Source organism: Gastrolobium bilobum, unplaced genomic scaffold, assembly GCF_033153095.1.
Source record: "Gastrolobium bilobum isolate Gb01-03AN ecotype WA unplaced genomic scaffold, APGP_CSIRO_Gbil_v1 utg5188, whole genome shotgun sequence".
Classification (NCBI taxonomy): domain Eukaryota; kingdom Viridiplantae; phylum Streptophyta; class Magnoliopsida; order Fabales; family Fabaceae; genus Gastrolobium; species Gastrolobium bilobum.
In genome coordinates this window covers 944,707-1,062,649 of record NW_026899969.1, presented here as the reverse complement: position 1 = coordinate 1,062,649, position 117,943 = coordinate 944,707, and the positions used below count along the sequence as shown (strand labels likewise).

Here is a 117,943-nt window from a genome sequence, read left to right as displayed (position 1 = left end):
AAAAAAGCAATCCATATTTTGAATACAAGATCCAGAAATTCAAGCTTTGCAACAGCTAAAAGTTGAATCAGGCTGGAAATCATGGAATGATATTCAGATCTATATATGCAGAAAAGTACTCGGACAAAGTCATTAGGATTGATCTAGTAGTGAGGGGTTTAGGGTTTAGGTAGGTTGTATTATGTTGTGTTCAATTATCACCAATGATGCACGGACACGGACACGGGACACGAGACACGACACGACACGACACCCCGACACGTTAATTCTAAAAAATGCTAAATTTCGACACGTTGGGACACATTTTGATATTAAATAATATTTTTAATATATATAATATAATTTACATTTAATACATATAACAACTCATAATAACTCATATACTAATCAAATATACAAATTTCATAACATAATTATTAAAAAAAAATAGAACATCCCAAGAGTGTAGAGTATAGAAAAATAAAAAAATTATTTCAGTTATGATAACACACAGATCAATTACATATATTCTTTAAGAAAAACCTTTGATTACAAATTAATTAAAATAAAAATAAAATAAGAGAACATATATTTACTAAATTTTAATGTCACCTAGCTTTCTTAATTGCAGAAGAGAGAGAGGTAGGGTATTATTGTCTTTCGGCAAATGGATACAGGACCAACTTTATAAAGTTGTCTTCCTCCTCGGTACCCTTCTCTCTCTCTCTTCAACTTCCCAAACCAGAACCAGCAACCGACGACGGAAATAAACCAGCGTTCAAACGATAGTGGTACATAAACCAGCGTTCAATAAACCAGTGGTCAATATAATTAGATTCAGCTTACAAGTACACCACGTCATGTACCTTCTACAGTTTTTAATTATAATTTTATTTTATTTTAAAAAAAAAATCAAAATGTGTCCCAAAACGTGTCCACATCGTTGACCGCGTGTCGGATTCGGTCAAATTTGCGTGTCCCACTAGTCAACATGTCTCCAAATGTTGACTACGTGTCGGACACGTGTCCGAACGTGTCGAAACGTGTCCGTGTCAGACACGTGTCGAAACGTGTCCGTGTCAGACACGTGTCCGACACGCAAATTTTTTAAAAAAGTTCGTGTCTGTGCTTTAGAGATTAAAACCATTGTATTAAAAAAAAAAAAAAAACCTAGTGACAACTGACAACTATTTGTGAGGTTTATTTGTCAAACTGTTTATTGAATCTCTTAAAACTTTCAATTTCATCATTACAAGAGTACTCAAATGAGTTGGCACATATGGTGGCGCCGTATCCTCAAGATACGTTGCGGATCCTTGTTACAGGAATGAAAACATGATTGTTATATTTCCCTAAATTTATTTCAATAAGAAAGGAAAAAAATTTAGCCATACAGATAATGTGAATATGAAGATGCTTTTGTTTTGCATTATTTTTTTTTTTGGTTGAATAATAAATATGCCATCAAATGGAACTTTATTCTCCACCATGAATAACTTTATTTGATAGATAATATATTCTTCCATTCATAGATGGTCCATCCTTCGCTACTAAGTTAGCACTTTGCATATTATGTATGAGAACTATCATTCCTCCTCTGCATCTATAAAAGAAGAGTTTTGGTATGCTCAGAAATAAATCAATCTCTAGTCAGATCGTATATATAAATTAGCATATGCCATGGCTGACCTTCAACAAAAACTCGATGCACTCAAGGGTCTTGTTGGAGTGCTAAATAGCATCGATGATGGTGAATCTCAAAATACACCACCACCTTCAAGGCCACCCAATTTCGATCCTACTCTCGTGCCTAGAAGGAATCGCATGTCTGGAAAATATAACAACACTGGTCATCAGAATATAAAAGGTTTGAGTAATCAAACAGGCGTCACCGAAGGCAACACTAACGGAGCCATCAACTTTGGTGATTTAAATACGTAAGTCACTCAAAAGGAGTAACGCTATGTGTGAAGATGATGGCAGTTCTTGAAATACATAAATAATAGTGTGACATATATTGAGAATAAATAAGAGCTTTGCAGTTTGTACGGCTCCAATATTTTCAGCGGTTTTATTATATATGACGTCTTCTTTAATAAACAGAAGCAATAATATATTAGCTTTGTATATTATTCGTAGCCTATTTTTCAAAGCTTAATTGTTTAGCAATAATAAACACCACCGCGTTCGCGCTCATTGATCATTTGGTGGAATCAACAGACGCAGTAAACGTATTCTCTTTCGCACCACGAGCCATGTGAAATGGATCCGAGGACAGTTCGTGCCAAATTAGCAAATAGCTCCATCTGCAGATGACGGATGGAAAGAATATTTGTGTCCATTATCTTAATTATTTAGGGATAACCCAACTTTTAATCAACTAAAATATTTATAAAAAAAAATTCTGTCCAACACCTTTCGATTTACTTGTTTTAGAACTTGAAATGTGTTTATTTGATATGGATATGTTATTGTTAGTTTCGGACCTTGGTACCTGAAAGAATTTTAAAATTCAATTAATCCAGGTCGAGTTGGATAATCCACTTAAGGGAATAATTAATTGAAGTTGAGTTGGGTGACCAGCCCACTTAAGAAACTAATTGAGAGCAATGTTATTAAATTGGATCTAGACATTAACTCTGTCAAGGATGCCAATTTATTGGTTCATTCAATTGTTTATACCAGTTGATTCCTCTTTAGTAACAAATTCAGTTGGCAGTAAAGGGGCAAGTAAGTAAAAAATAAAGAGTCTCGGTATAATTTTCACATGATATTTTTAGAAGAGATTTAAATATTTTCATCTCTGACTTGTCCTACATTTCGAATAAGTCTTAAGATCGGCTTAAAGAGTTAAAGTTTGTAGAAATATAAAGAGAGCCAAATCACCTCATAACAATAATTAGAATTGAGTTAACTAAAAAAAACAGGTGACCCGAATAAATATATTAAATTTATGAAAATTTATATTTTATAGTCAAAATTTCATAAAGATGTTGAAATACTTAAATATACATATATGTGTGTTGCATTTAGGTATTTGGGTCGCTAGTAGTGGTATAAAAACACAACATTTCACTAGTGTATTTTTTATTTTATTTTTAAAAAAAAAAAAAAGAAATTGCATGACCACCTGTTCAATTGATTTAAAGAAAACCGGTCAAATCATCAATTTTTGCCAAAAATCAGCCTAATCGATAATTGTTTTGATGAGAAAACAGTCCTAAGCTAGCGCACCTTCATAATAATAATTTATAAAACAACATATATTCATAATTTTATCGAAAAAACTTATTCAAAACTTCTTATATTGTTTAGACAAAAAAATTATAAATTGTTTTCCGACAAACAATAATCATTTGGTTAATCGGAAATCTTATTTTTCTGATGCTCGTTAGTGTAAGATCTAAAATGATTATTTAACGTACTTTTAAATTATTAAAATGTTATGAATTCAATTGCAAATGATAATATCTTACATTAAGAGATTATCATGTAAATAAAAAGACACATAACATACAAATGCTGAGACTCACCACTTAAGGAAAAGAGTTTAGAAATTTAAGGGTGACTGGTAAAATCTCACATTAATTAGGAATAGATTAAATGATAATTATATGAGTGGAAAGAGTTAATAAATCATCACTTAGTTCATTGATTATAATCTTTCTCCTTTGGATTAAACTTTCTTACACAAATATAAAATCATTAATGTAGCATCACCTAACCACTTAAGTTTTTGGGTTAAATTGATTATTTACATGGTATCATAATCTCCGTGTCACAGATTTGATCCTCACCGTCCCATTTTCTCTTGTGGAATTTTTTAACATAGGTAGGTGAGTTTGTGCATTTGAGCTCTCGTGTGAGGGGACATGTTAGAGATATATAAAAATATTAATATAGCCTCGTCTAACATCTTAAACTTTTGCGTTGAATTAATTCTTTATAAACTTGATCATCGACATGAAAAAGTTGAAATAATTTTAAAAAAAAATTCTAGCGTGCAAACACTAATCTGTCCAAAAGCAATGAAGCCTTGAGAAGTTGGAGCACAAGGGATCACTTTGAAACAAGAGAAACCAAGGAGTGAATTGCAGAAAAGAGCTTAATACTCAGAAATTTGATGGGTTTGAATCTTAACACATGAGACAAATTTGTTGGCTATAAGCGTGAAAGAAGCCAAGCAAGTGGACACTCGTTCCTTCAAGTCTTGTACACATAGGTGTAGATTCAGATCAGGAAAATCATGTGACAAGCAACGAGGCATTAGGAATCTTAGTTTGAAGCTCAAAGGTGGATTAACCCGAGAAGGAAGGTCCTAGTGCGCCCAACTGATCTGTCCAAAAGCGATGAAGCCTTGAGAAGTTGAAGCACAAGGGATCAATTTGAGGCAAGAGAAATCAAGGAGTGAATTGCGAAAGAGGACTTAGGACTCAGAAATTTGATGTGTTTGAATCTTAACACATGAGACAAATTTAAAGGCTATAAGAGTGAAAGAAGCCAAGCAAGTGGACACTCTTTCCTTCATGTCTTGTACACATGGGTATGGATTCAGATCTGGCAAAGCATGAGACAAGTAACTAGGCCTTAGGAATCTTAGTTTGAAGCTCCAAGGTGGATTAACCCGAGAAGGAAGTTCCTAGCGCCCAAACACTGATCTGTCCAAAAGCCATGAAGTCTTGAGAAGTTGAAGCACAAGGGATCACTTTGAGGCAAGAGAAACCAATGAGTAAATTGCGGAAGAGGGCTTAAGACTCAGAAATTTGATGGGTTTGAATCTTAACACATGGAACAAATTTGAAGGCTATAAGGGTGAAAGAAGCCAAGCAAGTGGACACTCGTTGCTTCAAGTCTTGTACACATGGGTATGGATTCAGATCTGGCAAAACATGAGACAAGTAACTAGGCCTTAGGAATCTTAGTTTGAAGCTTCAAGGTGGATTAACCCGAGAAGGAAGTTCCTAGTGCGCAAACACTGATCTTCAAGGAAGTTCCAGCTTGTCTGTACTATATTCACCTCACCGCCACTCGTTACAAGTCACTCGATTTTCAAGGATAATATAAATAGGATTAGAAAAACTTAACAACAGCTGCTATTCATGGACCCAAACCCAAACTACTAAGAAAATTACAATAGATCGGCCCACAATAATACCTAACCGGGCCTGGAGGCGCTGCCCCTGGACCCCGCCCGCTCACCTGGGAGCGGGACTCCAATTGCCTTTATGCTGACCCCGACAACAAAGACTCTAATTAGCATATGAAGTATAAACCATACCCAACACTTAACCTAATAATGATTTTGGTTCACCCTCTCCATGCGAGTTAATTATTCCAATTATAAGTACATCCCTCCTCCATTGAGCAGCCACCTTCATCATCACACTCGCTTTTGTGTTATCACTCTGTTAAGTTACAATCTCACACTATCAAAATGTGTTCTTACACATTCCCCCTGATTCAGCCTTCTATTAAGGCCAAACATAATTGATATGCTATACACTAACAAGATGTGCTATGGAATATAACTTTATTTCCTTTGCATTGATTCCCTGATCAACACATCTTTATATCTGTGAATAATAATCTTGCTTTTCTTTTCTTTTCTTTTTTGTATTTGTCCATATATACCTAAAAAAGTAGAGCCAGGAATAACTTACCACTAAATTGGAGCATTTTAAACAAGAGGGAGGATATTTTGACTATCAAAAATTTTCACTACCACCTTACTACCTATCTAATCACCATTGGATTAATATTTTCTCTCTTTTCAAAAACTTTTTAACATTCTCTCTCCTTGATCCAATGGTAATTTGATAGGTAGTAAGGTGGTAGTAGATACTTTTGATAGTCAAAATATCCCCCTCCTTAAACAATGTGGACAAGCATAGACTTCTTTTGTGGACTATATTTGCATTCACACTCATTTAATATTCTTGTCCCCGGGTCTATAAAAGGAAGGCCAATTCCTCCAAAGGCATACCAAAGCTATCTAAATCTAATTGCCGAAACAACACTAGCTAGTTTACCTTTTTATCAAGCTAAGCATTCAATGGCAGGCGTTGCATCTGGAATCAGCAACCTTGCTGTTGGCCCATGTGAGGCTCGACGGAGACAAACACAAGCCCAATCTAGTCCCAACACTAACACAAGTTCTCCTACTCCAACACCAACACCAACACCAACACCATCTGAAGAGACCCAATTGAACGCTTATTGGAATGCTGGCAGGCAAAATATCAAGGGTCTTAGTAACCAAACTGGATACGTCAAGGGCAACGCTAATGGGGTCATCAACTTTGGAACCTTGACAGCTTCGTCAGGTGCCCAGAGGCAAGCCTGAACCCTTTAATAACGTGAAGCAAGAGGCAACTCAATAATTAACTAAATAACTTCTGCTGCTGCCTATCATTTTGATGTGCTATACACATCAAAGCCATCATTGTACGTAGAATAATTAATATGTGGGTTGAATTCCCAATTAAGGACCTTCTAAGTTTTTAAATATTGTCTTTCTATCTAAAAGAATACTAAATAAATAGATGAAATTATTTAGAATAAATTAACATTGTTATTGATACTTCAACGCCGATCAACCTCCAAGACGACTCAAACGTCCTAAGCGTCTATGTCATGAAAAAAACGCTCCCTCTGTGCATAACCCATACCAGTTCCCTCTCAAAAGATTTCCCTGTGTGTTAAGACAATTTGGGTGAGCTTAGCCGTGGTTAAATTCTGATTTTGTTTTGTGCCCTGTTTTTTCCCCTTAAACAGAATAATAATTTTAAAAAATGAAGTATAATAATAACCATATATATTACATGATTGATAAATGATTTTAAATTTTTTTACGGTTCGTTAAAACCTATTCAGCCGGTGTATGCTAATTTTAACTTCCGTTTGTTCCTCCAAAATTAAATACTAATTTAAAAACTTTCAATTTTGAGTGGAACTTTAATATGTATGATGCTGTTGAGTTTTTATTTGAAAATATTAAGCTAAAAACAATTAGTATACAAAGGATTTTTTAAGAGTTATTGTCCCAACTCCCAACACAATGAATTGTCTTTTTTTTATTTTTTGAAAGAAAAATAAAAATAAAAAAGTAAAGAAACGCACTCGGTTCTCTTTTGCCCCCATCATGGATTTTTTTTGGGTACTCCGTACTCACTTAAACTCGGTGCATTTTTTTTTATCTCATTTCAATTTAAATATTTTCTGTTATTTATCTTTAAGTTTCAATTTTTTTTTTCTTGTTTGGAGGGATGTACTCTATATTCGTAGCATAGAAAAATGTCTCCCCCAACCTGCTCTTCATCAATCTCATCACCCGTTTAGCCAAACTACTTCAGTTCAAGTTATAAATTTAGGCCCCGTTGGGATAGAGTAAACTTACTCTATTATTTTAAAACTTTTTGAAGGGTTTATTGGAATTCATTTATTAAATTAAATACTTTTATTATATAAAGATAATGTTTAAGTAAACTTACTATATTATCTTAAAACTTTTTGAAGAAGTTTTTATAAGAAAAACTTATCTAAAAAACTAATTCACATAGCTTCTCATTTGTGGATTTTGCGAAGTTAGGAGAGTAAGGGATCAACGGGGAAAAAGGTAAGGAAAGAAATAAAAATGAACTTAAGGTATTAATTAAAATAAATTTTTTTAATAAAAATAAATTAATTTATTAAATACCTGAAACATTAAAAAAAGGGTGCAAAGTTAAATAATATACTCCAATATAATGGTCCCGCGTATGTTTCTTGAACCTTCATCAATCCATGGCATATGCCCTATAGCCTGCCCGTTTATTAAGAGGGCTAGGCTAGTTTCTGAATAGCCCGTTCAAGTAGGATATTTTTCTATCAAATATTTTTATTATCAATCTAATATAATTATGTATTATCGATAATATATTAAAAACTGTTTTCTTTTCTCTTTTTTAGAAATTATCTGTTGAAAAATAAGATACAACACTTAAAAAGTGATAGTAAATTAATAGTAAAAATATTTAATAATTATAATATCTTATCTCTTAAAATATGTTTTTTTAACCCAAAACATAAGGCCGTCTCACGGCCCTTTTAAGTTCTAATCAATGTAATCATTCTGCAAAATCGAAAGTTAAATTATATCAACCTTGCGATTGGTGTGTGCATGTCCGTGTGACTGTGTGTATAGACTAAATTAATATTTCATAATAAAAAGTACATATTACTACGACTTAACTCTAAAATGTTAACTAGTACCACAAAGGCACAAAATATATAATAACATATTTGGTTACAATTCCATTTTTCTTAAAATATTATCTATACAATTAAACTTAAATATATAAAAAATAAGAAAATAAAACCTATGAACTTTTTTTTGAAGTGGTCAATTCTCAAAAAAATAAATAAAAAAAATACACTCTTACTACCATTTTGATATCTTATAACTATAATAAATTATGAGTCCGTTTTCTTTGTAGTCATTTCTGAGAATTTTTTTGCAACATGTACAAAAAAATGGAATCTACTTATTAAAAAAAAAAGTCAGGATTCGCCAGTATATCTTGGCTTTTATATGTGTTTTGTGGAAATTTTTTCTTTTTTTTTCAGCAGTAGTTTTAATTCATATTTTTAATCTTAACTAAAAATAAAAAATGGGAATTGAGAGGCACACAATGTCCATTAAACCACATCTAATCTAAATATAAAGACATTTTTTATTTATACACTTTTTTTTCATATGATCTTTTTTTTTTATGCAATCCGTTAATTCAATAACAATCTATATCTATATTTATATTATGGGAAAAGTGATCCACTTAGGAGAATCTTTCCTTACTCCTTACTTTTCCTTTTCGTTTTTTGTCCTTACTCATTTCTTTCCCTTTTTTGTCCATTTATCATGAGAAGAAAATTAAGGTGTCAGTCGAGTTGTATGCAACGTTGATCATCTTGCGGAGCGGGCTGAGTTGGGATTATGTGAAGGGAGCAAGCGTTGGTATCAATGTTGTTATTCTTGGGCGTATATTGCACTGATAATTATATGAGATATGGAATACGACATAATATTTTCACATGTTAATTCTAAAAAATATTAAATTTTGACACGTTAGAATATGTTTTAATATTAAATATATTTTTAATTTATATAGTGTATATTATATTTAATATTTAATAATTTAATAAAAGTGAAGCTAAACTTATAATACTAATTTATTTTGCAAAGAAACATAAAGATATTTTAAATATTTATATTAAACTCAATAAAATGATAAGCGTAATCCAACAAATCTAATAGTTAGAATTAAAAACGCAACCTTCAAACGCTTTTTTGAATCTCTGCAAAACATATTGGAATGTCAGAGTATCATAAAATATCGAATACAACACGTTAAATTTTTTGAAATGTCGTGTACCATAACTTGGGACAAGAAAAATACCCATGTTAATGGTGAAAGACCGAGAGAGAGATGAAGAGAGGCAAAAGACGTGTTTCTCTTTGCCATGGTTTGGAGGAGGATTAAATAGGAGATGTGTTTGATTCAAGTGGGTTAAGATGCTACTAATATAAATAATGCAATTGATAAAGTTCAGAGTTTGTATTTAACGGTACAGTGTATAGTTTATCCTGAATCACGGAAATTGATCATAAGTACATATTTTATTTTTCTTTTTAAGTTCTTATTTTATATAAATTATTTGTATTTTGCTAAAAAGAATGGTAAACGATAAATTATTTTGGGAAAGGATATACTTACCACCAAAAAATTTTACAACCTTTACAACTAACTTAATCATCATTGATTTTCGTCAATCTAACGGTTATGGTTTATTGAAAAGTATTGGGTCGCATTTATTAATTAATTATTAATTCACAATAAATTATAATCGTTAGATTGACGGAAATCAACGGTAATTAGGTTGGTTATAAATATGATAAACTTTTTTAGTAGTAAATATATCCTGCCCCAATTATTTTAGCTATCATTTTTAACTCTCACTCAACTTATGAAATTCTTCATAAAATCTTGATTTGTTGTGGAATGCTACAATCTATAATATATTTATACTATATTTATATAGGGTGTATTGGATGTCTTGTTACAGGACATCCTATAACTCATTTTTAATTATGTGTTCTTGGAAGTACATAATTGTAATATTAAATTCTTTTTTTAATTATGTACTCCCAGGAGTAGTACATAGTTAAAAAATGATTGTAGGAATAAACAGTACCACTCCTGCAACATGATTCATATAAAACCAATTTATATATCTATTCAAATGAGCGTTATTCTTACAGATGGTGATTAGATAGGAAGTAAATTGGTAGTGAAAAATTTTGATAGTTAGAATATCTCTCCTCATTCTTACAACCTAAAAGTTTTACAACATCTTACAACTTATTTTTCACCGTTGATTTCAGTCAATTCAACGGTTATAATTTATCGGTTCGATTAACGAAAATCAATAGTGAAAAAAATAAGTTGTAAGAGGTTATAAAATTTTGAAGTTGTAAGTATAACGCTTCTTATCTATTTATCTATAATCTATCATTTTTACTAAAAGTTCTTTTATTGTAATTGGCACGTCTCAAGTAACAGAGTTAACAGTTTTTTTAAAAGTTATTTATCACTTGATCCTTGGATCAAATATAACTGATGCTAATTATTTTTTATTTCCTGCCCAGCCCCGAGTGCTCAACCGTGCGGTCCATCATTTGATCCATCTTGTGTGCCTTCGGTGATTCAACTTGTGGCCCATATCGTGCCTCCCGTAAGAATCTTTTCTTTTCTTTTTGGTAACAATAAGAATCTTTTCATCCAACTATTACATTCGCTTCTGATGTATTATTCTTCTTACTGAATATATGCTTTGATCCAAATATTTCCCCTTATCCAGGAGAATATTCGTTTAGGCGTATAGCGAAAACATATAGAATAAAAGGTGCTAATAATGTATACAAAAAAAAAAAGGTGCTAATAAAAAACCCAGTCGTAAAATGTTGGAAGACAAGTTTTCTAACGGGATAGAATTTCGGATCCTCAACTTTTTCTCCTGAATGGCATCGTCTTCAATTTTGCTAGTATGACGTTCATGAATTACGTAACCGAAACAATCAAGTTGATGATGGAATGGTATAGTCCAAATATCTTTCCTGACTGAACAAATCCATGCCCTACGGTTATGCTGGTTGGTTTAAAATATTGTTTCGTGTTTAAAAAAAAGTACTTCATTTCCTAAACTGCATCCATAAAATTGATAAACTGAGACATACTATTCTTAGAGCTTATTTGGATGAATTTTTTTTTCTTCTCTAAAAGCTTTTTTTTTTTTACCAAAAAAAGCACTTCTCATAAACATGTCTGTTTAGATGCCTATTTTTTTTAAAAAATAAAAGTCATAAAAAAAACTAAAAACTTGTTATTTTTTTTTAAAGCTAAAAATTTTAGTTTCTAAAAAAAGCAGGAGTTAAAAGAATCAAATATTTTTATCTGATTAAAAAATAATCGTGTATTTAATGAATTGGTGGTGAAATTAAAAAATTAAAAATAAGACTTACGCATTCATTATCATCTTGAATTTAGTTAATTTGATTAATTACTTATAAATAATATTTTATTATATTTCTTAACAAACCTTTTCATAAGAGAAATATTTTTACCTTTAAAGGGTGATAATGCATATGTTTATTTTTTTTACCTTATGTTTAAATTTATTTATTTTAATTAGAAGAATGGAACAACAAAATTCGAATTCTATATCACTTGATCATAATCTAATATCATATTATACAATTCATTCTATTAAAAACTTAAGTTATTGAGTGGACACATGAAGCCTATGATATTAAGATAATTATGAATAAAGGTATTAAGATAACTATGAGAGAAAGGGATGGAAAATTTGAATATTTTATCTTATTGTACATGTCATAACTTAAGTCTTAAACCACGAGTTTTTTATTTAAAAAAAAAACGTATTTGTGAGGTATTTCTTTGGTAATCTCTATCCCTGATGAAATGAAAACCAATTTGCAGTGGGGAATCACATACCGCACTAGCTCTACAGATAGCACATCTCAATTATGTTATTTAATTTTCTATAGAAAAAAAACAAGTTAACATTTGCTTCCTGCGCAAGCTACTGCACCAATATTCCTCACCTTGATATAAAAGCATACTTGATTTTCCTAAACGATCAAACTTGTAAGCCACGGAAACAAGCTTCACATAGTTCCTAGCTGAATATGGCAAGTTCCCTTCGGCAGTTACTTCGCCTCCTTGAAGAAGATGATGTTGACAACGATCATGTGGAGGCACAACCTCGACACACTCCCAACCGCGGTGTTGTTGCTCCTAGGCACAATACCACACAACAGGAGCTGCCCCCTGCCTCGTTTAACAACACAGGCACACAAAACATGCGAGGCCTTATAAACAACACTGGTTATACCAAGGGCAATGGTAACGGATCCATCATCTTTGGTGGCTTTGATTCCACCACTAGAACGTATAATTAGCCATTTCAGTTGTGTATCGCAAGGATACAATCTTCTATAATATGTACATCATAGTGTCGCATCACTGAAAACTGGTGTATGATCGATCTCTAATGGTTTCCAATAAATTGATGAGGTTTTTATACCTCTTCTCTTTATTAATTTCTATTTCATTTTCAGTGACTAATGCAATATCCTAATTAAATAATAATTAAATCCAAAAAATTTAATTCACGTCTTCATCCCATCACCGTTATTTACCATCTTACAAGATCCATCCAAAATTACATAATAATCATGAGCATTTTTATTAAATTCGAAGTTTGATATCATCAGAAGCTCATTATTAAATCAAGAACAATATTTGTAAATGTATAAAGCGAGCGAACATTAAATTTATGATTCTAATATAACAATGAAGTCGACTTATATAAACGAATTCAAGTTCTAAATACTTCAGCATTGGAAAAGCCATGCTGTTAGTTGCCAATAAATAGGAATAAGCTAGTGAAGAATGGCATGTGAATGTAGTCCATAGTGGAGATTGTCACCTTGGCAAGCGTATGCTCTTGATTTGGTTGTCTGACTCGGAGAGACCAATGTCTGTAACCATTTTCTAAGTTGAATTTTTCTCACACTTTCCTTCATTTTCTTGGCTTTACTCTTTGGAACTTTTTTTTAGCCAAAAACTGGTTTTTTTTAAGAAATAAAGAAACATTTCTACTAAAAAGTTCATTCGCATGTCTGGTTTAAAAAAAAGTCAATTTGTTATAAAAAAAAAAAAAGTCAATTTTTTTTTTAAACTAAATATTTTACCTTTTAAAAAAAATAAAATTAAAAAATCAAATATTTTTTTAAAATTTAAATAATTTTAACTTTTATAAAAACGCTTCTAAAATAAGCAACACATAAAAAGTACTTCTTTTTACAAGCAAAACAAGCCCTATATATCACATCAAAAAGCTAAATTGGTGCGGGACAAGTTAAAATTCCACGGATTTGGAAGCCATGGGTTGTACAAGACTAAATGACCCTACCCTATACGCCATCTCAAACCCTTGCAAAACAGGGTATGCCCTTCACAAATACTGCAACCAAGCTCTGCACGATCGAAAAGATTCCTTAGATATTATTGTGCCTTCAAAACTAAGCTACAAAGTGAAGTGGGATTCCAACCTGTTTAGCCAATAGGACAAGATGCCCTGGAAGATATGTATTACTGCCATAAGACCAAACGGGGAATTTTAAATTGTGGCATATGCTATTTTGGTAATATGGAATTTAGAAAATGTGTGCCTTAAGTTACTTTGAAGTGTGAACGAATGGTTGGAAAATATTCTCTGAATTTCGAAATAATCGGCTACAGAAAAGCTCAGCTTACAGAATATTAGGAGCCTACCATTCAAGCTACATGTAGCCAATTCTTCTACCACTCTCATTTCGATGTCCGTGCTAATCACTTTTTTATTTTTTATTTTTTATTTTTTCTTGAGAAATACAAGTCTCATGTTATAAGAGATTTGTTATCTAATGTCATAGACACAAAGTATGTGAGTCTACTCTTTAAAAAAAAAGTAAAAAAATAAATAAATGCTGGCACAACTTTTGATGTATGAGTAGGAGGGGTTTGTTATCTCATGCAACATGAGAAAAATATATTCCTTTTTTCTTTAAGGTGGACCCCACCCCTTTCTCTCTGGGTAGGAAAACTTGAATTTCTCATACAACATGAGAAATTGCAAGCCCTAAATATATACATATATACACAGGCTTTAATGTTTTTATAATAAATGTAAATAAGTTATCTATATTTGCTCCCAAAATAACGTCGTTTTAGGTTAAAAAATTAAAAATTACAATAAAAAGACTAATATAATCCTGAAATAAATTATAATTATAAAAATACCTTAATTTCAGTCTCAAAACGATATCGTTTTAAGCTCAATGTAAATAAATTATCTACATTGACTGTAGAAAAAACGAATCTATATATAAAAGAGAAGGGTTATATTTACAAATTTTTTGTTTACAAACTACACTATATACTCCCAAAAGTACACTAAGTTACATTATATATTTCTAGGAGTACATAGTATAATTTACAAAAATTTATAAAAAAAAAATGATAAACGGATCATTCTCTTATATAAAAAAAGGCTTTACACCTCTCCAATGAGAGTAGAGGTTGAGATTTTAAGACAGAGACAATTACCAATGGACCCATATTTTTTTAAAATAAATAAAAATTAAAGACACACAATTTGATGAGTCTATGACAAGAGATTATACTTCTAACAGCACAAGTATTAAGTATAAATCCCATATAAAAATAATAAGGGAGTGGAGGGACCCGTTGCCCTGATATTCTCGTAATGCATCTATAAAAAGGTAGTTTTCCTTCAGCATTATGTATAGGAAGAAAGCAACAACAACAAAAAAAAGTTTCTTTACTGCTTAGTCCTTATTGGTTAAGCCAATGGCAGGTTTCGTACGAGGGTTTGCTGACTTGATCGATGGAGGTGATGGCAACCAGGCATTGGCAACGTCGACTCAGCATAAATCAAATCCCAACATCAACACTCCACTCCCTCTTCAAGCTCCGGCGGCTGGCCTTTTGAATGGAGACAATCAAAAGCTATTTGGTGTTACCAACAACACCAACATAAAATTAAAGGGCGATGGCAATGGAGCTCTCACGCTTGGCAACTTCAAATGAAGTACCTTTCGAGCTATATATAAGGCCGTCGTATAAATAAAACCTACCGCTAAAGGGCCTATAAGAACCTCACCATGTAATAATCTTATCAACTGCTTATAATAAGATAACGTTAATGCTATAATCATTCATTTTGCTCAATTTATATCTTTTTTATATAATTTATCTACAAATCTTTTCTTTATGATAGAATCTTATAACTCATGAGGTAAAGGGAGCACACTCACTTTCCCATTCACATGCATATATTACTAAAGTAAAATCCTACTCGATTCTTTAAAGATATATACTTTATTAATTAGATTTTTAGAGATAAATATTATTAATTTAGTTTCTAAGATTTAAAATTCTTAATTTTTTTCATTCTTCCATCCATTTGAATTTAACCGTATTAACTTCTAATACTCCCAATTAGTCAAATAGGCCACTATAACAAAATTTTCTGAATCCTTTCACTTCCGGTCCTTCCCCCTTATCCGCACCTAAATATTGGTAGAACCATGAACAGTAAGAAAAGTGCCATACAGAACACATTTGTAATCTTCCGTTTCCTTTACGAGATGTTTGTTTCCGAATTGAATGGGTTTCAATTGTAATGATTAATGATTATGTCCTTGCATATTTGTTTGAGCCTTTGAGATGGTAAATTGAATAAGGAGCCTTGCAGATGCGACTTAGTCCATTGACTCACTGTTTCGGGCACCATGGTTTCAATGTATGGTGGGAGTGCGATGTGGTCCCCTCTGGCTTTCAATGTATGCTTGCTTCTTAACCAAGCTAAGCAGATGGTGAAGAAATCTTGGACGGTGATATGTCAGATAGTGAATCAACATCGCAGCAGTCTAATTTTGACAGTGATGAATCTGAGGACAAGAAAAACACGAGACTTATACTAATGTAATGAACAGGAGGAGATTGATTTTCAAGTTGCCAGCACGGAATACGTCTACACCTGTGTTGGAGATCACTGAGCATAAGTATGAAAACCAGGATGAGTTGGTTGCCTCATCATCAAAAACTGCTCACGAAGCTAGTGATGTTGATGGGAACAGATCAAGTACTAAGGATCCTGGGAATTACTCTGGCAGTGGAAATTACCATGCAATTGAAAGAATACATAAAGTAAAATTAGACTATGTAGACTTGTTATGAAAAATTAGATGGGGAGTGGTCAGGGCTAGATCATCTAAACGTCTAACAGTGGGAGAAGCTATGCCATCAGAAGCAAATACTGAATGTAAATGTTGGTAATGGGAATGAGAAAGAGGACAAGTACTTTGGTACATCCTCCCACCCTTTAGAAAACCTAAATGATGAGGATTTAACCATGAACTCCATCAATAATCAGTGATTAGGGAATTTAAACAGCTAACACAAAAACTTCAGTATGAATGTCCTCGTATCAGCCAAGTATTATACAAAAACAGTGTTTCTCTCCCATCCAAGAGTGAACTATTAGAGATGTTGAATTCCCCAACGTTGAACCTTGACTTGAGCAAGGTATGAAGTGTCCTAGTCTCTCCATCTGTTGCCACAGCTTGGATTGCAGCAAACAAAAATAAGTGTAGTGCCTTCTTCCCCTCTGGCCGTTTCCTACATACATTCAAAAATTTCATAACATCCGGTCATCCCCAACCAACTAAAATTCAGTTTATGAATTGAAGTTTTACAGAGAATTTCAATCAGAAGAGCATTATTTCTTCAATGTAACTTCAAAAGGAAATAAAAAAGTTTCAGACCCAAGGCGTTACAATGGAATGAGGATGGCATGGATATTTGCATCCAATAGGAGCGACCTCAGTAAGGCGCACAGTTGGGTGTTTGGTTAAGGAACTAATATAGTATTTGAAACAAAAAGTGATTTGCATAAAATATAAAAACTTTTAAAGCAGCAAAAGAAATTTTATTTTTGTCTCTTATTTTTTAGTAAAACACCGAATTATGAGAACATACGATTACAACATTGCATTTTCTGGTATGCAATTGAAACTTTTTCAAAAAAATAATTGGCAAAATTTATGCACTTCAGTTCAGCAATCTGCCAGAAACCATGAAAATTATGATAACGAATACTGGGATCCCTAACAAGCCATGCTGAACAAGAACCAAACTTTTCCAAAACTGTTGAAATTATAGGGTTTAGGTAAGGAAGAAGAGACTGGAATGAAAAAGGGGAAAGAAAAGAAACGAAAAGAAAAAGGATGCTTTCAATAGTAATCTATTAGATTGATATGGTGTGTAATGATGTATCTGATGTTCGTAGCACAAGTCCAAATCCACTAATACAATTATACTATTAACCCTAATTAAATTAGGAAACAAAACAAAATTAAGAAACAACTCCTATGATTGCTTCCTCATTCAGATGAATAATTGTTTCCACAACATACTCTAAACAACTTATAAGATATTCTAGTGATGTGCTCAGATATTCTAAAATACTTCGAGATATTCTAACACTTCTTCTCAGGCTAAAACTATTTGAGATTTAAATGCACGTTTTAATTTGATTATTTTTAGGATATAATTGCTTTTGTCCAAAAGCTCTCAGCAAGAGTTTGATTATAAGCTGGTTTGAACACAAAATAAACTAATTCAAACTTACACTAAGCTTGTTATAAATAAACATGCTAAAAGAAAAAAATCCTAAATACAATGCCAGCTCCTTAAACCATAGCGAGAAAGACAACTTAGTGATGTTGAAGATGCTAGAGAGTCGCAATACACAAGATGAGCACAGTAAAATAACTTAGCAAAGGGGAATGACGCACTGCCAAAAGAGCTGATTAGAGGATTGCATGACCAAAGAGGAAGAGACATTGCTGGTAGGATGCACAATGGAAGTCCTAATCACTCTCCCTCCCCCTCTCTTCCCATCTTTCCATACACACAGAAGGAGGTGGGTATCCATTAAATGTGGATTTAACATTCTACTCATGAGCACAAAATTAGTTCTTCCCTGCCATAGTCAGTAGGTAGAATAGGGATTTAACCTGGAAAAAGACAGCTTCTCCATGATTGCATTGAGAACAGCGGACATTCCTGGTGCGAGGAAGAGTTGGATCTGCAGCTACATTTTGCAACACTTGAGTTCGCTTTTCAACAGAATGATGTATCTTGTTTCTGTAGACAATGTTATTATCAGCAACCTCCTGAAAAACAGTGAATAACTTGTCAAATAGGCATATCCAAACTTAATTGATGACATCAAATGGGATGTGACCCCTTGCAATAACTTCTTCATAATAAAAACAACGGGTAACAATTGCTATAGCAAAAATATAAATAAAATGTGTAGTACTTTCTTCCCTTCTAATCCTATATTTCCAAAGTTAATGTCGTTGTGTAAAACAAAATCTGATGACAGATCATCAAATGAAAGCAAGACAGTTATGTTGTTGAAGTTATAGTTTTTTGCACTTGTGACTGGTTCAGTGCAAAAAATTTTAACTTCAACAACATACTTGTCTCGCTTTCATTTGAAGATTTGTCATCAGATTTTTTGCACTTGTGACTGGTTCAAGGAGAGCCTTGGGACAGCGGTAAGGTTGCTCCTTGTGATCAGAAGGTCATGGGTTTGAGTCAAACTCTTTGCAAAAATGTAAAGGTAAGGTAGTGTACAATTGATCTTCACCTCTACCCTTGCAAGTCGGGGATGCTCATGCATAGAGGTTTACAATTTTATTTTATTTTTTGACTGGTTTAGTATCTACAACAAGGTAGGAGGAAAATGGAAAGAGAAGTGAATAAATAATAAAGGAGAGATTTTAAGCCCTTGGAACAATGGAAAGATATTTCACCAGCTAAACCAAGTTACCTCCCCCAAGAGACATGATATATGAAAGGCACAATGTTAGTCAATACTCAATTTACTTTTGACAATAAGCGGCATCATAATAATCCACTATAACAATACATGGGATGTTTAGCATGAAGTCAGAATATAAAAGCAACAACTGCATATAGAAGTCTGATGCTTCAGTAAACATAAGTCAACTGTGAGTGAAAACAAAACAAACGCCATTCATACATAAAATCAGTAGGGGGGAAAACAGGTTATCTTCCTTAGGACCTGGCAGAAAAAAATAGTAGACAAATGCCATTCCTGTCAAAAATCACAATATGCAAATCGTAGCTATTCTAAAGTTCAATGTCCAATTGATCAGATTCATCAATAAACCAAGGCATCATAAAGACTTTAAAGTTCACAAAAGCAACAAAACAGTACTAATTTCACTTTCAAATAAAACTATCCGAGCAACATTTAACCAGTAGAGCGGTCAATGTGAAATTGTGAATCGTAAATTTCAGATTCAGACAAGGGAAAATACATGAGGTAAGAGCAAAAATGTTTAGGTTTAGTCAAGCACCAAAAATATCTTAAAGAAGAAGAAGCCGTTACCACTAGGAGAAGTAGTTAGGGTTTTAACTATTAGCAACAAGAATGCACGAAACGAGACTAAACGATAAATGAGAAGTCGAAAGCAAGAGAAGAGAAGAGAAGAACCTCGTGATCGCAGTGGCGGCAAGCGTAAAGGAGAATATTGTGCTCCTTGTCTTCCTTAGGGTACAGAGCGTTGTTGCTGAAAAATGAAGAACAAACGAACGAACACACATTAATCAATATTCACATATAATGTATTCATATCCATAGAATGAAAAGTGGAAGAGAATGAATGATTTAACCATTGGCGGCAAAATTTCAAGGTACTCATCTTGCAAGGATGAAATTGAAGGAGTAGAGAGCTACACTTCGACTTCAATCGCACTTCGCCTTTCTCTTTTGGCGGGTTTTTCTGCCGTCCTCGCACTCTCTACTGTACTACTCCTAAATAGGTACAATACACGTCTGTTTTGCAATCAATAATAATAATAATAATATCTAGTTAAATGGAATTTTTTTTTTTTAAAGTCTGGCTTTGTACGGTAATATAAAATTCTAGTCTGATCTATAAGTTATGTAAAATTTAATTTATTTTTTTTATACAAAGAAAGGGCAGAGTTTATGTAAACATTTAAATGATATGAAAGTTGTTGAAGGGGTAAACTTTAAATAGATTTATAAGTATTATATTTTTAATAATAAATAAATCGAATAAACCTTTTAAAAATATCATTCTTAACTTATTCAAACAAATAAACCTTAATCTTTGAAAAATAATTCTATAATCCAATTTTTTTTATATTTATCCAAACTTGAAAAGTATTGTCTGTTGTTTAATTTAAACTAAACGAGCATTCTCATACAAAAGAAAAAGGAAAAGATAAAATCTTATGATATTTTTATGAAAAACAGAAATTAAAAAATGGCTTTTTATATTATGAAAAATTAATAAAATTATTATCATTATTATTTCCATAACCCTAATTATCTCCGGACATCTCCACGACCCAAGAGGGAAAAAAAAACTAGTACACATAAGAGACTAATCCCAAATCATATGGTGTCGCAATTAATTATTCAGCTTTGACTTCAAAATTAGAACATATGCTCTTTTGGTTGTTTGTCCATCCTTCGACTTATATTGCCACTTAAACCCAACTCTCAGATTTAATTCCCAAACAAGAACACATATAAGGGATATATATAGACCCATCAACTAACTTAACTCGTTGGATTAGTTTGTATCAAATTATAAATATCCTAACTTAAATAATAATCTAAAATGACACAGAGTTATATCATTTAAAAAGATAAAAAAAAATTTCCTTATTTTATTTGGTAGAATATGTATTTATTTTGGGATTTAAACTTCTCTTTTAATAGGAGAAGTTAAATCATTCATGTGCACTCATTAAATATAGTGCCAAATTTTTTTATTTTAGGTAAAATATTCATACTATCAAATTTTTGATAGTATAAATATCCTACCTCTTTTTTAAAAAAAAAAAAACTAGTGGGATCCATGGATTTTGTTTTTGTCACATCAAATCTCACTTCTCCTATTAAAGGAGATTATATATAGCCATAAATTCTTAAAAATTGTTTACACTTGGAAAGGGGAAGGGGCTTTCACTATTGAAATGTGTTAAACAAATATAAAGATAACATTCTTCATAATCTTTTGCAATAAGTTTTAGCCTATACTTATTTTGAAGTCCTTGATAAGACTAATTACCGTGTTGTCATGAATGTTCTTTATCACCAGTGTAGAAAAATGGAAGTCATGGAGGAGGTTCATGTATCAATGAAGTCTACACTAAAGTAAGAGGCGCGGAGCGAAGGAAGAGCGGGAACCGACGAAAATATACGGCCTACAACATTAATCATCTTAAGACTAACATTATCAAAAGGGAAAACGAAGACAAACCATTCAGGGCAGCATTTGTAAACTCCTTGCTAACCCCGTGATTGCACCTCTCCGCTGATGTAGCGGAAAGAGGAAGGTTGAAGCTGCATTGCATGCATATCAAACTTGTGCTAATACGACACAAATACCTCGCCTTTCAATAGGACTCGTGAGAGTTTAGACGCGTAACTTAACGAGAAGAAATGGAATGTTAGTAGTTCTTTCTGCTACTTTCTAGAGAAATAAAGTAATTGTTCTAAATCTTAAAACACAAGAAAGCGGCCCGCGCTAGCTCAAGGCATAATAAGTGTTGAGGTTGCTTTAAACGCAGATTGCAAACAAACAAGTAGTGCCTCAAAATAAGTTTCAGCTTCACTTACATCACAGTTATACATGACCCCCGAAAAAAAACGTACATCACGGATCTCCAGAGATAAAAGGATCAATCTTTACAAAAATAGATTATAAAAAATAAGGCCTGTCATACAATAAGATTGTTAACTAAAATTGACGGCGGGAATAAAACCTGAGAGATCCACCAAAAGTATGAAAAAGCAAAAGCTACTGGGATTCATGACAAACACTTTAACTGAACATTGAACCCCTGGTTAAAACGAATAAAGTATGCCACTGATGTATGCAATAAGCTCAAGAGCAACTAATTTAATGTCATGTAAACGCAGGAAATCCCTCAGAAATAGGGAATATACAAGAACCAACCCAATTACAATAAACTTAAACCATTCAGTTGTAAATGAGATAATTTGACTCTTGCATCAATTACAAAAACCATCCAACTGCTTAAACATCTCACAAAACATTAAGCACGTTAAACGTGAAAGATCAAATCTAACTTCTGAGTATCTTCAGGATAACAAAGTAGTTAAAGAAAAGAAATACAAGCCAAGCATCTAGCAAAGCTTATTCTGCATTACCCATATCACAATAAGCACTATAACTGCCGAAAACTTGATGATTTTATCTGTGGAATTGATGATTGATCTCCCCTGTCACCCACTCACCAAACTCTTAGCTGATCCCCATCCACACATTCGTCAGTCTATCTCAGCGTCTTCGATTATGCCTCCTCTTTCTCCGGCTGCTTCTATCTTCAGAATCAGAGTCTGAAACAGAATCTGAATCAGAAGATTCTGATGATGTACTGTACCTCCTGCGTCTTCCACTCTTCTTCTGCTTCTTCTTCCTCTTCCGTCTTCTTTCTTCCTCTGAATCAGATGATGAAGAACTACTTTCTGAAGAATAATCGGATCCTGTAACTGATGATGACCCACTGCCACTATCAGTCTCAAAAACTGAATCCTCACTGTCACTACCAGAATCAGAGTCAGACCGATGCTTCCTTTTGGTTTTTTTGGAACTCACTTTAGCCTTTTCCTCCTTAGCATCTGTGTTATTATCATCCAAATCATAAGTCACAGACACATTCACCCTCAATTTAGGATTTTTAAGTTGCTGCGTCCTGGATGGCCTCGAAATGTAAACCCGTTCATTCTTGCATTCATATGTCCAGTGGCCACTTTGGAAACACTTTTGGCACTGTGCTGTGCCACCCATAGTTGACATTGTAGGCTTAAGGTCTTTTCTTTCACCCAATTTTACAGCTTTCTCAGTACTCATCAAATACATCTGCCTCTTTGCTTCCCTTTTCTCCTGCCATCTGCTAGGCCCTTCTTCCTTCTGACCATAAGCATTCACATTTCGTGCAGCCGCAGTTGCTGCCCTTTCGGCCTGAGCACGACTCAGACCTTTAGCAGCACTCAAAGCTGCAGCCTTGATTCTTTCAGCTGCAGCCTGAGATTTCTCCTCCTTCTTACTTGACATGTTCTATGTATGTGCTCAAATGATTCTTTTATAAAAGACAAATAAACCCTACAGCGTCAAAGTTCCCCGAAAAACTAATTGCAATCTATTGAAAGCCAACACCTGCGATTAAGAGCAGAAAAAAATTCCAGTTACAAAAGTTCGAAAAATCTCAACACTGCAAGTCTCACGAAACACAAAAAGAATCATAAATGTTGCGGCATATTTTGGACGCAACACCAATCAGAGTTAGGGTTCTCTTAGAAAAAGAAAAAAAAACCGATACCCTATACAATATCCCTTCGAATCCTTTGCAGTGAGAAAATTGGAATCTACTAATAATGCCAAAATTAAAAGAATTGAAACCAAATAAACTCAAAAGAATCACGAGCGTTGTGTATTGCGGACGCAACACCAATCAGAGCTAGGGTTATGTTACAGTAAAATAAAAATAATATAAATAAAATCGAAACGAAACACTGTACGATATCCCTTCGAATCCTTTTCAATGAGAATGATAGAATCTATAATAATGTTAAGAGATTAAAAGAATTGAAACCACGATATACTCATAAAGATCCAAGCATTGAATCAAACTCAGACGAAGCGGGGGGAGAGTGAATCAGGCAAAGACCTCACCTTACAGGTACTGAGGGAGAACTTCTCTTTCCTCTTCAATTTGGAAAATCGATTCAAAGTTGAGAAAATAGGGCTCCGATCTCTTAAATCAGTGCTGCCCACGTTTAGTGAAGGAAATTAGGGTTCTTGCGCCGATTTGGAATCAACATGGAAATAGCGACACAGATGTTAAATAAAAAAAAATTGCGTATGAGTTGTCTTTGTTATAATTATTTTTATTATTAAAATATAGAGTAAACACCTTTTTTTAGTCTCTGGGAATATCTACGAAGTTCTTTTCAGTTTCTGGCAATAAAAAAAGACCAAATTGGTCCCTGAAAGTACAAGAAAAGGGTCACTCCACATATTTAGGAGTTGACATAAGGACTAACATGGCCCTTTTTTTGTAATTTCAGGAAGCAATTTGGTCCTTTTTTATTGTCAGAGACTAAAAAAGACTTCGTAGATATTGACAGGGACGGGTGTTTACTCTAAAATATAATTATAAATAATACGTAATTATTTACTTGTAAACGACGTAACGTCGAACCATCTTTAACAAGATTCCAAGAAGGACAGAAGAATAAAATAAATAAATGATCTTTCACAAAGTGACAAAATACTTACGGGGTGTATAAGATTAAGATTTTAAAAAAAAAATTGAGATAAAGATTTTACAGATTTTAAAAGATAGATTTTAAAAGATATTTTAAAATTAGAGAAATTTTAAAGACTTTTATAAAAGACTTTTTTTACAATTAAGATCTCGTAGAATTGAATTTTAAATGATTTTAATAGAATTCATAAGATTTGAAATAACAATATGAATTTGTAAGATTTTAAAAAATAATATCAATCTTTAACAAATATTCAAAATTATAAGAGTCAATAAAAATAAATAACAAAGAAATGCAATGTTATTAATAAAAAATAAATAAACTTAACAACAGGTTGAAAATTATCTAAAAAATTACTAAGCAACAACTCTCCATATATCAATAAAATCTAATATAATTTTCTCAATGAGTTTGAGTTTGATTTGCGAAAATAATAACCATATATAATCGGTTAACTTCCAAATTAAATATTAATTAATGAGTTTGATTTGCGAAAATAATAATCATTGATTGACGAAAATCAACGGTTAAGATATGGTTGTAAACTACGATGCACGGACAGGCACACGGGACACGACACGATACGCTGACACGTTAATTCTAAAAAATGCTAAATTCCGACACGTTGGGACACGTTTTGATATTAAATAAAATATTTAATATATATAATATAATTTATATTTAATACATATAAGAGTCCATAATAAGTCATATATCCAATCAAATATTTAAATTTCATAACATAAATATTAAAAAAAATAGAACATCCCAATAGTGTCGAGTGTAGAAAAATAGAAAAATTATTTTACTTATGATTACACACAGTTCAATTATTTTCATCTCCATCTTGAATAATCATGGCCTCTATCAAGTGAAAGGCTAGCAAATTGAAGATCTCCAATATCATTAAGTGAATCGAATGTATCTCCAACAATATCCCACATTTGATTTGCTCCTTGTGCATAACTAGGAGTCTTTCTTGATAAGAGTCGAAGATTGCTATGCACATAAACCAAGTCTTCAGCACGTTTTGGAGTGATTTTATTCCTCTTGATGGAATGCACAAAAGAATAAGTACTCCAATTGCGTTCAGCACATGATGAAGAGGAGGGTTGTTGCACAAGTCTCAATGCTATTTTTTGAAGCATCGGTGTAATGGTACCATAAAGTAGCCACCAAGATTTCGCCATAGTGTATTGAGTATTGATGGCATCAAAATCGCCAAAGGTTCCACTATTGCTAATAAAATCTGCATACTCCAAACTAATCCGGCTTCGGTCCTCCATGCTAGGAAAGAATCTCCTTAAACATTTTTGTCGCTCTTGAGTAAGCTCCAAATCCATGTGTGGAGGAACTCGACTAGAATCTTTTTGAAGCCATTGTTGACTATAGTATCTAAAAGAGAAGCAAAAAAAATCAACAAGTTGTCAAATTATATCAAGAGAAGTATTAATTTTAAACTAAATCATATTTTAAAACTTACTTGGGATTCAAAGCATATGCCAAACAGTGTAGCAGAGTTGAGTTTTTTGTCCAACGATCCACAAGAATGCGATGCACCACATCATAAAAAGAGGAGCTCTCTTCCATCCTCCTCCCCTCTTTACGGTATATAGCTTTCTTCACTTTCACAATCATTGCATCCCACATATCATATATCAAGTGAAGACAAGCTCTATCAGTGTCACAAGCTCTGATCATATCATAAATAGGAGCAGTGAAGGCAAGTATGTAATCAACTGAATCCCAAAAACAATCATCCAATAATTTTTCCTTCACATGTCTGGCTCTCCCAAGATTATCATCTCTATAAATATTCCATTTTTCACTTATCACCATATTTTGGAGACCACTCTTTATTAACTTGAACCTCTTCAGCATCACAATCATTGAAGCAAAACGAGTATCAGCAATAGAAAGCAACTTCAAACTCACAACTTGTAAAAAGTTGTAAACAAAAATAAGCTGTAAGTATAATATTCTCCATAAAAAATAACAAAGAAATGCAATGAAATTAATAAAAAAAAGTAAAACCTAATATATTTTTCTCAATCAGTAAAACATAATATAATTTTTAACAAACATTCAAAATTACTAAGCAACAGCTTTTCACTTATCTAAAGGGTTGAAAATTATTTTCTTCATTTGGTATCAAAGTTATGCATATATGATTATAAGACCCAATTTTTTTTAATTCTAAAATTAATTCTAAATTTGCATATAGAACCTAAAGTTATAATAAATTTTTGTTTGGAAATTTTTGCAATTGATCTTGAAAATCTTGGAGTTTTTATTTTACGTGATGAGAGTTTTCTAACCATATATCATATGCATATTTTCATTGAATATTCTAAGAATATTTTGAATCTGAAATATTGGGTTTAATTACATAAAAGTTTAGAAAATTGCTCAATTTTTTTCAGTCAATACATTGAAACCTTAAATTGCTTTGAAGCTTTTGAGAAACAAGTTTTTAGTTATCTATTGACACAAAAATTGTTTGAAATCAATTTCTATAGAGAAGAAATTTCGTTCATGAATGTATTGTTACGAAATATAGGGTTCAAATTATGAAAGTTTCAAAAAAAAATTAAATTGATATTGTTTCCTTGATGTAAAACGATAATTGGTTTGAGGGTTTTAGTTCACCCTGTTATTTTTTCACTATTTTATGTTGTTTTTAATACAAAAATAACACGTTTTTGTGTAAACAAAAATCGCGACCCGAAGCTTGAAAAATCACTTTTTAAATTTCTAAAACTTCTCAAAAATGACTCAAAAATATGTTATTTTTGAGATAAATTATATTAAAATCTCGTTGGTTTGTTGTTTCTGAGTTGTTTTGTGACGAAAATTGCTTAAAAATATGCTCTTTTTTTTTTTAGTTTTGATGAAGCTCCCATGATTTCGAGCAGTCAACCTGCCAAAGGAAGAAGAAAATATTGTAATAGAAGAATCTCAAGAAATCCTAGGGGTTAGGGCGAGATTGTGAAAGAGGCATCCTATTTATATTTTTCACTAAAAAGTCTCACGAAATCCACACCAATAGAAAATCCATCAAAATCGTCAGATTTTTTAATACCACGATATTGTGATTTCATTGTTTTAAATCCTGATTGAATACCAACGGATTTGGACGGATTCTAAAATAATCATTTAAAATCCTAATTGAATACCACGTGACTTTTTTTCAATCCATTGAAATCCTAATCGAATACCGACGGAATTTTTGTCCAAAAATAATCCATTAAAATCCTTTGAACTCCCAATCCAATACACCCCATAATTATGAGGGTATTACAGTTTTTTATTTTTATTTTATTATTTTTTGAATTGTTGGGTTGTTTAATTAATGGGTAGTTATTTCTATTTCAACTTTCCTAAATGATAGGTTATAGTTATTAGTGGAGTCTATCTAGTGCTAGTGGGTAGTTATTTCTAAGGTTGTCTTATATTATCTATTTAAACCTTAAAGTATTTGAATAAATGAAATCAGAAGAATTTTTTGAAAAAAGACACTTTGTGCAAGAGGTCAGACTTTCTCAGTAAAGCCAATTGAGGTCAAGCTTTCTCGATAAGGCCAAATTCCCATTTTTATTTATTGTGTTCGTAACAATTGGTATCAAAGCTCAGGCATGGACAAACGTATTCAGAAATTGGAAGACGCGGTCCAGTCTTTGTCGGAGCAATTCAAGGAGATGTTGAACCAATTCTCCAACCGGTTGGATGTCTTGGTGGCTAACAGGACCAACACCCTCTCATCTGCTATTGGGCTGGCAAAACTATATGAGGCTCACGATCAGAAGATCATCTTTCCTGCTCAGAATGTGCAACGTACTATAACAGTCAGCAACACCAAGGGTTCACCTTTATCCACTCCCATCAGCGGTGCTTCATATTCAGGCAGTGGCGCCTCTTCCACCGGTTCCACTCTCATTCGCCGTAATGACGCATTCACTTCAAGCCATCGTTACAAACAATTATTCACCATCCAAGCAGTGAGAAAAGAGAACGTCGACGAGGCGGTGATGGACAAAAGTGAAGGAGAAGCGAATATTGAAGATGATTCAATTACTTGATGTTGAATTTACTCTTGAGGACAAGAGTTAGTTTAGGGGGAGGGAATGTTACGATTTTTTATTTTTTTATTATTTTCTGAATTGTTGGGTTGCTTTTATTTCAACTAGGGGTGTCAAAACGAGTCGACACGACACAAATTCGACATGACACAAATACATCAATACTAACACGACTCATTCGTGTCAAAATCTTCAACACTGACACGACACAAATTTTTTGCGGGTTGACACGACACGACACGAGTAACACGCAAAATAAGAGTCAAAATGATAATTGACAAAAAAAATTAAAAAATGGATCGATGTTAAAAAAATAATAATAATAAATTAAAAATAAAATTATGTATAAAAAAATACGGGTCGACACGAACACGAGTACATCAACACGAACACGCACGAATTTTTTTGCGAGTCAACCCAAACAAGAATTTTTGTATCGTGTTGCTGGTCACCCATATTTCAAAACCTATATTGACACCCCTAATTTCAACTTTCCTAAATTATAGGTTATAGTTATTAGTGGTGTCAATATGGCTGATGAATGAAAAAATAAAAATAAAATACAAAATTGTCGGCATGCAGGGAGGGAATCAGTTATTGAGTTAATGTTCCGAAACTGGATATAGTGAAACCACCACGTACTGCTTGTTAACAAAATGTGTGCAAAGAACTAAATAGGAACTGAACAAACAATTCAAGAACGGACTTATAAATGCAAAAATAAAAGGGAATAACATAACATCATGTGAAATTTTCTTCATTAATGATAATTAAACGCCACCTATTTAATGTATGTGAAGAAAGAGATAGATACAATCTTCACGTGAAATTTTGACATGATAGCATCCACTCCCAAAATAAAATGACAGAATGACAAGAAGGGTATGAAACCACAGCCGCGCCTCACCTAAGACCAAAGTTTCAAGGGACGGTGAGCCTAAATGCCAAAAAGCATCATGTTTTATATAAACTAAGTTGTTAAAATTAAATTGTCTGTCTCTCCTTGTGGTAAGCCTCTGACAAGGAGGTGATTAATGAGAAGTACAAATTCAAAAGGAAATCCTTGCAAGTTCATCTTAAACATGTACCAGTAACTGTCACAATTCAGACGACAAAAAAAAAAAAAAAGGTTATGAATCTCAACAGCCATATTTAATAACAGGGCACCCATTTAGAATATCCCAGTTAGAAGATTTGCAGCTGTGGAGATTGCAGCTCCAGTGATAGCACATTGCATAATATGTTCATGAGATGAGTCTTCTGATGTAAGTGCAAGTGTCGCCCCCGTTATTGCTCCTGCAACTGCGCTATTTTTCTGCATCAAACATAATGAATAATTATGTAATTTTTTTACTGAAATACGAGCAACAGAGTACTTGCCACTACACAAATAATAGAAGTAGGGACCAAATAGCAATTGAACTATTAAATATCTAAAAATTTCCTAATCTTCATGCTAACAAGCATGTATTGTTCACACTAGTGAAGAGTGAAAGTTCCTTTTATAAAGATGCACTATAAATTTTGTCATTTAGAACATTACCCAGTCATGAGCTCCACGAGCTTCCTTCAGCCCATATGTGAGTCCTGAATATATTCCTGCAGCCAATCCTGCATTTTAGAAAAATCTGTAAGGATCATTGGTCATTCACACAGGGACAATTTGCTTTAAAACCCCTTGATCAATGGAATAGGACTAAACATAGAACATGTGCACGAAGAAACTAGAGAATGTAGTCATACTCAACTTTTCCTTGCAAATTTGGCATTTATGATTTATTACAAGACTAAAAACATTCACTAATCATTAGCAAATTAAAATATTATATATATATCATTACCCCATTGAAAGGACTCTTTTCCGGTATTCTTCACCTGAGGAAGGAAAAAAGACAACAATTAACGGAAAGAAATAAAGGGTCACCTAATTTAGCACAGATTGACATTACAAGTTTACTTTGGAACATTAAGGCGATAACCATTTGTGAAGGGTTCAGGTGGGAAAAGTATTATATATTGTTCAAAGTTTATAAACTCACCATGGCCTCAAGGGATTTGCTGCTGGTCTCTCCTGCATGTACAAAACAAAAAGAGAAACAAATATTACTATTTTCCCAACTTATAGCTTCCCTTCCCAGCCGAGCTTCAAATAAAGTATAAAGAGATTGACATCCCATAAACATGGACACAATGTTAGGAAAATATTTTGGGTGCTCCATGACCAGAGTACTCGGTACTCCTTTAAAGTAACACTTTTACACTATCCTTGTCTTTATATTTATTTTCATCCATATCCCATATTTTCTCATTTTTGGGCAAGGAGTATGTACTCCAAGACCACATAAAATGAGATCGTTATGGGTTAAATGATAATCCATTATAATAAGTGGGCTTGATACTCATCTTAACCCAAAATTTGAATTCACAACATACAAAATTTTTGCCTTTTTCTTTTTTGGAGGAACAATATATTTGCTAATTTCAATCAATTTCAAGATTCATATTTGCGTACTCCGAACTGATTCAATCAATGGGGCCGAGTAAAGTTGCAAGTACCTCTAAGACCAGACAAACGGTTTTTCTTGGCGCCAGAAACTTCTGGAGGCATACCGCCAGTATTATCAAGGCCGGTACCTATATGAACCCATATCATGCATGCATGGACAGAAATAATAAATAACGATTAGTAATTCCAATATAATAGGTCACCATTCCCATGAAAAAATTGAGTCATTTACATAAAAGAATAATGTACAAAACATATTAACACACACACTAACACATACACATGTAAAAGAAAAACATTAATTGTTATTAAAATTTAACCCCATTCCTATATATCTGCGTTTATAATGATGATTTGCAAAATTAAACTGAAAAAAAAGCAGCAGATGGGGAAAGCATTGCACCTTCAACAGCTGTGAAATAGGCCTCACGGGAGATAGCTTGAACCGCTCCTATCTGTAAGAAATTAAGAAAGACATGATCAGCTAGCAACTAGAAATCCTATCATCCTATGAGAGTGAAGAGAGTTAACTTTAACATTCAAACATGATTAACTTTTCACATCACACACACGCATGCACATAGGAGAAAGAGAAGGTTTGAAAGTACCCCAGCAGCTTTGACAAAGCTCTCAGCTATGCGGTTGAGAAGAGGGTGGCCAAGTTCGAAGAGCCCTCCTTTATTAAAGCAACTAAGCTCATCCAACAAAGATCGTGTCTCCAAGTTGCTGCTGCTGTTCATCTTATTTGATTTTTTAAGCACTTAGTGTGAATAAACCCAACAAAATTCTCGTTCAAATCCTCTCTGATTCGCACTTAAAGCAAAAACAGATGGAGAAGAAAGAAAGAAGAGAAAAAATAAAACTATTATTAGTGAAAATGGTTACAAAAAGAGTGAGATGAAGAAAGTGTCCACAAGGTACGTAACATAGTGGGTTGGAGAACACGTGTTTCGATGACCCACACGTGGATGTTTCTAAATTACTAGAACGCGCAGTTGGTGGCATCACATTTGCAACAGAATTGACACATGTCTTTTAGTATCACTCGAAATCCGATGATGACGCTTGAATTCTGCTCACTCGTGCATCTTAACTACAAGTACTAATACTAGCTACTTGCGAGTTGCGACCGAGTCGTTCCCTTCGAGGCTTTGATCGAGCCACAAAATCTCTATATCAAAACAAGTTAAGGAGGTGTTTGGTTGAAGTTTTTGAAGACGATTATCGGTAATCTTTCTTTGGTAAATGTAATTATCACGTTTGGTAGAAGGAATAAATTACGATTCCTGGATATCTAAGGATTACCGGTAATTTGATTTATAAAGAAAAGTCACTATTCAGATTACCAAAAATAATATGGTAATTCGGAATACCAGTCAGAATACCAAGTAAAGGGAAAACACAACAATGAATTTTGAGACAAAAATATCCCAATACACATAAAAATCTAGACCCAATCTATCAATTACAAAAGTAAAAATAGTTTGGGGTTATTTTTGTAAAATAACCTCATATTCCAAATCATATTTCGTTCTAAACCAAATATAAAATCAGTAATTTTTACCCAATATTTTCTGTAATATTTTGACGAACCAAACACCTCTTTCGTAAGATTCCAAGCAAACTCAATTTCTATTAAATTCCCAGTAATCATGATTTCCGGTCACCAAAAAATTTCTCTTGAACCAAACACACCCTAAGTGTAATGTTTAAAGGGGAAGATATCTTTCTTATCTATTTAATCTTCTCACTCTTATTATTTTTTTTATCACAGTTAATTATATTTAAATCAAGGGAATTATAAATATCATATTACATAACATTTTATATTATATCATAAACACAAAAAGATAGATCTTTTTTCCTGTAGAACTCACATATTTTTATTCTTATAATATGAGAACAAAATGTGTTATGTAATATAATACTCATATTTTTTTTATTACCATTGATTTAAATATTATCAACTGTGGTAAAATGATAATAAAAATAGAAATATTAAATAGGTAGCCAGCCCAATGTAACCGTTGATAAACTTAAACTCTACTTTTTAGACAATCTCTTGTTAGATACGTTTGAATTCTATCTATAGTTGTTAGCCAAAAGTAAAAAAGCTTTTATTATCATTTTACCACATTTGATAATATTTAAATCAATGGTAATAATGGGGGAAATACATCCGTACACGGTTTGAACCTGACTCAAATAAATACATCTGTTCCTATTAAGGATAGAATAGTTTCCGAAGATGGAATTTTTACATTGCCAACTCTTAAGTGAGGAAGTATTTAGCACGTGGAAGAAGTGCATGAAAAGTTCATTGCATACGTAACAAGTTTAATTGAGATTTACAACGGGTGATGATTGTGAAAAATTGGCCTAGAAACTCACTGCACATATCCCTATTAACACATCCACCACCAGAAAAAAGGGGACAAAAACACAAGAAAGCCTGAGTAGGGCAAGATATTAGCGCCCTCTATCACCAAGTTAAAATAATTAAGAATTACGATAATATGATCCACCCCCACCAGCACCCTGGATCCGCCGGCGGAAACTACGTAAGTAAATGAGCTGGACGATGTAAAATTTGGAATGGGGGAAATACACAAAATTATTGCTCAAGAATGTTATACAAAAGCAACAAGTCAAAGCTCAAAGCCCAATATAGCAGACTGAAGGATAGGAGAAGACTAGACCCACCCACGTTGCCGTATTTAATAATATCTTCCCGCCTTATAGTGGCACTGTACAATATCTCCTTGGGTCCTCGAAGCAACGCATAACCAGAAATTTACCTCCTTGTAGGTAAAATTCCTTTGTCTCAAAGCTATATAGCTTTGGCCACCGGGCAAAATCCATACGTCAAATAGAACAATCTGCCTTCCTGCCTAAGGATTCTAAAAATTCACGATCCATTTACAGCCATCTCTGTTGAGGATTTTGGGGGAACTAATGGACGTTCCTCTCCACCCAACTGTATGTTATCTGATGTGGCATGCAAGCAATCAGAAAAGCTTCTAGAGGCTGCAGTTTCTTTCTCTACATGGTTATCTTCAGCTGATGTGATGCAATTATTAGAGCTGCTTCTAGAAACATTTTGCCCCTCTTCCTGATTGTTGTCTTCATTTGAGCCCATCCTTCCCTCAACTGTTCGAGCACCTGTATGAATGTTGATTGCAGTTTTCTTACCAGGTAGCCCAGTTTGGCTCAGTGTTGAACACAAGGCAGCAAAAACACTACCTCTAGCCTTTGGATTCTTTGATAACTTCTGCTTCTTCACAAGTTCAGGCTCCATATCCTTTGAAGGCAATTTCCTTTTTAGCCTGAGATACTCCATTGTCCCTTCATCCTCCTCAGATGCTTCTGGCTGCTTCCTTGGTGGTGGCTTGTAGTCTTCATCATCCTCATCATCATCATAGTCAACAAGAGACCTTGGACTGAAAATCAAGATGAACACATTACTTTATAGAGCATATACTTCGGAAAATTGAACAAATCAAGTAAAAGGAAACATAAGTCTACCTTAACTGTGAATTGCTTGCAGCGACTCCATTGGATAGAATGGGTTGTTGGTGTCCTTTCTCATTACATGGAACAGCAGATGCGGAGGCTATATCCTCCTCATCACTGATCAATTCACCAAAAGTTAAGAAACTCCAAGCTAATTGTATAAGAAATTGAAAATCTCCTATTATAATTAAGAAATAAGATATGTACCTGTCCTCATTGAAGTAGCGTTCCTCCTCTTTATCCAGAGCACGCTCATCAATTCGTCTTCGAAGGTCCATTACAGTAGCAGCATCTTTTGTCCCACCACTATCCAAACACTGCAAGCAAGCATGTATTCTCAAACCTAGGTGCTTATAGCCCAGAAGTCATGCAGGTAAAAACAAGATTTACCTGCTCGTATTTTACTTTCAGTGAGTTTATAGAAACCAAATACTCAAATTTCACCAGCTGCTCCCAGAAAGAATCAACTATGTATTTCAGTAATAATTTCAGATTTTCCTACAAGAAACATCATCATTAGTGTAACGTTGCTTGAGGCATCTAATATCCACAATGAATACTTGATAAAGATTGGCACCTTCCGAATGTACTCAAAAAGTTCAAGAACAGCAGAATTGAGTAGATTGTAGCGATTGCCATTAGCAACAAAAGCATCTACAATCGGTTTGAGAACATTATTCCTAACAAAATAATTTATCAGATGCTCATCCTGCAGTTTAACACTCCAGACTGTTAGATTACTGCATGTAAAGCAGCCAAATGAAAACTGCTTCTATAAGGAATAACATTTATTTTGGTAATAACAAGGATGATGAGCTCCAAAATAATACTTAGTAGCTGAAAATAAGATTCCTCGAGAAGAAAGAAACTGCAAAAGGCAAAAAGTCGAGCACAAAATATTGTTCTACAAAATTCTAAGAAAGGGAACTAATTTATAATTCTGGGGCAAAATAAAATGAGAAAAAAGTTTATTTTCAAACTCAGGCAAAAGCCATAGTTCCATGATACAGTTGTCATGGTTGATGCCAATACCATAGCGGGAACCCCAAAATTGGCACACATTCTGCCAGAGCAGCTGCTATTGACAAAACTGAGATACCTTAAAAAGTATAAATATCCTTGTTTTCTTCAACCCAATTTGTATTTTCCTCACAATTCATAACAAAATACAGTATCTACATAAATGTTAAAACTTACATGGCGGGAGAGAATAGTTCGAATGAACCGGACAGCACCAACAACTAAGTATCTTTCTGCTCTCCGTGTCAGTAGCAAAATGTTTTCAATGACATTATTAAGAAGAAAGTTGCACCTAAAAACAGCAAAGAAATATCCATGATCACAATTTTCATTATTAACAACAAAAGGTCAATTTTATTACTGCAGAGCAACAAGCATATACTTTATTCTGTATGGGTGATGTAGGACGCAAAAGCATAGCAATTCACATATGTTTGATAGTATCTCCGGCTTTGTCCCACTCCGACACTGAACTCTTCGTCCAGGACCTAGTGATTTGCCACTTGCATCGACAATATTTTCTGAAGGACAAGATGCTATTATAACTTCGATAAGTTGACCCAAATGCTTATCAAAGAAGATGTCAATAATTGTGTCCCTCTGTTGGATAAAAATAAAACAATCAACAAAACAAGTCCAGGAATACCTATCTTACAAACATAAAAAAGACTTCCACCTTACGTGAAACTTTAACTGACAAGTTTTTCGAACAATTCAGCAGATATATTATAAAACACAACTCACATTCAAATTTTATACCTGCACAGACAAACTTAAATACGTTGATCTGACATTTAATTCTAACTCGCAAGCATTTTCAACAATGAGTAGATATACTATAAAACAAAACTCAACATTCAAATCTAAACCAGTAAAAGAAAATTCAAATGGAGACGCAAGATGCAAAACTACCACAAAGTGAGAAAAACAACTACCCCACCCCCAAAATAATAAATTCAAGAAGATAGCCGATAGCAATATCCAACATAGACAAAGAATAACATCAACTGAAAAGATTAAATATTAAATGATAAAGAGAAAGAGATTCACGATTTAAAACTAAATACAGCTATAATAAAAAATGTGAGTAAATTTGTAAAGAACCACTTCAACCCAAAACCTTAAGGTGTTGGGTGAGGGTCTTGTTAATGGTTTATATTATTCTCTATTAAATTCAAAACAACTCATATCCGGATATGAAACAGGAGTAGATAAATTATCAATCAAAGATTAGCTTTCTCTCATACGAGCAAATTAAGATCTACAAAAGAAATAAAAATACAAAACATATTTTAGTCAAGACTAAATATGGTCATATCAAAATAAGTTACAAATACAAGGTCAAAAATTGAGAGGTTCCAGAAATTAGCAGGAACCTGTGGTCCAGACAACGTGCATGAGTCCAATAAACTGCGAAGAATCTCAAGAAACTGACAGTGCATGTTCTCTCCAAAATCTGTTATCATTCCTTTAACCTGTACATGATAGCAAAACTAATAAATACATGTTGGACTAGCTTTACCAAAAAAACATAACCAGATACATAACAGATCAACTAATAAATGTTAGAACCTAGAAAGCATTCATAGATTTTAATTAGTTCCTAACATAGTAGTCAACTCTGGAGAATATGTGATAGTTTCAATAGATTAAGGTCAGAGTCAAAATTTGGAATAGATTTTTTGCCAATTCAGCACTATAAGGTCTTATGATGGGAACAATGGAAGATATTGTACTACAATGAAGTAATGTTTTAAGCAAGACTTTGGAAAAATTACAGAACTAGTTTACAATTGTTGAAGTTAAAACTATCTTCTCTAGTTATAAGTGGTAAATGGTTTGAAATCCTAGCATTATTTTATTTTATTTTTTGAAAATATTCCAATCGGTTCATCGCTTCGCGACTAGTCCAATTCGGGACAGGTCCATGATTAAGACTTTAAACCTCTCCCAAAAGTGGTACTGGGAGGATCGAACACATGCTCTCACTCCCACCTCTTTAGCTCCCATGCGCCAACTAAGCTGCCACCATTTGGTAAATCCTAGCATAAAATTTGATTTTGAACAACTTCACCAACAAATATTGCTTGGCGAATATTTAGGATAAGTATTGCTCGGTGATTCTTCTCAGTTCCTGACTAGGTCCCATAATAGAGATAGTTTTCTTTTGGACAAACCCATTAGGAACTCCAAAACTCCCCATAAGTTCAAATCTTTTGTCTGGATTGCTGTTCTTAATAACATTAACACTAATGAAATACTACAAATCCCATGGTTACATTTTGCAGTAACTCTTACATTCCCAAAACAGTTTATTTCAATCTGTATTTCCTTTCCTTTGGCTCTCAAAATCAACTTCTACCAACACTAACTTATGTCTTGTATTCATTCCTTCCAGTAATACATCAGTCTTACTATCACAGGCTACAGATCCCAACCACATATTCATCCTACAACAGTGTGCAGCAAGATTTCAGACTAGCAGACATTTATACAAGGAGACAAGCGAAACATCCCACTAATCAATACGATTGACTTATTGCAAGGTTATTTGATTTCTGCTAATTCTCTATACATACATATCATCTAGAAAGAATATGCGAGTCGCAAACAAAACATACCAAAAGTCCTAGAAGTGTTATTCCTTCCTGCCGAACAACAAAGGATCGCAGAAGATTAGGATCCTGATTCATGAAGAGAATGAGGATATCTGTTCTGCAATCATCACAATGCTTTCCTATTAGTAATTAATCATAAGAAATGTAACAAACAGAACAGTCAACTGAGTTTTATACAGATCAAACTGACAAAGGGGAATCAATACCCAGTTAGCACAAGCATCTTGTCTTGACTTTGCAAAACATCAGTGACAATGTCAAAGATGCCTTCATTCATTAGATCCCTACAAAGATTCAGAATTTGAAACTAATAATCAATGGGATTCAATAACTCCCTGAAGGTAGAATAACTAGCAAAACAAAAATAATAAGGATGGGCTAGGACCAATAATTGCCACACCTAATCAAACCAAGCCCCTCCAAGTTTACACCCGCAGGCCCAAGAAGCCCAAGCGAAGACAGTTCTTCTTAGGATAGGGTAGTTAGAAGAGAGAGAGAGAATAATATAATTAGGAGATTTAGTAGATATTTCGTTTCCTTTATTTAAGGAGGTAGTTATGTAGGATGTTTATGTTTTTGTTTTACATTTCGGTTTGGGATTTTTTTTCTGTTTAAGTAGGGGAATAATTATCATAGGAAGGTATCGTTAATTCTGGTTGGTTTGTGTGAGGCTGGACTAGGGGAAACTCTCCATAGCTGGGAACTTTGGTTCTTACTTTTCTTTTGTATTTTTCTCTCCTTAAGATTGGGTAATCTAATCCTATCAAATTCTGCCTAAACAACTTAAGAAATAGCATTTGAACAACAGCAACTGATTTTTAAATTGATGAAGGAAGACAAGCAGCAGAACAGGCAGTGTCAAGATGTACCATCCCAATATAATTTACCTAAAAAGCCGAAGCTGCTGCACCATCTGTAAGCTCTTGCTTAAACTACAAAACTCATGTAAAAAATAGACCTGTCCATCCCATAGAAGAGGCAAAATATATTTAGAATAAGAATCAGTAGTATGGAAGATCATGAGCAACCAAACAAGGCAGCATCAACATTTAACCACTATAACAATACAAGATAGGAAGAACTCCACAGTAATATAAAACCTCAATATATGAAATTATTTACATTCAAGATTCATTTTGAAAGAAAGTGAAGCACTTCCCCTATTATAATAGCACTAATTTGCTCAAGTATCTACCAAATCACTCTGTTATGGTTCATCTTAATGTGCATGACTTATTTGGAAGAAAACAAAAGATGAAGAATAAACAGAACATTTCATCATTTGGTTTTGTTCTACAGTGATGATCGGTTGATAAAAGGAAGTGCTACTATTCAAAGAATTCCTTAAAGCTAAGGTAAAAATGAGAGACAATATGAATGCATCCCTTCTGATTAAAAAAGTCATTTTAAATAACAAGGGTATAATTTATAAAAACATATTCTATTCACGGTTTGAACATCACAGTTTGATACATTTAAATTGAAAACTAGAGTATAAGTGAACTTCGATTAAATTAGGCTTAGTTCAGGGAAGCACAAGCAGTATTAGTGTATTAAATGAAGTTTTAAACTGAAGCCCAAGGAGATTTTATAACAGTAGTAGTTACCTTGATCAATGATCAAGAACCTGACTCAAGATAAGCAATCTATTACCGAAAGTTTGAAACAAACCTATTGATTTGGGAACAAAAGTGAAGTGTACGGGAAAACAGAGACCATTGATTAGCATAACCATGTACTGGGATTCTATTTCTTCTAAAAGCAAAATTTCATTAAATGGAACCATGTGCACAGCATATATGTAAATAAGCTACATCTCCAGGCAGGGGCAAATTTAAGTTATGAAATTACTTCATCCTGAAAATTGTACAGTATCACTGTCATGGCTAAGTTTTTTGTGATGAGGGTTAATAATAGGGATGGAAGAGGAAAGGATGGGAAGGGAAAACAGTACGATCCGGTCCAGCAAATGGTTTAGAAAGGCGTATGACAGAAGGAGAAGCAAGGGAATATTGCATAATGTTGAGTCAGCAAAAGTTGTTAGCATGGGAGGTTAGTTGTTGAGAGTCACATTGGATGGCATTGAGTCACATTGGATGGCATTGAGTCACATTGGGGGAGCTGATTCTATTTAGAGAAGGGGATCATCATTCTAAAGGGTATCTGGAATCTTAGGCTTGGGTTGGGATTGGGAGAGACTAGAGCCTCTCTAAGTGCTCTAGAACTATTTTACCTTTCTATTTCCATCTTGTATTTTCTTGAATTTCCATCCCTGTATTTTTACTATTTTGTTCAGTTCAATATCAAATTTCTTTGTTCTGTTCATTTTCCTTTCTGTTCTGATTGGTACTTATCAGAACAGTTACTCATATTTGAGAGTTCAAGAATTTTTTAAGGAGAAGGGAATAATTAACCTTCCCATTTTCTATCCCTATTAATCATCCAAATAAAAGGGAAGCCAACAATTCTCCATTCCATCTAAATATCTCTAAAACTTCCATGTATATCCGAAGAGAAGCAAACAAAAGCAATCTTCATCAAGACTTACCAAGTTCTTCTTTGATTCTTGAGAGGTGGCAGGCGATTTTAACCTAGCAAACAACTCCTGGATAAATGTAGTGTCGTCTTTCAATAGAGAAAGAACCTAAAAAGTAACAGAGCAGTCAACAATAAATCTTAACACTCCTACATTAAATGATATGTCTTCATTTTTCATTGATCAAATCTTACAAAGGCATTGTTTGCATGTATTATGGAGTTAAGATTTGCACCAGTAGCCTCATCCAAGACTCTAGCCAAAACAACATCCTGAAAGTGAGAAGGTAAAAATCACATTAAAGAAGAAAGCAAGCACAGATAAAAGGCCTAAAAAAGAATCAAACCTTCAAAAAACCAACTCTATATGTCTGGTGTATCTTCGACAACACAATAGGATCTTTTATAGGTATGGCCTACAAGAGAAAAAAGATAAAACACCATGAGCTAAAATTTCCTGGATCTACCTACTACCTTGCCACTCTCCCAAAATAAAAGAAATAACAAAACACACCTCCTTAAAAACAACATGCTCCTTCAAGAATTTACGATGATGCTGAACACAAGGAACCTCTGGATCATCTGCATATAGCCAAAATAAGTGGATCAGAAGTCTAAAAAAGTAGAGGTAAAGAATGGAGAAATTAAAATGAAAGCATCTAAATCAACAACATCGACTAATTTAAACCTCTATTAAGCAACTCTAAAATGAAAGCAAGACATCATACAACATTTTTAATTCAGAAGGGTTTACTAAACAGAGAAATTATTAAATAAAAAACACAAAATAAACAAAAGCAGAGAAGTAAATAAAGATATATGACATAATGGCTGAACATGAAAATCTCATTTCATTTAATTGAAAAAATAATTTCTCAAGAATGCACTTACACTCAAGGGCACCAATAACGTCCACTATAAGTTCATCACTAAAAATTCTCTCGAAAATTGATGGACTATTAAGCAAAACTGCAAGAAAGTAAACATATCATGGGAATGAATAAAGGCATAAATGACAAAATAGGGATCCAAATCAAAATGACGTAAAAACATGAATACTGACTGATCCCTTTGAGTATTTTGAAAATCATGTGAAGGCCATCCATATTCTCCAAGTCTTCACAAACTCTGAATACTTCCATTAGCTTCAGAAAAAAATCTTTCTGCATTTTGAACGCAAATTAAAAAGGATGGACATAAAATAGACAAGCAGAAAAAATATTTAGTTTACAAAGAGTCTATTAGGCGCTCTGCCAAACAGATGAATATGTGATATGCAGGCTTCAGAATTAAAAATGAACAAAAAAACCACTATATAACCAAGGTTATGATGCAAACAAGATAGACATTAGTAATTAGCCAGAAAGCATGGATAAAACACGTGGCACGGATACAATACGAAACAGACATGGACATGAGGATACGGCAAATTTTAAGAAATATACGACACGACAAATCTGTAGTCCAACATATAAAATAAGTATAAAATTAAAGTAAAAAAAATCTTAAATCAAAAGAGAGTTTCAATGTTTTAGAAACTTGCATGAGTCATTGTAAACAAAATAAAATGCTATTACTTATCTAATTATTTTGACATGCTCATTTGTATTAGTATACAAGTTCAAAAAAATTATAAAATGAAGCTAGGAATATCCAAAGTGTCTGTGACTAGAGAAGAATGGAAATTATAATATTACATATGGAAATTATCAGCATAACCAGCATCAAGATGACATATGGCCCAACTCCGATAACATGAACATTCATAGCATGACAGACACAATACTTCACGAAACATGATTTTTTTCCTTACAAATAACCTCAAATTTTATATGATATACAGTAATAAATTTCTCCAAATTTATTTTCAGATAATGTTTGCTTACCACACAAAAATGAACAACACATGCAAAGAAAATCTAGAGTTAAACACAGTGCACAAATGAGATTTCTTAGATGGCTTACATACCACCACAGAAAGCTAGGCAACAATTTATTGTATCTAATGTCCTAAATGCCAAGACAAGCGAATGAGTTTGCTTATATATCAGGATAAGAGTGTCCTAGGTCTACCGTAAGCAGCAGCATACTCTCCATAGCAAACATGGTTAAAAAATCTTGAAATTCTTACTAAAAAAAAGGACAGGTTTGCAATCAAAAGATAGAAACTTAAAGAATGAGAAATCTATAACAACTTGAGAGAGATCACCAAATAGTGCAGAATGAAGGTCACTGGCCTACCCTATGAAGACAGAACATGCACAAATACCAGAGGTTTATGTTAACTTACATCACTTAATATTAATTCCGTAAGCCGCAACTGATCTGCAATGCCACTGTCAACCAGAGTCTGCAAACCCAAAAGTAAAATGGATGAAAATATATTGAAGTTTCATGGATAAAAGTGAATTCTTTTAACCCAGTACTCAAATTCAACTCATTCCCTGGATGTAGAATGAAACTCATCAATAACTAGAATTATGAAATTGCTTTTTATTAATAAAAATGAAGAGAAAACCAACATCACACTAGCATAACAAAATATACACAAAATGTTAGATTATTTATGTACAACAGCAGGATTCAAATATCATCACAGCCAATACAACAGCAGAATTGTGGATTTATTTTTGTTCCAGACCATAAGTGTGAAGCCAAAATGCCTACGCCTCACCATTTTAGGTGACAATAAGGCTGCGGAAATTGGACCGGAGGCGGAGTCTTTAGCAACTGTTGGTCCAGGAAACGAGGCAGTGGATGCAGTTGATGGAGAGTTCAAATGGATGGTTTAATCGTTATTTTCTGCTCCCAGGATAACCCCAAACCCCTACAAAGACCGTGAAATTGAAGGGTGAAATTACACAAAAAAAGTCTTCTTGTTGATTGACGGTGGACCTAGTCATAATTTTATCAACCAATCTCTTGCTCAAAAGCTACATTTGACTGTAAGTAATATTGAACCTTTTGAGGCTCGTTTAGTTGATGGGCTAAAAAGGAGTTTTACGGGGTGTTGTTGTGGGGTTGCGGGGGGAGCCCATGGTAGGAGGAGATCCACCATCAAAAGGCTAGGCTACGAACTATCTATCATAAGTGGGTTCGGACACCACATCTCAATCCAAAAACATAAAGCATTAGGTCTACGGGTCTTTCCACTTATATAGTCCCCACTTAACACATTTCTAACCAATGTGGGACTTCATTACTCACTTGGATTCCCATTCCAACATTCTCCCCCTAAAGTGTGAGTCCTAGGCCCACATTCATTACCCCTCAAGCGGAGGCTTCTTCGAGTATTCATGGGGTTACATCAAGGCTTAGCTCGACTCATCAAGACTTTGGCTCCTCATCATGGGTTTGGAAGGCTGACAAATCAGAATACTAACCACCATAATCTCCAAATACTCACTACTCACACAGGACAATCAACCATTGGCTCTGATACCAATGATAGGTAACGGGGGGAGCTCATGGTAGGGGAAAATCTACCATCATATGGGCTAAGCTACGGACTCTATCATAAGTGGGCTCTGACAACATATCTCAAAAAAAAACCTTAAGGTATTGGGTTTATGAGTCCTTCCACTTATATGGTCCTCCCTTAGCACATTTCTAGCCAATATGGGACTTCATTACTCACACTTGGATTCACATCCCATCCTTCATTACTCACACTTCCTCTTATGTTGTGTTACCGTACTTTATAAGTACTGAACTGTATGCAGTGTGTGAATTAGTGATTTAGTGTTAGTATGCTTTGTTAGTTTCAGATTGGTTAGTAGGTTGCGCTTTGCTGTCATGCTGTTAAAACCGTTGACCATGTACTTAAACTATGTAATCTTCCTTTCAATAATGAGATGTTGATAATTTCTGTTCTGCCTGTTACCTTCTGCAATCCAGTACTGCACAAGCGCAAGAAACACATGGAACTGCATATATTTTATGTTCAAGAGGAAGTTCTTATTCAGAGCTTGATTGTTGCTCATGTTACCGCTGATGATCAGCTTGCTAATGGTCTGATTAAGTCCCTGTACAGGTTTTCTAGTGTAAGGGACAAACTCGGTGTTTGATCAGTTTCAGTTGACTCATTCACCGTGAGTTTGAGGGGGACTGTTAGAGAATGTAAGAGTAGCTAGTTAAGGTTGCTACACTCATTGTAACAGAATGACCTAACTAGCTCTGACAGCTACTGTCAGTAACTGCCTCTGAATTCAGTTGAAACAGTTCCCCCCAACAGTGTAATTGAATCTAAAGCTGTATAAGTACTTGATACTGTGTAAAAGTTCACCAGTTCAGAAATAAAATTTCTAGTTTTGAGAGCCAAGCTTTAGTTTCTCTCTCTACTAGTTTTCTTTAATTTTCCCACAGCTTCCATGGTCTCTCTCCATGTTCATATTCAACAACTACATACCCTAGTAGTCTTACTTGGTCATATTGAACTTTTTCTGTTTCACTCATGAATGTAGGCCTATAGGTCACCATAATAAATCATGTGTCTATTTCTCTTCTCCCCATTCTGTTTGTTCACCTGGTTTAACATAATAAAATATAGAAAATACAATCCTGAATTCAGATCAGTTCAAAATCTTATCCTATTTCTCATTTCTCAAACCATCCGAACAACACTTAACAGATATTGCTTCTAATGCATGCCCTACCTAGCTCTTGATGAATGTTATTAACACAAGGTCCAATCCAGAACATCATTAGCAATACCCCCAGGTCATTCAACCAAAACTGATATCATAAGTAGCTCAACATGCCAATCAACCAAGAGTAAGAAGATTTATTAAACAAACATTATCACTACAAAAATGTTGTTCAGGAAATAAACTCTCTCTGGGGCCTTAGAAGAAGCTAAATCACTCATTGTTTCAGAATTTTCGTATGTTGAAAACAAAAGAAGCCACAGCTAATCTGACTAAAATTGATTCTCCAGACTGATGAAAACAAATGGACAATAGATATAATGAACTTGAAAAATAATAAAGAAATAAAGAAATAAAAGGTTAAGGCATATGCCCAAACCTTAAGAATCAAAGGAAGTGTTGATAGCTCAACAGCAGGCAACTCCCTTAACTCACTGTTAACACTGTGGAATGACTCATCTGAAATATAAAACAAAAACAGTCAGAGTTAATCTATAAAATAGAAAACAAGTTGATTAGGCGCATAAAGCAAAAGAGATGGTCAAAAACAGTATGTAAATAGCGCACTTCAGCAGAATATATATAGATAGATAGATAGATATTCTGCCACAGGAGCTAATGACCAGCTCTGAGGTATTAATTTTCATAGATGATCAAGTTAGCAATCAATTAATATGCAACAAAAAAGAATCCTCATTTAGCAGACACACAAGCACATCCAACATACAGAAGTAATAATGAGATTAAAAGTTTCCACTACTTACTATTTAAAGAACTAAAAATCATATTCCTCTGCACAGTACAAATATGGTCCCTGAATGAAACAGGCATAGTAATTAGTCTCAATCCACAGAAGTAGGAACAAAACACAAGATATGATTTAATTAAAAATCACTAGCGATTTGCTACCATATGTAAGAGCACCCGCTACTCTCTTGAAAGCTAAGTGCCAGTTCAGTAGCATATTCCGGATCTCTCCATGAGATGATTGTATCTGAGGAACAAAAGCATCCATCAAACTGACAAAGGCAATGAACCCAAGTATATTTAAAGCATAAATGAATGACAGTAACCCATTATATATATATATATATAGAGAGAGAGAGAGAGAAAAAATAAAAACTATAATTACCTTCTTGCTTCCTGTAAATATCATCAGAACTGATGCGATGCAAAAGTATGGTCTCATTGTCTTCTTCATCATAAACAATTAAGCCCAGCTCTTCTGATCGCTGCATTAGATTTATTTATTTTTATTCATTTTAAATACAAAGAATCTCAAAAAAAAAAAAAAAAACCAAATATAAATGATATGCATTTGCATAGGGTAATATACCTATTGACCACCCACTTTTTGAATACTCAAACCATATTAGCTCTAAATGACACAAATTTGATCATGGTGAACAGGGAAGACGTAATGGTAATCAGAAATCAGAAGAAAGCAGTGCTTAACAGTAAAATTAATATATTAACCAATTCTTAAGGAGATTGTCTTAAAAATAGATAATATTATAAATTTAGAGTAAATACCCTTTTTGGTCCTCAGCAAATTTCACGATGTCCGCTTTAGTCCCTAGCAAATAAAAAGGCCCATTGTGGTCCCTAAGAAATTCAAAATGGACCCATTTTAATCTTTTTGAGGACTAATATGGATCTTTTTTGAATTTGTGAGAGACCACAATTTCAACTAAACGGGTCTATTTTGAATTTTTTAGGGACCACGATGGACCTTTTTATTTGCTAGGGACTAAAGCGGGCATCATGAAATTTGCTAAGGACCAAAAAGGGTATTTACTCATAAATTTATAATTCAAAAGGCAAAGATAAAAGCCTCAAAGCATGCAAAAAAAAAAAAACATGAAGGGAAAGTCAAGCAGATGTATGTAATAGGCATGTCAATCAAAAATGACAGCTTCAACAACAACAACAAAAGTCTTTTTCCGCTAGGTGCAATCTAGTACATGGATCAAGCAACACCATTGTGTTCTGTGACTTCTATCATAAACCAATTCTTCATGTAACAAATGACAGTTTAACAGAAAAGATGTACAAACCTCCAAATAATCAACAGTGACATGTCCAGTACCCTGGTCATCCCATTTCCCATCATCATTCAGACGGTAGACCTTAACACGCTGAAATCCAATTAGAAGAGAAACTAAGTAAAAAGTAATCAGTCATATATGCCTCTAAACTACTGATAATATCAATATAGAAGTAAGCTTATTAAGAACATATTCCATGTAAGAATTCCAAAACCCATAAATTGTATTATAATATAAGTAAAAAATAAATAATAAACTAAATCCACTGATACTAAGCAGCCCAACTGCTGCCTATATTAAAAATAGTTATTATTCCTGTGATTGAATCACTGAAATCTAAAGAATAATACATTAACTCAGCCATCTTTTTTCTTTTTTCTTCAAAAACAATTCAGAGTGGCAGGTTGAAGGAATGTAAAACAACTACCAGCTACAAAAAAGATCAAAACAAAAAGTGGCTTCTATGAGCCAACAGAAATAAGAATGACCCAACTTCCTATTTCTCTTGCATTATGATTGGTAGGAGCAAAATCAGAAGAACAAAATGGCAGAAATGAAATATAAACAGGAATTACAAGGTAAATAAACAGAAGTTTCTTTCCAGGATGATAGTAATTAATAAATGAAAAGGACAGGAAATCAGGACTATCATTATCATGTATCCCAAACACAAAATCATTCCATTCCCTTGGCTTTTAGTTCTAAAGACCAAGTGGAATAATGTTATTCGTAGGGATGGCAATTTTCAACACGACCCGCTCGCACAACAAGAACCACAAGGCAAAAAAATTGTGTTCAAGTCAACCCGTTTTCAAATTCGTGTTGTGTTCGTTTGGCAAAAGCTAACACGGAAAAATTTGTGTCGTATCGCGTATTAACCTGCGAACCCAAAATTGACTTGCTTTAATCTTCTTACAAGTTATTCGTGACTTATAGTGTCATGTCAACTCGTATAATAAGCAACACACTTTGAGGTTGACAGGTTATTCGTGTCATGTCATGTCAACCAACATAATAACTTATAAGCAACACACTTTGAGATTGCGAGTTATTCGTGTTATGCCATGTCAACCTGCAAAATAAGTGGGTCATGTTCGTGTCGAAGGTTTTAACCTAATTTCAAATTCGTGTCATTTTCGTGTTGAATGTATTTGTTTTCATGTTGAATTCAAGTTGTGTCGTGTCGTGTCGACCCGAATTGTCACCCATAGTTATTGGCTTCCTAATTAAGCAAAAAAAAAACATTGTTTGTGATAATTTCTCTCCAAAAAATTCAAAAGTATCTTTTAAAATTAAGCTGAAAACAGCTAATTGGAAAAAATTGGAAATATTTTAGAAGTTAACCCCAGGAGTCAGAGGAAATTGGAAAGCCAAGAAACATAAATTATAGAAATGCAACCAGAGTCTGAACCTGTCTCAAAAAGAATATCAACACCAGATAGCATAACATCTTCCTTCACGTGTAAGGATGTGATGCTAAAAACCAAAATCTAAGCACTAAAAAGATAAATAATATTACTGCACTTTTACTGCAAAAGCTACTTTATTAGTATGCAACTTGGAAAATTTTGATTGTTGATTAGTACGCTCAAAAAAGCTAATTACTGGCCATTACAGAAAAGAGAAATGAGTAGTAGTAGTTTACATGAAAACATTTAAGGAGATATGAACAACTAAACAAGAATCCAGTTAAACACCAGAAACTATAAAAAAAAACTGGATATAAAATGGAATTTATTTTTAATTTAAGTAGGATTTTACTGATGACTAGGGAAAAGATTGACAAAATTGAGAATGTGCTATCAACAGATGCTAAGACTAATGAGGTATATATTCGTTTTACTAGTTTACTATTCATGTCATTAAACATTATTACAGGCAAGAAGTACAATTTGAATGCAGCAAAGAAAGAAAGTGGTGGCAAATGCAGTACAACAAGCTGCATACAGGAAAAAAGCCAAAGTTATGGAGAGTAAATAAATTAGACATATTTGGTTCTTATAAGTAAGGCTTAATATAATTGAAAGGAAAAAGGGAGAAAGGTGGGTAATACTCACTAGAAAAAGAAAATTCTGGGTAAATTTAGTGACCACCAAGCCTTACAACATGAGAAGACTATAAATGGACCATAGTCTATAACTATGGCACTGCCCAGTGAAATAACAGCAACTTTCCAATTTCTACACCCCACATATTAACATTAATACATAAAAATTTCAAAAAAGAAAAAATATAGAATATCATCCAACCAAAATGCAGCAGAAATCCTAACACATGGCATTAAGAAATTCATTTCTGGCTCAAACAGATCTGTGCTACTAGATCCTTGTCTAATCACTCCAATGCAAATGAGCACGAAATCAATCCCCGATAACCTCCAAGTGGATGAGAAGGTCTGAAGGTAACAACTGAATTCTAACCATTCAATTCAATTTCTAATTTCCTAAAAATTTCAGGGGGAAATTTCTATTAAATTAAATCCAATTATTACAACAAGAATCATATATCTAGGGTGTACATACAATATAAAATATGCATTCAAACAAGTGCACCAACCTACAGCTTTTAAAGATACCAATCAAGAAATCAGGGGCGTACCCTCATTGCTGGTTGTGTTCCCCCACTGGCAAGAGGGGAGGAGAAATACAATACATGTGACTTACCATTTTTGTTCCCACAAAGTCTAAGAAGGTTTGCTCCCAGTATATGATTGATTGGGTAAATTCTAATTTTAACAAATCACAGCAAATTCATTCATTACTCTCAGACTTCATTAAATTCCCAACATAATGTTAAATTGTTCATTGATCTCCTACTTGCTTGGATGATTTAATTGGTGATCAACAACCCCAAGTCTCCACAAGCAGAAAGCATAGAGTCATATTTCAGGGCATAACCAATCCTAGATGACCAAGAGGTCGAATTCTTATGAGACGAACTAGCTCCCATGCACACCAGACAGAAAAATGGCAGTCGCATTAAGACCACCTGCCATGAAAGCGCAATTGATATCGCAACTTCAAGGTACATAAAAGTTTCCCGGCAGATAGAATAAAAGGGTTTGCCTCCACTAACCGAAATTTATGGGTCCGTCACTGGAAAAAATAGATTGCATAAAACATAGAAAATGCCGAAACAAGTTATTTCAGAAACCCACACATGAAAAATAAGGGGACCCGAGTGATAGCTAAATAAAACCAGTCCAAACGAATTAACGAAGTTAACAAGTTATATCAAAAGCCTCCAATAAATTAAATCGAAGCTCGAACTCCAAACAACATCGAATAGCAAAAATCTGCATTGAATAGATTCTAGGACAAAGCTGAACGCTTTCAATTACAATAGAGTACTTGCCTGCATCGAATTAGTATTAGCCTGTGACTTCTCTGGCGCTCCCATCACAGCTCCTCAAAATTCAAAGCAAAAACAGCATACTCAATCTCGGGGGGCCTTCAAATTAGGGTTTTGAGGAGAAGGAGAATGAGAAGGAAAACAATTACAGTAAAAGGAATTAAGTTTGGTCGGATCAACAGGAAACCCTAACCGTCATCGACGTAGCAACGGGAACTTTCTCCTCTCCCTCTCTCTCTCCTCTCTTCTCTCTCCTCTCTCCCCCTTTTCAATATTCTTTCTCTCTGTGCAGGACTGTCCCCAAAAATTAGCAAACAGAGAAAATTAACACATTGTATTAATAGTATGGAATCACATTAATACCCCCGGGGTTCTGCTAAAACTACGAATAGACCATTATCATCAGTGCCCGCGCGGATATATACGAGATTTCGCGCTTCTTTATTTCACACATTTTATTTTATTTTTTGATAACAATTTCACGCATTTTTTTATGGGTTTGATGTTTGTCATTTTAAATGACATAAATTATGTCATTTTAAGAGAGAGATAGACACAGAAAAATAAAAATTATGGGAGAGAAAAAGTGAGTGGTTTTTTTAATTTAAAATTTAAATTTTCTGTGTTTGTACTCTCTTAAAATAATATAACTTTATGTCATTTAAAATGACAAAATTTTTTTATTTTTTTTTATTTTTTTTGATAACATTTTATTTCACATTTTAATCAAAGGGACCGAGTAAATAGTAATATAGTACATACGAAGTTAAATAGTATTAACACATTGCGCGCTTCTTTTTCACTATTTCAGTCTCTTTTAAGCAAAATATATTCACCACTCACTATATCTTTTATAAAATATGGAAAAAATAATATATTTTTATTATTCTTATTTTTATAAATATTTACTTTCATATTTTTTTTTAATAAAAAAATACCTACTCCCATTGCATTTAAAATGTGTTCATTTTAAGATAATCCCGCTGCACAAAAAAAAAATCTAGCTGTGAAGTATAAGTGTGCTTTTAGATATATCTAAGGAAAATATATTATGATGGCTTTTTCTAAAAAAAAAAATTACTTTTTATGTTTTTACTATATTTAAAAAACTTATTTAATTCAAAAAATAATTAAAAATTGTTTATATTAAAAAGTATATTTATTTTGAAGAAAACAAACTTAAAAAAACAAGCTTAGAACTTGATGAAAAATTGGGATTGCACACTTGTAACCTGCTTATAGGTTATTATGGAAGTTTAACCGTACAAAATGGTACATGAAAAGATAATTATTTAGCGAAAAATTAATTGTGAAGTATAAATCAGAATCAACTAGTGCTACGATACTATGACAAATCCCTCTCCTCTCTTCCATGGTTGCTGATTCGAATTTTAATGGAAAGGTATAATAAGAAGAACTATAAACACAAATGTGAGATAGTAAGAATGAGACATTCTAGTTCACCAAAAAAAAAAAAAAGAATGAGACATTCTTTGTACTAAAAAAAATTAATAATAAATAAAGTGATATTTGTTAAGAGATATATAAAACTATTAATATAGTCTCACTCGTTAACTTAAGTTTATTCGTTGAAATAATTTGTATCAAAGTCAAGTTGTCTCGGGTTCGTTAATCGTCGCTCTCCAATTTTTTTGTTAAATTTTTTAGTACTTGATGTATCATCTACCTTTCAAGCCCGATAAGTTCTCTTGTGAGAGGCTCTCACCTAAGTTTTTAGTTAAAATAGTTTTCACCTTTTTACACGAAAGCTCACTTAAATGGTAGACAATGCGCAGGCTCATTTAATAAATTTTACGAGAAAAAGTAAAGGGCAACAATGATTGAACCCGAGACACGAGACTCTGATATTATGTAAAGCGTCAATTCAGTCCAAAATATGAGACTATATTAATGATTTTATATATCTATTCACAAGATTCTATCTCATGAATTGTCAGGACACTTTGTATCCCTAAATCCTCCAATGATCCATGTCCTCCACCGAGTGTGATCGTAAGAACTACAACAACAGAAATTTTGTTTACACCGACAGCAATCAAAATCCTTCGGTGAACACAACAACAATAAGTCACTCTTTCTCTGCAACTTAGCTTTGAGTCGACTTCCCCGTGCAGCAATGCGCTATTTCTCCTCTGGTGGATCTATGACAATATTCTTTGTCTATTAGCTGTTTCACGACCACGTGCACCATCCCCAAAAGCTTTAAAAACCCAAATGTTACACATTTGGTATTCAATGATACTTGCTAAATGAGAATATAGCTTTTGATTAAGTGGCGTGGGCTTAAAGGATGGTTTATACTTCAATAAGTGGTAAAACAGGTTTAGAGGTTAACCCGTTTAATCCACACCTATTTTACCGTGCTTCATATAAATATGGGTTAAAACGGATTGAACCCATCGCGAGACGGGGTCGACCCATCAAATTTTTTTATTTTTTATTTTTTAATAAACATTAGTCATTGATTTTTTTATATCTCTTTGCTTTTCATTTTATACCCTTTACTTCTTCATGCAGTATAAGTTTTCAAAAAAATTACTTTTTCAATATACAGTCGGGTTGGCGAGGTTGATTGCTCATTTTGCCACCTTTATATACTCATACGTTGCTTTTTCATATTAGCCTACTTCACTAGGGGAGCCAAGTTGTCACATGTAAAAATCTCGTTGAGTGGGACAACAAGAGTTGTCTTATTAATAGGCTAAGTGAACTCGGTCAAAACCTTAATTATTTTTACCAATATATCCATTTAAATTTCTTATAAAAATCATCTCTTCGTGTATATCCCCCTTAAAATATCTTTCAAATCATCCTAAAATTGATTCATATTGGTTAATTGCAATCCAACTCGGGGCATGTACGCTAAGAATATTTAAAATTAAATCACTCATTACAAACTAAACTAGGATAATCTTGTTGCATATTCTTCAAACGTTAACAACTTTGTGTCTGAAACGTTTATTGGTCATAATCTCAACTTTATTTGTGCTCTTTTTTACACCTGTGTACCAAGACTTCAATCTAATACCTTCCAATTTTTTAGTTTTTTCTTCAACCCGCTCGATCTATTGCAAGCAAATAATATTTACTTTTGTTCGGGAAATGAATATTAATGTCTAGCAGGGTAGCTAATATTTGTATCTACGAAACTTATGATAAATATGACAGACAATGAAAAGTCTTGCATCTTAGGCCAAAGTTCGATGGTATGAACAATGTGTGTGTGTGAGTCACCTGCGGTGAATAGGATGTGCTATGAGAACGAAGTGTAGGTTATAGCCATTGTGACAAGTATAGTGAATACTCAAATAGGTTATCACACGAGTTCTTAGAAGATTTCCCTTTGTTAGCTATAAGGGGTTATATATAGATGAAATGCATTAGGAGATTGTGCTCCTAATGGGTAGTTTGCAGGTGACTTAATGGTGTGATGCAATGCTTAATGAGTGGTTATTAGTAGTGGATAAAAGTTATGGGAGAGCGGTGAAATGAGATGCTCTATGTAATGGGGATAGGAAATAGGAACCACCTAAGTGGTCCATAACAACTTTCATTTTAGAAAAAATATATGCTAACTTCCTTAACTTATTTGTTAAGGTTCTTGTGTTACAATTTTTCATTTGCATCTTTGGTCCCTGGGCATTTCTCGTGAAACTAAAGCATTTAAATTGAATAATACAAAGATGCAAAAGTTTTAATGATAAAAAATAAATGGACTTAAAAAAATGGTATAACTTGCAACAATAAAAAAAAAGTCTAAGGCTGACAATTCAAAATGTCAATACATGCATGGTCCACCAAGACATGTAACCAAGTAAAAATTGTGATAAAGGATCAAGATCAAGCTTTAGGAAAAAAACTCAAGTCCAAGGACCTACAAATAGTATATTTATAGGACTTTGATTCAAATATAAAGGTAATTGATCGAAATTGCATGAATAAACTTAAAGTAACCTTCGTTTTTATACTTGCATAATCTATAACTTTAAATACTTGAAAAAAATTATAAAACTCATGGAAAATATCTTGCTTTTTAACTTAAAAATATTACTCTCAAGTTAAGATCTTTCATTTAAAATGGTTGGAAGCAAGTCAGAATGATTTTAAAGCTAAATTTGTTGCATAATTGGCTTCTGTCAATAAAGTATTCAAATACTTTCTTTGTAGATAGTCGATTACTCTATTAGAGTAAAAAAATATCTTATATTTTCGTACAAATAATCAAATACTTCATTTCCAGCAAAAAAATATTCGATTATTTTTCAATTAATAATCAATATTTAATTTCCATAAGAAGGTATTCAAATATTCCACAAATGCTAGTTGAATACTTACTTGTTACTTGCTAGTAAGCATTTTGACTACCAGTAAAGCCTATAATTTGTTAAAAACTTATACGATGTTATCAAAAAAAAAAAAAAAAAAAAACTTATACGATTTCCTTTATTACGCCTTAAAGCACTCTTAATCATTGTTTCGTTGATTATAAAGTCATTATTGGTTGTTCTTCTTAAACCGAACGTGTTTATTGCTCGTCCCCACCTTCAGTCATCCATATACTTTGAAGTTTTATTCTTGTGACATTATCAATATCTATGGATATTCAATTTGTATAATATGTAATTTGAGAGTACTTAGTCACTTTTAAACATTTTCTTATTGTATAATTGAGTTGAAAGAACAGTGAGACATTAAATGTTGGATAGCTAGCTCATTATATTATAAATTTAGGTGAAAGTATAAGGTGTTCAATAGGGGTGTCAATTTGGGTTGACCAGCCCCGACCTATCCTGCCACCAACTTGCCAAAAAACGGGATGGGGTGGGTTGACCCGCCAAAAAATATGGGTTGGAAAAGCGAACTCACCCCGTTTTATGGTGGGTTGGCGAGTTGGCGAGTCAACCCACTAACCAGCCAATTAAAAAAATTAATTTAAATTTAAAAATAAATTATATTTTATGAATTTTTCTAATATTATTTCATATTTCTCTATATTTTTTTAGTCTCGATCTTAAATGTATACTAATATTTGTCAAACATTCTTTAGAAAATTATATATAGATAACATTTGTCATAAATAAAATTTTTATTCTTTATTTTTTCTAAGAAGTACTAAGATAAAAAAAAAATTGGATATCACAAAAATTTAAGGACTAATGAAATACTACTTAATTGTAAAAAAAAAAAATTAAAAATTATAACTCGGCGGGTTGAACTTGTTTTGACCCACTCCTAAGCGGGGCGAGTTGAGGTGGGTTGGTGGGTTGAAAACCTCAAGCCAACCCGCCCCGTTTTGGCGGGTTGGCCCGCCGGGCTCAACTCATATTGTCATCGTTACTGTCCAAGAACAATAATATTAGACGCTATAGTGGTTTGTTCAAACACCACTGGAATTTGATTACTAATGGAACAATCATTGTAGTTAATACTAATTGAGCGTAGGTCATGGTGGTTATGACGAAATTAAGATAAGTTATGAACAATAATTTAGAGGTTGTAATGGTTTGTTCTCCCCAATGTTTATCTTCTCATATAAACATTCTTAACATACTACTTATAATTTGTTGATATATTTTTGCTTATCTAAGTCGTTATCAGTTACCTTTTAGCTTACCATGAATCTTTATAGTATCTTGAGAAATTGATTTTACAAATAAAGTGATGCATTCTGTAAAAGATTTTAAAACTTAATTCACCCATTTTAAGTCTCGAGGCTATTTGTCCAATTTTTTTTGCCCACTATGCTCGTTCACATGTGTTTTTGGACCTAGACATACTTGTCACCAAATTTGGATAAAGATACCACACTTTACCTTGTGGCAAAGATCCTACTTCATTTGTTGCTATGCTATACTCGGGATCCAATACAACGCCTAGACTTCTGGCAAAGATCCTACTTCATTTGTTGCTATACCCGGAATCCAATGCAACGCCTAGACTTGTGGCAAAAACTTTATCAGAGTTTAAATCGATGTGTTAAAAAAAATAATAATGATGGTTCATCTCATATAAATAATTATTTTCTTTAACGGCTGTCTGGCTACATTTAATACAAATGCTCATTTTTTTTACCGTGACTTGGGACAAACCGAGCATGCATGCATACATACAAAGACGAAATTTACGATTGCATTAATTAAACATTGATTTGTTATTATTTATTAAGATAAAACAGAATAAAATATAGTCTTTCATATTTAATTCTTCTATTTTTGTATTCCAATTTAAAGTTTATGCATAGAATTAATTTTTTATATGCCATTTCATTTAGTTTTAAAATAATGATCGTGATATCATAAAATATACAAATAATTATATGACAATTTTTAATTATATTATATTTTTCAATAATCATTCAAATAAAACCTATAAGATGTATATCTCCAAAGTAGACAAAGCAATGCAAGTCATTAATAAATAAGATATTAGAAAACTAAGAACACATTTACCTTTTATTTAATTTAAAATACAGATAATCTTAACTAATTAAAATTTAAAAGTAAATATATTTTTATTTATAATACTTTATAAATAATTTCACTTTAGAAAACTTCATTGATTATGCAGAGAGCAAAGCAAACAAAATTAGTTTATCCGCCACTCTTTGATTTCTCCGTCCTCTGCCCCTCTTCTTCATTTTCCTTCTAATTTCCAACGGACTCCTCGAGGTCCTTCCAACTCTTATAACTTCATTTCTCAGATCTCTCTGTATTCACATCTTCATCTTTCATCTCTAATCTTTCTCTTCCTCGAAAATGCAGTCTTCACTCTCACTCTCGTTCTCTGCTACCTCCTCAGCCGCCACCGTTTCCAGATCACACCACTCTTTTCCGGTCACATCCGCCGGCAAGCCTCTCAATCTCCGCTTCTGCGGTTTGAGGCGCGAGGCATTAGGTTTAGGTTTTACCACTTCTCTCAATCGCCATCACCTGCAGCTTCCTCGCCGCTCACACTTCAACACAGTTTCAGCTGCGCTCTCCGATAATGGCACTCCTCCCAAATCCTTCGATTACGATTTACTGATTATCGGCGCTGGTGTTGGTGGCCATGGTGCTGCGCTTCATGCTGTCGAGAAGGTACTTTTTAACTAATTTTTTTTTATGTCGAATTGTTATTACGAGATTCATACTTTGATAGTCGAATTTGTGACTAAACTATTAAGTTCGATAAGGCAATGTGAATAGGACACTTGATATGGAAATTATTCTGTATATAATAAATCAAGAAAGTCGCGTTTCTGAATTCTGATTGTGGGATAAAGTAATCTAAATATCGTATTTGTGTGAGATATTTCAATAACAGAGTGACTGCAGGGTTTAAAAACTGCCATTGTTGAAGGAGACGTGGTGGGAGGGACATGCGTAAACAGAGGCTGTGTTCCTTCGAAAGCACTTTTGGCTGTAAGTGGTCGTATGCGAGAATTAAAGAGCGATCATCACTTGAAGTCCTTGGGCTTGCAGGTAAGAATGTTATGTATCAGGCTTTGTTAAGTTTGGAACCCATGGCAATTGTTGTAATGGATTAGACTGTTATTACATGGTAAAGGTGTGAAGAAATTGGCGGTTACATGATTATATTGCTTTCGTTTGTTTTGCTTGTTTTAGGTTTCTGCTGCTGGGTATGACAGACAAGGAGTCGCTGATCATGCTAATAATCTTGCTTCAAAAATCCGTAGTAATTTGACCAACTCAATGAAAGCGCTTGGAGTGGACATACTTACTGGATATGGAACTATTTTGGTAAGGGACAAATTAATATTTTGCTCTGTGGATTCTATGGAATCAGAAATAAATGTTAGTGTGACCACTTATAGAATCTGCAGAGCATAGTATTAAAAATCATTTCCCATTTTTAAGTCAAATTTCAAATTAACTCAATCCGCAGAGCTTAATATTAAGAATCCTTTCCTATTTTTTAACATTTCAAATCAAATCCCATTTTTTGAAATTCCTAACTCACTCTTATGGAGTTGAAGCATTTGTTTATTAGCCAAGGCTATCTTAAAACTGCAAAAGAAATTTTTGACATTTTCCTTTGCTGCCCTGTTTATGAATCCGTGCAGGGTCCTCAAAAGGCCAGAGTTGGCTCTTCCAACAGCATAGTAACTGCAAAAGATATCATCATTGCCACTGGTTCTGTTCCTTTCGTTCCTAAGGGCATTGAAATTGATGGTACATATTGTTTCATGACATTAATATTTGATGTTCCTCATTCTAGTTTTACTTAATTCAGCGGACTTAGGCTTATCTTCCTGCTACAAGAAACCGAGATGATTTGTACAAGAAGCTAGACTGCTATCAGTTACTGAGCATCAATGGAAAAAGAAATCATGAATTTTGCTTTGGAGATGTTTTTTGGTTAATAATGTGTCGGTTAATAGTGATGTAGGACAATCCAAGAGTATAAATTTTCTTAAAACAAATACAATCTCTGAAGATAAGAAAAGATATCAAAATCCTGAATAACATATTTATCATTATATTCATAAATTAAAAATAACACAAATAAGCTTAATATATTATGTATTGGACTTCATTGAAATGTGCATAAAGGGATCTTTGTTCAGTATAGAACAGACCTTGGGATACAGTCTGAAATGTCAATTTAGTCATTCATACGGTCCTATTATCTGTCCTCAATCTTTAGAGGAAGGGTTAGGGCTATCTTTATTTTTGCGGTCCATGTGTTTGAGGATGTCATGTAGACTAAAACAGTCATTATCTCTTCAGCAACTGAAAATTTCAGAAAAATCCCCGATATACTAATTTGTCCTTTCTTTTTGAAAGATTATATATAATTCATCTTTCGTTCCCTTCAAAAATTTAAATTTTTTGTTTGGTCCTATATTTATGTTATGAGGAGTTCTTCTTTCTAATTTATGAGTCAAGTTTGATGCTCTTGTGTATAAATTCAAAACCTGTATCCTTTTTTTCTCATCTTCCGGTTTCTTCCAAGATTTATTAGCATAATTACTTTTTAATGAACGTTGTCCAACTAATCAATCATCTTCAGGGAAGACTGTGATTACCAGTGATCATGCACTCAAACTAGAGTCTGTTCCTGATTGGATAGCAATTGTTGGAAGTGGTTATATTGGCCTTGAATTCAGTGATGTATATACAGCACTCGGAAGTGAGGTAGCACATCTTTGTGATACTTTTCCTTTCTATTTCCGTTTCCTTTTGTTCATAATAAATATTTACAAATAGTTTATTGTTATCTTTAGATATCAGAAATCTATGTGTCTGCTGTAAAATCTTATCACACTTTTTATACTTTTTATTAGTACCAGCAAGCTAACAAATATGTAATCTTTATGTTATTTCTTTAGTTGAAAAATGTACAACCCTAATTTATCACAGAAGGGATATAAGTAATAATTGGTATTCTGTAGGTTACTTTTGTTGAAGCTTTAGATCAGCTTATGCCTGGATTTGATCCTGAAATTAGCAAGTTGGCTCAAAGGGTTCTTATAAACCCCCGGAACATTGACTATCATACTGGAGTTTTTGCAACCAAGGTAACTACATCTTGTATTTGCTTGATTTAATTGTTGATTGGCTACTTTATCATGCCACAGTCCTGATATTTTCTGTATAGATCACGCCTGCAAGGGATGGAAAACCTGTCTTGATCGAGCTTATTGATGCAAAAACCAAGGAACCAAAGGAAACTTTGGAGGTAACTTAATCTTTTCTTGAAATCTTTGAAGTTTATCTTTTTGTTCTTAATTTTTAATTTTTCTCCAATGGGAAAAAAGGAGAATTTTTTTTATTGTTGTTAGAATATCTGGAAAATATTTCAAAATATCATTGTTGTATTTTAGAATATTTTATAGTATCTTAATGATCTCTGAGGAGTAGTTGTCATATATATATATTTTTTGGCAATCTGTAGTTGTCATATTTAATTATATTTAATAGTTTATTTCCTTATTTAATTAGTATTAGGAGTTTAGTATTAGTATAAGAGGGAGGATATTTTGACTACCAAAAGTTTCCACTACCACCTTACTACCTATCTAATCACCATTGGATTAACATTTTCTCTCTCTTCAAAAACCTTTTAACATTCTCTCTCTTTGATCCAATGGTGATTTGATAGGTAGTAAGGTGGTAGTACACATTTTTGGTAATCAAAATATCCTCCCTCTTAGTATAAATAGGTTTTAGTGTTTTGCATTTTGTTTCACATTATAACACATCAAATTAGTCTAAATTATTGACTCGTGATTTTCTCTTTCCCTACCTTAAACCGTATAATTTTGACACGGTATTAGAAAATATCACCTTTTTTATTAACCTGTATATTTAATTAATTTGGATTTATTACAAGCTGTTCTTTGCTTTGCTACAGGTTGATGCAGCACTAATTGCAACTGGAAGGGCTCCATTCACGCAAGGTCTTGGATTGGAGAATGTATGCATTTCTAACAGAAATGTGATTAGGATAGGAAGTTTTCCCTGAAGGAAATGATTGTATATTTTTGTATGTTGTTTCTACAGATTGATGTGGTAACACAGCGTGGTTTTGTTCCTGTGGATGAGCGCATGCGAGTAATTGATGCAAATGGCAAGCTGGTTTGTCTCATTTTCTCATGCACTAATCGTCTTTCTCTGACTTGTTACTGACATAGGATGTGGAATGACAGGTACCTCATTTATACTGTATTGGCGATGCAAATGGCAAGATGATGCTTGCTCATGCTGCCAGTGCACAAGGAATTTCAGGTAAGTGGAAACTAATGTAATTTTTCTACTAATTTTAGTTTTTTTTCCTTCAATTTCACTTGACTAAAAGTTTCCCTGACAGTGGTTGAACAAGTAACTGGAAGAGATCATGTGCTCAATCATTTAAGTATCCCAGCTGCTTGCTTCACTCATCCTGAAATTAGCATGGTTGGATTGACAGAGGTATATAAGAACTTACTTTTGTCTGATGTGTCATTTACTACAATAAATGTTTTAATGAACTTTTCCCCTTATATTATTTATATTTATACAATAAAATTACTGCTTGATGTCCTTGAGTTGAGGTTCTTACGTGTTATGACCAAACATAAAATTTACAGCCTCAGGCAAGGGAGAAAGGTGAAAAAGAGGGGTTTGAAGTAAGTGTTTCCAAAACAAGTTTTAAAGCTAACACGAAGGCCCTTGCTGAAAATGAAGGGGAAGGACTTGCCAAGGTTATATTTTTGTGTCTTCCTCCTTTATTGCTATTCCCGTACAGAAGCTTATTGAAGTGTTTGATGCTTCTGATGAGTTCTAAACTAAATAATTACTTCGATGGTTCCGAAATTATTTGGTCGTGATACTTATTCTATGCTCTTATCCTTTTTCTCTGGATGCATTTATTTCTCTGTTTCACATAGCTAACTGTCATTTATGTTTTCATGCAGTTGATATACAGACCTGACAATGGAGAAATACTAGGAGTTCATATTTTTGGTTTGCATGCAGCAGATCTCATCCATGAAGCATCCAATGCAATAGCACTAGGGACACGTATTCAGGTAAACTTTTCAACCAATGCTGTCATTTATGTGCGCCTGGCTTTTAGCTATTGATGGTCAAAATGTCTTTAACTATTTCTTATCCTGTCTATTTGGTAAATTTCACTGTTTTGTGGTACAATGCAGGACATAAAATTTGCAGTCCATGCACATCCAACTTTGTCTGAGGTTCTTGATGAGCTATTTAAATCAGCAAAGGTGAGCTATTCTCGATTTACTTTCAACATCATATTGCGTCTAAACCTTATTCTTTATCTAAATGGTAAGAAAATGAGAATATCGGCATTGACGGATTAATTTTTCTTATAATTTAAACTTCAAACAGCTGATTTGATTTATTTATTTATTTTGGGTGGTGGTGGGGGGTGTATTAACATGGAGAAAAGAATTGAAACATAGAACATACACATTCAGATTTGCATTTACAACACACTTGCACAGCTAGTTTATTGTAACCGGTGCATTAATACGCGCCCTCATCAATTACTAAGGCAGGTTAAAGCACAGGCTTCTAGCCCAGTAAGTGAACCAGTTGCAGTCTAAACTTCCCGAAGTATAAATTTTTGAAGAAATTTGCTTGTACTAGGGACTTCCAAATTCTTACGCATCTTCAGGCGGAAGACGAGAGCACATTCAGAATCCTGTAAAAGAAGGGAATCGTTTGAGGGAGATCACTAATGGCCCGAGAAGGGATAGCCGCGGAATATTACATGTATTGTTATCTTTTTTTCTTGGTATAGTTGATGCCTGTCAAAGATGCTTATGTTCATTAATATTGCATTTTTTAAACTAGTTTGCTTCTCATAATTATAGTCAACGGGAAGGCCTTTGAGAGTGGCCTATTTCACAGAGTGCTTAGTTTTGCATACAATATATATTTACTCTTAACAATTTCCTATAAAGGTGTTGATGAAATTAAGCTATTTGACACACTCGATACACTACATAATGATTGAAATTTGTACTTGATGAGTTCTTTCGTCTGCTCCCTTGGTCATGGGTGTCTGTGGTATCAGCCTATCAATTATTTACTGGTATGGTAAGATGAAAACAAGAAGCACCCACATGTTCCTAATTTGTTCAAAGATGGTTATGAATTCTGAACAAAGAACTTAGCTTATGTTTTGGGAAAAGAATTGCATTTACCATACACTAGTATCCCTTTTACTCTTTCTGTCACAGGAAAAGGTTGAAAACATTAAGTGCACAGAAACACAACACCACTTGAACTATGTAAGAGAAATGATATTTACACACATTATTTACAAGTTGCGAATAGACATTATTTGTTTTTCAAATTTCACGTTTGAGACCTGCAACAATCACGCTCAAAACATCTATGGGGTTCAGAAGAACTAATTTTCTACTCATGAACACAATTTCTAAAATAATTCAGCGGTATTTAACATCTTTTATTATAAAAAAATGTAGAGATAAAATATGCCCCACCTTGAGTTTATTAAGAGCCTGTTTAGATCCTCTTAATTTTAAACTAGAAGCTACTTATAAGCTAAATCAAAAAAAAAAAATTAAAAAAAAAAGCTAAAAGCTATTTGGAAATTACATAACAGTTTTAGCTTAAACATTACCCCTCTCTCTCTATCTTTATCACTCTTCATTTTAAAAAAAAAAAACACACAATTCAAGAAAAACAGATAAGAGCTTAAAAAAAAGCTCCTCCTAGGAGCTTAGTTTTCAGCTTTTTTCTTTATTATAAAAAAAGAACTTTTCGTTATAAGAGCTTTTCTCAAAACCTGTTTGGCCTAACTTATGTTTATAATTAGCTTCTAGCTTAAAAAAAAAAAAAATCCAAACAGGCACTAAATGTACACGTTTAGTGTTTATAATTTTAAATAGTATAAATGCTTCTCATTTATTTGTTTTATGCAACGTTTAATTTCTTATTATATTAAGATTAAAGATTTTTCAGGATACTAACATTTAATAAAAACGCTCACATTATTTGGCACTATTTTTTAAAATTTTATTACTACTGAATAAAATCTCTCCGTCCTATTAAATAAGCTGAGCCCACTTTCTAGTACTAAAACTCAAAATTTCATCAAATAAATAATAAATACTAAACAATAGCAAAACACATGTGCTAACATTTCTTATCATTATTTGCTACGAATTCAACAAGAAACTTTCTTAATCTCCCCAAAAGAATGTAATCGGCATAAATCAATCAACGTGATTAAACACTATCAAGGTTCTAATGTGATTCAATCATTTACAGTACAATCGTAAATACATATTAATAACAGGTTGAAATAGTATTTTAACGATAAATTAACAGTATTTTTAATTCATACACGCCATGTTTTTGACACAACAAATAGTTACAAAATAATCTTATAACTTAAACCAAGTATACTCTTCTTTACAAAGAAGAGTATAAGTGATTCACCACATCGTACATTTCTTAATCTTAAGAGAAGCAAATTTTTGGCTTCAGATAAACAAAAGTTGGCCAACCGCAATCCTAGAGAAAATAATGCAAATAACTACTCCGTGATTCATCACAAAACGCTTCGTTGCTTCAAGAGCCAAAATGAAATGAAATAAATGCCTCACAACATGATATATAAAAATCTCGTTGTAAACAAGATAGATGATTCTACGATCGGCAGCTAAGCACGATCTTGCCAACCACCAAAATAAAAATAAAAATAAAAAAGAATAAACAAACATCAGCACTGAGAGCTCATCAGCTTCTAGTGGAGCAATTTTAATTTTAATTTTTTGATAAAGAATGGAGGAGAAAAAATAAATCCTAATACACATGACAATGTGAAAGAATGGAGGAGAAAAATTAAATCCTTATACACATGACAATGTGAAAGATACTGTTCTTCACTTTGCTTTATCACAACCTAGTAAACAAAGTTAAGAATGAAATTGATAAAAAAAGAGAGGTATCTCCCTACCAACCCATCACTCTGTTCTCTCCGGGTACAGCATGTCATATACAAAATCCAAGCTTCTGCTTCTGCCCAGTTAAATTTAAATCCACAAGCATGATGGAATGGTAATCATTGAACAGAACTCAAAATTGACACGAAGAAGTAAAAATAAGCATAACTCACATTCAGAATCAAAAGCAGCATAGTTGATTTTCTGACACGAAAATTACTATAGCTGTTATCTGAAAACAAAAGCAAATAAATATTCCACTGACAAAATTTCAAGTTCCTTTAACAAAAACCAGCAATAATTCTATAAGAGTATTGCATCTGGATCCAAATAAAACCAATAAAAATGACTACGCTACAGAAGATAGATTTGGCACAAAACATATAGATCTTAAATAATAAATCTAAGGATAAATCCTAATAGCCCCATTTGAGAGTGACACTTTACTCTTCCTCAGTGGCTGCTTCACCGTTCTTCTTGTTATGCTTCCTCGCGTACCTCTGGTTCCTCAGGAACTTGGGATCCATCTACAGGAATTGCCAACAACAAAAATATTTAAAAAAATTACATAAAATAAATAAATGAAAAATAAGAAAAGTAATGAATGTAGATCAATAAAGAAAGGAAACCCAAAATATAAAAAAATAAAAACAAAATACCCCTTTGGTGGAAGTGTGGCGGTGCTTCTTTGGCTTTTTGATGCCATTCTTGTGGGCCTTGTAGGACTGGTTGTGAGCCGTGTGATTCTTCGACTTCGCCATCTCTGCAATTCAACGCGCACAAAGTTAAACAATGAAAAGGAAAAGATATTAAGAACAAGTGCGATAAATTGAAATGTGCGAACCCTGAAGCAGAGGGAAAGTGAAGATTCGTTTGAGCTAGGGTTTTCTGCGGAACAAGAGGTTAGAGACGAAGTAGATAGGTTCTTATATATGTGACCTTGTGTGGTGAAACCCTAAGACTCTTTGCCAACTTAATGACGATAATGCCCTTTAGGCATTGGGAGTGACGTGGACTGAGGGAAGGAAGGCTAGGCCCACAACATGCTGGGAATTCTGAAGAGACCCAAAAATAAAGAATATGAAATTGTTGAAATAAATATAGCTAAATTTAGCATGATAAGAATTAAAAGATTATTCAAATATGAATAAGATTCTACGAGGATTCTTATTATTATTTTTACAAAAATTTCTCTATACTTTTCTCAAACAGATAAATTAATTTTACAATATATATTTTTGATAAAACTTAAATAACAAAAATTGTAAAAGTTTAGCCATAAATGTACTTTTCTATTTTCTTTTTTTTGTGGGGGACAAGGCCAGCCAGCCACAATCACAACGTTAGTTAGTGTCCTGTTTGGGGAAAAAAGAAATTTAACAATAACTATTAAATATAATAGACTAAATAATGGAAAAATAAAATTTTATACACATTTTTAAAAATTAATTTGTAAATATAAGCTAAAATTTTAATATGAAAAAATATAAATATAATTATTTTGATGTTTGAAAAAAATTAATCGTGAAATTTATATATTTTTGATAATACTAAAATAACAAAAATTAAAATAGTGTAGCCATAAATATACTCTCTCTCTTTTTTTGGAAATTCCGTAAATATACTGCTTTATCACAATTCACAACGTTAGATTAGAGAAATGGGACCCCATTCTTAGTTAGTGTCCTGTTTGGGGGTAAAAGCAGAAAAATGAGGTGCATATTTCCCACCACATGTGGTTGGAAGTTGGAAGGGTGAATTATATGGCTGGATAATAAGACAGTGTAGGACTTCGGTGGGATCTAGGTTCCTTCTCATTCCTCAACCAGCGATCTGGGACTTTCTCCCCCCAGATTCAAACTCACCCTGCAATTCCCTTCATCTTTTGGTTTGGATCTGAATACATAATAATAATAAATCAAAACATGTTCCTCTTTGACTGGTTCTATGGCATTCTAGCTTCCCTCGGTCTTTGGCAAAAAGAAGCCAAAATTCTTTTCCTGGGTCTCGATAATGCCGGAAAGACCACCCTCCTTCACATGCTCAAAGACGAGGTTCGTGTCCCTTCTTAACATGAAATATCTTTTCATTTTTTTTTATATGTGGTTTTGAATAGTTGAAAAAAAATATGAATTTTTCATTTATTTTTTATTGTGATTGCAGAGATTAGTTCAGCACCAGCCAACCCAACACCCCACTTCAGAGGAATTGAGCATTGGGAAGATCAAGTTTAAGGCTTTTGATTTGGGCGGCCATCAAGTTGCCCGCAGAGTCTGGAAAGACTATTATGCAAAGGTCATTATTATCTTCAATGTCTTGATCTTTCGGTTGTAAAACTCTGCTTTTTTTTTTTCCTCTTCAATGATGAATTTCAATAATATGCATGCACCATTAATATGATTTTTAGTTTCTGAAAAAGTGGGATTTGTTTTTTACCCTAGGGGGTGCCTTATGATAGGGCTTACTTGGTTATCGTTTAATTCTCCTGCAATAGGATATAGATAGTGCATACTTAATACATTATTTTGTTAGTGCCTTAGTGCAGATTGGCTTTCAGTTGGATATGGTCGATTTCTGATTTCTTTTCAAATCTTGAATGCTAAATAATAAGCATATTTTTGGTTAGTTAGCTGGCGCAGATTTGATTTTAGTTGGATGAGATGGAAATAGAAGGTCTTTGAGACATGATAATCTTTCATTCAGATCCCAATTGCTTTTGTTTGATACTGTTGGTTATGATCCCTCTCTTAAGTCTGTTTGGCTTATTCATTATTTTATCACTTCCTATTTGGAGCGCCAGCTTAGCTTTTCATACGAGTTGTTTTGTTCTCTGCCCTTTTTTCCTGTGATATCTTTTTTATGTATTGTTGCTGTTCTTGGAATCCTTCGAAATTTCCTAGCATATTTATCTTAGGTTCTGGCTTTGTTTGTACAGCTTTGTCTAATCCATTCTTCTTGTTTAATATCTATTGTAACCCAACTTACAACTGGGTTGACTTTCATATTTGCCCACTGACTCAGCATGTTATGCCTTCATAATCCCAGATAAGGCTCTTTGTATTTATCTGATTCATGGGAGGCAAATACTGACAGTGGAAGTTTTGCTGTCAGCGCTCTTTTAACCTTGCAGGATGTGTTTTACTAGTATCTTCCTAAGGTATCCTATTCCTAATGAATTATAAAGAAAAGATCACGCAGAAGAGTGGTAGGAACAAATAAAGGGATGCATAGATCTCTGAAAATAGCTAGTTATTAGATTTCCTATTGAAGTATTAGAAGAAGCAGAAGGTCTAAATTGATATTTCACCTTGAGGGAGGAGAGCTATTCATTAAGTTTAGCTTGAAGTTAGTTTGATGGTTATTACGTAGTATTTAGATCATCACCTGTCAATACTCCCAATTCAAGTATAGATTCGTTTTCACTAATTTTTTTTTCCTGCCCTTAGTGGCATGACCTTTTTTTCCAGTGAGCTATAACTTCCTGAGGATTGGTGGTTTCTTTATCAATTTTTTTTTTTTGGTCAATTTATTCCCCTGGATTTGGTGTACTAGCTGTCTGTAAGCATATACCTAATCTGCAAAATGGCTCCAATGCTTGCTTAGAAGTTTTTGATATTGCTTTAGAATTCACATATTCTTTGACTTTCCAGGTGGATGCGGTAGTTTACCTGGTTGATGCCTATGACAAAGAGAGGTTAGCAGAATCAAAGAAGGAGCTTGATGCTTTGCTCTCAGATGAAACGCTGGCAAATGTTCCATTTCTTGTGCTAGGCAACAAGATTGACATTCCATATGCTGCTTCAGAAGAAGAGCTAAGATATCATCTAGGCCTGACCAATTTCACCACAGGGAAGGGAAAGATCAATCTTACAGAGTCCAACCTTCGGCCTCTTGAAGTGTTCATGTGCAGCATTGTCCGCAAGATGGGATATGGTGATGGCTTCAAGTGGGTATCTCAATATATCAAGTAGAGTCCAGCATCATTTTTTTCCCCCTTTCCTCGGTCAACTAGCTGTGTCTGCAGTTACATCAGAAGAGGTTTTATCTTTGTTTTTGCTTTTGATGATTTGGTTTTGATTGGATTATTGAATACAACTGCAGTAATGTTATGTGTCACATTTTGTATCTTTAGATATATTTTTTGCGGGGTGGGGGATATTCTCCATTGAGATACTGGATTCTGTTGTAGGGTGGTATGACTGGGGAGAGAAACACAAAGTCTCAAATAAATTTGGAAAATTTTATTCCACTTTCTTCCTGTTTGATTTTGACTGGAACCTGAGTTTTCTCTGAACTATTTCTAGTGATCCAATTTCGTTTGACAAATATGAAAGTAGAGAGAAATAGAATCTATCTGAAATGTCTTGTGCATGACCTTGAATGATCCGAATGAATCACCTGATAGCTCTGACTGAAAATGATATCAAAGTTGTTACTTTTCTTTTCTGGTAAAGGACTTTTAATGTAAGAAGTTTGTATAAATTGACCTTGCATCTCTAAAATGAACGAGTTATGGTGTATATACTATGGGAAAAACATCTATCATTTTAAAGGATATAAACTTATATCATTTTAGATCCTAATCGTTGATTTCCGTCTATCAACGGTTATAATCTATTGGGTCAAACTTAATGGGCCAAATTTATTATTAATTAATTAATAATTTTGATCCAATAAATTATAACCGTTGATAGACGGAAATCAACAGTTAGGATCTAAAATGATATAAGCTTATATCCTTTAAAATGACAGATGTTATTCCCACATACTATTGATTTAATTTCAAGTGTACCGTGATTTGAATTCACTAAAGATTTAATATAAATATATTTTAATGGAGGAAGGATATACTTACCACCAAAAAAAGTTTACAACCAACCTAATCACCGTTGATTTTCGTCAATCTAACGATTATCATTTATTAGAAATTATTGGGTCGTATTTATTAATTAATTATTAATTTCAATAAATGATAACTGTTAGATTGACGGAAATCAACGGTAATTAGATTGGTTGTAAAGGTGGTGAACTTTTTTGGTTGTAAGTATATCCTACCTCATTTTAATGGAAAAAAGTTTATATAAAGTGACCTTGCATCTCTAAAATGAAGGAGTAGTGGTGTATATACCGTTTGATTTAATTTTAAGTGCATGGTGATTTCAATTCACTAAAGATTTAAGAAAAATATATATTTAATTATTAAATAAGGAAAAATACTTTAAATGAATCATTACTTATTTTAAAAAATAATAATAATGAATTTTTTTTTTTGGATACAAATTTAATGTATTTAATATCTATCTCCCCTTACAAGTATTAAATATGTGAGGTTCAATCAAAATTTATGAATAAAAAAAATTAATAAAAAAATTTCGCGTCAATTATCATAAAGGTAATGTAAAATTTACATAAAAGATCTAATAACACAATTTTCCATTATTGACAGCGATGGGAAATCAAAACAATAGGCGCTTCTTCATCTAACGAGACAACTTCAACAATCTCATGTCAAACTATTAAGTAATTGGTAATGTTACATAGACATTTTATAAATGTAAAATGTACAATTTTTTATCACTATATTTGCTTTTGAATCTGTTTACTATTATATAAAAATTATTTTGTTTAAATTTGCACGCAATTTTAGCCGTGAGAAATTAATCGCTACAAATATGGAAATATTATACTTATCATTGTTTTAGATTTAATATTATTATTAATTGATTGATTATTATTGGATCAATTTGAAATTAATGGTTAAAAAAGAAAATAAAAAACTGCCATTGATATCAAATTGATCCAACGATAGACAAATATGTGGTAAGCCTAAAATAGTGGTAAGGATAATCGTTCCATTTTTTATTTGGCATAGGTTATACTTATCAATTTTTTTTCTTACCACTTATTATTATCAATCTTGTTATCGTTCGATTAAAATGAAATCCAATTATCAATATCGTACGATATACGATACGATTCACAAACTCAACGATACATATCGTCGAGTATATTGGAAAGGGATGCATATCTGACGATATAATACTATATCATACGATACGATACATATCGGGTATCATATGATACGAAAATTAAATCAAAATTTATAATATATAATATAAAAAATAAATAATGATTTGATTAACAAATAAAATTAAAAAAATATTATTATTAAGAAAAAAAAGTAAAGATTTACTTTGTAATTTAAAATCAAAATCAATCTAAAAAATCAGCATTAATAAAGGAAAAATTAAATAAATATTTTAATATATATTATTAAATTATTTTTTATTTTATTTTTGTATTTTACGATTTGATATGATTCATGATATACGATATAAAAAATCGATCAAATGATATAATACGTATTGCAATTCAAGAACCTTGATCAAATTAAAAATTATAAAATAATATCAAGGGAAAATTATTGATTTGATTTTGATTTCCCTCCTTATTTTTTACGTTTTGCTTTTCTATAACTAACAATTTGAGAAAAATACTTTTATTTTTTGGTGGATACATTGTGAAAAATATTTGATTTCTTCTAGGTGTTCGCGGTTTGGATTGGATCGGTTTTGGAAGCAAAAATCATCCGATCCAATCCCTTCGGTTTGATCATATAATCATCCATTCGTTTTGGATTTTTTTTCAAATCCGATCCGATCCGATCCAATCCAATTTTTTTCGGTTTGGATTGGATCGGTTTTCGTTTTTCTGAAAATCCTAAAATTTATTTCATAATTATTATGCAAATAACATCTTTTGTATATATTGGCTTTGTAAATTATTATTTTTTAAATACAAAAGTTTAAGTAAACTATAATATAATTTTTTTTGGACAATGAGATATAAGGCTCTACAAAGATAAAATTTTGTTGATGAGATGTGGCTAGATTTTTTCTTGGGTTTAGTTGATAGCCAATGGCTCTTGAGTTTATAAATTTTTGGGCTATGATTGGGAAAAAGACCCAAGTAGATAGAGAAGAATTAATATATTGGATCGGTTTGGATTGGATTGGTTTTCATCAATCCATCCAACAACCGATCCAATCCAATAAAAATTTGCAGTTTTTTTTCGATTTTTAATTTTTCAATTTTTGATTTTCGATTATCGAATTTTCGGTTCGGTCACCGCGGTTTGAATCGGTTTGGATTGGTTGATTAAGATTCCTAATTTCTTCTATGTCAACAATTTAACCCAATGACGCGTACCAAGTACCAACCAATCAAATCCCTCACTTTACTTTGCCCACAATTTTTAGTTAAAAAAAAACCCATCCAAACGGCTATATAACATTCCAAAAAAAGTGATCGAAAATAACTGAACGCAAAGAAGAAGAAAAAAAAGAAAACAGGTTCTTTTTTTGTTGCCTATTCTTGGTCTCTCTGCTGTTGATTCTTCTTCTCAGTTATACTGTGTATTTGTCTTGTCTCTGTTGATTCTTTATTTTTCCCGTCACTTCTTAAACCTTCAGAGATAAAAAAGAAAAAGAAGAATGTTTCTTGTTGATTGGTTTTATGGAATTCTGGCATCACTGGGTCTGTGGCAAAAGGAGGCGAAGATTTTATTCCTAGGGTTAGATAATGCTGGGAAGACCACTTTGCTTCACATGCTCAAAGACAAGGTTTTTTTTTTTTTCTTTTATATTTTAACTTTTATGATTGCTCAAAGAATCTTAATTTTATTTATATTAATATTTTTTGAAGTAGTTTTTGATGAGAAATTGAAATCTTGCAGAGATTAGCTCAGCATCAACCTACTCAATTTCCAACTTCGGAGGAGTTGAGTATTGGGGGGATAAAATTCAAGGCCTTCGATTTGGGTGGTCACCGGATTGCTCGCAGGGTCTGGAAGGACTATTACGAAACGGTTTTTTTAATTTTTCTTTTCTTTTAATTATTTGTTCAGTTTCATGTTTTTGAATACAGGGCATTTGGATGGTTTTAGCTACTTTAAGTTTTATTTGTTTGTTTTGTCATGCTAAGTTTGATGCCAGACAATGTACGTTTACATCTTGTAATAAAGTTTTTGAATTGTTAATTCAAGATGCTTTTGAAGTTTCTGTTTTGTAAATACCATGCCAAAATGTGTACAATTTATAATCACGAACAATTTACATCAAAGTTTTATAGGTATAGTGTCAACTGAGTATTAGGAATTGCTTTGATGCCTAATTGGCACAATGACAGTTTCCTATGGTCTGCTTATGCTAACTTTGAATTTTATATGATGTAGGTGGATGCTGTAGTCTACCTAGTTGACGCTTTTGACAAGGAAAGATTTCCAGAAACAAAGACAGAGCTGGATGCTCTTCTTTCTGATGACTCACTAGCAAATACACCTTTCCTTATCTTGGGAAACAAGATCGACTTGCCTTATGCTGCCTCAGAGGATGAGTTATGTTATTATATGGGTCTGTCTGACTTTACTACAGGCAAGGGCAAGGGCAAGGTGAACCTGGCTGATTCCGGTATCCGTCCTATGGAGACCTTCATGTGCAGTATTGTCCGCAAGATGGGATATGGTGAAGGCTTTCAGTGGCTCTCTCGGTACATTAAATAGGGAAATCAAATAGACAACACCGTGCTGTTGCTGTCTCAGCACTAGCATTCTAGCTTTTAGACTTTTTTTTTTTTTTGAATACTAACTTTTTGACTTCTTTTCTTATATAAATTGGATACTTCAATGGCAGTTTAATTTGTTTATTAGTTGTGAGACGTGCTTGTTTCTATTTTTTGGTAGGAGTTTCAAGCTTGTGTTGCAGTCTATATCGGTTATTAAAATTGCAGAATTAATAAATTGTAGCTTGAATTTTAGAAATGGCTGCTACATGTTTGACAGCTATGTAGCACCGACACTGACACGGGACACGTGACACGTGACACGATCCGACACGACATTCCGACACGTTAATTCTAAAAAATGTTAAATTTCGACACGTTAGGACACGTTTTGATATTAAATAATATATTTAATTTATGTAGTATATCTTATCTTTAATATTTAATAATTTAATAAAAAAATATATCTAAACTTATAATATGCATAAATTTTGCAAAGAAACATAAGATATTTTAAATATTAATATTAAACTCAATAAAATGGTAATCGTAATCTAACGAATCTAACAGTTGGAACTAAAAACTCAACGCAATTTAACCTTTGAACCGTTTTTTGAATTTCAATAACGCGTGTTGGAGTGTCGGAGTGTTCCAAAGTGTCGTACACGACACGTCAGGATTTTTGAAGTATAAGTGCTTCATAATTTGACAGTTCTCTTCGTTGTGGTTAACAATCTCCAGGTAATTTGTTCACATGTACGTCCAGAAGGGGAATATCTGGGTGGCAGTAATTACTTTTCTTGTGGTAAAGGATTTTTAATGTAAAAATCATTGAATGATCCGAATCACCTGATAGCTCAGACTGAAAATGATATCGAAGTAATTACTTTTCTTTTCTGGTAAAGGATTCTTAATGTAAAAAGTTTGTACAATTTGACCTTGCATCTACTAGCCTTCATGGTAGTTGTTGAGGACAACGCCATAATGGTCCAGGTTCAAATGCTGGTAGAGTCCAAAAAAAAAAAAAAATTGACCTTGCATCTCTAAAATGAACGAGTTATGGTGTATATACTATTGATTTTTTTTTATTTTTTTTGGTAGACGTATATACTATTGATTTACCGTGATTTGAATTCACTACAGATTTAAGAAAAATATATATTTAATTATTAAATAAGGAAAATTACTTTAAATGAATCATTACTTATTTAAAAAATAATAATAATGAATTTTTTTGGATACAAATTTAATGTTATTAAATATCTATCTCCCCTTACAAGTATTAAATATATGGGGTACAATTAAGCTATAAAAATATAAAAAATGATATTGTAACAACCAAGTTGTGTAACTACCATGTTATTACCAATCAATCTCACCGTTAGATCGATTATGTGGATCCAACGGTTATATTTATTTTTATCTTTGTATGGTTATGATTCCTCATATTTAAAGTGAAAGCATTAAATATGAGAAATCATAACCATACAAAGGTGAAAATAAATATAAAGTATTAAATTTGGAAAATCATGACCATACAAAGATGAAAATAAATATAATCGTTGGATCAACATAATCAATCTAACGGTGAAATTGATTGGTAGTAACTTTGTAGTAACATAAATTGATTGTTACAATATCCTTCCCCATAAATAATATACTTAATATTATATAAATTCAAAATTTAAAAAGGATCTAATCTGCAAAATAATAAGTAATTAAGTGAAAATCAATTATTCTCCTACTCATCAATCATCAAGATTAATATTATCATTATTATTACTATCAACAACTATCAGTGACATAATTAATCCATCATCTTCATTAGTGTAGTCATTTGACTCATCTCCTATTTATTGTTCAACAATGTGTGGTTCTTTTCCCTTATCATTCTTGTTGGCAATATAATTTCGTTTGTCAAGCCAGTTGACATTATCTTGTTCTTGTACGATGATACCTTTACTTTTATCATTCTTGATGGCCTTAAGATTTGACCTAAAAAATAAAAATATGCATAAAAAATATATATTTATTTAATTATTACCTTTATTTATTAATACAAATTTTTCAGATTGATTTTTGAATTTAAATTACAAATCAAATCTTTGTCTTCTTTTCCTTAATAATAATAATTTTTGTAGATTTTTTTTCTGAATTTAAATCATACATCACATTTATATTTTTTTATATTAAAAATTAAAAAATTTGATTTAGTTTCATATCTGTACTGTTGAGAGTTGCAAGTCCAATATGTACCCTTGAGAAGGGTAAAAGTCACTATAGGGTTATCGTTGTCAGCAAAGGTAGAGACCAAGCTAGACAATGACGTCTTAGATATGGTATTCAACAGTAAAAGTTGGGGGGGGGGGGGATATGTGTGTGTGCGATGAGTTGCAGTGGAGATTCATGAAGTCGGGTAGGGTAACAACACGTAGAAATCGGATCCCCTTGCTTACTAATGATGGGGTATTTATAGGGGGAGGGGATGCCTTGCTCGCATGGGAGGGCGAGCCATGTCAACTCTATTGGGAAGTGCCAAGGGCGCTTGCCATTGCTGCTACAGCCCTTTTACGGTTCCTGTTATACTGGTGGCAGTCGCTACTGCTGTAGCTGTGAAGTGAAAACATTTATTTAGGTGGTCTGGGTGGGCTACCAAAGGAAGGTAGCATCCTAACTTAGGATATTTTGGTATCTTACGTTGAAGAATCTATCACATGGGAACAGGGGGGAGAGTTGGTAAGCTATGATCACTAGAGATGACGTGGACTAGTGGAGGGAGATTGTGGTCGCCTTAATGGGGCAACCAGTTGGGGCTATCCAGAACAATATCCGATACAGAATCGTATCATCCGATACAACACTTTTCTGCTATACCCATCGATACGTATTGCTGAATTTGTGAATTATATCAATAGTGCAATTCGAATCGTATGCCGTAAAATACTAATAACTATGAATTCAATCAAAATTTATCAACATAAAAAAATTATCATAGAATTTACATGTCAATTATCATAAATGTCATGTAAATTTGACATAAAAGATCTAATACAATTTTCCATTATTGATAGCAACGAGAAATCAAAACAATAGGCTTTTCTTCGCCTAACGAGACAAGTTCAACAATCTCATGTCAGACTATTAAGCAATTGGTAATGTTACATAAACATTTTACAAATGTAAAATTTATAATTTTTTTATCACTATATTTACTTTTGAATCTGTTTACTATCACATAAAGATTATTTTGTATAAATTTGCATGCAATTACGGCTCTGAGAAATTAATTGCTACAATATGTATGGTAACTCCTACCTACGGATAAGGTACATATCCTTTTTATCGAATTCGAAGTAATTCAAAAACGCCTTTCACAAAAGTGATTGTTTTCGTACAGATATAACAGTACCTTTCCACGTACGTGTAAGACTTTTTTTTTAATTTACTAAAAATATTTTTTTATTTTTTTTATTTTTGACGTTTTGGTTTTTTAAAAGAGATTAGTGTTTTTGCTTTTAAATAATAAAAAATTATATATTATTTTAGTCTAAATAATTAAGTTTTAAAATGAGAAACAAAAATTATGATAAGAGGAAGTAAGAAATTTTCTTAATTTAAATATTAAATTAATAATAATGATTTTAATTAAAGGGAAAAGTGTTTGTCATTTTAAATGACATAGCACTCTGTCGAGAGACAGACACAGAAAAAAATTATTTAAATTTTAAATTAAAAAAAACCACCCACTTTATCTCTTCCATGATTTTTATTTTTCTGTGTCTATCTCTCTTCTAAAATGACATAACTTATATAATTTAAAATACAAACACGAAACCCTTATTTAAAAAAAGTTTCCGATGTTACTTTAGATAACTTTATCTAATATTCATCAAAACGACGTCGTTTTGGGGTTGAAAAGTTAAAAAATTAGAGTGATAAAGACTATTATAACCCTGAAATAAATTAAAATTACAAAAATACCATGATTTCCATCCCAAAACGACGTCGTTTTGATGAACATTAGATAAAATTATCTAATGTAACATCAGAAAAAACAAACCCTTAAAATATCTATCTTTTTTAAAAAATTCCTTTTCTATAACTAAAAAATTTAGAAAAATCTTTGGTTTCTTCTAATGTCAACTACTTTACCCAATGACGCGTACCAACCAACCAAATCCGTACAAGTGGAATTTCAACATGATAACCGGCTACTCCAGTCTCCCTCACTTTGCCCGCGGGACCATTTTCGGTCATTTTTTAGTCAGCCACCCGCGTATCATTCACTGGACACCCCGGTAATCGGTATTCAGTCGTCAACACTATATATACATTCCAAAAAATGATCGAAAATAACTGAAGGCAAAAAAGAAAAAAAGAAAACAGGTTCTTTTTGTGTTGCGTGTTCTTGGTCTCTCTGTTGATTCTTCTTCTCAGTTATACTGTGTATTTGTCTTGTCTCTATTCGCTTCACCGGTTGGAGTTCCGGCAACTACGTCGCCGGCGGAGATTTTGTTGTTTATTTTTCCCATCACTTCTGAAACTTTCAGAGAAAAAAAAAAGAATGTTTCTTGTTGATTGGTTTTATGGAATTCTGGCATCACTGGGTCTGTGGCAAAAGGAGGCGAAGATTTTATTCCTAGGGTTAGATAATGCTGGGAAGACCACTTTGCTTCACATGCTCAAAGACGAGGTCTTTTTCTTTTTTTTTTTTTCTTTTTTAACTTTCCTGATTGCTCAAAGATTCTTAATTTTTTGAAGCAGTTTTTGATAAGAAATTGAAATCTTGCAGAGATTAGTTCAGCATCAACCTACTCAATTTCCAACGTCGGAGGAGTTGAGTATTGGGAAGATAAAATTCAAGGCCTTCGATTTGGGTGGCCACCAGATTGCTCGCAGGGTCTGGAAGGACTATTACGCTCAGGTTTTTTTAATTTCTTTTAAGTTTTGTTTGTTTTGTCATGGTAGGTTTGATGCGAATGTACATTTACATCTTATAATAAAGTTTTTGAATTAACAAATTCAAAGCATGCTTTTGAAGTTTCTGTTTTGTAAATACCATGCCAAAATGGTGTACAATTTATAATCTGAATCATCTTGCCCTTTTGCTTTAGTAGATTATCAGAGTTTTATAGGTATAGTGTCAACTGAGTATTAGGAATTGCTTTGATGCCTAATTGGCACAATGACAGTTTCCTATGGTCTGCTTATGCTAACTTTGAATTTTATATGATGTAGGTGGATGCTGTAGTCTACCTAGTTGACGCTTTTGATAAGGAAAGATTTTCAGAATCAAAGAAGGAGCTGGATGCTCTTCTTTCTGATGACTCACTAGCAAATACACCTTTTCTTATCTTGGGAAACAAGATCGACTTGCCTTATGCTGCCTCAGAGGATGAGTTACGTTATCATATGGGTTTGACTAACTTTACTACAGGCAAGGGCAAGGTGAATCTGACTGACTCCAGTGTCCGTCCTTTGGAGGTGTTCATGTGCAGTATTGTACGCAAGATGGGATATGGTGAGGGCTTTCAGTGGCTCTCTCAGTATATTAAATAGGGAAATCAAATAGACAACACTGTGCTGTTGCTGTCTCTGCATTAGCATTGTAGCTTTTAGACGTCTCTTCTCATGTAAATTGGATACATCAATCGCTGTTAAACTTTTTATTAGTTATGAGACATGCTTGTTTCTATATTTTGGTAAGAGCTGTCAAGCTTGTGTTGCAGTCTATATCGGTTATTAAAAATGCAGAATTAATAAATTGTGACTTGAATATTGGAAATGGCTCTGTGCATGTTTGACAGTGCTCTTCGTTTTGGTTAACAATCTCCAGGTAATTTGTTCACATGTACGTCCAGAAAGGGAATATTTGGGTGGCAGTAATCTTAGGACACTTGTAAGTTGTAACTAATGATGGTGAAGTTAATAGTCAGTCCTCTTTTTCTCCTACTCAGTTCTTAAAGAAACTCGGATTGAAAAATGTCTCGTAAATGCTTATGGCCCCCTATTAGCTCAAATTAACTATCTATTTAAGTTTATACAAAACAGTAAGGGCTCGCATGAACTATTCTGTCTTATAAGCTTGTTACCATCCCCAAACCAGGCTTGTAGTAAACAACTATTCTGTCTATTCAACTTTGGGAGTGTGTGCTATTTCAGTCGTAACTAGATCTTGAATCAGAAGAATCAACCATGTAGAGACCAATTACACATGAAAACTTCCTAGATGACCCATTCAGGATATTAAGGAAATTCCAAAGGGTCAAAGGGAATTTACAAGATCAACAGAATGTACAAAAACAGCACCAACATTCCCTTATACATCACTAGTTTGTCACAGGAGTCATAAGGTGTTGGCTGCATCCCAAAAATAAGAACCTGTCGAGGAACTTTGACTAACCTATGTCTTCAGTTCCATGTCAACTTCAGTACTGAGGAGTTGTTCATATTCCCTTTCCATCTGCACAAAGGAATATTCTACAAGTAAATATACAACAAAATCAAATCCTCCTAGCACTAATACCAACATATTGCATAAATTAGTCACCTTTGCTTGTTTAAGAGCCAACTTCATCCTCCTGTACTCTTCTTGTGCTTTCTTAGAACGGAACATAGCCTGCACACGTACTACAGATCTCTCAACACGTTCTTCAGCTTGTTTCCTACCAGTCCGAAAGAATTCCTCCTCCGTGTCACTTTGCTGATTCTGGTCTCCCATTGCTTCTTCAACAGTATTAACCCGCAGCCCACGGAAGCCCCTTCTCTTCAAACGCCAACGCAGCACTGCTTTCTCAACCACACTAACAGACCAAAGAATTTTTCGATAATGCTTCCGCACTTGGAAGCACCGAAAAGCAGCCTGCATTGTAACATTAGACGTAAATTATAAGAAACAACCCAACAAGAGTCAATTTAGCAAACAAAATCTGTTAAAGCTCAGATGTATGATGACTAAAAGTTCTTAGATGAGCACAATTGTTCTCATACTTCGTGGAAAAATGTCATGTTAGCGTTTGAGCCAACTGACATCTGCAGTCAATTTTAATCAGCTTAAAATATGACAAACATATAACATGGATTTAAAATTAACATGCTTTACTCAGGACTACCAGCAATGAGAGAGGCAGGAAGAGTAGCTCTTACTTGAATTTTAATAGCCTGACGGCGCATGTTGAGAAATTCTCTACGAATCTTCCATGTACGGAATCTATGCTGAATGCGAGCGGCAGCTTTCATCATTTTCCTTGTCTCAAAGTTCCTAAAGGCATGTTGAATCTTCATTGCTGCAACTATTTTGCGTGCTTCAGCCTCTGGACTGGAAAACTCAACTGCCTGAGTTTGCAATTTTAGGGAGTGCTCCCTAAATGCAGCTTGTATGCGTGCTGCTGCCTCAGCAGCTGTTCGGTAAGCTGCCAACGTATCCTTCAGGTACAGCTGGTCCTCACTAAGGTTCTCAGAATTTACAGGATCAGTCGCGCTAGTTTGCAGTGAGCCACTGATATTTCCAGCTAAGCTCATGTCATTGAACTGCTCAACCAGAGACTTTTCTGAAAGATAAGCTGCTAAGCCATCATAACCCCTCATATAAGCAACATCAGCAGCAGTACATCCACCAGGATTTTGTGGAGTTGGATCAGTGACCAAATTTGGCTTTGCCCCAGCAGACAACAGAGTTGCAACCATTTTCTCCCTGAAGACACAAATTTTCAATCAAATATAATATAAAATTCATGCGGCCTATTTTACCTAAATTCATGCTAAATTCACACAGGTTAGGTTAATGCTGGTTATCTGTAGGGAAAAAGGAAACCAAAAAGAGCTTGAATGACAAAAGCATGTCAGCAAAGGAATTTCAGGTCAATGTGGTTGCAGCAAGGCTAACAGTTTAAACAACTGGGGTGTCTGTGTATTATACCTTCCACAATATGCTGCCCAATGAAGAGCTGTCCATCCAAATTTATCGCGGAAATCCAGTGATAGGCCTGACCATGAAAATAGGGAAACAGCCCAAGTATATCCCAAAATAGCACACAAATGGATTACACTTTGGCCTTGCGCATCATATTCAGTAGTCTTACAGCCTAAACCAATTCTTTCCAAAAGCCATTCCTTTAGTCTGTTTTTCAATGCAATTTCAAATAGGGCATCTTTTGCTTGTGAAAATGGAATTTTGTTGTCTTCAGTTGAATTGATTAAGTATTGCCAACTACTGGAAATAAATGATGTTTTGGAGGCGAATTTCCTTGCCTCCTTCAGTCCATTAGGTGATATTTTACAAGAGAAAACATCAAGGCTTTGTTGTTTAGCAAAGAGCAAATAAGCAAGCCTCATTTGAAGTCGAAATTCATCCCAGTTGTCCTTCTCTTCCATAGAAGCTGCAGGATCATGCAAAACAGGAGTACGATACTCAAAATTAACAACTTGGCTAATAGGCTTATGGCCATCAAAGCTCAAGTAGAGATTCACAAGTCCAGGAGAATGTGGTGATAACCAGCATCGATAGACGCCAACCTGAATGATTTCTGCAGGAACACTAACATCACCACAGACACACAATAGATTGGACTTTGAAAGGTGCAGATAGTCCTTATGAAAGAATCCAGTCACCAGGACCTGCAAGAAGTAAAGAAACTTAGAAAATCTAGCAATAATTGGAAAATAACAGGTGGCAACATATGAATTGATCATACAGCAAGTATTTACTGTGTTAAATTTTGTTGCAATTTATACACATGAATATGTGGATGCTTGTAGCCAAAGTGCTACTCATAACATCAACATCAACATCAACAACACCTTTATCCCAAATTAATTGGGGTCGGTGGTAGATGAACCCACATGAAAGATACAAAACGGTTGACAAAAAGTAAAAAAAATAAAAAATAAAAAATAAATAAATAAATAAATTAATAAATAAATAAAAATACACAAATAAAATAATAAAATAAAATAAAATGAAATAAAAATATATGTATATATAAATAAAGAAAAGTAAAAAAGAAAGGGACAAGAAGAAGTGGGGGAAATGAAGGGGAAAAGACTAAAAAAGGACCATCTGGAACATAGGAATAACAGCGGGTCTAACCCTCCACCATACTTATAGCTTTTTCTCCATTCCTTTCTAAGACATACTGTCCGCCAATCTATATCCCACTCCATTAAATCTTGTTTTACTACTTTCCCCCAAGTAAGCTTTGGCCTACCTCTGCCTCTTTTTGTGTTTAGCTCTTGGTAAACTGAAAATGAATTTTGGCAACATTGGAGAAAACCTATAAAAAATATTCTTAATGGAGTTTATATTTCATAGTATGCAGCTTTGGAATTTTACAGGAATTCAAGATTGAGTGAAAAAACTGAGGAATCAACTAAGAAGTAAGAAACCAAAAAATACCTTAGCGTTAACTGTTAAAGATATAATTAAAACAGAAAATAATTGCTACGTAAGTAGATATGTGAGGAAACCTTTGATTTCTCGGTAGAAGACACCCATGCATGGGACACATCAGTGATATTGAATACTTGTTCCGGCAGAGAAAGTTGCTGATTATCCACTACCACAGATGAATATGGTTCATGCATGGATGAAACTGAGGATTCAAGAGCTGATTCACCCAATGAACATGGTGAATCAGACATGATGTGGTTCACCCACATTCCAAAGCTGTCCTGACTTTGCAATCCCCCATTGACCGAAGTGTCTAAGGAATCAACACCACTTACAGAAACAGGATGATTCCTCTGCTCATTTGAATTTACTTGATTGTCCATTTTCTCAAGATTAACCCTTTCTGAAAAATTGTAAGGAACACTATTGCTCCCAGCAATTGGCTGAGTTAAACTATCAAAAGAAGGAATTCCTGCAGATGGATTGCTGGTTACCTGGTGACAAAAACCCTATATAGTTTAGGGCAGCAACTCTTACCAAGGGAGAAGAAGAAGGAAGAAGCAAAGAAAAAGTATATAAATTAGAGGTATGCAATTGAAAAACAAACAACCTTGCCTTGACCATAATTTCAAGGTCGCTTCTTCAAAATGGCTGTGGCTTTTTAATATGTGATTATAGTTGATTTGAAAACAAATTTAATAAAAGAAAAGCAGCTTTTTAATTCCTTATCATCTACAATGAAACAATAATTTAATAGTGAAAGGCTGCCATCAAAATCTGTTGTCAAAGAATTATAATAAAACCTCTCTATTACACACACATCAAAGAGGACGACGGGGTCTAATGATAAAATTCAAAAAACTAACAATAAGGAGGCCAAAATTTTGTGGCACTGTGCAGTTTTGCCGTTCTTTGGACCATTTGGTTGGAACAGAATGCCTGCATTTTTTAGTGTCTCTCAGACCCTTGGTTTGCTTTTAGTTAGGTTTGTGTTTTTGGCTTCTCTCTAGTGATTAGCTCGTGGCTGGTTCACGAGTTTCCACTACCAAAATGCAGACTGGGCAGTCTTTCTGCATCTTTGAATCTTTATTCTTCCTTATCCTTTCCATTTTTGGTATTGGAGGATACTTTATCCTCCCCCTAGTCGTGCTTCTGTTCTTTTCTCTCTGATACAGTTTCTCTTTACATATTAAAAATAAAGGAAAATAATCAAAGGACTAACTTTTCCATCACACAACAAAGAACAGAATAATGAATACAAATGAAAGAAAGATACTATTATCTTACGTTGTTGAAACTGTCATTCAGTAAAAATTGATTTTGTTGATCAAAATACGGACCTTTGCCTGCAAGAAGTTAAAGGTAAAGTTATTACAAATTACTAAGGTGCTTTCCAGACAAGCGACTGGTTGTGGTAAAAGCATAATCAATAATTATTTACCTTCATTAGGCACAGTCGACGTGTTGAGATCATTTGCAACCACTAGGTCATCCCATTCAAGTGTATTAATCTCATGGAGCCTCAGTTCATGACTTTTAACTGTTACATTGTCATTAATCTCTAATTATCTCCAAAACAGAAGGAATGAGAATATGTACCTTGTCAAGTAAAGACAACTACAACATCCATGTTTTTATTTTAATTTTAATTTTAAAAAAACCATGACGTCAACAGTTTATATATTTCTTCTTAAAATCAAGGCATCAACAATATGACCAGACACATACAGCATCATAAACCGAAAAAGGAACTCTTCTCTTCTGCTTCCTCTGGAAAGATGAGCAGAAAAAAATGTGGTGGAGAAATTTAATTGCAATAAATAAAGACATGCACGTGTTCTTTTCTGATAACTCTATTCTGCCCCACTATTTATAAATAAACCCTTAATATGTTCAAAATTAAAAAATAAATGTTTCGAATAAATGTCATAAGCCTTTCATATTGATAGCTTTCAACAGTATAACTAGTAAGAAGATAGACTGCAATCATTTAAAGTTATTTCTCACCACTGGCATATGGAGTTGCAGTCCCTGAATCTATCTCTTCTGATAAAATCCATGGTACAGTTGGATCAGAGGTAGAACTAGAGTTTGAATTTACGGGAGTGACAGGAGAACCTTGCAACTGTATCATAAACCACAAACCAAAAAACGTTACAAAGCCAAGTTATATTCATTATCACAATCAATGTTAAAGCATAAATGACACCTTAAACATTGACTTTATGTCTAATTATAAAATGCGTTTAAGTGTCTTACATGAAGAGCAAGTGAGCAACAAAGTGATGAAATGCTAGTAGTGTCTTTCCAAAAATGTACTTCTTATATCTATAGAGAAAGCAAAAGAACTTTACTCTAAATTCTAAAAGAAGACTAGAAGGAGAAAAAGACGCAATTTTCAATACAATGAAACAATGTGTATGATATAAATTTTTATCTCAGCATCCTTTTCAAACACTGTAGCAAGAAGACTACCTAAAGTTCTTTTAAACTTAAATTTTTCAGGGGATATGATATGGATCACCTCTGCCACAAAAAGCCACATAGTCCCTTTAGTTTAAAAGAATAGAACAAAAAAAATTAATCTCCAATCCAAGCCAAATATTAAATAAAAAGAAAACAAGTAAAAGAGCATACTATACCGGGTATAATAGAAAGAAGTAAAGCAGCACAATAAGCAACTCTCAACTTTAAAATAGCCAACTCATTAACAATTCAAAAACTCAAGTTTTTTTTAAATAAAAGCATGCATAAAACTCTACTTGGCAGTCTTAATGCAAACTCTTAAACTGTCATTATCCTACTAATGATGACTGTGTCAATATTTTGTCATGTCCCAGCCCAACTGTCCCACAACATATGAAATAGGACAACATATGACCTCATATAAATGCTTATCTCACTTGTCGTCACTAATAAAATTTTGGAGCTTATATCCATCATCAAATCTGCTACAAATCCAATGTTGGATTTGGATATTATCCCTTCAAACGCATGAAACAGTAAACAACACTATACAAGCTGCTTCATAATACCCAAAAATAAAAGATCCTGTGCACTATACACATAGAACAAATGAAATATTCCCACCATACCAATAGAAAAAAACATTGTTGCTGAAAGAAATTTTTCTTATAGACAGAATCATGGTGTATCCGTCATGTTTAAATGGATAAAACTACATCACTGACCTAAGGATCATCAATGTTGCATGCGTACGAGTACAAGCATATGATCTGATACGATATGCAAGTACAATTTTTTTCTAAAAAATTAAGATGCAGCATGAAAATATTTTATTAACAAAAAATTAACTTTATATATGTAAAAGAAACTATCTACATGTGATCACACCAACCCATGTTACATGTTTTCTCCCTCTCAATAGTTCCTTTTCCTTTCCCTAACTCTTTCCTGCTCTCACACTGGCGCCTTCTCCACCTAGTTTGGTAAGGATGAAAGTCTACTGTTCTGTATGTGATTTTGACATGGCTAGATTGCACAAGCGAGAATATGCTTTTAGATCCTAGATTTCTAGTGTAGCAATACTTTGAGAGTGGTGGGTATCACAAAAAAAAAAAATGGGATATGCCAAAAATAAGAATGAAGGGATATCGTATGAGTATCGGTATTGGATATGGATACATCACCAATTTTGGAGTATCTGTGCATCATAGAGGATCAATAACTGACTAATAACACATTGACAATAAATGTACGAGGTCTTTCTTTCAGCCAAAACAACATAAAAGATGGCACAGATAAATCATGGTTTGTGGTGTGAAATTAAACTTTTGAAAGGGAAAAAAAAAGGAAATGATAAAAACAACCTCCTGTGTTTCACGGTAATGAACAAGGACTATGTGTTCCAGACTCCTGAAAAGAAAATAGTGACAGCAATTTTAGGTCACATTACTATTTGCAAAATTATTTCAAATCTATGCTCTAATCAATATATACAATAATTACAGAAGGATGATTACTACAACAGTATGGACATGCACAACATGTTGGAATTGGGGCCTTAAAGTTAACAATTAATATGCATACTTATCAAGCAGCCAATAACATCTACGAACAAAGTTTGGGTTATCTTGGCCATGTGCATAATATACGTGGATCCTTTCTTCATTGCCAACCTGATTGAATGGGAAAAGAAAAGAATAACCAAAAAGAATGTCAGAAAACAGATATGATGTTACTGACTCAATCTAACTTCAGAATCAATAACAACAAAAACTGGAGGAAGGAAATATGATAATACATAACTAACTCTGTAATCTGAAAATGTGATTAAGAGTAGGAACACAATCTCTTCCCCAAATATTACGCAAAAAGAATGATAAACATGTGACTGAATCATTGTACACAAACTGTAACATCCAAAGCAGAGATAATGCATTACATAACCACCATCGAATTAGTTACTTCAGCACTTACAGGTCCAACGGAAGATGATATCTAAACCTAGTCAACATCAACATCAACATCAACAACACCTTTATCCCAAATTAATTGGGGTCGGTGGTAGATGAACCCACATGAAAGATACAAAACGGTTGAAAAAAAGTAAAAAATAAAAAATAAAAAATAAAAAATAAATAAATAAATAAATAAATAAAAATACACAAATAAAATAAAATAAAATGAAATAAAAATATATGTATATATAAATAAATAAAAGTAAAAAAGAAAGGGACAAGAAGAAGTGGGGGAAATGAAAGGGAAAAGGACTAAAAAAGGACCATCTGGAACATAGGAGTAACAGCGAGTCTAACCCTCCACCATACTTATAGCTTTTCTCCATTCCTTTCTAAGACATACTGTCCGCCAACCAAAATTCCTTTAAAAAAAATACTACTTACGGAAAAAGCACATTGAATTGATAAGCAACGATAAAACCGGTAAAGTAGAAAACTGAGCTCCAAGAAGTCTTATGTCTTTTAAGATTTAACGAAGCCTAGTGCTTATGAGGCTACTTGCTAGACCCTCTATCATCTTTGTGTCATCATATTTTATTCCCTTCACATCCCACATTAACAGAAAATGATAAATTGTGCCATATATAATCTGTTAAAAAACTAAATTCAATATGCTAGTTTCCACAATAAAATTCAAATGAACACAAATACACACAACCAAAAAAATGAAAACACTCACTTTTAAGTGCTCATGAGCTTCTTTAACAGTTTTCCCATCCTTTTTCTTCTTCCAGTTGTGCCCATCTTTTCGAAAGTTCCTAAGCATTTTGCGGTCAAATAATACAATAGTACCACCTGTTTATACACAAAATAATAGTAATAATAATAAGATAACAATATGACTGGAGATTTGACATCATCTAATCCGTAATAGTGAAAACTTATTACTGACATGCAAAACAACTAATCAAAATTCTATAAGATACATGTATGAAAAATCATTCACAGTGAGACTTTATACTGCTTTATTCATGATATATCCAATTAAATGGTGCATAATTCTTTTTCAATGAAAGAATAAATTCATTAAGGTAAAAGAACAAGATTACAAAGAGATTGGAGGATAATAGATCCTCCTAAAAAAGAAAATTAAACAAAAGAGATAAAAAAATCAAATCATAAAACAAGAATTAAAGGGTATAGAAGTTCACAATTTATAAAACAAGCTACAAATCAAAAAATGCTCTGAAGTATGATTATCATGGAAAGCTTCCCGCAGTTGGTAAAATGTGGAAATTAAGAAATAGAAACTAAAAAAGACAGGAATGAATATGATGATAAAAAGCATCTATACAAAAATGAATGGTAGAGCAGAATGAATCTGATGCATATCTTCACAAAAATCACGTTACTGCTAACAGCAATATAGAACATTACTTTTGGGCAGATTAACTGGTTTGACATTGATGGTGAAATACTTGGAATTACAAAGTATGGCATGAATCTCATTGGGACGAAGCCATCTGGTTCTTGCTTCCTCCCTAATGCTTCCCATATCCAGCTCTGGGACATATAAGAAAATATTTCAGAACAACAAATAAATGGAGATGATTGATATATCATTGACCAAGCAATTGGTAGTCCAGGTAAGAGTTGCAGTGGGAAGCAGCAAATAGGAACGGAAGTGCATGGTGAAAATATAAATTGTAATTTTAAACCAATCTTAAAAAGAATGAGTTTCTATACCATTCAACCATATTGACTGAATATTTAGAGCCACTTCTTCATATTCAAATACTTTAATTCTTCTCATTAGATATGGCCTAACCAAAACAAATATTCATGAAATAGTAGACTTTTAAGATGATTCATCTGATCTAGGGACTAACTCCTGTAAAATCATCAAAGTTCTAGCTAAATGTTAGGGCATTGTGTTTGAACATTTATTTAGTACTACTAACAACATTAATATACTCTACCCTCAGTTATTGAATGAGATACTGACTATAACAAGTAAGAAAAGCTACATCTTAGACACAAGAAAAAAAATTCTGAGCCTGTTTTCTAGTTCTAGTGATTGATCTCGCCATAAAAGAAACACAAAGAACTGTTAAAAAACATTATTACACAATTGACAACCGACCCCTGTCCTTTCCACTACTAGGTATCATTAAAATTCACATACTAGTATTTAAACAAGAAATTAAAAATTACCTCTACTTGTAACCAAACGACAAACAAGAAAAATCTCGAACATCAAAATTTCAACTTTGTTTTCGACACCCAAAGAAAAACAGGAGAGAAAGGCATACATACAGACAGAGAAAGAACAAGACATAAATTTTCAAAATTGATACTGGAAGAGGATAAACAAAAAATCAGCATAATTCAAAGATCAAAAGTACAGTACGTACCTTGCAATGTGTGGAATCCATGTATGCCTGAGCCCACGAGCTGCCCCGCTAAGTTATTCGCCATCATATAAACCTCTGGGATATTCCGAAAAACCTATCTCTCACTGCGAAATCAGCAACTGCATAGCTTACAATCATCCAAGGAAAAAAAAAAAAAAAAAAATCAGCGAAGAGATGAATCAACAAAAGAGAACAATCAAATGTTCCCAATAATAATAATCAAAAACAGGATGAAAGATTAAAAGGGTAGTTAGAAAAAACAAAAAAGGTGATGAATTTACGATGACAGCAGAGAAGGGTCTGTTCGGATTGGAAGAAAGAGAAATATGTTCGGAGCTGAATGACACTCTGTTCTGAAACTTTCGTTCTCTATTCTACTCTCTGACTCCGAGTTATGTTATATTAATAAAGGGCTTAATATGACGTAGATAAAATTATTTTTTATAGATATATTAAAAAAAAAATACGCAGGTTTTTTTTTTTTTTTTTGGTAAGCTACGTAGGTTTTTTTTTCTTTTTTTTCTTTTTACACAGCTTCATATATTTTTGTGTGTATAAAAAATAATTTTATTTTTTATAAAATGAGAAATATTAAATTTATTAATAAAATGAAAATAATTAAAAATTCTAATAAATAATTTAGCTACATCAAGTAGAATTTTGTTAAATAATTAAAGAAAAATGTTTTTAACATATTAAAATTTTATTTATACTTTTTTGTTTTTAATTCTTTAATAAATAGTCTGAAAAGACTCTTGTTAGTTAGAACTTAGAACTCTAGTGTTATTGACTATCTGTCCAGTAATAATTTCACTATCAAAAATTAAATTCGATTTGGTGCGACTGTACGACAAGATTAACATTGAAAGCGCAGAGGAGGAAGGACATTTATAGGTAGAAAGACGTGTAGGAGATTATATTACAGGTCGCAAAGGGGAAAGTTAAAAAACATGATCATGTGTCTCCGGGTCTTGAATCATTAATGGTGATTCTCGCAAGCGTAGCCTCGTAGGTATCAAATCAAAATGCACGGTCCCTCGTGTTGAGTTCGTGTTATTCGTTGACGTTTGCCTCGAACATTGCTATGAAGAATTTTGAGGTTTATAGACAACCCTTTTACATCTGGCAAATTTTGGATTACTCTACTCTTCATTCCAAATCATAACTGTGATTTAGTTGCTAATATTTATATCTAATGTTCCCATGGTTCTTTTTCTCATTTTTTCAATTACAGAATGATAATTCAGTAAAAAAAAAAAATCACTTAGGCCCGTTTGGTGTGATATATAAGGCTTGATAGTATAAGCTTATACTATACGTTATGACATTTTCAGTTGTTTGGTGTGACTATCGTATAGTATAAGCTTATACAGCAGAATCCTTTAATACATCAAAATGATGTATAACTTAATTAAGCCTAAGGGGGTGGGATTAGGCCTCATAAGGGGTTGATGTATTAATATTACTTACAAGCACAATTTTCAATAACTAATATATCATTTCAATATTAATATATTAAAATAAATTTTTTTAATATATTAATTTTTAAAATATTGGAGGATATTATCTTATACAATATCATACCAAACGCAAGATAGTAATAAAATTTAATCAGGTCTTACACAATCAGATATTATACTATCAGGTTTTATCTTATATTATGCACCAAACATGCCCTTAAGGCTTCTTTTCACTAGTAAAATCTTGTTCTTGCTAAAGTTAGTTTTTATTATAAGCTTTGTTCTTGATTATTTATTTATTGTTCAATATGTGATATTTTGGTTGAAAGGAATATGTTCGTGAATTTTTTTTACTTCATCTTTAACAATGATTATAATGGCTCTCAATGGCGGAGCCATGTGTTGGCTGAGCGTGGTCTAGGCTCGGGTTAAATTTTAACAAATTGTACTTATTATGTATAAAAGTTCGCTTTGTATGCAGTAACCCCAATACGACGTCGTTTTGGGGCAGAAATTATGATGTTTTTATAATTTTAATTTATTTCAGGATTATTATAGTCTTTATAATTATTATTTTTTAATTTTTCAATATCAAAACAACATCGTTTTGGAAATAAATGCAGATAAATAATTAATTATAATTTAGCCGGGTAAAAATTGTAATTTGGCACAGGCTACAATTTGTAATTTGGCCTTATCTAAAACTTAAAATATTTTTTATAAAAGATCTGGGTGAGTTGTGTTAGGTTATGTGTTCATTTTTTACTTATATAAAAAATGGGTTCGCTTTTTCTACGGTCAATGTTACATTGAACCCAAAACGACGTCATTTTAAGGCAAAAATCAAACTATTTTTGTAATTATAATTTGTTTCAAGGTTATAGTCATCTTTTTCATTATAATTTTTTAATTATTCAACCCAAAACGATGTCGTTTTGGGAGAAAATGTAGATAACTTATTTACATTCACTTTAGAAATATTAAAGCCATAATATATGTATATATATATATATAGTAAAATTAAAAAATATTTAATAAAATTATAATTATTCTTAGTGTTGCCTGCTCAGGTGCTCTGCATTTAATATAATTTAAATATATTATGATATGAACGAACTAAAATTATGAAAAATAAATACACATATAATTTTTTGGTCCGGGCTCAAATTGGAGCCCGGCTCCGCCACTGATGACTCTAACACTCATGTTACCAAAATAAAAAAATGACTCTTAACACTCGAATCACTTATATGAATATAATTATATTCAAGGATTTATCTTTTGTATTTATAAAAAGAGTAGACCTTTGTTATGAAAGGCGACCGTGGTGATACCCATACTTTAGTTGATATAATAGGAAATATGTCCATCAGTAGTGAATCCAAAAAATTTCATTAGGAAATATACATGTAACACCGTGTGCACATGGTGTATCATCATTAGTTATGGCATTAAGCGCAAAAGGAAATCAAAGTAATTGTAGCAGATATGCAAGTAAAATCTGTCTTTTCTTGTCAATACATCAGAGTCATTAATTATGGTAATTTAGATGACTTAATCGTTAGCCCTCATATCTTATAGGATATTAAAGTATACATTCTGGGCTTTCCGAAAAGGTATAGTTTTAACCAATCAGTTAAGTATAGTCCGGGTTACGCAAATCGCAATTTTGCCGATCCAAATCGTACTTCTGGAAATAGAGTATCAACTTCAAAATGATACCAATTTTTATCTATAAGTCCAATGGTTCTAAAATTTTGTATAGTTGTAGGTCTATGTGTTAGCTTCATATTTTAGTGCGTTTTAGCACGCATTAGAGAGCTTAAGCGCTCAACGACAGAGGAAATTGCATTTTCTGGTCATTTAGCGCTCATTATGGCACTTTAGTGCGCAGCAACAGAGAATATTTCGATCTTTAGACCTCATAGCGCATTTTAGCGCGCCAAGGGCGCTTTAGCATGCTTTCCAAGGCATGGGATGGTTATTTTGAGGTATTTAACCTCTATTGGAAGAACCAAAACCCCCCATGAAGGTACCTAACAGACCATATATATTCAACATATCATTCAACTTCCAACCATTCATCATAATCTAAAATAAGAAGCTATTCAATTGTACAAGAACTCATATGATTATACAATTATCCATAGTCTCAATTACATATCTAATGGTAACTCAATTACAACTCAAGTTTCACCATGCTTTTTCACAAAATATTCATCTTGACATAATTGCATGCATAATCAAAATTCTAGCTATAGCCTCCATCAAATGATACAAGATGCAAACATGTCAAAATATTCAAAATGAGTGTGAAAATAGGCCTCACTGCTCGGGCCTCCTTCCCTGAGGTCTGTCCCGTGCACTGTCTATAGATGATGAAAATAAATCTCACAAGGGGTGAGAGACAATCTCAGTAAACTCAGGGACCTTGGAGACTCCTCCAACCCTGAGTTCACTTACATGTTATACAGGCATCAAAATAGCATATAACATTCAACATATAACAATTCTACTGGCCAGAGAACAATCTAGTCAAGCATAAGCGCAAGACCATCCAATCCAGTCAAACATAAGCGCAAGACCAACCAATCTAGTCAAGCATAAGCGTAAGCGTAAGACCAACCACAATACAAGAACATGTATATGCATCCAATTTTCACACCAATGTACACACATGCTATACAAACCACATCAACCTATGGGGTGTGGTGGAACAAGGGGCAAAGTCCCCAAAATCCAAGAGTTTACTTCTTTGTAGGCTTATCCTCTAGCTTCCTCTTGGCACCATCCTCACAATAATACCAATTATAATTGTCCAACCTACAAGTTCTCCAATTCCGAGAGCGAAACACTAACTCCCAATAGGTTCCTATGGTGATCTCCACATGCACTCAACCATAGGATCAATATTTCTACATCAAACAACAATGGTTCAAGCATCAACACCATTATTAATTCATTAATTTTTAAATCTCGAATTTTTGCCTCAAACCCTAACCCCAAAATCATGAGATCCACTAAAACCCAAGAAAACAACCTACAATGGTTATGGCTTACCTCAAGGCTTCACTCAAGTTGATTTCCAACATTCCAAAAGCTCAAAAATCCCATCAATGGCTATCCTCTTCAAGACCCACGAAAATGGCACAGGAATGGTGGATCTCTTCCTCTCAAATCTTAGCTTCTTAGTAGTTAAAGAGGTGAAGAATGAGGAAATGAGGTTATTAGAGGGAACCAAGTGCAATGGAAGCTTCTTCTTGACTCTTATGGTGGAGTTTAGACAAAGAAAAATGAAAAGGGAGAGGGAGATGATAGAGACGATGAGGAAGGAGAATGGAGAGGAGAGAGGAAGCTTTTATGATAAAAAAATATCTAATTGCGAATTTACTCTCTTACCCCTTGGTCCTTTCACTTATTACATGTTCCTCTCCCACTTCACACTCTTAGTTTATAACTAGACTTCCATATAATTTAATCCATCAATTATACATTATTTCTTTAATTAATGCAATTTTAATTATTAGGGGTATTATAATATATATATATATATATATATATATATATATATATATATATATATAGGGTAAAGGATTTTTTCAGTCAATGAAGATAAGTTATCTTCGGTGAGCTCAAAACGACATCATTTTGGGGCGTAAATCAAGGTATTTTTGTAATCCTATTATATTGCAGGGTTATATTAGTCTTTATCATTAAAAAATTTTAATCTTATAATCACAAAATGACGTCGTTTTGAGTTCACTGGAGATAATTTTATCTCCAGAGAAATATTTTTCTCATGTATATATATATATATATATATATATATATATATATATATATATATATAATTCTTCAGTCAATGAAGATAAGTTATCTTCGGTGAGCCCAAAACGACATCATTTTGGGAAGTAAATCAAGGTATTTTTGTAATTCTATTATATTGCAGAGTTATATTAGTCTTTATCATTAAAAAATTTTAATCTTATAATTACAAAATGACGTCGTTTTGAGTTCACTGGAGATAATTTTATCTCCAGAAAAATATTTTTATCATATATATATATATATATATATATATAAATAACAATTTCATTTAAATTATTAAAACATTAAATGGTAAGCATGTCTATTGTGGTATTAAAAATTAAAAGAAAATATTAGTTGTTGGTCATAATATGGAGAGATTATTTTAACTTATTATTATTATTATTTTGATTTTATATTATGTTGTAATATTTGAGAAAATTACAAAGAAAAAGGTTTTTTTTTAATCGACCATATATATAAAATTATATTATACTTTGTTTAAAATATGTTATTCTTAATTTTTTTAATTTTAATTTCAAACTATTTTTAATTAATTATACATCTTACATTTTAAATATTTTCTCTTAGATATTTTTATTCTCCAATTTATATTTTTATATTCTAATTAAATATTAAAATGCTCGTAAAATATACTTATTAATTTTTATTATTTTAGTGAATAATAAAAATTATATTAAATAAAATTCGTCGAAGATTGCTGTATACTTCCACTATAAATATTGCAATGTACATGTGACATATATCTAATTGAACTATTTTTAGGGTAAATCTAGGTCTGTTTCTGTCAAAGGTGCACTTTGTCTATTATAATACTATATACTTAATAAGGTAAGGGTACAAATCTAAACTAAACAAGAGACTCACCATGTATAAGCTGGGAATCAATGAGAGAATGTAGAACATGGTGACTGATAATCACGAGAGTGTAGATTCCAGCAACATATAACAATAAGGTAAGTGAATATACCAAAGGTATCTCTTCGATAGTAAATAATGAATAATTATATGTATGTGGAGAAGATTCTCTGCTGATAAAAAATAGTTATAATTGTTTCTATCCTTGCAGACCCAGTCAAGCATTTTTACTAGGTGCATGACTGTACATGGAGTGAGGTCAAGTATAATAAGGTAACATTTTAGTAAGGAAAAAATGTGTGTCTTTTTAAAGGATACAAATTTATGTATTTTTAAAAGAAAAATAGATACAAAGAGATGTGAGTTTCGTTAAAAAAATAAAGACAAACAAAATGTGTGAGTCTCACATCTTTGTATCTATCTCTCTTTTAAAAATATCTAAGTTTGTGTCATTTAAAAGGAGACACATTTTTTCCTTTAGTAATATAATGTGTAATCCCTAAATCAAGTATAAGAGATATTTATCTCCTATACATACATAAAAGTGTGTGGGTCATATGAGAGCATGTGAGGAGAAGAGATAAAAAGAAAACATAGATACCACATGAGTGAATCCTTTCATGTTAAAATTTTGGAAATGGATTCTCTCATGTTAAAAATATATATTATATGGTCATGTGAGAAAATCACAACCGTACAAAGGTGAATCAACGATTATAATTTTGTAACTACCTATTTCAATATTTTTTTCTCTCTCTTCCTTTATTACCATTGATCTAATTTTATATGGTTATGATTTTTCACATGACCATGTCATATTTTTATTTAATATAAGAGGATCCAGATCCTAAAATTTTACATGATCATGTAAAATTTTTATGTCTATCTGTTTCTTCACATGCATTAAATAAATGAAGTGTAATTACCATTAATGTAAAGAGATAGACACAAATTTTTTAAATAATTAGATCATGTGAAATTTTAATATGAAATAATTCATTTCCAAATATCTTACATTTTTATATGTATATAAAAAATAGTTTTTTCTCCTAAATACATTAAGTGAAAAATATTTGTCATTTTAAGAGAGAGATAGACACAAAATAATATTTTTTTTATTTAAAATTTTAAATAAAAAAAATCACTCACTTTCTCTCCCATGATTTTCATTCTTTGTGTCTATCTATCTCTTAAAATGAAATAACTTATGTCATCTATAATCACAAACATCGTCCCGTACATTAAACTCATTCTTGATCTCTATTATTATTCATTTTGTCAACCGTACTTTATGAAAAACACGTAATACGCGTTCGAGAATGGACCATTGTGGGTCGACTGTATTTATTATTGGTACGTGTATATATGACACGAACATGATGTTTAGCTTCAAATTTTATTTTGGGAAATATCAAAGAACATGCATAATTGATTGCACTCAAAATAAATATATTTCCATAATTGCTAAAACGAAGACCCCTCTATTCCACTTCCTCTATTCACCTGGTCCACTGGCAGAGGCATGTGAGGACTTTGTCAATTCTGAAGCACTTTACAATTTACCTGTCACACATGTGGGTTTTATATCATGTGGGTTTCCGAACTCAATAATGACCTTCCTTTTCATGAAAATGCGCCCGTTGGACGACATCACAACCACATTTGATATGAAAAAACAGAAAAAAAGAAGAAGCATTTATTGTCTTTTGTCTTTGATTTACGAGACCAAATGTCAAATTAAGCATCGTACGTTAAATCTTTAACCACAAAGTTGTGGTAACCATTTTTTCCTCTCTAGAAGATGAAAGATGCATTTCATTCTTTATGTATCTTATTTTTGTAAAACATATCACTTGGTGACGCCAAAAGATATATAAGCAGACAAAAATAATAATAAAAGTAAAAATTAAAAAATAGATAGATAAAAAAGATAAAGGATAAAAAATAAATTAAAATAAAGTTAAATAAAGTGAAAAAAATACATAAACAAACAAAAAAGAATAAGAAAGTAAAAAAAAAAATAGAGAGTTAACAAAAAAAAAATACATAAAAGAAGAAAGATTGAGAGAAAAGAAAGAAACAAAGAAAGAAATCGAAAAAAAAGACAAAAAAATGAGGGGTGAAGAAAAAATAAAATTAAAGGAGATAAAAAGGAATCATCTGAAACATATAAGAAAAATTGATCTAATCTTCTATAAAAAATTTTTTTTGAGATATTCCATTCGGTTCATTCTAACTATTATTATTATTTTGTTAACTGTAAATTCCCCTATCTAATCAATCATTCTAACTATTTAATAAATAAAATATAAATATTGTTTACACTTTCTTAATATTAGTATAATTTTAAATTTATTATATTTCAATAAAATATTAGGAGAGTTATTGAAAAATTATTTCAAGAAAATATAACAAAACTCAAGCATACATAAGGTCACTGTGAGCCATGGATGAAGTGACCTCAACAATTTGGGTCTTAAGAGAAGGCAAACACAAGATTTGGGTTTGGGTCCAATGCTAACTTAACTTGTCTTGTCTTTTGAGCAGTCAACAAAACTGTGCCCCTTTGAGTGCCAAAAGAATATTCAAGCAAAGAAGCAAATAAATAAAGGGTTAAAAATATATCTTTTTAAAGTATGTAATTTATGTCCTTTTAATAATTTATAACTATATACTAAAAGTAATACATAGTTATAATATAAAAGTTATATATTTTATTTTTATTTTTCACGTCAACATACAACGTATGAAGAGAGAAAAAAAAAATACAATTATCAAATTTATTAATTAATAAGCACTAGACACTAGTTACTGGCAAAGGAAGCTTATTGAGTTTTCCTAATTCACAGCCACAGGCAGGCGGCAGCATCACTAATATTTCACATTTCTAATAAGAAAAACATACTCTTTTAGAATTGATCAATTTATAATTATGTATTAATTTTTTGAATTATACTAATTATAAATTTTTTGAATTATAAAGAATTATTGAAAAATTATATAAAACTATCATATACTGAAAAATTAAAAATATTTGAATCGATTCATTGTTTAACATTAATGTCATTTCCCCTTTTAAAATTGCTTGAAGGGAAGAAAAAAAATTACGATCACTGCCTTACGAGAAATCCCCGACATACGGTCTCAAAAACATATTACCTAGCCATTTTATAAAGTGTTCATGATTGGATACATGTTGATATATGGAATCCAAACATAATTGGAGGCGAAGTTGTTGTATAAATGGTTATGAATAAGAAGTTGGAAGAGTTATTTTTTTATTCCGAACAACTGTGTTTTTTCGTTTGCGAACAATCGTACCTCTTCATTTTCGAATAGTCGCGTCTCTTCGTTTGTGAATAGTTGTGCCTCTTGGGCTTGTGACCATTCATCTCCTATATATACCAGTGTCTAGTGAATTCAAATAACAAGTTTTTCTAACTCCTTACAAAACTCTTACATTGCCTTTGTTTGCGATTGATCAAGTGTTCATTGTGTCCGCTAATATTGTTTCTTCTAGTTGTGCCACCGTCAAAATAAAGGTAAATCATTCTATTTTGAGAAGCATTTGTCCATGAATTTTAGACATCGTTGAAGGGGTAAAATTACCTTAAGGACACAATATTCAATACTGGGCTCATATTTTATTTCTTGTAATTTCTTATGCCTTGCATATAACATTCTGATTTTCTATGTGATTGCATTATATTTTATGCATTTTTGTGTTTTCGCTGATATTACCATAATCAACAATACATATTTTTGCACTAACCCCAATAACAGAAGCTACATGTATTTTGAGAAGGCTATATGTTATATTTTAATTTTTTTTGGATTTTTTTCTTTATAAATGTATTTTTTTTTTATAAAAATATTGTTAAACTTGATCATTTATGAATGGTTTTTAACCAATTAAAATGGTATATTAGGCCCCCCACTTAGGGGTGTTCCCGGTTTGGATTGGATCAATTTTGAAGTAAAAATCATCGGACCTAATTTCGTCGCGTTGATCATTTAATCATCCATTTAATTTAGATTTTTTTCAAATTCGATCTAATCCATTTGGAATGGATTGATTTTCGATTTTTTGAAAAAGTCTAAAATTTCAGTCATATAAATCACTAGCTATATCAAAATATAAAGATACAAATCACTGAAAATTTGAAGTCTTCAAACTAAAATAAATCTTAAAATTTACGAAGAGTTAAAATAATATAATAGACAATAAAAAACTAAGACAATGTAGTTTGCTATCCATAACATCAAAACAGCAAGATTGCAAGTCCCCATTTTTCTCTTCCATGCTTCACTCTTTCAGTTTGCTTAATGCTCATTCTGTGGTCTTCAAAACAATCGATAAGCCAACAACTTTCATGAAAATAAGATATTAAGAGAGGGTTCAAGTGACAACAAATTTAAAATAAATACTTGAATAATTGAAATTAAAAAATATATTGAACTGGTTTAGATTGGATCGATTTTTGATTTTGGATTGGTTGATGAACACAAGTTACTACAACTCATTCAATTTATTCTAATATAATAAAATCAAATTTTTATATTTGTTCAAATAGATATAATTTTGTTCTCTCAATATTCGTGGCTTCACATGATTGTGATATTATTAAAATCATATAGGATAATTATTTACAATTATTCCATATATAATATCTTACACAATTTTCAAAAGATCTGATGATCCCATAATTAACACAATGGGTTATTTCCTTGGCGTTGATATAGATATATGGTCTCTATGGATCTTGCCGTAATTGTATCCTCTAATAGGAATGTGCAAAATAATAAAAGACTTGAATTTTTTTATGAACTGAATTGTATTGTATCTAAAAGAATTGATTTACATGAATTGAATTGGATTTTTAAAAACCATTTATGAAACCAGATTAAATTTTGTTTTTATTTATATATCTTTTTTCTCTCTATTTTTCTTAAGTATTTTTCTATTTATTTTATTTTAGTTTTATTTATTTATTTATTTTTTATTAAATTTCTAATATCATTTATACCCGGTATCATTTTTGAGAAGGATTTAAAGTCTTAATCCTGATTCTTCTCAAATCGGACTAATCGCGAAATAATGAATGGATGAAATATATATTTTTTTAAAAAAAAAATCCATTTGACAAAACAGATTCGTAAAAATAAATCAGTTTAGTTTTTTAAACTGAATTATTTTTTTCAGTTTAGTCAAGAAAATCAAAATAAATTGTGCATACCTCTATCCTCTGTTTAATTTTATGGGGTTTATATCCGTTATGTTATAGGAATTATTATTATTTTATATTAAAAAAAGGAAAAACTAAAATTTATTGAATAAAACGACCTCTTATTTTCTTTAATATTATGTAATTTATATTTTTCTTATTCGGAAAGAAAAATTGATTCGTATAACATAAAAGATATAATAATCCCCCAATTTTATACTGACTTAAGCATTGAAATATTCATGGGTTTTTGACCTAAGAAATGTGAATTTCACAAAAAATACACATGTTTAGTTCGTTGACCAAATGTGTTACCGACTTAATGCAGAAAAACGCGTTTAAGATGGCTACGCGTTTAGTCGGGCACCTGACACATGCGTGTTTCTAATTGTGACGCGACTATGCCACGGAACTCGTGCCTAATAATGATACATCTTGGTATTGTGCTGGTCAGACTTGTCATGAACACGCATCTGGGACAGACGTGTTCAGACACGTATTTGGTACAAACGTGTTCAGGCACTGTTCAAACACGTACTGGTACATACGTGTTCAAATTTGTCAGAAATGCCCTTGTGTCAGGTGCATGACTTAACGCGTATTTACCTGAAACGTGTCTTCCTGCATTAATCCAATAAAATATTTGGTTAGCAAACTAAATAAGTGGATTTTTTTGAAATTCGCCATGTCAAAAACCCAATATTCATCGTTCTATCATCCCTTTATATTTAGGGGGTATTTGGTAAAGGATAATTATTTTTTACTCGGGAAATATAATTACTAGGGATATGGTGGGAAAATAAGTTTGATAGGAAAATTAAGAAAAAGTTGTTTGGTTGGCAAAAATTTTATCGGAAAAATTGGGTAGAATTTTATAAATCTATGTTTGGTTGAAGGTAAAATATTGATGGAGAAATGAGGTAAGATTACCAAATTAACCCCTTTTAATTTTTGAATGTTTACATCTCTCCTCCAAATTATAGAGGATATTTTTGTCATGTTTTTGTTTCCTACTTCTCCATTTAGCCATCCATCTTGCAATACCATCTCCAAAGTGGCATTTTGGCATAGTGCATTAGATAACTTTTTCCAAATAATTTTAAAAGTCTAGGCAAGTTGGTTTGCTACCAATATTCTTAAAAAACTTGAACCAAACATGGATCACAAAATCCTAATATATAATGCCTAAGCATCCTCTAAGAAAACTTGAATCAAACACTTCCTTACTGGAATAGCGGGCAAGCAACAAACTTGAAAGACACAAAAAAAAAAAAAAATTGATTTAAATCGTTGAGTTATCTATACCTAACATGTTTTATCATTATTTAACATTTTTTTAAAGCACTTAGATTATTAATTACTTTTAAACTTTGTCATGTTAATATTTTCTAAAAATTTTAAGTGTTCATGCTCTTAAAATAATTATTATAATTTCTTTGTATTAATTTTTTCTTACTTAATTTTAACTATTCGCTCTTATTTTTCTTAAATCTTTATATCTTTATTGCTATATATTAAATTAGAAAACATTGCTATGAGAATGGCTTGAACTTTTTTTTTTCAAGAATGATACTTGCCATTTTTAATTTTTATTATTTTACATTTTAAAATTAAACTATTTTGAATGAATTATATTATATTTTTATAGAATTTTTTTTATTTTAACTTATATTTTTTATTTTTATCTATATTAATTATACATACATACATATATATATATATATATATATCTGAATTATGAATTATGAATTTTTTTCAAATTTTAAGATTTATACCTATTGAGGGGATAGACGTTAGAATGAATGCAAATATGTAATTGTGGATACGTACACGATCTTACCCAATCCTCTCACTCATCCCCCTCTACTTCATTCTCTTTTTCTTTTCATCCCCAAACTTTCTTCCATTGTGTTCCTTTTCTACTTTTTTGCGGATTCTCACCATCTTTATAATTGGGTATGCTTTCCTGCTATATATTCCTTCCTTGATTGTGAGGGTACATTGTTTCTCTTCTCTTCTCTTCTCTGCTCACGCCCTCTCTGATTCTTTCTCTATTTGCTTCTGTCCCTGCCTCTTCCCTTTGTACTCTCAATTTGAAGGTTAATTATCTTTTTTGGATTAATATTCATGTCTTACAAGATCAATTTTTTATTAGCTCTTAATGACGGGTGATCAATTGATGTTATTTAACAGGTAAACCCAGATGGCAGAGTGCAACAGGGAAGACAATTTCGCTGCCCACAACATTATTGAGGTACCTAACCTAACCTCATTCTCCTTCTTATGTTTTTGTCAGGTACCCAGCAAAACGTACCGTAACCTAAATATCTCTTCAACATTTCTGTCTTAGTTTCATTTATTCACCTCCCAATAATAAATTAATATTGTACCCCCAAAAAATAATAATATCAGTCTTGTTAGTACATTGCATATATGAAAAACTGGAAAGTAAGAAACTTGATTGCATTACGTTTTTTCTGCAAAAGATAAAATGTAATTTATTGTCCAGGGACATACTAACATATTTTTTGATATTTTTATTTTTTAAATTATTAAATATAATTATATGTTAACTTTATTAAATAACTTATTCATTCACTATCAATAAAGGCGATCGAATATGATGAAAAGAGTCTTAGAATATCAAAAGAGTATGCTTTTCTCATTAGAAATGTGAAATATTAGTGATGCTGCCTGTGAATTAGGAACACTCAATAAGCTTCCTTTGCCAGTAACTGGTAATTAATAAATTAGATAATTGAGTACCAATAATTATTTGTTGGAGTGTGGTAAGGAATGTTCCGAGGCTGGGAATGAAAAAAAATGGTTAGTGAAAGAATCATCCATTTATAGGATACAATTACTAGAACCGGCTTAATTGAGTCTCTTCAAGCCATTAGAATAAAAAAATTGACTGACACTGACATAGCCTTGTTTAATTAGTTCATTGTTCAGTATATTCCTAACTCTAAAAATATTAACAACTCAACAATTAATCATGTCATTCTATCATTAGTCAATGACTCAATGGTAATGATTGCTGCGTGGTGGGGCGGCTGCGATGGGAAAAGGAAATAGAAAGAGGGGAGGAATCAAAATCGGCTGCAGTTGTTTACAATAATTAATAGCATGTTGATAATGATACATATTAATTGGGTCTCTAATGAATTTGTTGGGAAAATAATTTTACCAAAAAGTGCCTAGACTTGTTAATGGGAGACTTGCTTGGCAGGTTCCGCCTCCAGGGTTATACCCCTTACTTGATAAGGATTATAGGGATGCAGTTTTTGACACTGCCCCTGATTAGTTTTTCTCTTTTGTTTCTGGGCTAGAGCCCCCCTTATATAAAAATAAAAATAAAAAAAATTGCCTAGACTTGTGTGTGAAATCACTTCCCCTTGGGCAAAGATTGATTATCATGTTAAAAATGAATATCATTTACTGCACTTACGGATATGCAATAATTTATATTTTTTGTGTAATGGAACAAAATTTTTACTTGTTGGTTGCTGAAATATGGATTATATTTTTTGTGAAATTGATTTAATACCAGCCAACATCCGCGGGAAAGAAGTACCGTGGACTTGTCCCAAAGAAGCCTTTGATATCTAAAGTAAGTCTATATTATAAATCAAGATTGTTTTACAATACAAGAAACACATTTATGTTTTACTTTCCTACTTGGAAGTTCGAATTGAATTGGTCACGCTTCAATTTATTTATTTATTTATTTTCTTTTGTGGACTGAAACTTAAAAGGATCATGAACGGGCATTCTTTGATTCAGCTGACTGGGCATTATGCAAGGTATTTTACCATTTATTAAACACAAATTCTGCCATTTGATATTCTTCCAATTCAAATAAATTAAGCAGTAAATACTAAATACTAAATACAACCTAAAATGCTTTATTCTCTTCCATATCAGTATATGCATACAAACCTGATCATTTTCCAATGACTAAAATGTGTGGATATCAACTTAAACAGCAAGGTGCTGCAGTGAATCAGCAAACTACGGAAGCCGTAGAGACCTTGCGACCAAAACTACAGGTAAAGATGTTATATAGAATTTTAGTAGTTCAATATCTCACACACACACACACACACATATATATACTATATAGGGATCAAAAGATATATAAACACTTTATTTTTCATGTTTATTTTAACAGAGAACACCGCACCAGCAGCTTCCCCCAAGAAGACCTGCTTGTACATCTGGCCGAGAAAATCTCGTCAGTTAATTACAGTAGCACTTCAATAATTTACGATAGCATTTTATTGTTTTAAGAATTAACCAATTTGACTTTTTTTTTTCTTCACGTTTCTTGCTGGGAGAGTATGTTTAATAAGCCTCGACAGGAAGTTTCTCAATCAATTTTATAAATCTCATCATATTCGTGATCTGATGAACATTATAATTTTGCTGGATGCTTTGAATAATTTTCTGTTCAATAAAGTCAATTTCAGTTCCATTTATTGGGAAAAAATAATTAAATTTCTGGCGTTCCAGTACATGCTAGCAAAATCTTCAGGCTTATACATCTTTATTTTATGTAGGACGACAAGATAAATAGTTAGCATCGATTACGAGTTTTACTTCTTAAAAATACAAGCTAAAACAACCACCGAAGCCAAGTGGGTAGCTTTTATGCACTTAGTAAACAATATAACAGGAAGTGCTAATAAAAGTCACTGAGTTTGGTGTAATAGTAAGGGGCTTGAACTAGATTTGGTGGTAGTGAGGGACTTGGATAATTTATATTAAAAAAAAAAAAAACAGAAGTGCTGATAAAAAGCTAGAAAAGCCCAAAGTTGTGGGAAAGCAGAAACTGCCACCACTTGGCCAACGAAGAATGAAAATTTTGCCATGTGCTAATTTAAGCATCCTTTATTTTGTTTATATTTTAATACAGAAACGAAGCAGAGTTTTTTTTTTTTTTTGACCAAACGGACGCTTATGTTTTATTAAAGGTCCCTTTATTTTTAGCAAAAGAACTATGCAATCCAGAAAATATGCAGTTCAGTGTTCATAGGAGGGTATGAGTTTCATCTGTCTCAGCTTCGCCACCCAGAACCTGATACTCTCAAAGGTATCAGAATACCCAAAAAACCCATATTCCCTACTCTTGTTCATACTAGATACATGTTGAAACTTAAAATGTAGCACTGTTTGGACTGCTTCATAGGCCGCAATCTCCTCCAATTTGGTCTTGTGAAGCCCATATTTCTCCACAATCTGGTCCCAAACCCTACCCTTGTCACGCATCAACTCCACCAAATCAAACTCTTGGCTCTCATCGAACGGCACAAACTCAACGTCGCACACTTCACACAGCAGCTTCCACACGCTCTTCCAAGTAAAAACGTCACCGTTAGTGCAATTGAAGGCCTGGTTCTTAGGCTTTGGGGTAACCGCAGCCCACACGTGCTGCTGCGCCAACACTCTCACATCGGTCATGTCACAGAAATGTTCCCACGTGTACCTAGTTCCCGGGTACCGAAACGGCAGTCCTACGTGGCGGCAAATTGCGGCGTAAGTCGTCAGTATCATCAGCGCGTTATACAAACTCCTCGAAGACCCGCCTATTATAAGGGAGGCGCGGTGCACTGAGTACGTCAAAGATGGCGCGTGGGACGCAACGACATCCTCCAGCGAATAGTAGAAATTCGGGTACGGAAGTCGTGGCATGTTCTCGTGAAATGGTGGCTCGTGGCAGACGAGTTGGGTTGACAGGACCGGGTCCGAAATTGGACCCATGTAGTGTTTGGTGCCGGTTTGGACAGTTACGTGGTTGAGCCGGGAAGACGGTGAAGATTTTAGAACGTTGAGAACGTTGAGTAGCATGGCTTTGTTAACGGTGATGTTGGCTTCTTCGTTTTCAAGAAACTGAAAGGTGAGCCAGAAGAGGTGGGTGACCTCGTGGGCAATGGGGAAGAGCTTGGCACGTGTGTCGGCTGAGTCAACGGCGTCGAAGGTGATGAATTGGTCGACGATGGAAGAAGGGAACCATTCCGGCGGTGGCCGGCGAGCCGCGCCGTAAACTTTCCATGGGCCTCCGAGACAATTGGGCTGCTTTAGGGCCTCCACTAGGCTCAGCCCAGCCATACCTGTGGCACCAATTACTAGTGCAACGGAAGTTTGCAGCTCCATATCACTGTTTATTTCAACACCAAGAAGTCTGTGAACTGTGAAGTGTGCCGGTAGTGAGTTTGAAACCCAACTTAACTGCACTATAACTAACTGAAGGCTGGAAAACAAATTCCAATCATCAAAAACCATTTATTTTATGAAATTGTTTTCGCTAACTGTAGAGATAATTATCTCATTCAAGTGGATATAAAAAAAAGTAATTTCTTTTTTTTTTTTTTAATTTTTCTTTAACTCATGGACTCTATATTTCTTGTTACTCTATCAAAAAAATTTCTTATATTAAATGAGAGAAGTATTTTTTTTATTTTATTAAAAGTTGTTTTGGTTGACTTTTAAATGTTATAGATAGAGGTGACAAAGTGGGCGGGATGGTCCCGTCAAAAACGTCCCATCCCGTCAAAAAATGAGTCAGTCCGTCTCTCCTCACTTTTGAAAGTAGGATGAAAAACTCAGCCCGCCTCACCCTGTTTGGCGGGTTGGCCCGCCAGCCCGAGCCTATTTTACACTGACTCGCCTCGGCCCACCAATGTCCGACATCAACCCGTCAAAAACTGAGCCGACCCCGCCCCACTTTTGAGATGGGTTGAAAAACTCAGTCTGTCTTGCCTCATTTAGCGGGCGGGGCGGGTTGGCCCGCTGAGCCAAGTCCGCTTTTGCCGGCTCTAGTTATAAATGTATAAATTTTATAAAAATTTGTAAATTATTCTTTGAAAAGGTTATACTTATCACCACAAAAGTTTATCACCCTTACAACTAACTTAATCACCCTTAGATTATAATTGAATCTAACGGCTCACAATCAATCCTTATAATCATAATTTTAACTCTCCATCATCTCTCACATTCTATCTAGATCTGACAATTCTTTCTCCACCATTTTTCTTTCTCCGTCCAAATTTATTCCGGTGGTTACTGATCATTTTTTGAGGGATCAATGGATGAATTAGGGTAATTTGACGATAAAATTGATCTCACTCAATGATGAAATATTTCAAAATAATAATAAGAGTAAATATCTTTTTGGGTTCCTAATAAAAAAATATGGTCTCCCACTTTAGTCCCTTAAAAAAAAGTTAGTCTCGTGGTAAAATGGACTCATTTTATCTTTTAGAGTCTTTTTTGAATTTGTGAAGAACTACAATTTCAACTAAACGAGTTTACTTTGAATTTTTCAGAGACTTCGAGATTAAAAAAATTAATTTCAAAAGTGAGAATCATATTTTTTATTAAGATCCAAAAGGATGTTTCCTCTGATAATAATATGATGGTTGCCTTAACTGTTTTCGATTCTTAATTCGCACGAAAAAAAAATCTATGAATTAAAGTATCATGACGATTTGTGGTGCATTTACTATAAGCAATTATTATTATTATTATTATAAGGGTAGTAACAGTGGCCGCTAATCTTCTTGGTCGCAGTCGTAGGAAATCCTCCGACGGCTTATGCATTACAAAACCTCAACAAAATGATAATATTCTATTTAAACAAAAAAAACTTTGGGGTAGAGGGTTTCGCTTCGTGAATGGTGATAGTCTAAATTATTAAATGAGAAATATTTTTATTATGTTAATGTAGATAAGGTATCTTATGTTGGTGAAACAAAATAATAAGAGGGACTCACAAATAATTGGAGAAAAAAATAAATAAAAATGGGACTTACTTTTGTTACGTGTGTATAAAAAATGAGTTATGTCATGTTGAATGATAAGATAAATATAACCTTTATTAAACATATTCATTATTTTTGTGTGTCAGAGGGTTGAGAACTGCGAGACGGAGAAATTGGAAATTAAGATTACAAGAATTGATGGAGAGCCATTAGATTTAATTGTAATTTAAGGATAATTAAGTTAGTTATAAGTGTAATAAACTTTTGTAATGATAAGTATAATTCCTCCCATTATTTTTAACATAATAGTTTATTAATTTGAGAGTGTTACTTTTCTTCAACGACAGTAAAAAAAATTTGTCTACAGTCCTGACAAATTTAAGTGGAGTCAACTTTTAAAATAAAAAAAATATAAATACATATTTATAGATATAAGGGAAACAGGAGAAAGCAATCACCTATGAAATAAGCTATGGTTACCCTTTAATTTAAGGGTGCATATTTTCTTATGTTGTAGGATAGTAGGAGAAAAAAAAAGTAGAGATAAATTAAATGTGGGTCCCATATTTTAAATTAAAAAAGAAAAGAAAAATTAATTGGCACGGAAAATGAATTTGTGTAGGAAAAAGTTCTTATCTCATGTAAAAGGAGATAATGATTTCCCTTAATTTAATTTGCATAAATCATGTGATCAACTGAACCCGTTATTGCGGGGCCGCGTATTCAGACTGTGCGAAAAGACTAATAAATTGTTATAAAAAAAAAAGACTAATAAATGCTCTTCAATTGTGTTGATTAACAAAAAAAACAAAAGCTATCGTGGAAAAGAAAAAATTAAGAACAACAAACGAGTTCATACCAATTTTAACATGCGTTCATTTTTTCTGCAGTTATTATACATAAGTTATCTGCAGTACACTCAATACGACGTCGTTTTGGGAAGAAAATTATGGTATTTTTAATTTATTTAAAGGTTATAATAGTTTTTATATTTATAATTTTTTAAGATTTTAAGTTTTAATACCAAAATTACGTCGTTTTGAAAATAAATACAAATAATTTATCTGCGATAATTACAGAAATATTTTTCCCATTTACTATATTTGAAAGAGGTTTAAAATCTTAACAATTGACCCATCCCAATCAAAATTAACGTAGAGGATACTTAAAAAAAAAAAAAAAAAAACGAGATTCATACCAAACCGGGAAAACTTGAACCAAACAGTGACTTGTACATTTATGAAAACTCCTGTCTTTTTTTTGCAGTAGATCAGCCCTTGAAAATATCTCACCATTGCATAAGAATAATAACAATTTTAGCGACAATCAGTAGAATCTCACTGGATGATTAGTTTTTTGTACAGTTTCATGATTATCACGATTTGATTTTTTTTAGCGGTTTAAAAAATTTATTGTCACTTAAGAAATACCCAAATTTTTACGGCTTACTTTTTTGAAAGGGTTAAAGTGAAGTTTTTCTAAGAAATGATATAAAGATGGTATAATAAAATTAGTGAAAAATGTTTGTCACAAGTCACAACTTATATCTTTTTATTTTCATAAAGAAATGAGGATTCACACTTTTATATTTTTTCGTCCACTCTCTTTTCTCCTTTATCTATATTTTTTTCTCACTTAAAATGACACAATTTTACATCAATTAAAATGATACACACTTTTCCTATAAAATTAACATGCAAATACCAAAATCCTTGTGCAACAAAGCCAAACAGGCATGGATCCCTTTCATGCTGGCATGAACAGTGGCAGAGCCGGGCTAAAAAAATTATTGTGTATTTTTTCTTCTTAATTTTAGTTAGTTCATATCATAATATATTTAAATTATATTCAATACAAAGCACCTGTACTAAGAAGAGTTATAATTTTAGTAAATATTTTTTAATTTTATAAAAAAAATTATTTTTTTTATACAACTGAAAATTGAACATATGACCTAATACAATTTACCCAAATCTTTTACCAAAAATATTTTAAGTTTTAGATAAGGCTAAATTACAAATTGTAGCTTGGGCGAAATTACAATTTTAATCCAGACAAAATTATAATTAATCATATAATTATATATAATAAATATAATTTGTTAAAATTTAGCTCGGGTCGAGGCCACACCCAGTCCATACGTGGAGCATATCTTTGGTACTACTGTAGTATGTAATCCTTTACTAAAAGTAAAAATGATGATGATTTTGGAGAAAATAACCATACAAGGAAGGGTAAAATGGTAAAAAAAATATATTATATTTTTTAAATTGAGTAAATGATACATCGAGTCTTCGGTACTACTGTAGTACTATAAATATTTCCCCATACGTGGCTCCGTCACTGGGTATGAACGTTTACTCTGCTGCTTTCTCAACGTGATTTCGCCTTGTTCGTCTTATTTGGATTTTTTTAACGCATTTGGTATAGTAGATATTTGTTACCGAAATTTTTTTCTTCTAAAAATATAGTGGAAAATATTTTTGTCCGGGGAAGTTATGCAAAAATATTTGGTAAACCAAAATATTATCGAGATTATGAAGTAAAATGACAAAATTACCCTTTTATTTTGTGAACTTTTTCCTTAAATTTATTACAGGCAAAATAATGAATAACATTGAGGTATTGTACTATTATAATTATTTTTTCTTAATTTATTCATTAACATCACAAAATTTCTAGTCTCATACATTAGTAATTAAACAACTGACTCCACAAAACATAAAATATAAAATAAAAATGAGTCAACCGGTTACAATATACTAATGCTATCAAAAATATCAACCACCCCATTTGTAAATTTTTTATTTTAAAAATTGTTTAAAAAATATTCTCCATTAAACTCCGATTAATAAAAATGAGTGAGGATAATCCTCCTGCTCACATTTAACCTTCCATATATATTTATAGAGGAACTATTTTTCTGAATTTAAAACTGTAACTTTTTAGTCACACTAAGAGCAATTTTATTACTATTCCATGTTCATCCTCATTTAAAAATTATTAAAAGAAGTATAAAAAAACAATTATTCAATTATTATAAGTCCATCATACCTAGTAAAAATAAATTAACTTGGTTTTGTAAATATTTTTGTAAATATAAAGAAAAATATTATAAACTATAAAATTACCTGTTTCTAGAATCATTCAACCTCTCATCAAGCCTGTTAGCAAAGGCATCACGTCACTACCAATTATTCTTAGGGTGTGTTTGGTATCAGAGAAATTTTTTGGTGACCGGGAATCATGATTAATGGAAATTCAGTAGAAATTGAGTTTACTTGGAATCTTACGAAAGATGTATTTGGTTCGCCAAAATATTACCGGGAATATTGGGTAAAAATTACTGATTCCATATTTGGTTTAGAACAAAATATGACTTGGAATATGAGGTTATTTTACAAAAATAACCCCAAACTATTTTTACTTTTGTAATTGATAGATTCGGTCTAGATTTTTACGTGTATTGGGGTATTTTTGTCTCAAAATTTATTGTTGTGTTTTCCCTTTACTTGGTATTCCGAATTACCATATTATTTTTTGTAATCTGAATAGTGACTTTTCTTTATAAATCAAATTATCGGTAATCCTTGGATATCCGGGAATCGTAATTTATTCCTTCTACCAAACGTGGTAATTACATTTACCAAAGAAGGATTACCGGTAATCCTCTCCAAAAACTTGAACCAAACACCCCCTTAGGGTAAAACTAATGTCATGTTACATAATCTAGATAGTTTTTCCTACTTAAACAAAAATATATGTGAGTCCCACACATATAATAAAAACAAAAAGTAAAAAATGCTAGTGCGGAAACTAATGGTTAAGTGGGTAAAAAACTTTATATCATGTTACATATTACTAGTTTTTCCCTTATTCTTAAGCTCAAAATTTTGTTACGACAAAGACAAGAAAACAAAAACAAGCGATGGAGGGTCCCATATTGCTAAAACCTGTGGTAATTGAATTGGAAGCGTCAGAACAAGAAGCACCAAATTTGTTCCATAAGAAAATATCGAAGCTCTCATTCGATTTGAGACACAAATTCAAAAAGCAAGGATCTTTATGCACTGTGTACCGTAAAATCTTACCCTATCTCTCTCATCGATTTGAGACACCTTATCTTTATGCACCTCGACCCAGACCACAGAGCTGGAGTACACGAAGACGAAGAACAAGTCCAACAATCAGATCCATGAATTTTATTGAGAGGAGGTGAAAAATAAAAATATCTCTTTATAAATAAAAATACTTCAAATATAATATAGATTTAATACGCACAAAATTGAAAGAAATTTATTATAGAAATTAAGATCACTTCATTTCTATTATATCTCTTACTCTACGTGTTTTCATATTGTTAAATTCATCTATAATGGAATCCATGCTAAAACTCAAAACAATTTCTTTTTTAATGTGTGTAATCAAAGAATCATCAAGAAATTGATCTTTCATTCTATTTCAAAGCCTGGTCATGATTATCTTTATAGCTGAAAAAGATCTTTCAGTAGTTGCTGTAAAAGCTGGAAGAGTAAGTACAAGTCTAATCACTCTATCAATAAGAAGGTAAATGATGGATTTTCCAGTTCTTGCTAGCCCTTGACATAATTCAGATGTAGTTGATAAACTAATCAAATCTGTATATTTAGGAATGTCAATCTCAAAATGTTGTAACTCCATCTTCAAATGCAATTTTTTCTGTTATGTGAAATCTCTAAAACAAAATTTATCAACAAAGTTTGCAAATATCATCACTATTAAATGACTTGTACATGTTTCTTGGATCTAAAGACATGCTCAAAGCAAGTAATTCTACAATGTTATCATTGAACCTGCTATTTAATTCTTGCATGATAATCAATTGTAGCACAAAAAATATTTACCCAATAAAATTTTTCAGTAGAAAAATCACCTTGTTCATTTTGAGCACGACTTCTCCTTCCAATATATTTTGCACTCACATTTGGAATGTCAATGTCATGTTTTATGCAAAATTCTTGAACATGAACCAAGAAAGCTTCCCAATCTATCTCTCTTAATTTCTGAAGTAACTCTTTTGTAGTTGAAACCAGGTGTAAAGCATTTAAAATGTCTTTAGACATTCGTTGCAAAGCTTGACAAAGGATGATAAAATCAAAAGATGTCAATAATGAGTATGCATTATCTGCATCTCCACGATGTGATGTTGTCTTTCCTTCATTAGAAATATTGTCAAGAACTTCACATGTGGCTTTAAACATTTTAAACAAACTGCATATTGAATTGTAATAAGAACTCCAACGAGTAGCTCCAGCTCGATGCAAAGTACCAATCTGATTAAGACCAACTCCTGATTTGAGTTCATCAATAGTAATCATTCTTGCAATTTCACTTCCTTGGGCAACCCTTAACTCATCATTACGTTTACAAGAAGACGTAACAATATTAATTATGAAGTTTAATTTTTCAAAAAATTGATGAACATGTTTTACCTCATGAGATGCAGCAACCAAGGCAAGTTGAAGGCGATGAGCTGAACAATGGACATAATAAGCAGTTGGACACTCAGCACAAATTAAAGCCTGCAATCCATTTCATTCACCTCACATATTGAAGAAGGAGTTTTAATATTTGACAATGCAACATTAGGAGTAGATGAGGGCAAAGACTCATTATTCTTTCTTTTAAAATAAACATGAATAGTAGCACTCTTCCCCATAATAATTACCTATAATCTCTGTCGTTGAATCTACAATTAAAATTGATCCAGAAAACGTTTAAATAAATTATAGATAAATAAATAAATTAAAAAAAAAATGTACGTGGAAATGCATAGTACCTAAATGATGCTTGGACAAGCTGTTGAATCCAGTAGAATTATTCAAATATAATCATCAAGATATATTGTAGAACAACACTCCAGCAAGCTAACCAACATTGAAAAGTAAACACTTCCACAACTCAGAGTCCAAAAAATAAGAAATTATAGACTAAAAAAAATACACTAACAGATCAGTAAATGAAGCATTTGAAAATTTGAAATATTACAAGTCCCCAATAAATATGTTGTTATGCTTTATTGTATTTCACCTTGAGTTTTTTTTTTTAATTTATTGGTTCATCCGTGTTTTGATTTTTTTTTTAATTTATTTGTCCAACACAATTTATTCTTTCCGTTTGAAAAGTAATCCTCAATGAAACATTAAAGTATTAAAAAACATTAACGCACCGAACGTCAGTATAAAAAAATGTTAATCAATGGAAGATAACGAGTTGAAACAAAACATTCAAAGCATGGGGATGATATGAACATATTTCGAAACAAAACAATCGAATAATAGCAGCATTGTTAATTTCATAAAAAAAAATAGAGATAGAAAGAGACCCGAGCTGAGAAAATTTGTTAAAATTAAGAGGGAGAGAGAGAGAGAGGTTTTTCCATGGGGATACAGATGAGGCCATGAGGGTTTGTTAAAATTGAGAGAGGGGGGGGGGGGGGTTCCACATGTTTCGATAGTGGAATAGGAAGAAAAAAAGATTGAGTATAGTGTGATATCTGATGATGTTATGGAGAATAATTTTATATTATGCAAATTTTAAAACAAATAATTTTATAATATAACTTAAATTTTATTTTATGTATATATTTAAAAAAAAGTCTCTTTAAATTTTTGGGGGGCGGTGGCCCACCTTAGCCCCCCAAATCTACCTCTGTCTATAACGATGTAGTATTTATGTGTTGCTGTGCTGCAAGATTTTTTTACACATGGGTCTGAGATGTACGATATGAGGACAATTTCGTCTCCAAATTTGGTTATGTGATTTTGAGTACATGAAAAAAAAAATACCATGCCTGGAATGATATTATGTTTAAAGAATGTGTAGTTAAAAAAAAAAAGATGGGGAAGTTTTTTTATTTTCCCTTTTACCCATATCAAACATGAGAATTTTTTTTCCTGAACCCACTTTCCCAACATTTCAATCGAATAACACATATCAAACATCCCCTTAAGTAAAAGAGTAGTTATAGTACTAAAAAAAGAGAGAGTAGTTATAACTAATGGTTAAATATGATTGGATATAGAATTTATTATTTTTATGATAGTATAAGTTGATTATATCTCTAACAATCAATTATATTTTTAATTATTTATTAATTCTTAATAAATAACAACTGTCATGTCATATGCACATAGATAAATGATTAAGATTAAGTGCCAGATTTCTTATTTTAATGTTAATGTAAGTCAATCATATCTTTTATTATTAAATTATTTAATAAATTTCAATTACAATATATTTTATTAAATTAAAATAAAATATAATTCACTTGGTTTATAAATCAATCTGCAAAAGAAAAATGTTAAATAGTGAGGCTTAATTGTTGTATATTTCTATAAGCAAGTGCAGACAAAGAGAATTATTTAACATGAAGGAGGCTTTGGTTCAGAACTCTTTGCATGGTTTTCTAAATTAATCTGCAAAACACAATTATTAAACAGTGAGGCTTAATTGTTCTATAAGCAAGTTCAGACAAAAAGAATTGTGGCCGCGGGATGATTATAGTTGAACTTAATAATGCTTTAAACTTTTTTATTTGTTCGTAGTTCAACACTCACGATCACCACAAATAAATGTAACATTTTCTTGAATGACAGCAGAAAGGATTAAAGGAATGGACACTTTCAAAAGTGAATTGTAGACTTTTTAGTAGATAAAGGTCCAGAGACATCTGAAGGATTGGGCCTAGATCAAATGGTTGTGGCGAGTGGATGTTTGGGAAGATAGTTCATCTAGTAATAAGGGTCAAGAAATTAGTGGCCTTGATTCGACTTTCTTTCTTTCTTTTTTATTTTAAGCCCCCATAAACCTCCTAAGTATTGAAATATGTGGAGGAATTTTTTATTTTTTTTTCACTTTTTACTTTATACACAATTCAAAAATTTGTCATTCACTCATTCAAATTCCAATGTTTAAGTGAGATACGTGACCAAAATCTTCTTGCAGTTAACTTCCTTTTAAAGGAATATGTGTAAATTAAATTTTACCTCTTAGTTTGACTCAAATTTATTTTATTTTTCTCGGTTTAAAAAGTAACAACATATTTCGACTTTACTGGGATTCTGATTCAAGACACGAAAAAAGTAACACCTTCCAGGCTTTCTCCGTCCATTTTATTATAGAAAAAAGCTAGAGCTTAAAAGAAATCACCTTATATAAGAGTTATTTGTCTAGTGGACCCAGCTAAATTACTAGATTTCAAGGCTTGACCTACTCAAATGATAATATATTTGAATTGGGAGAGTCGAAAAGGTGAAGAGGCACAAACTCGAAGTTGAATTAGTGGGGTCCATTATAAAATATCAATTTTTTTTAGACATATACATTATTTTTGTAATTTGATCTAGGTAGGCCAAAGGTTTCTAAAAAATATTTCTCTTTGGATCGAATTTTCCATTTTAAGGTTTAAATAACTACTTTATTCGCTGTGATTCGCATCCATTAAATTAAAAAAAAAAAATTTGTTATAAAGTATACATAATCACTACTGTAATTTAGCCATTACCAAAACTTAACTCTAATTCATGTTTTTGTTTATTTATTTATTTTTGAGGCGAAAGCTAATGTTTTCTTTTCTAAACCAGTCTTAAAAATCAAAAGAGTCTAAGTCTAGTGTTTTTTTTTTGGCATACTCTCAAAAGAAAACTGCATAATTAGGCACAAAATCGAACCCCATATCTAA

General features: G+C 32.6%; 14 protein-coding genes and 1 non-coding gene across 26 annotated transcripts; 6 read left to right on the top strand and 9 right to left on the bottom strand.

The window, feature by feature from the left end:
* Positions 1-16,318: 16,318 nt before the first annotated feature.
* On the bottom strand, positions 16,319-20,029 carry LOC133294553 (DNA-directed RNA polymerases II, IV and V subunit 9A). Its single transcript, XM_061493242.1, has 4 exons — positions 19,878-20,029; positions 19,699-19,774; positions 18,185-18,343; positions 16,319-16,784 (listed from the first exon to the last, which is right to left on the bottom strand). The coding sequence occupies exons 1-4, from the start codon at positions 19,904-19,906 to the stop codon at positions 16,704-16,706; spliced, it is 345 nt and encodes a 114-aa protein (XP_061349226.1). The 5' UTR covers positions 19,907-20,029; the 3' UTR covers positions 16,319-16,703.
* A 2,077-nt stretch (positions 20,030-22,106) lies between these two features.
* On the bottom strand, positions 22,107-24,076 carry LOC133294536 (uncharacterized). Its single transcript, XM_061493223.1, has 2 exons — positions 23,942-24,076; positions 22,107-23,425 (listed from the first exon to the last, which is right to left on the bottom strand). Exon 2 carries the CDS (start codon positions 23,321-23,323, stop codon positions 22,547-22,549), a length of 777 nt encoding a protein of 258 aa, XP_061349207.1. The 5' UTR covers positions 23,324-23,425; positions 23,942-24,076; the 3' UTR covers positions 22,107-22,546.
* A 1,297-nt stretch (positions 24,077-25,373) lies between these two features.
* On the bottom strand, positions 25,374-26,427 carry LOC133294491 (uncharacterized). Its single transcript, XM_061493171.1, has 2 exons — positions 26,021-26,427; positions 25,374-25,932 (listed from the first exon to the last, which is right to left on the bottom strand). Exons 1-2 carry the CDS (start codon positions 26,425-26,427, stop codon positions 25,374-25,376), a joined length of 966 nt encoding a protein of 321 aa, XP_061349155.1.
* Positions 26,428-29,407: 2,980 nt separating this feature from the next.
* Positions 29,408-31,997, bottom strand: LOC133294518 (outer envelope pore protein 16-2, chloroplastic-like). Its single transcript, XM_061493203.1, has 7 exons — positions 31,731-31,997; positions 31,526-31,577; positions 31,173-31,250; positions 30,656-30,687; positions 30,458-30,491; positions 30,160-30,227; positions 29,408-29,931 (listed from the first exon to the last, which is right to left on the bottom strand). Exons 1-7 carry the CDS (start codon positions 31,860-31,862, stop codon positions 29,788-29,790), a joined length of 540 nt encoding a protein of 179 aa, XP_061349187.1. The 5' UTR covers positions 31,863-31,997; the 3' UTR covers positions 29,408-29,787.
* A 1,373-nt stretch (positions 31,998-33,370) lies between these two features.
* Positions 33,371-51,142, bottom strand: LOC133294448 (uncharacterized). 7 transcript variants are annotated; one of them, XM_061493102.1, is made up of 24 exons: positions 50,857-51,142; positions 47,512-47,592; positions 46,587-46,686; positions 46,364-46,448; positions 46,219-46,268; positions 45,834-45,913; positions 43,099-43,158; positions 41,872-41,971; positions 41,700-41,777; positions 41,323-41,390; positions 41,156-41,224; positions 41,004-41,081; positions 40,822-40,917; positions 39,161-39,231; positions 38,480-38,557; positions 38,277-38,370; positions 37,032-37,130; positions 36,038-36,255; positions 35,833-35,947; positions 35,213-35,344; positions 35,017-35,133; positions 34,843-34,985; positions 34,648-34,752; positions 33,371-34,562 (listed from the first exon to the last, which is right to left on the bottom strand). In XM_061493102.1, the coding sequence occupies exons 1-24, from the start codon at positions 50,899-50,901 to the stop codon at positions 34,031-34,033; spliced, it is 2,694 nt and encodes an 897-aa protein (XP_061349086.1). In that variant the 5' UTR covers positions 50,902-51,142; the 3' UTR covers positions 33,371-34,030. The 7 variants fall into 7 exon arrangements, 4 of the variants coding, with proteins under 4 accessions (XP_061349086.1, XP_061349088.1, XP_061349087.1 ...); XM_061493104.1 differs by having other exon boundaries at positions 34,654-34,752; positions 34,843-34,952; positions 35,026-35,133; XM_061493103.1 differs by having other exon boundaries at positions 33,372-34,562; positions 34,843-34,952; positions 35,026-35,133.
* Positions 51,143-57,476: 6,334 nt separating this feature from the next.
* LOC133294508 (dihydrolipoyl dehydrogenase 1, chloroplastic) lies at positions 57,477-63,242 on the top strand. The gene is made up of 15 exons (XM_061493191.1): positions 57,477-57,950; positions 58,188-58,334; positions 58,479-58,613; positions 58,937-59,045; positions 59,887-60,011; positions 60,269-60,394; positions 60,475-60,555; positions 61,231-61,293; positions 61,380-61,454; positions 61,526-61,604; positions 61,687-61,787; positions 61,946-62,059; positions 62,273-62,386; positions 62,513-62,584; positions 62,882-63,242. The coding sequence occupies exons 1-15, from the start codon at positions 57,630-57,632 to the stop codon at positions 62,927-62,929; spliced, it is 1,710 nt and encodes a 569-aa protein (XP_061349175.1). The 5' UTR covers positions 57,477-57,629; the 3' UTR covers positions 62,930-63,242.
* Positions 63,243-65,510: 2,268 nt separating this feature from the next.
* LOC133294544 (large ribosomal subunit protein eL29z-like) lies at positions 65,511-66,259 on the bottom strand. The gene is made up of 3 exons (XM_061493232.1): positions 66,147-66,259; positions 65,962-66,065; positions 65,511-65,829 (listed from the first exon to the last, which is right to left on the bottom strand). Exons 2-3 carry the CDS (start codon positions 66,061-66,063, stop codon positions 65,746-65,748), a joined length of 186 nt encoding a protein of 61 aa, XP_061349216.1. The 5' UTR covers positions 66,064-66,065; positions 66,147-66,259; the 3' UTR covers positions 65,511-65,745.
* A 768-nt stretch (positions 66,260-67,027) lies between these two features.
* Positions 67,028-69,556, top strand: LOC133294558 (GTP-binding protein SAR1A-like). 2 transcript variants are annotated; one of them, XM_061493248.1, is made up of 3 exons: positions 67,028-67,356; positions 67,466-67,615; positions 68,953-69,556. In XM_061493248.1, the coding sequence occupies exons 1-3, from the start codon at positions 67,228-67,230 to the stop codon at positions 69,271-69,273; spliced, it is 600 nt and encodes a 199-aa protein (XP_061349232.1). In that variant the 5' UTR covers positions 67,028-67,227; the 3' UTR covers positions 69,274-69,556. The 2 variants fall into 2 exon arrangements, with proteins under 2 accessions (XP_061349232.1, XP_061349231.1); XM_061493247.1 differs by having other exon boundaries at positions 67,466-67,597; positions 68,953-69,553.
* Positions 68,341-68,463, top strand: LOC133294572 (small nucleolar RNA snoR83). Its single transcript, XR_009749229.1, has one exon. It is a non-coding gene; the product is annotated as a small nucleolar RNA snoR83 (small nucleolar RNA).
* Positions 69,557-72,795: 3,239 nt separating the features above from the next.
* Positions 72,796-73,875, top strand: LOC133294557 (GTP-binding protein SAR1A-like). The gene is made up of 3 exons (XM_061493244.1): positions 72,796-72,924; positions 73,038-73,169; positions 73,536-73,875. Exons 1-3 carry the CDS (start codon positions 72,796-72,798, stop codon positions 73,860-73,862), a joined length of 588 nt encoding a protein of 195 aa, XP_061349228.1. The 3' UTR covers positions 73,863-73,875.
* Positions 73,876-78,230: 4,355 nt separating this feature from the next.
* LOC133294455 (GTP-binding protein SAR1A-like) lies at positions 78,231-79,645 on the top strand. Its single transcript, XM_061493114.1, has 3 exons — positions 78,231-78,554; positions 78,654-78,785; positions 79,100-79,645. Exons 1-3 carry the CDS (start codon positions 78,426-78,428, stop codon positions 79,418-79,420), a joined length of 582 nt encoding a protein of 193 aa, XP_061349098.1. The 5' UTR covers positions 78,231-78,425; the 3' UTR covers positions 79,421-79,645.
* A 312-nt stretch (positions 79,646-79,957) lies between these two features.
* Positions 79,958-90,450, bottom strand: LOC133294457 (calmodulin-binding transcription activator 5). Of its 3 annotated transcripts, none has more exons than XM_061493120.1 (14): positions 90,366-90,450; positions 90,085-90,211; positions 89,149-89,233; positions 88,410-88,525; positions 87,300-87,388; positions 87,080-87,125; positions 85,257-85,374; positions 84,691-84,789; positions 84,537-84,595; positions 83,327-83,743; positions 81,780-82,477; positions 81,008-81,554; positions 80,412-80,723; positions 79,958-80,324 (listed from the first exon to the last, which is right to left on the bottom strand). In XM_061493120.1, exons 2-14 carry the CDS (start codon positions 90,103-90,105, stop codon positions 80,265-80,267), a joined length of 2,667 nt encoding a protein of 888 aa, XP_061349104.1. In that variant the 5' UTR covers positions 90,106-90,211; positions 90,366-90,450; the 3' UTR covers positions 79,958-80,264. The 3 variants fall into 3 exon arrangements, with proteins under 3 accessions (XP_061349104.1, XP_061349102.1, XP_061349103.1); XM_061493118.1 differs by having other exon boundaries at positions 84,691-84,810; positions 89,108-89,233; positions 90,085-90,203; positions 90,366-90,438; XM_061493119.1 differs by having other exon boundaries at positions 89,108-89,233; positions 90,085-90,203; positions 90,366-90,438.
* A 12,871-nt stretch (positions 90,451-103,321) lies between these two features.
* Positions 103,322-105,806, top strand: LOC133294567 (uncharacterized). 3 transcript variants are annotated; one of them, XM_061493257.1, is made up of 6 exons: positions 103,322-103,411; positions 103,649-103,709; positions 105,009-105,068; positions 105,214-105,261; positions 105,445-105,507; positions 105,630-105,806. In XM_061493257.1, exons 2-6 carry the CDS (start codon positions 103,659-103,661, stop codon positions 105,699-105,701), a joined length of 294 nt encoding a protein of 97 aa, XP_061349241.1. In that variant the 5' UTR covers positions 103,322-103,411; positions 103,649-103,658; the 3' UTR covers positions 105,702-105,806. The 3 variants fall into 3 exon arrangements, with proteins under 3 accessions (XP_061349241.1, XP_061349243.1, XP_061349242.1); XM_061493259.1 differs by having other exon boundaries at positions 103,322-103,451; XM_061493258.1 differs by having other exon boundaries at positions 103,351-103,554.
* A 360-nt stretch (positions 105,807-106,166) lies between these two features.
* On the bottom strand, positions 106,167-107,730 carry LOC133294550 (3-oxo-Delta(4,5)-steroid 5-beta-reductase-like). The gene has a single exon (XM_061493239.1). The coding sequence runs from the start codon at positions 107,609-107,611 to the stop codon at positions 106,481-106,483; it is 1,131 nt and encodes a 376-aa protein (XP_061349223.1). The 5' UTR covers positions 107,612-107,730; the 3' UTR covers positions 106,167-106,480.
* Positions 107,731-113,682: 5,952 nt separating this feature from the next.
* On the bottom strand, positions 113,683-114,919 carry LOC133294490 (uncharacterized). The gene is made up of 3 exons (XM_061493169.1): positions 114,896-114,919; positions 114,134-114,782; positions 113,683-113,858 (listed from the first exon to the last, which is right to left on the bottom strand). Exons 1-3 carry the CDS (start codon positions 114,917-114,919, stop codon positions 113,683-113,685), a joined length of 849 nt encoding a protein of 282 aa, XP_061349153.1.
* Positions 114,920-117,943: the final 3,024 nt, after the last annotated feature.

Bases quoted from the DNA above. Each gene is read 5' to 3' on its own strand.
- LOC133294553 (XM_061493242.1), bottom strand. From the start codon at position 19,906: ATGAGTACCTTGAAATTTTGCCGCCAATG. The intron at 19,775-19,877 runs GTTAAATCATTC...TTCATTTTTCAG, and splicing joins TTGAAATTTTGCCGCCAATG to CAACAACGCTCTGTACCCTA. The intron at 18,344-19,698 runs GTTCTTCTCTTC...ACTGTTTTTCAG, and splicing joins GCCGCCACTGCGATCACGAG to GAGGTTGCTGATAATAACAT.
- LOC133294536 (XM_061493223.1), bottom strand. From the start codon at position 23,323: ATGTCAAGTAAGAAGGAGGAGAAATCTCAGGCTGCAGCTGAAAGAATC.
- LOC133294491 (XM_061493171.1), bottom strand. From the start codon at position 26,427: ATGATTGTGATGCTGAAGAGGTTCAAGTTAATAAAGAGTGGTCTCCAA. The intron at 25,933-26,020 runs GTAAGTTTTAAA...CTTCTCTTTTAG, and splicing joins GCATATGCTTTGAATCCCAA to ATACTATAGTCAACAATGGC.
- LOC133294518 (XM_061493203.1), bottom strand. From the start codon at position 31,862: ATGAACAGCAGCAGCAACTTGGAGACACGATCTTTGTTGGATGAGCTT. The intron at 30,228-30,457 runs GTAATGATATAT...TCTAAAATGCAG, and splicing joins AAAAGAGTCCTTTCAATGGG to GATTGGCTGCAGGAATATAT. The intron at 29,932-30,159 runs GTAATGTTCTAA...TGTTTGATGCAG, and splicing joins CTCGTGGAGCTCATGACTGG to AAAAATAGCGCAGTTGCAGG.
- LOC133294448 (XM_061493102.1), bottom strand. From the start codon at position 50,901: ATGGGAGCGCCAGAGAAGTCACAGGCTAATACTAATTCGATGCAG. The intron at 46,687-47,511 runs GTTTGTACATCT...AATCTAATGCAG, and splicing joins TCACTGTTGATTATTTGGAG to CGATCAGAAGAGCTGGGCTT. The intron at 41,778-41,871 runs GTCAGTATTCAT...ACTTTCTTGCAG, and splicing joins CAAAATACTCAAAGGGATCA to TTTTGCTTAATAGTCCATCA.
- LOC133294508 (XM_061493191.1), top strand. From the start codon at position 57,630: ATGCAGTCTTCACTCTCACTCTCGTTCTCTGCTACCTCCTCAGCCGCC. The intron at 62,060-62,272 runs GTTATATTTTTG...GTTTTCATGCAG, and splicing joins AAGGGGAAGGACTTGCCAAG to TTGATATACAGACCTGACAA. The intron at 62,585-62,881 runs GTGAGCTATTCT...TTACTAAGGCAG, and splicing joins AGCTATTTAAATCAGCAAAG to GTTAAAGCACAGGCTTCTAG.
- LOC133294544 (XM_061493232.1), bottom strand. From the start codon at position 66,063: ATGGCGAAGTCGAAGAATCACACGGCTCACAACCAGTCCTACAAGGCC. The intron at 65,830-65,961 runs GTATTTTGTTTT...CAATTCCTGTAG, and splicing joins GCCACACTTCCACCAAAGGG to ATGGATCCCAAGTTCCTGAG.
- LOC133294558 (XM_061493248.1), top strand. From the start codon at position 67,228: ATGTTCCTCTTTGACTGGTTCTATGGCATTCTAGCTTCCCTCGGTCTT. The intron at 67,357-67,465 runs GTTCGTGTCCCT...TTGTGATTGCAG, and splicing joins TTCACATGCTCAAAGACGAG to AGATTAGTTCAGCACCAGCC. The intron at 67,616-68,952 runs GTCTTGATCTTT...TTGACTTTCCAG, and splicing joins AGGTCATTATTATCTTCAAT to GTGGATGCGGTAGTTTACCT.
- LOC133294557 (XM_061493244.1), top strand. From the start codon at position 72,796: ATGTTTCTTGTTGATTGGTTTTATGGAATTCTGGCATCACTGGGTCTG. The intron at 72,925-73,037 runs GTTTTTTTTTTT...GAAATCTTGCAG, and splicing joins TTCACATGCTCAAAGACAAG to AGATTAGCTCAGCATCAACC. The intron at 73,170-73,535 runs GTTTTTTTAATT...TATATGATGTAG, and splicing joins GGAAGGACTATTACGAAACG to GTGGATGCTGTAGTCTACCT.
- LOC133294455 (XM_061493114.1), top strand. From the start codon at position 78,426: ATGTTTCTTGTTGATTGGTTTTATGGAATTCTGGCATCACTGGGTCTG. The intron at 78,555-78,653 runs GTCTTTTTCTTT...GAAATCTTGCAG, and splicing joins TTCACATGCTCAAAGACGAG to AGATTAGTTCAGCATCAACC. The intron at 78,786-79,099 runs GTTTTTTTAATT...TATATGATGTAG, and splicing joins GGAAGGACTATTACGCTCAG to GTGGATGCTGTAGTCTACCT.
- LOC133294457 (XM_061493118.1), bottom strand. From the start codon at position 90,151: ATGATGGCGAATAACTTAGCGGGGCAGCTCGTGGGCTCAGGCATACAT. The intron at 88,526-89,107 runs GTAATGTTCTAT...GTGTATAAACAG, and splicing joins ACCAGTTAATCTGCCCAAAA to GTGGTACTATTGTATTATTT. The intron at 82,478-83,326 runs GTTTCCTCACAT...TACTTCTTGCAG, and splicing joins CTTCTACCGAGAAATCAAAG to GTCCTGGTGACTGGATTCTT.
- LOC133294567 (XM_061493257.1), top strand. From the start codon at position 103,659: ATGGCAGAGTGCAACAGGGAAGACAATTTCGCTGCCCACAACATTATT. The intron at 103,710-105,008 runs GTACCTAACCTA...ATTTAATACCAG, and splicing joins CTGCCCACAACATTATTGAG to CCAACATCCGCGGGAAAGAA. The intron at 105,262-105,444 runs GTATTTTACCAT...CAACTTAAACAG, and splicing joins CTGACTGGGCATTATGCAAG to CAAGGTGCTGCAGTGAATCA.
- LOC133294550 (XM_061493239.1), bottom strand. From the start codon at position 107,611: ATGGAGCTGCAAACTTCCGTTGCACTAGTAATTGGTGCCACAGGTATG.
- LOC133294490 (XM_061493169.1), bottom strand. From the start codon at position 114,919: ATGGGGAAGAGTGCTACTATTCAT. The intron at 114,783-114,895 runs GTTTATTTTAAA...AATGGATTGCAG, and splicing joins GGAAGAGTGCTACTATTCAT to GCTTTAATTTGTGCTGAGTG. The intron at 113,859-114,133 runs GTGATTTTTCTA...CTAAATATACAG, and splicing joins TCGTGCTCAAAATGAACAAG to ATTTGATTAGTTTATCAACT.